Genomic DNA, 144,179 nt, shown 5'->3' on the forward strand with positions numbered 1-144,179 from the left:
TCTCTGAATGTTTATTTTTTGTGATTTTTGGCGCATATGATCTCGAAGTATATACAAACAAGTTTGACGGTTGAATCGTTGAATCTAGTTTCGTAGAATGCGTATCCCTTCAAAACAATAGATTCACTAACACTTAGAGTTTATGTATACTTTCATTAAGTATAACATAAGATTTAGTGGTATCCATTAGTGTAAATAGTTTAAATTGAAGATCGAATTCATTCATTGTATTCATATAGGGTCAAGGAGTGTAGCTTTAAAAAATCCTCAAAATCGGAGTTAAAATAACCGTTAAATCGTGATTTTTTATTTATTCATATAAGTGTAGCTGTATACATGCATCACACAAACCAATTTATTTTTGTTTTTTATTGTATTTTATATTATAAATTTTAAAATATAGTTGTTTTCATAAGTTTTTATTATTTTTTAAAAAATTTGCACTACGAATATCAATATTTCATCACCTAACCATTATTTACTTATTTATTATTTATTTTTATATTTTATATTGTTAAACTAAATTATTTTTTTATTTTCTTTGCACGATGAATACACATTTGGTCGCCTAAACCTTATTTATTTTAATTTATTTATATTTTTATTGTAAAATAAAATTATTTTCTTTTTTATTATTTATAAAAATTATTTTTATAAATTTTGCGTGAAGAACCAAAATTTTGTCGCACATAATCCTTAAATTTGGACGGGAGCCAAAAATGGGTGCTCGACTAATATTTCATTTCGCAAAACTTTGCGTGACCAACACTTCATCGTGCAAAACTCTAAAAATTTGGGCAGGCACCAAAAATGGGATAGGGAAATTTTTTTTTAATTTTTTTTAAGACTTTGCCCAACTAATTTTTCGTCGCGCAAAACTCTAAAAATTTGGGCGGGCACCAAAAATGGGATGCGCGAAATTTTTTTTTTTAAGACTTTGTGCGACCAATTTTTCGTCGCACAAAACTTTGCACGACCAACACTTCATCGCGCAAAACTCTAAAATTTTGGGTAGGCACCAAAAATGGGATACGGGAAATATTTTATTTAAGACTTTGCGCGACCAATATTTCGTTGCACAAACTCATATCCTTCATCGCGCAAAGTGATATGGCTTTTAAAACCAAAATAACTCCTCCACCATTTTCTCAATGTCTTCCTCTACTCTTACCTCCCCTCTTTCTTTCCCTCTCCCCAAATCCGACCCCATCTCTCACACTCACTCCTCTCACTTAATCTTTTTTCTCTCTCTTCACTATCTCTCATTCTCACTCAATCTCTCATCTCTCTCTCACTATCTCATCTAATTCTCTCACACTCACTCCTCCCTCTCATTCTCACTCACTCTCAATCTTGCCAAAAGGTATATTCTCCCCAAATTTTAATTTGTTTTCATTAATGTGTTTTTGGAGTTAGTTTTGAGTTTGGTGCGGGGTTTGGGGTCAAGTATAGGATAAGGAATGGAGTTTGGGGTCGGATTTGGGGTATACCAATTTTAGGGGAGATTATGCCCATTGTTTGTTATTTGACCATATGTGTGTGTGTGTGTGTGTGTGTATATATATATATATATATATATATTTTTTTTTTTTGTAGGGAATCGTTGAGACTTTGACGGCTAAAGTAGAGGATTAGGACACTATCGAAACATATCCCCGTCACTACCACCACAATAGACTTGTATTAGGATTTTATCATTGTACTTTGTTAATTTATGTGTACATTTTGAATATATATTTTATATATATATATATATATATATATATTGGATAATTTGATCACTATTTTTCATATGTAATTTTATTTTGAATATGTCAATTTGAATTAAAGTAATTAAAAAAATAAAATCATACAATTAAATTAAATTAAAAAAGTAAAAATTCGAAAAATCTTACGCTACCAAATATTTCTTTGCGTAAACAATTAATATAAGAGAAATAATAAAAAAAAAGTCAAAAATCTTATGCGACAAAATATTTCATCGTGCAAAATATTAAATTAATTTATTTTAATTAAAAATTTAAAAAACAAAAATTTAAAATTTAAAATATTTTGTCGCACAAAGCTTTGCACGACGTTAATCTTTGTTACGCAAACCCTATCGCCACGAGCTTTATGAGACAAACCATGTGCAACCAAGATTTCGTCGCACAAAGTGTTTTTTGTAGTAGTTGAAGTAAAGGATTTTTATTTTTTATTTTTTATTTTATTTTATTTTTGACAAACGATATTACAATAAAAGATGAAAGAGTGAGTTAAACATCACAATAGGTTAGTAATAATGTGGTTCAAATTCGTCTTTAGTGAGAATCAAATATAAGATCTCTCACTTACAAATGAAGAGGAATACCACTAAACCGTAATACTAAGTGACAACAGATGCGAAGTTGAAGAGCGGAGAAAACTACAAATCCAAATAGTGTCTATGAAAATTGTATATGTTTAATAATAGGCAAATTAGTGATGTACGTTTTGGTGATCTTGATTGTTGATAGTCTACATCTGGTTTTATGCGAGAAAACTGGGTACCGCAGGTGCAACAGACGGCAGAAATGCCATGGCAAAAGGGCAGCTCTAGTTCTGGCAAACTTTTTGCACAGCTACACAGATTGCGTATTCTTCATTTTCTTTTCTGTTTCCTAAAAAATTGCTCCCTATAGATAATTAGATATTCCATCTATAGAGCTAGTACAATGGATCCCTTCTAAAAATTTCATATGCTTCTATTTTCTAAATAATCATCATGCACAACTTACGTTGCCAGAATGTAACGGTGTAACTTAAAATACATATTCAAGCAACAATCAATGAGATCTCATTATTGAGTATTTACAGAAATTTAGGATCTAACATAAAAGTGATTAATGATATGAGGAACAGTACAATTCTCTAATTGGCAATATAAGTAGTAGTCCAATTTCGTATAAGCACATACAAGGTCTCTTATCTTCCTAGTGTGACATTGGTACCTCAACACGTAAGTCTAACACGTAAACAACATTTATTTAGTATGTAGAGCACTTGTGACTTACGACATCCTGCTTTGAATCATAAAAAAAATTAAACTTTCACCATAAAACTAATTGATTAGTGGGTCCCAAATGAATTGCCTTATTAAAAAAAAGCCTTGTTCTTTGGAAGATATATCTCGTGTGGTTGGTACTGCATGGTTCCACTTTACAAGAACTTCAAATTGGAAGTGGAATGAAAGGTATAATCCTTGATTATTGATAAGTATATTTTCATAAACAAAAAAAGAAATAATTTTTTTATCTTAATTAATTATAAAATTATTTCTGAGTCACCGGTTTTTATTTCTTTTCTTTTGAATTTTGTGGACAGAGGGAACATACCTCAGACCGATCGATTAAACCCATTATTGTGGAGTTTTTTGGGAAAATATTGAATTAAAGTCATTCATGTGTGCCGATTTCCTTATGGTTGACTTAACAATTGATTGGCAACTTAGTAGGCCGCTCTGGATTTGAATCAACGTAGACATATTGTGAACGAACTTACCATGTCCCCACTAACCACTCGCGCATCGAACTAAGAAGATTCAATTCCAAGCTTATTGATAATCCACGATCAACTTTCTTTCGTAATGCCCTACCCCAGGGGAAGTCGAATCCCATCTGCCTCTTTGAAACAAAGAGATGTATTGAACCGCTAAACGACAATATAAAAAGTAACTAGTATAAACATGTGCAAAATTCCTTATTTTCTGATATGAGGTTGATGCTCTTAAAACAAAAAAAGGAAAAGAAAAAAAAAAAAAAAAAACCCTAAACTTGCAATTTGTGGGAAGGTCTATGTTTAGAGAAAAGAAAAAACAATGGATATAACTATATACTGTATGATGCCACTTATAGGTTGTAGCATGTCAAATTCGTATCAACTCTTTCTCTCTTTTCCTTTTTTTTTTTTTTTTTTTTTTTTTTTTTTTTTTGAGAAAAGAAAAAACAATGGATATAACTATATACTGTATGATGCCACTTGTAGGTTGTAGCATGTCAAATTCATATCAACTCTTTATCTTTTTTTTTGAAAAGCAACGATAGAAAATTTCATTAATCAAAAGGGTTGAATACAGCTAGTCCAAACAGGGAGAGGAGAGAGAACTCCCTTCACATCAACTATCAACCACTACATTCCAATACATAAAGGTCAACCAAAAGATCTGGCGGTTCCTCAAATCAAGGCCGGAGAACCTCAAAGTTAAGGGCAAGTTTTGCAAGGCGGTGGATAATCTCATTGGCCTGTCGTTGAACATGGGCTGAAAATCTCAGTGATCCTAGACAACAGAGCTTTAGCATCTTCAATAGTACAACCAATGATTGATCTATTAATTGAAGACTCGCATAGAGCCGTCACAATCGGAAGGGCATCACTCTCTAAAATGGATCTATTATCAAGCTAATATCGTGGTTATTTTTAACATGCACCTATTATCAAACTAGCATATGTTTGCACACTTTGTGTGTGTTATTATTTTTTTGTTTGTTTGTAAAATGGTAAGGAGATAGGAAGTGAGAGAACGTGAGAGTGGAAAGAGAGGTTTTTGTTTTTTATTGTTAATATTAAATATATGCTAAAATCACTTATAGGTGAGACTTCACTAAAAAATTGCAAAATTTGGTTTTGTGAAATTAGATTATTGCCCATTATTTTTTCTATGATAGAATATTAAAGGCTTATTATATTAACACCCCACAAATTGTTGAATAAACCCCACATACTTAATACACCCTACATACTTCCCCATAATACCTTCACACCTCACATTCATTTTCTATATGCACCCCATATTTTCTATACACCCCACATTTCTCAAATTTTATAAAGCTTTTAATTTGGACAAAAAATGTCAACTGAAATTTTGACAAAAGATGCCGTCTGGAATTTAAAGTATATGTGGGTTGTTTTCAATTCCACCATTAAAACACATGTCGTTTGTTTTTAATATTTGGTAGTAATTTTAGGTGTTTAATTCTTCATGTAATCTCTGTGATCCCTAAAAGATGAATATAAACATACAAGCTTGAATAACACATCAAAAGCAAGATTAAATAATTATCGATGTCGTCAAAATCACTAAAACAATAAAGAATATGAAATGTGAAGCTTTCGAATCATCGATTTTATGTTTCATTCATCAAAAATAATTTTTCTCAATCAACATGTTTATGGTTTCATTGGTTAGAGTTTTGTTCAACAATGGAGGGTCAAAGGGATTTTGGTAGTTGAAGAAGATAAATAATACGTTAAAAGTGATTTGGGGTGTATATAGAAATTTTTTTTTTATTTTTTTTTAAAACCTAATAAGGTCAAAATTATCATTGCATAGAAGGGTAAATAAATCATTTAATATTAAATTTTAATGTGGAGTGCATTCAACATTTGTAGGGTGCTAATATAAAAAAGTTTTATCACCCTCTTTTGTTGACAAAGAGAATTCTATTAATAAGTTGTTTTGATAAATATTTTAGATCTCTATCTCAATAAGTACTAAAAATTTATAAACCTATTAAATTAAAAAATATTCACCGACAGACTCTTAACTCGAGGATTTAAATTATAATCTCATAACTGAGCGTTTTATTCCCCAGAAAAATATGGAAATTGTATTAAATTTTTAGGGCCTTTTGATGTAGACGCATTAGTTTCGAATTTTTTAAATCAAATATTTATAGCTTTTAAAATTTTGATCAAACATTTTTCTACTAATTTTTTTATTATTAAAAATGATGATTTTTATTATAGTTAATTTACCCATTAATTCACAAATTAATATCACAAATCTCCCACAACCACAACAAACATCTTATCTTATCACTATTCGTTTGAAAAGAATAATTTTTTTTTTAACTCAAATAATTTTTTTATTTGAATTCTAAAAATACTCAATGATCCTTTTAACATACAATTATGAGATACTAACAGGATCCTCTTCGGATCATTTTGATAAGGATTCTGGAGATTTGTGAATTGTGTTTATTTATCATATATCGTACGATCAGTTTTTGTTAAGTACTATTTGTGTTTAATTTTAAATAATAATATTTAAAATGATTTCTGACCGCACGATATACGATGAACGAACAGGATTCACGGATCCTTGAAATCCTTACAAAGAGGATTTGGTGAGGACCGGATACTATACCATTAGAAATGAACACCGTCACTCTCTTCACCACCATGATCCTAGGGGTCCCCATCAACCCCTCATCATCGTTTCCGCTATCCACCACCATTAACATCATGTTCATTTTACACCAATTAAAATTTAACTTACCAAACACTTAACATCCTTAGTTTAGAACTTACTATTTTCAAAGTACAACAAGAGCAGTTTATTAAAAAAAAACAACAAAACAAAAACAATATTAAACTGGCCTTTAGAATTTTTATGCGATCGTTTCCTTGGGTCTAGCTGGAATATACCGTTACCTGATGACTTGAACTATGCTCTAATTCTAAAGGATTAGCATCAAACATGTATACTGTTACCGTGACGCCTAGTCTAATAATTTAATATCATATGTAAGTTTTTTTTCCTAGAACATTACATTATTAGATTAGGACACTATATGACGGTAAACCTATTACATGTAGTTGGTTCCCGAAATGTGCATGTTTTGAGTAAAATGAATATGAACATCCGTAGTCGTCAAAGGAAGGACGAAATTTTTGTGGACACCTCTTGTGGACACACATGTTCACGCCATGCAACTGCTCTCATGACTCATTTTTCGCTCGCTAAGTTTCCAAAAGATATACCTTTAACTATATACATACATACATATATACATACATACATATATATATATACATATATATATATATATATATATATATATATATATAAAACATGCATCGGTCCTTGGGAGCAAGCTTTTCATGCTTCCATAGTACAAACAAAGTGGGAGACGTGGAACATTAATTTCCATTCCTTCCTATGACGTTATTTGTTATTTTCGGGTTCGATCGCATTACACATTATCCACTTGACTCCAATAACAAAGACAACGAATTTTCTTACGTGTAACAAGTTCATTGAAACTCAACTATATTTAATCAATAATAAAGCACTATATTTAATCAATAATAAAGCTTGTTTATTCTGCTCAACATAATATTACATTTTCAAACCAAAACATCAAGTTGCACTCCACCGAAGACCTAAACCTTAATTAATCATCCCCTACATATTAGTTAACTTTAATTACTATAATTAACACTTTGAAACAAAATTAATACAATTACGCCGCGATATCATATCTAATGTGCTTGAGCAGCACTGGATTCACGATATCCGGCGAGCTTAACTGTGGGAGATAACCGTCTGAAGACATGACCTCAACGATCGACTTGCCACCGAGATTCTGGTGCAAATACTCGGTCACAACCATGGGGACAGCAAGGTCTTTTACAGTCTGTAAAATGTGACATGGCACCGTGATTAACCTAAGTATTTGTCTAATGTCGCTTTGGAATATGGTTTGTGCCACGCTGAGGGAAATGTCCGGTCGCATGTTGAATAGGGTCCGGCTAAACTCCTGGATCGCCACTGAGTCCATGTCGCCGCCCACCACCAGCGATGCGAACCCGGAGCACCATGCCTTGTAGTTGGACTGGATCGCCTCGAATAGTTGCTCCACATCTTCTTGCTCGAATCCTCCGTAGTAGTCCACGTCGTTGAGAAACCTATAAAAATGTTTCATTTTAATTGGTCGAATTGTTAATAGTGTTTAGGAAGTGTAATTAAATAACCTAAAATGGATTGAGAAAGATTGGAGAGTCAACATACTAGTCAAAAGGTAATTTTCGAAGATTTAATTAGTTAATTAGATGGATGGATCCACTTTGACAAACATGTACTAATTTAACAAAAAAAATTACCACATAAAAAGCTCACGAAAAAGGTAAAACTGGAGAAAAATAGTAACAGTTGACTTAATTAGTTAATCAAATTGATGGTTCGAATAAAATTTCAAAATAATCGGTCTCTACTTTGTTGGATCACAAAAATGAAAACTAATATCTTATTGGAAAGGTAAATTTGGGACGATAAAATAATGGGGTTTCTCCTTCATTGAGAATTCCTTACCTTTACATCCTCACACGTCTCCTCACCTATGGCGACTTTTCAGGACAAACACGTGCACAACACGAATAGGGTGACGTGAAACACATGACGCGGACAACATAAATTGGTGACGTGGAGCATGTGTGGTTATTAAGTTTCATTGATATGGACTCTTTATTTTCATATGGTCACATGTCCCCTCACGTATGAGAAATTTTCCAATCAAACATGTAGACAACATTTATTGGGTGTCGTGGAGTACGTGAACCCTTTGAGCTTTGCAAGTTGGTCAACCTGCTTTGATTCAAGAAAGTTGAGGTTACACTTGTCCTTGCAAGGTTGTAGGACTTTTTAACTTCATATCTCACAATTAATTCCTAATTAATGTTGAGAGTGAGTCTCACATTGATGAGATGAGGTACCTTGCATGTGCTTATAAGCAAGTTTAGCTACTCCTCATATTGCTAATTGGAATTATGGTAGAACCTCAACTTTCTTCATGGTATCAAAATAGGTTGTCCCACGTGTGAAGCCCAACAACCACACATACTCCATGTCACCTGAGTTGTGTTGTCCACCTTGCATGTGTTTATAAGTAAGTTGGGCTCGTCCTCATATTGCTAATTGGTTTTATGGTGGAACCTCAACTTTCTTTAATTAACAGGATCATTTTGGTTCTAGTCCCTAATAAACTTAATTGTTCGATTGAAACCTTGTTTGTTTAAATATTTTGATCGAGGTCTTTAACCTCATTTAAGAGATTTAACTCATGCATTTATGCATTTAATGTCCCACAAATTATGAAATTTAAAAAAATTTAAATAATTTTTTTAAATTTTAACAAAAAAGAAAAAAAATATTTTAAAAGTATAATAAATACTTAAAAATTAATTTTAGAGTAATCTTGTTCTTCACAAAAATTATAGCAATATATAAATATATATATATAATAATGTACCAACATAATTTTTAACATATTTTAAAAAAAATAACTATTGATATATTTTAAAACATAAAATAAATACATATAATTAGCATGGTACATTTAGCAAAATTAAAAATAAGTACAAATAATTTTTTTTTAAAAATGAGTACAAATACAAATAACAGTTTAAAAAATATAGATACAAAAAAGAATTAATATATGAGTACAAATTAAAATTGAAAAGAAAATTAGCACAAATTAAAAAAAGATTACAAAATAAAAATAAGTACAAACTAAAAATAAAAATACACTATAAGAAATTTAATAATAAACATAAATATATCAAATGCAACATTTCTAACACTATATAAATATATTTAGAAATAAAAAAATATTTTATTATTAAAATAATTAATTACGTTTATCAAAATTGAAAAAGAATAAGATTTAATCTGAAATAGGAAAAATTGAGATAAGAATCTAATTTTTCTTAATTAAATAGATTAATTGGACGACGATGGAATTTTACCTGGGAGAGGCGGCGATCATGATGAGCTTGGTGAAGAGGTCGGGACGGGTGACAGCGGCGATGGCGCCGATCATGGCGGAGATGGAGTGGCCGACGAAGATGCATGACTGGACGTGGAGCTCCTCGAGAATGGCGAGGAGGTCGTAGGCGTAGCCTTCGATGGTGGAGTAGCGCTCGAAGTCGAAGTATTCAGGGTTAGTGGTTCCGGCGCCCATGTTGTCGTACAAAATGACGCGGTAGTCGTCGACGAGGTGGGGAACGAGGTGTTTCCAGACCGACTGATCGGTGCCGAAGCCGTGGGCCAGGACTAGGACTTGCTGACCCGACCCTACGACCCGCACGTTGTGAGCTTCTTCCACTATTCCCATTGTTGCTCTCTCTCTCTCTCTTTCTCTTCTTTTCTCCGTTGTTTGTTGGTTTGGTTGACACGTAATAACTGGCACCGTATCTATATATAAGAATCGTGGTGATAAGATCAGTTGGGAGAGTTTGGGGGGGGGGGGGGGGGGGGGGGGGGTGGAGAACTGGTCAGCTAGTGCTGGTGTACTGGAGCTTTCTGTATGTTCCATTGACTGTTTTGACAGTAAACAATTTTATGGAGTTATATTCAAATGACCATCGATTTAGGACAAATATAAGAAAGCTAGTTTTGTATTTTTAAGAACGATAGTTGTAGCCTAGGAGAATTGACATGAAACAAGGACGTCAAGGTAGTGGCGTTTTAATCTTTTCTTGCGACGTCAAGTTAAAACACTTGAATTTATGGCGTTTTAATTTTTTCATAGCTGTACAAATTGCTTATGCCCTTCTCCCGTTGAAAAGGCAGATGCTTTTGTTTCCTAAAACAAATTTGTTACCAAAAAATAATATGTAAAAAGGTTAAAAGCATATAATCCATGTTATAAGGTTGACAAACAACGAATTTAGTGTTCCTAATTCATATAAGCCTCCCTTCTACCACAGACATACTTTTTTTTAATTGACCACATAGTCATAGACTCATACTTGAGGATAGAGTTTTAAAGTCAAAATCTTAGGTTCGTCTTTCTTAAATGAAAAAAAAAAATACAAATTGATTAATATGTTGAAATAAAAATGTGATTGAAAGCATGAAGATGCTGAGCTTTGTTGATTCATAGGCAGATGTATCACTTAAATATCGATTTATGACCATTTTAGTTGTATAACTAAGTTGAGCTACGAGACTAGTCATAACTAGATATTGGATTATCAAACTCACTATAAATATGTTGTGCTTGCCACTCGAGTTAGACCGGAGACCTCATCTAGTAAAGTAGAGAACAACAACCGCTAAATTCAAAGATGGTTTGCTGCCGTTATATGTATCAATTAAGCTTTTCAGAGTAGTTTAGGTCAGTTTAATTATTGTATAGAAGAATCATGCACCGTATAATCCGTACAACATATTGTTTTAGTAGTGTGAGATGTGAGCTATATCAATTAATTGTGAGTTATATCTTTTTGTTGGCATGTCTTGATGGTCATTTATTGTATGGTGAAGTCAACAATTTAAATCACTATCATAGAACTCAAATTTAAAACTCGCTGTAAAAGATTCTTTATTCTTATAAAATTAGCACAAAATTCAATTTTCAGGTCCGCTGTGAAACAATAATTGTACATTTTGGGTATACATCCTTTCGTGTTAAAGTTCATATTAATACATTCAATATTATTTACCCTAAAAGGTGGAGAGTGAGCTAAACTTCTGTTGACCCTAAAAACTATTTAGCCTACGTGGTGCTTAAACCGAATAGCTAATAAGCTAACTACGTCATTCAGTTGAATGTAGGGCATGCCAACTCATTGGCAACCAGGAAGTGAATGAATGTTGTTGTGGTGTTGGGTATGCTAATGACTTCAAATCTTGCGACTACGGCCGAACAAGGAACACATCTCGGCCTTCCAGTTTTAGAGCCTAAAGACAAGGCTATTAGTTGCTAAGAAGTCCAATATAAATATTTGGCTTTTAGTATGCCAAATGTCGTAACCTGGTAACACCTCACTCCCTATGAAGCTAATGAAGTGACCTCTTCCAACAAGGATTCGGATATTCCTTATTGACCGAGACATGGATAGATAACTAGTCAGTCTCAAAGCAATGTTGTTTATCCAAACAAAGATGTGTTAACAAAAAAAAAGGTAAAATAAAAATCTTAAGATATTTGAGAGGTTTCGAGTAGAGCGAGAGTTGAGAGGTTTCGCATAAAGTGAGAGTTTACACAGGGCAGATTTGTGTGTTGATTTGAAGGGGGCTTTGAATGATGCACTACCATCTCTTTTTATAGTAGTAAATCCCACATGGCCGAAGTATAATACCAATCAAACTATAATTCTTCGATTTATTTTAAGTGGGCTTCAGCTAATTCTAGTGTATGTAGGACTTTGAATCCAGCTCTATTATCCTCCAAATTCAATCCTTGATCCTCAGCATATGCTCCTTGATTCGATGCATCACCGATATTTGAGGACTCCTTGTTGTATCAGGAGTCGGACGAAATCCTATCCAAGTAAACCAATTCCTGGTAGGACTCAGCCGACCCTCATTGGGCTGGACTTCCCTTGAAAAAATCCCAAGGCAGCCTAGGCTTTTCCTCTGGGATGAGCCCATGATCGTTCTCAGCCTAAAACTATTAATTTGGGTCCAAACAACTTCATAGGTTAGCCTAATAAGTTGGTTCGAATTTTCCTTCGCCGAAAATCGAACCTAAAGCCTCACACTTATAAGTGAAGAAAATACCATGCCATAGCTATTTTTAGAAATAGAAAATTTAGAATTTGGATCTCAAATAATCAACAATTATTAGTTGTTATATTTTGGCAACTGGAGACCTCAACTCAAAGTAAAAGAATTTTGGCCCCCAATAACTAATAGTACATGTTGCAAGTGCAGCAAACGTTAAGTTTTTCTTTTAATAAACGATATTATCTATATTAAGGGTGGAGGAGTAGGCTAAGCCTTATAATGGGTTAGCAAAAATGTGGTTCAAATTCGCCTTTAGCGAGAATCGAACCTAAAGTCTCTCACTTATAAGAAAAGAAGAATACCACTAAATTATAATACTAAGTGACAACATACATGAAATTAAAGAGTGGAGAAAACTACAAGTCCAAAGAGAGACTAAGAAAATTGTATTTGTTTAATACTACGCAATTATTGATGCAAGTTTTGGTGATCCTTATTGGGTAGTGTACATTTCGTTTTATGGGAGAAAAATGGGAATTGCAGGTGTAGCAAACGAATTATGTGGTACGTGGTAGCTTTAGTTCTGGCAAACTAGTTGCTACAGCTACATTGATTGCATATCTTTTTTTTTTTTTTTTGGTCTTTTTTTCTCGAATCCTTATAGGTAATTAGATATTATATTCATAGAGTTGGTATAGTGGATCCTTCTATAATTTCATATGCTTCTGTTTTTTAAATAATCGTTATGTACAATTTACGTTGTTAGAATGTAACAGTGTGACCTAAAATCAAGGTTCTAAAAGACGCTAATCACTAATTGGACGGCAAGTTGGGGCCTAACCTACCTAAGCGCCTAGGCAGATTAGGCGGATTTAAGTAAGTCTATTATATTTTTGTGTAAATACTTAAAATATATAAAATTTCATCATAAACTACATATATATTATGAAGTATTGGAACATAATGAAAATATGGGAAGAAGTATATAATATGTGTTCATTTAAGTATTCAACAAGCCTTTACAATTTATTGAAGAAAAAATAAAATGCAAAATGAAAGTTATCTCTTTTCTGTCTAAGTGAGTCGTAACCTAGTCGAGTGCCTAGGCGGGTCTAGGCGATCTAGGTGGGCGCCTTAGCAGGTCTAGGCACCCTTTCTTAATTTTCAAATGCCTAGGAATCAATCAGGGCGGTGGCCAGCTGCCCAGCTCCTAGGCAGGGCCTAGGTGGCGCTAGGCAGAGATTTTTAGAACTGTGTCTAAAATACATATTCAATCAATTTGATCCCATTATTGAGCTTTTACGGAAGTCTATTGATAGGATCATATTTATGCGACTTAGTTTGCTTGTTTTCATGCATTTATGTTATTAATTCTTAGTTATTTTAATTCTTCAAGCTTCTTTTGTGTGTTTTCAGGATCATAAGACGTATTTGACGAAAGGATGCATTTTGGAGCCTTTTGGGGCCTTTTGGAGCACTTTTGGGCTAAGGATGGATAGCTTATGCTTGGAGCCAAAGTGTTGGACGAAATTGAAGGCCTTGTATGCACTTTAGGACACAAAACAAAGGGCCTAGCCCATTCCACAACCTTGCCGTGCATTCCCCTTGCATTTCCAGCTTTCCCACTTCATCATTCAACCACATGCTCTCCCATTCATGCACCCTTTAATCATTCACTCCCTAGCTGTTTTTCCATTCATTCCCTTCATTATTTCAGCCACCAATCACCCTAACTGTCACTCACATGCTTTCCCATTCTATAATTCACCCACATGATCTCCATCACTCCATAACCTTGCCGTGCATTCCCCTTTGCATTTCCAGCTTTCCCACTTCATCATTGCAGCCACCAATCACCCTAGCTGTCACTCACATGCTTTCCCATTCTATAATTCACCCACATGCTCTCCCATTTCTATATAAAGACACACATTCATCAAAGAGAAGGCATTCAGCCGCAAGCACCACTCCAACCAAAACCATTTCTCTGCCGTGCCTTCCCCATCAATCCCATCACCCATTCACCCTAATCCGCAGCCATCTCCACCATTCCATACACTTTCCACACCTCCATACACCTTCCCACTACCCTACCATCACACATCCATTCCTCCATACAAATACCACCCCAAAACCTATCCTTAGACCTTGTGCCGCAACAAAGAGGAGGAGAAGAGGGCCTAAACGTTCATACAATTCAAGTTTGAGTTGTTGGAATTTTTAGGTGTTTCCTTTCCTTGATTTCAATGGTTAAATTTACTTATCTTTGTCTTGTATGTATGAAGAAATAAACCCCCCCTTGGCTAGGGGGGGATTCGAAATACATGTTTATGCTTGCGATATGATTTGATTACTTCTAATTGTGTTTCATAAGTTGTGAATTCAATTTACTCATCTATGTGAATTACATTGATTTGTGTGTGTTGGTTGAGAGTGCACGCTTAATTATCATGCATAAATTGGATGCTAGGATATAAGGAAATTTCACCTAATCGTTATGGAATTATATTCACAAGTAGTAAAGGTTGATGAACTCAATCGCGTTAAGTAAATTCTTGGCATAAGTTTCATGCAATCATAGTAACAAGTGCTTCGTCAATGCTTATGGTTTTCATAGAACCTAATGATTCTTGCTTGTATCTCTATTATGCAATCATGTAGGGGACTTGTGGGGAATGTTTTGGGTTGTCGTATGCAATCATCCAATTCAATAACGTTAGGAAAATCTGAGGGTTAATTAGTGCAATTCACGGTTAATCTGGGGCGTTGAGAATTCATGGTTTATTGAAAAGCAATTGGAAATCGTTTTATATGCAAGTATAACATGTGTGGAGATGAACCCCTTAGCTAGCTTCCCATCCATTCAATTCTATCACAATTTGTCTTACAATCTGTTTTCTTTACAATCTGTCCATTTAATTTAATTTCGTCCAAACATAATTCCCCCATATTTTGTTAAGTCTTAGTCATTCGAATTTGTTTTATTTTGTGTTCTTAAGCATTTGGAGTCATAAACACTTTCAAATTCGTCCAAATTAAGTTCTAGTGTCTGTTTGAGTCAATTTGATTGTTTTAAGCAGTTTTGAGTGTTTCAAAGCTGTTCTGAGTCATAGTAGTCTTGTTAAGAGTCTTTAAGTTTAGTTTTTATGTTTTTGAGTCAATTCAAATTAGATTAGCACCCCTAGTTAATCCCCGGTTAGAACGATCTCTACTTACATCATTACTACAATTGTCACAAATAGGGTTTAATTTGTGTGTCACATTCGTAACGCATCATCTATGTTCTAACATAAAAGTAATTAATTGAAGAATAGTACAATTCTCTAATTGGCAACATAACTAGTAGTCCAAATTCGTATAAGCGCTGCACTTACAAGGTCTCTTATCTTCCTAGCATGAAATTGATACTCTCGACACGTACACTTAACACGTGAACAACACTTATGTAGTTTGGGTACGACATCCGACTTTTAATCATAAAAAAGTTAAAATTTTACCGAAAAACTAATTGACAATAAAAATAAAAATAAATAAATAACCTATTGTAAACATGTACAAAATTCCCCATTTTTGGACATGAGGTTGATGCTCTCAACAAAACCAAAAACCCTAGATATATACTATATAGTATATGATGCCACTTATAGCATGTCAAATTTGTGTCAACTTTTTGTTTGTTTTGTTGGGGCCTGTAGTAAGTAGTGCGACGGTGTCTTGTATTTTCCTAAAAACTTTGACAACGGTGAACTAGTGGTTCACATGAAATACCTGTTAGAATTCTTCTGTCCCACATCGGCCAGAAGGCTTGAGAACAAACAATTTAAATAGAATTATCCCACTCTAATTATCACCGATGCCTTTTAGATTAAAACCCCACACCTGACAGATTGAGTATGTGGTTAAATGGGGACAATATCGGTGTTGTTGAAGTGGCCCTCGGCCCGTCTACCAAAATTTAACATGGTATCAGAGCCAGGGGACGAGCCCGTATATCCACGTGAACGGATGGGTCTCCTTTGACCCCGCATGAATGGGTGAGCCCCGACTTGGCTCCACATAGGCCAAGAGATGCCACGTGAACTGGTGGGTCCCCATTGGCCCTACATGAACAGATGAGCCCCGGCTTGGCTCCACGTGGTTGCCGATGTTTGGAACTCCACGTGTGACCCATAAAATGAGGTCTCACGTGTGGTTGCCGATGTTTAGAACTCCACGTGTGACCTATAAAATGGGGTCTCATGTGCAGAGGAGTGTTAGAATTCCTCTGTCTCACATGAGAACAAGCAATTTAAATAGAATTACCCCACTCTAACTATCACCGAGGCCTTTTGAATTAAAACCCCACACCTGACGGATTGAGCAGGTTGTTAAGTGAAGACAATATCGATGTTGTTGGAATGGACCCTCGGCCCGTCTACCTAAAATTTAAAAATACCTGCCACATTGGCACCACATACGAAAAAGGAAGCACTCGTGACAAGATCAGCAGACAAGCATTTACCAAATTAGTACCACTTCTCTTGTATTGGAAAAGCTTTCATTACCCACCATAGATTTTTGGGAGTTTTAACAAAAAACTCACGGTACTGTTCACTTTAACGAAAAACCACATTTTTACACTAAAAAGTCAATCCTGGTACTATTCACTTTACACTTTATTTTGTCCTTATCATTAAAATCCAAAGTTTTCAAGCCCTTTTACTTAGTTTTCCTTAGATTTTTCAACTGCTAGATATTTAAGCTGTACTTATAATGTACAAAATATAATATATTTTTTTTGTGTTCTTTTATGTATTTTATGACACTAGAAGTATACATGCCTGAATAGCGGGTACATGAAAAAAATTCTCATTACTTACGTAGTCGTATCACTAAACAAGTTAAAAGTTAGTAGGTCAATCATGCAATGAAAGAAATTTCCATGCATTTGAATTCTACGACATATTATTACTAGGCCCGGCCCAGGCCTAGTGCAGGCAGGGCTACCGTCTGGGGCCTAAAAAAATTGGGGGCACCAAAATTATTAGGGTGGTATATTTACATATGTTTTTATAAGAGTATAAATTTATAAAACTTGGTTTAGTGATAAAGAAATTTAACTAGAACTTGTGGTTTTGTTGTTTAAAATTAATGAGGAGGTCTTAGGTTTAAAACACCATGTGTGCATATTTACATTCCAATTTTTACAAATTTCTTTTTCATAACAGTATAAATTTATAAAAATTGGCTAGATGATCAAGAAGTTTAATTAGAAGCTATTGTTTTTGTTGTTTAAAATTACTGAGAGGTCCTAAGTTCGAAATGCTATGTGCATGTTTATTGTTTTCAATTTTTACAAATTTTTGTTTGGTTGTTAATTTATTTACTAGCTAGTAGCTATGAGGGTTGCTATTTTTAAATATTCGTTCCAATTCAAGTCTAATCTTCAACAAAGAGTAACGCGTAGACTAAATTTTTAGACCAAAATTGAAAATAATATTACGTGTCATCAAAAGGTTTAATTTAGTGTTCATTCATTACTTATACATATCCTTAAAGACTCGAAAACATTATTATTTTTTTACGAGATTAGTAGATAAGAAAAAATACCTCACGATTTATACAAAAACATTTTAAAAGTTCAGATGGAAAACAAAATTCATAATCTATCTACTTGTAAGTTCAAAGTTTTTTTGTTTCTTTCTCTCGATACAAAGTAAATTAGTTATTCTGTATTTCTAAATTATTGAGTTTGAATGTTTTTCTCAATATAATCTTATCGATATCGGTCTTATATGTGAAAACAAATAATATTTTTTATATGAAGTGAGAGTACATTTTTTAGCGCGCCCCAGACCTCAAAATTTTTTGAACCGGCCCTGATTATTACAAGTCAATTACTCAATGCGATGTGTGATGTGAGACTGCAAAGTGCATGAATGTAGCGTTAAATGATGAGATAGCAGTATACAAATGTGCATGGCTTCACGAAAATATCGAAACACTCAAGAATGAGTGATTGGCTTTGAGTAAGGAAGTTACTTCCGCACATTTATTTCTCTCATCTGCACGGTACGGTTTAATTCTTGCTTTTAAATTGAACAAAAGAATAAATAATCGATCGGACGAAGTAAACACATGCAAAAGAAGACCAGCGACTGAGCGAGTATTTACACAGCGAGTGACTGTGAGTTGCAGTTCAAGATAAATATAAACTTATATAATAAATCCCAGTAATATACACAATGTGGAAAATCAGAACAAATTATACACCGACGAGCGAGAGAGCTGAAAATGAAGTCAAAGCTCAACGCCGAGAAATCAACAGCACCTTCAATCTTGCCATCAAACAATGTACAAGCCATCATCTTTCCTGTAAAATCTAGCAGCCGGATGCATCTACGTATAAATTTTATCATTCTACTTACACAACAGATGCATATTTTTTTTCCGCCACCGATTTTTTCTCATGGGAAGGTGTGGAGTGATCCGTCTGCTGCTTCCTCGTTCATAGAGAATATATCGACAGGGACACTAGTGCAGTTAAAGAAGCTCTGGTCCTTCACACCAGTATTTGGGGAAACTTGTGAATGATCTAGGAATATCACGATTACAGTGATATCGTCGTGGAAATGGCGCCTTACCCCCCTTTCAATTCTTTTTATGTCGTCATATCTCAATTCTCTTTTCCTTGCAGCCTCGTCGATGGCAGCTCTTACCAATCGCTTTGCTATTCCCTGTAATTAAATTATCAGCAACTCTTAAGTTCTCAACATATAATTTCTATAAAACAGAAAACTACCACAGAAACGAACTTTGTTGGGGCCTTACAGCTCTTGGATTTTTGGAGACAATTTTCACGGCTGTTTCATCACTTAAATGCTCCCAGAGACCATCTGTTGCAAATATCAAAAACATGTCCTGTGGTTGTAACTTTCGAACTACTATCGACGGTTCTGCTGTCATTACAGGCTTCTTTAAAGGAATGGGCATACCGATCTGGTGGAAGAGAGGATATCTGTTAAACTCAGGTTTCTTCAAGTAGACATCACCGATTGACCTTGAGACCTACAAAGGGGAGGTTTCTTCAGACAATAAGCATAAGAAAGTACCAGCGAGATAAAGAAACAACGCACAAGAATATTACATTCACTTTCACAGGAGATTTAGGATTTATAAAGTTGACTATCACCAAACGGAACTTTCATCATAAGGCCGCTGGAGTATTTTTTTTGCTTTATGTGTGTGTCTGTAATGAGCATGAAACCTGTCATTTCTCTTAATTGCATATGAGAGTGGGGTTCAAAATGATCACATACAAAGAATATGCTCGACCGTGATTTTGACTGGTCACCATACAATACTTTTTAGGCTTTCATATGCATTTCATGAACCGTCATCCCATTTGCTTCAGATACTTTAGTTCTTAGCTGCCTAGAAAGTGGCTAAAGAGTAAAGAGGCAAAACCTGTGAAAATAGATGGATAGGGATAAACAACAAGAGAATACCATATCCAGAAAAAAGTGGACTTTTCCTTCATACTCGTCAGGAAAGAAAAGCTGTAAGATACGGTTCATGCAATGCACCTAATCAGAGCAGGACTTTCTAGGACTATGTTCATGCCCTCAAACAATATGCTGTAAGATGGCAATAATGAAAGGCATGAGACGATTAGCCGTTTGTATTACTATTACTGCAGGACAAAATAATATATTACAGGGAACCTCCCCTTCACAGGACTAGAAATACTAATATCGGAAATTCAAAAGTATAACCACACCACTTTCATTACACTCATACCACAAAGTTTCATAAGATTCTTTTAGTTACAGTAGGGGACAAGTTTCCCCAGATTCTTATGCATCACTGAAATCAAACCTCGGGTTTAGATTCCAAATAACTTACCATTTGAACTAAATTTTTTCAAACAACCCCCTAAGAAAAAAAAGAAATAAACTCTCTAGATATGTTAACCAATAGAACCATCCTTTTGCTATGACTTCCTTTTTACAATTTTATTTCAGGTCTTACAACAGATATTCAACGCATTCATCATATTACTCGATTGATTAACAGTTTAAGATCACTTCTATTTATAAATATATAAAGAAATAGAATATGATAGAAATGGTAATCATAAATTGATTTATTACCCCTTTTTTTTTCCTAAACGGAGCTTGAATACTTCATTTTATTGGCCTAACCAAGACAACCATAAATTATTCTAATTGATAACATTTAATCTATATACACTCCCAAAAAAAGGGATCCAATTGAACTTCACACTCCCAATTTTTGATAATTCAATCAATCTTTCTTGAAGAAAGTTGGGGTTCCACCGTAAAACCAATTGGAAAAATGGGGAGTAGCCCAATTACTTATAAGCACATGCAAGGTCCCTTCTTTTCCCTATCAAGTCTTGGATCATAACACGGATAATTATTTTCAAATGGATTGGGATCGGGGAGAATTTATGAAATGTAAAGTCAATATATCTATATGTATTAGAAAATCATATGAAAGGGATATTATTATTTTAGTTTGGATCTAAGAAATTCGATGAAACTAATTTAGTGTTGAAAGCCAAAGGAGAAAGAGAAAACAGAGCTAGTTGTGAACCAGAATAGTGATAAGACAGTTCAAGGGAGTAGTGAATCGGCCATTCCCATGCCCTTGTTGACAATCCTTTACTCCGGCGGCATCTAGGGTTCCTCGAACAATGTGATATCTCACATTGGGTAAATCCTTAACCCTTCCCCCTCTTACTAAGGGATTCATACTGTCAACACTACACTACAACGAAGTTAACTTGCATCAAACTCTAGTATTCCACTAGTCATTAAGGTTTGCTCCTAACATAAGTCAACAATAAATATGTTAACCAATACGAATAATGTTCAGCAAGATAATCCATGAACCAAACAAACCCGACATTTAGTACCTGAATAATGCCCTTAATTCGCCAAACTCCATGTGTATACACCACAATGTGCGCATCATCAGGGTGAAGATCCTTAACCTCCTTCCTCACTTCCTCCACTGAAACATTGTGATCCGTAGACAACCGCTCTGCGACCACGGCCTGCCCATCCGATGCTCTCCTGCCAAGAACTGCCCTCGAATCTCCGAGATTAGCCACATATAAAATACCATCTCCAATTGCACCAACCAGACAACACGATCCTACTGAAGCAATCTGCGGCCGCACCATCCATGACCGCTTAACCAACTCCAAGAACTCCTCCTCTGTTGCATCAAATGCCTTCCTTATCACATCCTCTGACAGTCCACCTTGTTCAGTTGCAAACTCTGAGGGAACAACAAACAACCTTAACTTCAAAGAAAAACACAATTCTTTTTTGTCTTTTTACTTTTTTGTTGAAAAAAAAATGTGAACTTTATCATAATAATCCAAAGGAAAAAAAAAAAAAAAACCCATCTGATTAATTGATCAGTAAAATTGAGTTAAAAGGAAAATAAATTAAGAACTATAAAATGGGATCTGAATTTCTTTAAAATTGTTTAGCTAGAAAAACCATAAAAAATCTGTAAGATCAATAAGTCAACTGGGATTCTTCCTGGTTTTAATACATATAATTGTTCTGCTAATTGGAATAAAATTATTGAAGAAAATAATTAGATAAAAACAGAAAAATATAGAGAAAAAAGAACATGAGCATTTCTGCAGAGGGGTATACTACTCACTGTGAAGGAAGGGGAAGAGGCGGTTAGTGATGAAGCGGGAAGCTTCAGGACCGCCATGGCCGTCATAGACTCCAACATACGTGGCGCAAGGAGATGTGAACACCTGTCCCTGATCCTCCAGAGCAGAATTAGCTTGAACCACTGCAATCGAATAGTCCCCAGAAGAGTGGGGCTTGAGGTCCATGTGCCAAAGCAGCCCATCGCCGCCGTCACCGCCACCAAAACACTTCTCCAACGGCCTCCGACACATCTCCAACATCATTGTCAACTTGGGTCCTCCGGTTTTACTTCGATTCCCACTTTGGTTAAGGGGAAAAACAGGAAAGGAAACACGTGAGTTTTGGTTTGGTTTGGTAGTTGGGCTGTTGGAATAAAAAGAGAGGGACGTGGGGATTCCGTGTTTAAAGGGTAAAATGGAGGAATTTTTCCGAGAAAAATACTTTGGGTGAGGGCGAAAGGCAAAGACTTTGATGTGTTTTAATATTTTAATTTGTGATTTAATTAAAAGAAATGGGGTTTTGGTTTTGGAATGTGGTTGCGAGGCGGACGGAGAAAACTTATCTAGTGCTTTGTAAGACGATAAAGAGAGAGAGGAATCATGTTCTTAATTATTTTTAAGAATTTGGAAAAACAAGAGTGTTATGATGCGTTTAGGAATATGGGTTAGGACTCACAACTCATGAAGTGGTGTAGACCCTTTGATTTTCCCAGGATTAAGTCTTTGGTTTTGCCATTTGACTAATCTTAGAAAAAGAAGTAGAAACCATTTGATTCTTGTTGTCGACATACAACAAGAAATACTTTTAAAATAACTGAAAGCGTTTTTATCAATAAAGATCCTAATCATGTTTGACAAAAAAATATTAGTGCTTTTTCATGGAGCACTTGAAAGTTCATAAAAAAATTTCAATGTGTTTTTAATATAAGTGTTTTTATTGAAAGTGAATATGAGCATAAGTGCTTTTTCAAGGGAAATAAAACATAGTTTCAAATGGGTCAAACATTACTATGTTTCGAGTTTTCGAGTAATATAAGAGAGAAGTAATTGATATCAAGGTCTCAAAGTGGGTGAATTGGAGGAAAAAAAAAAAAAAAAAAAAAACCCTAGCACAAATCTCTCTCGTCAATTTTGATTGCAGGTGTTTTAGGTTGTCTTTGGTAAGACCCGCTGTACTTATCGTTATGGCTAACTCTTCTCTAAGGGTGTTGTTGATCCTAAAAATTACTAAGATTACTTGATACGCAAACCAATAAACTAAAAGTTAACTACATCCTTCTTATGGTTGATACGAGTGTGCCAAGGTGAGTCGGGCGAGTAAGATGATGGTGGTGGTGGTGTCGAATTCCATACTTATCACAATCGATGGCCAATCCATAACAGTTTTAGTGTATCTAATACTCCACCGAATCGTGCTCAATTGTATAATCTCTCCACGGCCCTCTAGTTATAAAGACTCGACTGGGCTATTGTTGTCTTGGACTGGAGCACCGAGCACCTTAAACTTACCCAACCGATGTTGGGCAAAATACCAAGCCTTCTACTACAATTTACTTACCCTTGGCCCAAACTTGAATTTTGGGGCCGAACAGGTTTATTGTACGAGTACAATTGTCTTTTAATGAAAAAAACAAAGAGAAGAAAAACAAACTTTAAATAGTTTAGACATTACAAACTCAGTGTTGTGATTAAACATTGGCTTATAACATTGTAAATCAAACAACTAATAATGAGCTTCCAATTTGGTTGGTTCTATGCATTATTGATACTTGAAGGAGATTTAGAAAATTATGTTTGGTTCATCATGCATAACATAAATATCATTTCCTTTTAATGAAGATATTTATCCCCATATAAAAAGGGTATCAATTTCTTCTTGCAAATTGAGGTGACTAAATTACAATTATACTATTTACTCATTTATTTTTCATATGGAATAGAACCAAATCACATCACATTGTGGAACATGTTTGTTATTTTAATTGTTGAAATACTCCAACAAAATATAAAAATAACAACATAGACAAAATCGTGAAACGAACAACATATTGAGAGGGAACCTTCAAAGTCATGGAGAGCAACTCTTTGAATTTTTTTTTTTTTTTTTTAATTTCTCAAAACTCTACTGCATGCATGTAATTCTCCTCAGCTCTTGGGATGTAACTAGGAAAGGAAACAATCAAATATATCTCTTCCTGTAAAGTTAATAGAGATGTGAGGAGACCAAAAAAGTCGGTATCAATGTGGAAGTTTTTTATGAAATTCAAAGTTGGCCATTCCATTTCAACAAGGTAAATTTAATACTTTGAATGTACATGATTTAGAAAATTCCGCACTTTTTAACTATTATTTGGAATTTTTGTATCTCTATATGTGCTACATTTTTTTTTTTTTTTTGAAAGCTAATTTGAACACATTTTTATGGATATCGCTCTTTACTGTTTGTTATTGGCTTAGATAAATCAAATAAAATCAACGAATAAAATTAAATAGAAGTCTGTAAAAAGAAGAAAACAATACGCGTATTTATCATTTTTTTTACGGAAGATAAATTTTTAAAGTAGTTATATGAACTTGTACATATTTTTTAATTTGTCATATGAATTTTCTAAAATTGTTAGTTTGTTATCTCACCCTAATTCAGTTAAGTTTTCCATCCAAAAGAAGGGCTATTTTGGACTTTTGACCTCATTTTCACAAGTTTATTCATTTATTTATTTATTGTTTTTATACAAAGATATACGTAGATTAGGGATAGGTGATAAATTGATTTTCAACTTTTGACATTTTTTACAAGTTCTCTACTTATCTTTTGTTACGAAAGAATCTCACATTCGTTTCATAAACTTATGGTGAACTACTAAAAAATACAATAGGTTCACTAACATGGAGTTTCGCTATAATTACAAGCTTTGAAAATTCAATCTGGTCAATCATGTTCATTAAAAAAAAGAAGTTGTAATGTCCGAGATAACATTGAAATGTCCAAATAATCTTGAAATGTATTAGAATGGGGAGTTGAAATGTCTAAAATAGCCTTGAAGATAAGTCATGTGCTTAGTACATGGTTTATTTTGGATGAAAAATTTAATGGAGTTGGCAAATTAATGATTTTTGAAACTTGATATGACAAATCGCTTAAATTTTTAGTTTATATGACAAATTAAAAAGAGGGTATAAATTCATATGAGATTTCAGATAACTGAAAAATATAAATCACATGGCTAATTTTATCATTGATATGGACTGCATACGTATGCAAAAAAAAGGGAAAGAGAATGACTCACACTCACAGTATTAAGAATAAGAGTATAAGATACGAAACTAAAAGAAAGAAGTGGTATAGAGAGCAACCAACAATCAAAAGAGAACGTAGAAACTAGACTACTAAAAAACAATGTACGACAAGAAAGTTTAGCACTTTCTTGATAAATTCCGAAGAAAAGACTTACAAGTTTTTTAAGAAGCAAATGAGACCCCCATTTCCATATCTGGCCTTTCAATTTGGTTTGGTTTGGTTGCGGGTTTGAGCTTTTAAAATCGACTAAAATGAAACTGGATCAATCACTTACACATTGATATTTAATTGATTAATGTATGTGAAGTCTTTTTATTGGTTTATAATTAGGTAAGAAAGTTCAATTTGAAGGTTGATGGAACATTGTAGAGTTTGAGTTTTAACTTTATAAATTGATTACTAATCTTTAAACTTTGATGTTACTTTGGATTTTAGGATGATTAGATGTATTGTAAGAAAAGTATGTACCAAATTATTGGATTTTTGTTATCGTAATTGGACTATAACGTTGAAAATATGAAAGAATAAAGGATAATTATATTAAGGCTTATTAGTCGAAATGCCTCCTGAAACTACTATTGAGTCTCAGTTTACCCCCTGAAATTAGTTTTGTCTCACTTTGCCACCTGAAACTGACATTTTCAACTCTTTTGTCTCACTTTATCCATTTTCGTTAATGGACTATTAAATTTAAGGGTACTTTAGACATTTCATTTTTTACACATTTATTTACTTCTAGTCTGCACACTAAGCAAGTCTCAGTTTTATTTTTGGAACTCTAATTCAAACCCATAAATTGGGGCATTTTTAAAAATAAATTATTCAATCAATAGAAAATTTATGAGCAACAAAATCATTGTATCAACCAAAATAAGGATTACATTTGTTCATAAAGGCATTTTACTTGCAAGACATCTATGTATTAGCTCAAAACTTTGCAATTGAAAAATATTCATGACAGCAAAGTTATTATACCATTAAGCTATCATATCCAAAATACTTCCCAAACCAAATAAATCATTTAAAGCAAATGTGCACAGTTTGAAACAAAAAAAAATTCGTCACAGGGAGGAATCCAAAATGAGGGTGCTATGATAAATTCCAATCACAAGGAGAAGTACAAGCTGTTGGTGCTTCACAAGCTCAACCTCAAGTATTTGGTGCTTCACACACTCAAAGTCAAGTAGAAATTGTTGCCCCACAAGCTCATTCTCAACCACAAGAAATACAACCATCTTTTGAACAAGCTCATGCCTAAAGGATTCAGTGCTCAACAATGTAAATTTTTTTGTTTCAAACTATGCACATTTGCTTTAAATGATTTTTTTGGTTTGAGAAGTATTTTGGATATGATAGCTTAATGGTATAATGATTTTGTTGTAATGAATATTTTTCAATTACAAAATTTCGAGCCACTACATGGATCTTGCAAGTGAAATGACTCTACGAAAAGAATGTAATCCTTATTTTGGTTGATACAATTATTTTGTTGCTCGGAATTTTTCTATTGATTGAATAATTTATTCTTCAAAATGCCCAAAATTTATGGGTTTTAATTAGAGTTTCAAAAATAAAATCAAGGTTTGTTTAGTGTGTAGGCTAGAAGTAAATTAATGTGTAAAACATAAAATGTCTAAAATACCCTTAAATTTAACAGTCCATTAACGAAAGTAGGTAAAGTGAGACAAAAAAGTTGAAAATGTCATTTTCAAGGGACAAAGTGAGACAAAACCAGTTTTAAGGGGTAAACTGAGACTCAATAGTAATTTCGCCGGGGGGGGGGGTTGTGGAGAATTTCGACTAATAAGCCGTATATTAATGCCGAACCCACCCGTACTAAAAGGTTCAAAATTGGTTGGGTTTGGTTCGGTGCACTTAATTCGAATTTTCATCAAATTCGAACCCCATCAAATTGTTATGTAGTAATTGGTTTGGTTATGATTTTTGGATTTGAAAATCAAAATATGCATAATAGACGAACAATCAAACCAAACTAAAAATAGATTACTCAATTAATTGAGCAGAGAGAACACTACAAATATGCCAAGATAGCTACATATCAAAAGGACTGTGACTTACTTGTTCTAGCTAAATAACAAAACATTTTATTTATAGAGTGCTAACCTTAATCCCAAATAGACAAACAAACGAAACCCTAATTTAATGGTCTAAGCCCAAATTTAAACTCACAAGAAAACCAAACAATAAAACAAACCTAAACATATCAAAAGGACTGTGACTTACTTGTTCTAGCTAAATAACAAAACATTTTATTTATAGAGTGCTAACCTTAATCCCAAATAGACAAACAAACGAAACCCTAATTTAATGGTCTAAGCCCAAATTTAAACTCACAAGAAAACCAAACAATAAAACAAACCTAAAATACTAATATTTTCCAAGACAAATTCAAATCGGACCGTACTCACCCGTAGTCTGATAACAATATTTTGAGTCTACTATGAACTTGGGTTTTTAAGCCATCTCCAACGGCTGGCAGTATACAGAACTATAGCCCAATTTGATTAAAACCTCATATTCATTGTTTACTAAGATCGGACTAGTTTCGATGAAAAAGATTTGCGAACCGTATCAAACCTCGTTAAGCGTCGGTTCAATCGGGTGTCGTTAAACGGGAACTCAGGTGGAGCCAATCTAAAAACTCAATTATGTTAAATTTGGCTTACATACATGAGTAAATCTGACTTAATTGTGGCTTCTAACGTCGTATGACATAATTAATAGCTGTGAATTATGAGCAAGGGAAAGTGTAGAAAAGATGCGAATTCTATTGAGTAACTGGATTAAGTGGAGATGAGAAGGATGATTTTCTATTTAGCTTGGTTCAAACTGAAAGTTAATGTAAGGGCATTCAAAATCAGACCGGTTTGGTCTGCTTTGGTTCGGTATAAAAAGTTATATTTTCTTGAAAAATGGACCAAAGCATAAAATTCGGTCTAACTCGGTCGGCTTTTTCCTAACCCTAGAATTATCACAGTATCTGTGTCAAAACCCTACTAGTTTTTCTTCTTCTTCTACTTTACTTTTTCTCAACAGCTCTCTCATTAGCTTGTATTCCAAACACCCTTTTCCCATTCTCTTTGACCTTTGAAGGGACTTCATCAGTTTCCATATTCCTTAGCTTCCCTCTTCCATTAGCTTTTTCCCAACCTCTCTTTTTCTCTCTGTCTCGTGCACCCTTGTGACAGTCATGAAATTTCAAACATATTGCAATATACATGCATATCGGAGATGTCTTAAACCCCACCACACAACACAACACAACATCCAACCAAAAAGCTTCTACACTCACACTTTAATCATGACAACCACAACTATATTTTACAATGTGTTCATATATATCTCATCGCCGAGCATGCTTAGGCATATAATTAATCTAATTAAACCCCAAATTCAAAGCTAATTATAAAAATTATACCTAGAGAACCTAAAAGTTTACAACCTCATCCATTAATCTCAAGAAAGAGTTCCTGATATTGGTGCCCCTATGGCTAACAACAAACAACAAAACTATACTAATGTAACATTATTTCAAATTAAAGCGAACCAAAAAAAAAAGCTAAAAACAAAATGATAGTAAAAAAAAAAAGTAAATTGCAGGCATGCTAGAGAGCCTATAATTGTTTGTCCAAAGTCCAACCTTTCTTCAAGAAAGATAAAGCCTTCTAGACATTGGATCGATGTAGCTTTCTAGACGAAATCTTTTTTTACAATAGAGAAAGTGACTTCCCCACACCTATCTTTCTCTCTCGACACGACTATATATGACATTTAGATTTATAAATTAAAGAAGAAATGCTGGACGAAAATAAATAAAAGTGTACAAAAAAATAAAAAAGCTGTAAATAAATCATTTTCCATTTTAACTCTCTATCCCCACCACCGGTCCACCACCACCGCCACCGGCATCAACTTTAAACATGCACAGGAGGAGAGTTTGCATGCGAGAGCTGCTTTAGCCATTCATTTGTTCTGTGATGTGAAAGGGCCTGCTTTTCCTTTTGCTTACAACTTTGCTGCTGCTTCTTGTTATTATTCTTCATCGTCATCTTCAACTCTATCGCTACTTTTTCTTTCGACTCGGCACGCGTAATCAAATCAGCTGCTGCCGCTCTTCCACTCCCACCTTCATTGATGTGACCGGTACTACTACTCCTACCGCTACTCGATCGGCTCTTGATGATCACGTTATTAGACGCCAGCGTTTCGATCGAGCACTTGCAGCCATGAACATTGCTAAAAAAATTCTGCTTCCTTGGTTTCGAATTCTCTGACTTCAAACCACTAATAGTACTAGCAGCATTGCTGTAATTGGAGACGAAATTTGTACTGTTGGTGCTACTCACACTACTATTTCGACTGACGGAATTTTTCACGTTGTTATTCGCGCGAGTACTACTTGTACTACTATTGGTACGAAGTACCTTGTTAAAATCCTGCAATTCCATGTCTGGAGCACGCACCAATCCCAACCGGAAAAAATCCCACATCGAGGACTTATGATGCCGGCTGCCTGCCTTTTCTAATCGAGAATTTGGAACTTTGATTTGCGGTTTGGGACTTGGCTCTGTGTAGAATTGGTTTATTGGTCTTGTTCCTCCTGGCTTTGAAGTAATGCCTGTTACGGTGGTGGTGGAGCTGGTGCTGCTGCTGAATGATGAGTTGTGACTAATTCTGCTTCTGCAACTGCTGCTTCTGAGCCCGACACCACTCAACAGACACTGCCTAGTTAGTCCGTTGGAGCAGGTGTCGGAGCTGACGGAGGGACGGAGAGGTAGAATTTGGCCTTGGAAGAACACTTCATCTGCAGCACACATTTTTGTTTCTGTCAACAAATTATTTGACCCGCGACGCATTGACGAACCAAAATCAAATTCTTGATCTTGGGTTTCAGTGGCGACATGATGAGGATCAGATTCGGGATTGGAAGGTTGGGTTTTATCCTGTTTGATCAAATTCACTGGAAGATCACAGAGTGACACGTCATCTTCTTCTTCTTGTTGCTCGAATTGGTCAGAGACAGAGGCTGAATCTTCATCAATCACTATTCTTTCTTGTTCATCATCAGCAATGTTTGTAATTGCTGCCATTGTGATTTCTGAACCGGGGTTCTCCTTTTTTTTTTTTTTTTTTTTTTTTACTCTATCAAGAAATGAGAGTTGTAAGGATGTTGAGAAATGAGAGGATTATAAGTAGAGATAGGTCAGAGACTTCAGGAGTTCGGAAGTGAGATGTGGAATATAAAGAGAAGAAAATTCCAAACTTAAAATATTAAAAATGAAGGGGACCCACTAGCACTACCAACACCTTTATAATTATTTTTCTTAACTTATTAGTGCGATGTGGTCACTTGTCTTATTTAGCCTAAATCTCACTCAAAATAATTTTGTCCTTAAAAAAAGGATATTTCAAAAGGAGTTTTAACGAAAAGTTTGTGGTACTATTTATTTTAACGAAAAATTATATTTTTACACTAAAAAATCAAAATTGGTACTATTCACTTTACCATTTATTTTGTTCTTATAGTTAAAACTCAAAATTTCCAAGTATTTTTCATTAGTGTTCCTTACTTCAAAATACCATACACCTGATTAAGAGATTCTATCTTGAAACCATTGCATGGTCTTGTCACTGATCAATTAAATGTTAGTCATGCGTTAAAAAATTACTCTAATTCATCAACTAAAATATTTCTGAATAGTAAAAAACTAAGGATAAGGGTTTTGTGAAATCTTCTAGGATATTAATGGGTAAAAGAATTGGATGTTCAATTGATATTTGCCATGTGGCATTGTCGGTTACATGAGAATATCTCTCCTATACAAAAAGTGAAAATGATGTGCAAAAATTATTTCCGAAATACTAAAAAAAAAAAAACAAAAAAAAAAAAAAAAAGAAGCAAGTGGAGTTCGGAAAAAGCAATAAAGAAGGAATATTAGGAACAGGGAGAGGGGGGACGGACCCAATTGAATAGTGTGTCTCTTTTTTCTTGTTTGGGAGTGAAGAAAAAGAAGACTGGACACTGGAGTTTGTGGCCGGCCATTAGCTGAGGCCGAGTTTGTCTCTTGTTTCTGTGTTTATTCCTTTTATTTTGAAATATATAACGGGATTTGGAGCGCATGAAAATATGGAAGTGAAAGTGATTACTAATAGTGCATGCCCATCTCCAAGTGGAGTGGTACAAATGATCATTCATGGCAGTTGAGATTCTTCCCATTTTTTCGGTTGGATAAAGTTTTATTTAGTATAAACGATATTCTACATTAGGAAAAAAACGCAATAGATTGAAAAAAAAAAAAAAAACCCTAACTGTCGGGACAAAGAAAAGTTTATCCTTAATTTAATGTTGTTAATGGTTCAGGAAAACAATTTAAGAGACGCGACTGTCATACTATCATATAATGTTATTAGTTTGTATCTATAAATATATAGGGGTTGCATGATTAATATTTTAATAGATCTAGAGTATAATATTAATAAAAATATAAATGTGTTCCAAAATGAATGAATTGATTATTAACATTGTGCGAAAGTGTTTGTATCGAAATTAACGTTTAGGTCAGATATCCGTGATTGTAAAGCAAGAATCTTTAGCGGGCTAGCTTATTTTGGACTTTTGTAAGTCTAAATTCTAAAAGTGATCTTATCGGGTTAGGAGTTTTGCTGAGAGTCTCATATGTAAAAGGAGGTATCCTTGGTGAAAAAATAATTCTATGAGGAATAACATATAGTTTAAAAGGATATGTCTATCTAATTAAGGATGGAGTCTTGGCTAAAGAAGTTTGGCAAATGGGAATAGATTGAAGAAAATCGTCAAGGATTTTATCTTTGCTAAAGGAATAGAGTCATGTGTGGTTATTGTTAAATCTCTGTTTCGCCCATCACGAATGTCAACTCTTTTATGATCGGTTATTCCCATATTACTTTCCACATTCGACACAAGCACGCCGAACCATGTTTACTGTTACCTTTGAATATATCTGCTCAGTAAGCTTGATTTCGGTGACGTGGACCTACATCTTTATCAACATTATTACTACTAATACTGATTTTATTACTACTCCTACATAGACCTGTCAATGGATCAGATTTTGGCTCGGATCTGCTTCGAATCCAATGTAATTGATAGCATATGGATCGTGACTTTCAATCTAATTATCCGAATAAGATCTAAATCCGATAATTCGGTTATAAATGGATCCCGATATAGGTCGAGGCTAATTCATCTAATAATAAGCCCGACTTAATATAACATATTATTTGATTTATATATATATTATTCATACTTTAGTGTGGTAATTTAAGTTTTTAATACAATAAAAATACACTTATATCAGATTTTCTTATTGTTCAGTATGAAACTTTTAATTAAAAAGAGAAAAATATAAAAAAGAATGAGGGTACTAATTATATTTTTAATTTTCTTAGGCCTTAAATTAGATTTGATAAGGATCTGATTGAATCCGAATTCGACGCTAATCAGATCTGGATGAACAAGTCATATTCGATGATCCAAATAGGTTACAGATCCATTAATCCGATTGTAAATGAATCCGAAAATAGATCAAGGCCGATCTGATTTGAATCCGACCTGTTAATAGGTCTACTCCTACGTCCTTATTACCAATAGTACCAGTACTAATACTGAGCCCGACACCCTAAATTAAGACCTTCACAATGATATATTGTAATTGCAATCACTTGTTTAGAAATTTATAGTAGCCAAAACCACACGAAAGTATAGCCTTCTCGGATGCGCATTAGCATGCTTTCACCAGCTCAAGGCTCTGAATGATGTAATTAGGTCATACATTTACAAAATAAAACTATGGGACCATGATTTTCTAGACCATGACATGTGTCACCTTGAATGGTAAGAACGACCAAAATGCCCATAGTCCATGAAGTTTAGACGATCAAATTAGTCAAACGTCATTGTCAAAATCAGAGTAAGCTATTCATAGATGCGTGCAAATTTAGTTCCAACAAAAACAGTTCCTACTTAATATGAAAATTACCACCTATTAGTGGAGATTAAGTGTACTAGAGAAGCAGTCCTTAACATACGTTGGTTTTTAAGTTTATTACTTCTTGATCCCTCCAACATTGAAACTATTCAAAATCTATCAAGTTGGCCATTGTGGTTTGTGAGTATAAGTATGAAATTGAATATTGTAGCTGGCTATAGTGTTTCAATTTGACATGAAAAAGTCTTGTTGAATAGCTTTGTAATTTCCTAATTCTTAGGATTATAATTCAGATTGAAATCTATTTGTTTGAACTGATGCACTCAAAGTTTGATATAAATTCTTTGTTGGTATTATATGTTGATTCTAATAGGAGAGTAATTAAGGTTGATCTTTTATAAATAATGGACAGTGCTCTCACAAAAGATACGTTCTATTATCCAAATACCTATTGTTTGAAAGTTTATTGAATTTTGCTAGAGAGGAGAAGATGCTTTGTTTCGAATTTATCATGACTTGTTCTTCAGTTTCAAATTCTGCATGTAAATTTTCTTTATGGGTTTTCGTGGCACAAGTTCTTTAGTTATTTCTTCTCTCTCGTAATTATATAGCTAAATCTTTATCTATTGGTTGCGTTTATAGTTACTCTTACAGTTTGATTGCAATTCAAAATTCATGAAATTTTAATGAACTCAAGAAAATGATAAGGGGATTTATTAGATAGACATATATATATATATATATATATATATATATATATGTATATGTATGTATGTATATGTATGTATATGTATGTATATGTATGTACAGGGCCTGTCCTAAGGGTAGCCCAAGTAGGCGCCCGTCTAGGGCCCCCATTTCAGAAGGGTCCCTAAGAAAATTTATATCCTGTAATTAACATATAAATACAAATATATATATATATATATATATATATATCATAATTCATTTGTTAGTGCAGTGGAAATGTTGACTTTATTTTTCTTTGGAGTGTTGAGTTCGAAACACGAAACTGCCTTTCAGTCACTAGATTTTTCTTAATTTTTCTTGTTTTTCAAATTTACTACCAATCCATCTGTCCAAATGCATATAAAGTTATAAAACTCAAGTCTCTTTGCAATTTTTTTTCTTTCAACTTCTCATTCTCTCCATTTCTATCAAATGTTTAAACCAACTTCTCATTCTCTCCATTTCTATTAAATGTTTAAATCAACTCTCATATGGTCTTAAAGATTGTACTTTAAGGTAATCAAAACTTTGAATTTTATTTTTTTTCTTTTCAATAACTTTTTATTCAATGGATTGTTTTAATAATCAATTCATTAGTGTGATGTTGATTTTAGAAGAAAAAAACACAAGAGAAACAATTGGCGTTGAATTTATTATACTCGTCAATCAAATTTTATTATTATTTACTCTCTTGATCATCAAGTTTTATTGTTCTTCACTTTCAATCTTAAACTCTTGACTGCAAACATTGAGTACATTTGTATCTAAAAACGTGAATCGTGTAATGTTTAAATAATGTTTGTATATTTATTTTTTTTTATATTAATTTTTAATGATATTTGATATGAAAATAGAACTTTTTATGTATTTAGTGAATTCTTTTTTATACAAATTAATATACAAAGAACCGAAGATTAAAGAATTTTAGAACCTCACTTCGAAGGCTCACCTAAGGCCCCCAAATTCTCAGGGCCGGCCCTGTGTATGTGTATGTCTTCTATTACAATACACGAAGAACTTCAGTCAGAATATAATTAATGTCTTCATTTTAAGAAAAATACTGGAGTCGTCCCTACGCATAAGGGCATTGAATTAACATCGTCCATCATCCCTGAAACACACTTGAATCAAAATTATGGACTACAAGCCGGTAGGGTTTGGACGGCCTCTTTTCATGTCTTCATTCGCAACTCCGCACCAAAAAATGCCTTATATGTCATGAGATAATGACTTATATGAAACAGATGCCACGTTGCATGGGCAGTAAACATATTCCGTATAAATTACTCTCCGCGTGGATTAGTGAAACCTAATATCCACTATATTACAATTACATTTTGAATAACTCCACGTTAGTAGATACATGTTTCAAATTCAAGCCCTATGACCTAGAATTGTTGAATCAAATTAATGCACGCTGAATTAGGAAACTATTATTGACCCTCCAAAGAGTTCATTACTTTCTCGTTTGTACTGTTATAAGAGAGTAATGCATGAAATTAACGTTGGATAAATCTAGATGATCCCTAGCTAGATCCGACAACATGATCCCAAAACAAAAACCAATCCATACCAAACACAAAGTCACATTTCTATTGGATCTTGACACAAACACATGCATTACTAATGCAATTTTTTCATAACAAAATAAAAATGTTTTGTGACGTATTTCACAACAAAAAGAAAAAAATGGAAGGAAACTAAGTTAAATTAAGGAACTCCTTGTTGGTTAATAGCTTCAGTGGCGGAAATATCACACTGAGAGGTGATCGTGGCGCCGGAGACGGTGGGGCCCTCGGTGGAGCCAGCCCCTCGCCCTGGCTGAACCTGCTGATGGCCCTGTGTTCCGTACGCCTGACGCTTGTAATCCTCCAAGTCCTCGTACTGCAGGTACGGACTGTCCTTCATTGGCAGCCCTTCCTCTACCTTCCCTCTTGCCTCTGCACCCTCAGCTGGCTTTCTGTTCTGCTGCTCTTGCTTGCTCGCCATCTCTGAGATCTCGATTTCTCGGTTATATTTCTTCCAATCTTGGACTTCAGTTTTGATTAACTTGGATCCGATTTCTCGTGGGTTTGCATGGCTTTTATAATGTTTTGGTAGTGCTCTCTGACTATGCCACGTGTTTGGACTAAGACACGTGTCCCACGGATAGGAGTTGTCGGCTTTACGTGGCTAGCCAGGTAGTATTTTATTGTGTGGCTTGCAACATATATCCATGACAATGAAATCGGATAAGCTTAAAAAAGGACAACGGAGTAGGATCTGCGGTGAGATATATGCAAAATTATTGCGTATTCGGTACTTTAAAGTGTTATAACGGTTAGAGTTTGATTTTTGCATTGTTAACAAAGATCTACAATTAAAACCTTCAGAGCATTGAGTACTCTATACCACCCAAGAAAGTCCCATGAATTATATATGATTCAATTACTATAGATTTGCATATAATTGGAGGCCTTAGTGGATGAATCCCCAATTTTTTTTAAAAGTGGAGATTAGTTGTAGGGTCAACACCACATTAAATTTCAACGATTCAAACGGTTTGTTTTTTTTGCACTTATAGATCATCATTGCAAAATATTAGCCAATTGAAAATATTTTAGACATCTAACTGAGTTCAAAGAGATTGACGAATACTTTATTCTATAAAAAACAATAAAAATAAGCAAATCGCCATTTAGTACTACAGTCTAGTACTATTCCTCTTCACTGGTAAGTGAGTGGTCTTAGGTTTAATTCTCGTCAAAGATGAATTTAAACAATATTATTGCTAGCACTTTGTGTCGCTTAGCCTACCCCTCCCCCCTCATCCCCTCACCCCCACTATTTTAGTGTAGATAAGATATTGTTCAAAGAAAAATAGGCGCTCGGATTGCATTGAATTTTTGTAAGGAAAATCTACGAATCGAGACTTACAAAATAAATGGTTCGGATCATTGAAATTTGATGTGGAGTGAATCTCACAACTACTGTCCATCTTTAGAAATAATTGGGGATTTACATATAATATTTACAACATGGACATTTGTACGGGGAAATGCTGATTTCTTTTACTTTGTACACTCATTGAATTATGACAATATTAATTCAACGGCTAAATGAGTTTGAGTTTAGTAATATTTTGCACGAATGGTTCATGAGGGATGGCTTACCGTTTCGATTATGGTACAACATTACATAAATTGATGAAGAATGAAGGAAAAAAAAATAGAAATATGTGCACATAGACAGATCAATAGTCTAATACCGATATTGCTTCCAGCTTAGGTACTTTTTATATCGAGAGAAAAGCATCAGTTCTTAAAAATATGTCATGGTAACACTGGTGGAATTGCATGTTGGGTGTGGCTAACATTTTGCAAGTTTTGTCTACGGAAGTGAAAGAGGTACAGTAATTGACACATTGTGTGTTCTAAGATCCCTACATGGTAACGGTACTTTGCTCGCATCTGGTGGCAGTAAGCTTAGACAGCAGCAATTAGTGCACAATCGACGATCCACTATCCTGCTATATATTAGTGTTTACCATGACAGTAGCATATACTGAAGGGCATTTGTCTAGAGTTTGCAGAGCTTCTCTGGGAGGGGTACCGTTTGGGCCTAACTTACACTATGATATGGTATACCTGTTAGCATCCATGATCACAAATGGCTCTTGGCATATTGTTGCGGTCCCATTGTTTACAGCTCACAGCCAGTGCTAGAAACCTGATTGCTAGGGATATTGTTTGTGGACTTACACTAATTTGGTTGAGCTATATATGGTAGTATAATGCATGAGTTCTGACATCAGAGGCGCTGCTTTTGATTTGACCAAAAATGCCACCAATCAAGGTTGTTTGGATGGCGGATGTCGTATGCATTGAACGGCATGGGGGTCAGCTGCCCCTCTGAGCTTTGGTGACGTCCATGTATACTTTGGGTGCTGATCTTTTGAACGGTGAATATCCATGGATACCTTGGGAGCTGTCTTTTTGAAGATTAGAGTTGGCTTCATACATGTCCTCCAACTGTTTGATAAAATGTCTGAAAGAAAAGTGAATAAAATGATGATTTCAGTGAATAACAAAACATCATCATTCTTGGACAAACATATTAATGGGATGCAATGATATCAAACATTGTTAGTGTGTTCAAAATAAGTGTGTTTCTTTGTTAAGCATTCATAGGTATGCAGTGTGCCTTTCCAAATGAAGCATTAATAGGTATGCAATGTGCCTTTCCAAATAAGTGTGTTTCTTTGTTAAACATGTTAGTTACTCTTGCAAATGAAGCATTAATAGGTATGCAGTGTGTCTTTCCAAATGACTTCAGGCCTATCAAGACTCGATGAAATGGGGATATGCATGCTATTTCTAGTAAAAAACATTTGCACACTGCACGCTATTCTTAGTGACCCTCCTAATATTATTTCCTAGATCCACCGTTGTTTGGATTCCGAGTATGGCTGGCACTTACTATCCAGAATGTATCATTTTTGTGTCGTGTTATTGGAGACGGAGATGACGTCACATACTGTTATCAAGGTTGTAAAGATTATCATTTACATATTTGAGGAAGCATGACTGTCTAGTTTTTCCGCATCTGTTGTCCTGATTCCTGAAGCTGTTCTCAGGAATTTCTGTTGGAGGCAAGATAATATGCAGTACATACATCTCAACCCCATGAGTCCAGTGATTGAAGAGTTATCTTCTTTTCCAAGTAGTTCACTTGCTAAACGTGTCCAGGGTGTAGATGCCGTGGAAGCAAACCAATGGTATTTGATGTGCCTCATGTATGTATATATGTATGTACCTATACAGTTCTTTTTTTTTTTTCGTTCCCTATTCTCCATGTTCATCATGGATATTTACCATAACAACCGCCAGGTTCTTTGGGAAAGATATTGATTTTTCCTCTTCCATTAATGTCATAATGTACAGACAAGTAGTAAATGAAACTTGATGTGCTCAATTTTTGTCACTTCACCTTTTATGTATATATATATATATATATATGTTCCACATTGTATCATTCTCCCTTTCTTTGTTTTATGTTTGTTTTCTGATAAGTTTTCTCCTAGAATAATGAAATAATACCTTTAGATTCTGTTGTTATTTGTTACAAATTACAAGCATAGTTATCAGCATTTGTTCAAAGACTTGCACAAAATCTGTTTTACAAAATGCTGTAGTGACTGAGAGGCATTCCACCGTATCACACCACGCTTCCCTCCCCATCTATTTGTGGGTGCTACTGGATTTTCCTTAAACGACATTGGCATTTGCATGCAGACCCCTACGTTTTTTTGTAATACACTTTGGTAGAATATAGAATGGCATATGAAATATGATTTTATCTTTTGCCTTTTAAGCATCACTTAAGTAGATCCTCCCATTTGCAGTACTGTCCACCTGCTAATGCACGATAAAACCTATCTCGGCAGTAGACTGGTCTTCCATCAGCAGCCTCAGCAGCTGCTGCTGCTAGATCATCATTGGCCTTCACGTCTGTAGGCAGTTTAAGTAACTCCTCTTTACTGCAAGATTAACATTCAGAGAACAAAGTAGAAAAAATAGTACGTATATATTTGATCATAGGGTAGGAATCTCTATTCATCTATAAAACCTTATATTGAGCTTTGAGCTGATCCTTGAGGCGGAAGCACTTGATGGGTTTTGTTTTGTGCCGAATGTGGTGTGAGTGAAATCCTCCACCTGTGTAGCAAAGATAAATAGCAGCACTCCTGTAACAAGTAATGCTCCTCTTCCCACTAGAGTCTGCTTCAGCAATTTTATGACTGGTTTAACCTGCACGCATGAATTTCAATTTTTCATGTAAAATCTCATATTCATCCTTTACTAGGTTATATTTTGATAGTTTTCACGCGTTTCAGTTTCCGGTTACTATTACCTTGTAAGAGCCCAATAGTCTGTCGCGAGCCAGGACCTACGAGGAAATTTTTGAGCTGTTAGTTTTTAATTACCAAACCATACGCAAGCGTGATTCCTGCATTAATCTGTATGAGTAGCAGAGTGAAGGTGAAGGATGATCTTATGTCCTCCTTCCTTCCATATTCATTTTGCTCGTTAACTCAACCGGACAGCTCCTAGAATGAGCTGATCTCAAATTAACAGATGCTTCATTTAGGTCTGCTGATATCATTTATTCAGTGGTTGTTGGCAACGAGGTGAAACGAGTGCGGTACAACATAGTAGATGAATTATGACAGAATATTGTGGAAGTACTTACCCTGTTTTCTCAGTTCAGCATATCCTTACAAGGTGCTCTCTTGCTGCGTGATGTTTATTTTTCTCAGTAATAAAATGATGAAATTTACTGATACTCCATTGATACTTTCTGCCTAATTTATGGGTTACCATGGGCAAATGGATGTGTTTTAACCTTTAATTCATTCTTCACTTTTCATTCATATTACGTAGTACATAGACCCTTTATATGAATTGTTTAAGTTGCTTAATGACCAATTTTGGATATCTTCAAATTTGCACTGTCTCCAATGACCCTTCTCAGTTAATATTTGGCATACATATGCACATATACACCACACAGATGGACATAGTCCGATTCTTGGAAACTTTGTTCGAGTATTAAGCCTAGTGATAAGCAACATGATACAGTTTCCATATAGCATAATCAAATTTTCGAAGTTTTGATTTAGAGGCAATATATGCATAAACGCTAAGGCTTATGTGATCAGTTAATATCATTGAATGTTAAGGCTTATGTGATCAGTTAATATCCTTGAACGTTAAGGCTTATGTGATCAGTTAATTTCTTTGAATTTCATCATACCTTGATCCTTATTAACTGAGAAAGGATAAGGAGGGTGCTAACCTCAGGTGGCTTTACCCACATTTGTCCGTCATACCAGCCACTCTCTTCGTAAGGTATCACTGCTGATAGTAGCCTATCACCAACATAACTCCATCCCTGCAGTACGGTAATTATATGATTTACTTGCCTTAAAGATTCTACAATGAGAGACGTTCTACTAAACAAATATTAAGCATGAAAATTGCTTGGATGTGCTTGTTTTTCTTTCTTATTGCTTACAATACTGCTGTTTAATGCCTCAATATGAAATTTCAAGCGTTGCATTTGTTTTCGTGCAATCCATACATACCGGGGAACCTGTAGTAATATATGTTCTCTGGTATTCGGGACTGGTAGAATTGAATCCATGGCTGTCAGCATTACAGCAGACCATGTAGCGGCTGTCTTATCTAATTTTAAGTTTTGGTTGTGAGGTTTTCTTAGTGCTCAATACAAAACTTTCACTCATGCACTGCAGTAGTGATTGTAAGATGAAGTAAGCTAAAAACCGTACCGGATAAATTCTTAAGACAATCAACGACACAACAAAAAGAGTTCCAGTTCCAGCCGCTAGCGCAAACCTTAGAGGGTCCTGCAAGGTTGGAACATACAAAGTAAAGACAAATGAATTACCTCTTGCTGGGGCAGATGTATATTTCCTATTGAACTTGTTTAGTAGCATGTCAATATTTCTGTATGTGATTTTGCTGACTGTTTGAGTATAGCCTTAGCCTTAGGCATGGAAGCACAGAGAACATTCTCTTCCGGTTTCCGAAAACCTGGTGGTGCCGAGACATTAATCTTTTTCGCTTTCTACACTACAACACATATATTATGATATCGGCCAAACAAAAAATGTTATTGCTATGGGAGCATGCACAACTACAAGGAGGATGTTCAGTACTGATTCTCATCATATCCACATATATTTTCTGATGTTGACTTCCAAATGCGCAATATCTGTATCTTACCCTTGATGGATTGAAGCTTGCAGCTGCAATAGGCAATCCTAGGGTTGTGAAAGTTACCAACCACAAACCTCCAAGTCGAAGTAAAAAAGGCCCAGGTCCCAGTTCGCCCCACGAGTACAAGACTCCGTCCTTCAGAGACGAGTACTCATTCACCTGCCATGGCATCAAATTACTGTAAGTGCGGATTTTTGATGGCATATATATTGTAATTGCATGGCATGATGCGCCGGGATCCATTTGTTTTGTTTATGGATTTTCTTTGCTGCTCAATGGGCGGGGTGCATAATAAGGGATTCAATCACCTACTTGCTTTGATTCAATCCCATGACTTAAAGTGCGGATAGAGGTTACTCTGCTGTAAGAGCCAGAAGTTTGTTTTGAACTGCGGATATATAGAGGTCACTCTCATACTCATTCTTCTTGGTTATGCGTCCTTTAATATTTTCTGATTTAGAAAACTAATATCTCAATTTGTTGTCCTCAAGTAGTGAACCGCGAGTTATTACGGACTGGACCTAGCTAAGAACAACGTGTGCCTTCTGAATTCTCTGTTGAACGATGGAGGAGCGAGAGTACTGAAAAAGTAGACGGAGAAAGTGAAAACTTACCGGCCTTTGCTCAAAAGGAACCTCAATTTCTGACCCGGGATCCCAACTCCGCCCGCGGAAGCCGCTCGTTTCCCCACCTGCCCCATCTTTCGAGGCCTTGACAGAAACCTCCTTGGGTAGCCTCTGAGTACTACGGTATTGGATCAGCCATGAGCTAGAGCTGCTACCAACCTTCACTAACTTGACTTGTGGAGGACTAAAGAGCAGAGAGCAATACACCTGCGCCCGGAGCATTTATTTCCTAGAAATCAAACCGAATTGGAGCGCGGCCGAGGGATATTCGAAGTTTCTTTGTTCAACGGGCACGAAATCGGGGAAGGAGACGAGTGTTTCTTCAGGGATGGTTGTGTTTTTTCAGGGACCCCGCATTATTTACGTGGAGGAAAACAACTAATTCGGAAAATCATATTTGTAATTTACTTGGAGGGGAAGGGATCAGGATCCTCTCCTGATGTAAGAATGAGGATCCTCCTGATTAAGAAGTATGGACTGTTGGATGAAAATCCAACGGTTATAATTATTATAACTTTAAAATGATCTCCCTATATGTAGCCGTTGGATTTTCATTCAACGACCCACATTCTTAATCAGGAGGATCCTCATCCTTACATCAGGAGAGGATCCTGATCCGAGGGGAAGTGTTTGTTTGGACAATGACCCAAAGCCAGGTAAGCAAAATGTGCGATATTTAAAGGAACGGGATCCTCTCCTGAGCTCAGGAGGATCCCCATCTGTTGGATCAAATTTAAACTGTCCGGATAGACTGCTCATGAGGATTTCCATCCTGAGCTCAGGAGAGGATCCAGCTCCATATTTAAAGACTTACATTCGAAGGAGAGACCCACACAATTGGACATGTGTGCAAGCTCTCCTTTGTGTGTGTACTTTTGGACCGTCCATTATGTAGGCTTGAGAATCGGATTATCCAAATGTTAGGACTTCGGAAAAATAATTTTGTTCTTGTGTAGAAAGTGTGTTGGGGATGTGGATAGTGCAAATGCAATGTGGAAGTCTTACCCTTCCATGCAGTTTTGTGTGGATTCCTCATGCTTTTCATAGGGTGGCGTAAGCGGCCAGTAGCTCAATTCACTTGTTAAGAGTGTTGTTTAGTAGCCCAGGTCATTTTTTAAGAGCATTTACTCCTATCCTGATGTATTTAGTTTGAATCTGTCTCGCCAAGTATCAGTGACGAAGTCAGGAATTGACCGAGCGATGGGCGAAATTAAAAGATTGTAAGGTTCAAAAGAATAGCAACAACCAAACCTTTTATATAGTAATGTCTTCCATAATTTATCAATACAAATAAATTATAATTGTTGCCAGCGAGGTTTCACATCATGAAAACGACGCATAATAGACTCATTATCAATAAAAACAAATACAAATTATATGAATAATTGTATACATTGTGTAATAATTCAATTAATTAATCAATAACCAAGAATTCAAATTTTAATTTTCACCCTAAAAAATAATTTCATAATTTCATATAAATAATCATAGAATCATATCAATAATCAATAACCAATAACCATATTAGTGCATTACCATATGATTCTATACCAATTAAACAAAATTAGTATTAAATAATTAATTAAGGTTAGGGATTATAAATTTAGGGATTAAAAAATTTACCTTTTAAGGCTGGAAGCCGACGGCTCATCGGCTGGAGAGTGGTTGGAGTGGAGCCTGGCTAGTAACAGTAGAAAAACCAATAGAAGCAGGAATTAAAAATTGAGAATTTTAACGAAAAACTTCCGGTACTATTTACTTTAATGAAAAACTACATTTTTACATTAAAAAGTTAATTCTGCTACTATTTATTTTACTTTTTATTTTATACTTATCGTTAAAATTCAAAGTTTTCAATTTATTCCCATTAATTTCCTTTAAAAATTTAAAGGTTCGGGATTTTGGGGGCCAGAGCAGCTTTGCTCTCTATCTCTGATTGGATGGGAATTGGGAAAGGGTGAAAGTAAAGGGGGACATTGACTCTGACACACGGAAAGGACTGAGGGAAAGGGGGACACACGGTCTCCCCTATACATAGACATATATATATATATATATATATATATATATATATATATATTTTATTTATTTATTTACTTTTTTTTTTTCAAACATGCGAAACATACTGTTCTGTTTTAGTTTCTTTAATTTTTTTTTTTTTTTACCAAGACCAAAACGACATCGTTTTGGTGTGGATGTTTGACCAAAAAAAAAAAAAAAGGCAATATGTTGTTGTGCGTAGCAGAACCAGATGTCGGAGGGGATGAACTAGTCGAATTTTCTGGTGAGGGGAGGGGCTGAACCTAGAACTCCAGTCGTGTTTTCTGGCGAGGGGAGTGGCGGCCGCCATTCCTCGCCCTCACGTGGCTTTGCCACTGCCAAGTATTGATTGTATCAAAAGAAAAGGGATTGGAAGTTCAACCTAACAAAGGGAATTCTTGGGTGTTATCGGGTATATTTCCCCATTAGTGTCTATGTCATCAAACGACACTTGCCATATGATTTTCTTCTATAATATATGTATGGTTTTAGTGGCATCACCTATTTAATGAAGACTCAGAATCCATCCATCTAATAAAAGAAGGGTTGTCCTCAAAGGTAAAAGAAACAATTACCACAGTAAAAAAGAGCAAAAAGGAGTTCAACGAACTATGAATAGAACAAAGAATTAGTGGGATATATATGTGTTGACCCTAAAAACTACCAAGCCTACATGGCGCGCATGCCTAGTAACTAATGAGCTAACTACGTTATTTGGTTGATGCAGGGCGTGCCAACTCATGGAGTAAAATTAGTTGATGTTGCGTTGAATGCGCTACTGACTTCTTGATCTTGCAACTGCGACCGAGGAAGGAACACGTCTCGGCCTTCGGGTTCTTAAGCATGAAGATAAGGCTGCTAGTTCTGCGAAGTTCACGAATCGTCGGCACCGGGTTCAGTCACGGTGATTATATTCGTAAGAGTATAAGCACGTCAAATCAGCTCCAAATTATATGGACACAGGTACTCAAAAGAGATGTATGTCTTGATGGTAAATGTGGTTCGGCCATCAGAATGCCGAACTCTGAAACTCACTTGTGAGTATCCAATCATAAAATCACTTAGCATTCAATGTGTCAAATGTAGTAACTTGTAACACTTTACTTCGTTGAGAAGGCTAATTAGATAACCTTTGCCAATAAGGATTTGGAAACCCTTCTCGACTGAGACTTGGATAGGTAACCAATCGACCTCAACGCAATGCTGTTTATCCAAACTGAATTTGCTCATCAGTCGGCTGATTTTATGGCAATAGTGCTGTTTATTCAAACTGAAGATGTGTTGGCGGAAAAAGGAAATAAAAAAAAAAATCTCAAGATGTTTGAGAGGTTTGCGCAGGGTAATTTGTGTGTTGAATTGGAGGGGGTTTGAATGACGCACCCCCATCCTATTTATAGCAACCAATCTCATCTTGGCCGAATCAGAACTATACTTGGATTAGTATTCTTCATCCTAGTCCAACCAGGGGTCGTCCAATCCTACTCCTGTTAGGACTTTGAACTAAACTCTATATCTGGCCACTTCACTTCTCAAATCTCAACGTCCTCACTCCATTAAGACTCCTTATTGTACTAAAACTTCGACCCATCCGTTCTTATCCAAATCACTCATTCTTGCAATAGGACTCGACCCCTTTAACTGAGCGGCTTACAACCACTAGACAGCCCATAGTACATTAGGAAAAGTTTTGGGCCAAACATAAACCTACGCTCGGCCCAATAATATTATTTTGGGCCTAAACAATATGATAGTGCCCTTGTGAATGTCACTTGGGCTACCTTTTCTAGTAGAATGTCTTAGGCACTCAATTGGTGCACTTTTCTTACTAATTTCCTTCTCTCGTTTTTTTCTACTTTTCCTTTTCCATGGTTGTTTTTTAGGGGAGATGATTCTTTTCAAATTCACTTTGTGAGGATCTCTAGTCTTTCATGGTATATCGTCTGACCAGTTTTCGTCAGATATTATTTGTGTTTAATTTTAAATTAAAAAAGTCAAATAATTTCTCACTGCATGATACTATGAATGACTAAGATGTGAGGATCTCTAGGATCCCCACAAAGTGGATCCAAATGGGATCCAATTCCGTGTTTTAGTATTTGCAATCCAAAAAGGTTGCAACTCGTTTATTTGGTTGCTGAAAGTCTTAGAAGATATTTTGAGAAATACTTACTTGTTTGTCCTATTTTATACATTTATGTTTATTTTAGACCATCAGATTAAATAAATCAAGAGAATTAATGAACAAAAAGAAATAGAGTATGCAGATTGAATAAATCAAGAGAATTCATGAACAAAAAGAAATAGAATATGCAAAAGGAAAAAGAGAAATTGTGAAGATCATTTTCTTTCTTTGTTGTCTACCACTCCATCAACCTAATCATGTGATTATAGAGAGAAGTTAGCATTCAACATGTATGTGAGTTTCTTTTGTTTACAATGGCATATTTAGTGTCACCGAGGCCATCGGAGATACTACTCGACTTTTATTGAGAACTTACATGAAAATAAGTCTTGATTGTATCTCTAATCACGTCTTTTTATTTTCTCAACATAAAATGCTAAACATGCCACATTTTAATAATAAGTCATTTTTTGTATGACTAATTGGAATCAAGAGACTCATTACCTTAAAAAAAATTAAGAGACTCGAAAAAGGATCACGAAAATTAAGAAAATGTTGCAGTCCTATTAGATTAGGAATGTGATTGTGTAAATCCTATCATATTTGAATATCCTTATGGGATTCTACCATATGTCTTAGACTAGATATTATCCTATTAGAGCTGTAATCCTATTGAGGTAAGGAATTTATCTTCCATACTATTATATATAAAAGCACAATGAGTAAGATAATACACACCTCACAATTACACATCTCTCTATTTCTTTCTGTTGTTGCCGCACCCCCTCTCTATCCTTTATATGATTTAGTAAATTAGGCTTACAACACGTTATCAGCACGCTTCTAACGCTGCACTAAAGAGAGTTTGTTCTTCAATTAGGGGAGTATTGCGTTTTAATCATTCTTTTTATGACTAATTTATTACTTTATTAAATTGATCTAAATGCTATTGATTCAATTTAATTTTTTTTTTGTTAAACACGATGCAACGCATTAGAGATGCAATTCCGATATCCTAAGAAGGATCTTCTACAACATCAAAGGCTCAATTGTTTTCTGCCAATCAGGTTCTTTTAAAATAAATTAAGATATTTAAAACGACCATGAAGCATGAAAACATTCCCCATGAAGCATGAATCCCTGCATTTATATTTTCCTTCCGTTATATATATATATATTGTATATGTTTATATATTTATCAATACACACACAAACACACACACACACATACGTTCATGCAACACGCAATTATGTTATGTGGAATTTGTGAGTCAACGCATCGAAATAATTTAGAAGCAATTAGAGTTTTCAAACCCTAGATGTCAAAAAAAAAAAAAAAAATTTAATTTTTGGGATTTTTGCAGTTGAGCTGTAGCTCCACGTTGCGCCGCTAAGCTGAGTTGGTTGGCCTGCAACTATGCCACCACCTTGGACAATGTCATGGACAACCTGTAGGCTGGTGGGCTTGCTACACCTGCACAAACAACCAGGCCTTCGGCTGGGTTGGGTTCCTACACGGGCCTAAAGCCTAGAGCCCACCAGTAGGCCTGCAACCTTGCTGGGTTTGTGCCCACGCACACTGGCCCAACTAGCAAGCCAGCTTGCTGGGCTCTGCCTTAGTGCACCGACGCGCTTGTAGCAAAGCCTACTGCAATTGCTAGGCTCGCCCGCGTCTTGACCCATATCCAAAACAGCCTTGCAAAGTGATCATAAAGCGTAATTCAATGATTGTCCAGACCTTGGTGAACACATCAAGCTTTTAGTTTCAACCTAGTGCTATGCAATCGTATACGAAGCTATGTTGGTCCGCCTTGAAGCCCATGTTATCCATCATATTTCGACGTTACAGTTAGTTACTGTGTATGAACCTGGTGTTTCTTACTTACGCAATTGGGTGTGCATTCCATGTGCCAAATTGCGTCGCCGCAACATACCAATATGGGTCCTCACATAAGGATGTGAATCTTTGTCGATCATGATTATCCTTCAAACTAGCTCTCTTAGAGCTCTTGCAAGCGATATTTTTACCGTTCATTTACGAATTGTGACTTAAATAAGGCAGTCTTATCGCCATTATGGAGAGATAAGAACGTCAACGTTCTTACAGAACGAGGCGAATTTGTGTGGATGTTGCCCACTATGTCTCATCTTGATCCTCGTATCGCACAAGTATGATAAGCAAGTGCGATGTATTCTAGCCTTTAGAATGTTTCTCCAGATGCATTCCTCCGATCTAGCTAAAGTGAGGAGATCATATACCAGCTGCAAACATGCATACGAGGATAGATGTACTTAACAGACATTGAGTCAACATTCATGAGGGGTGTGTCGCCCCTATTAGACTGTGCAGTACATTAGCGGATAGCCAATCAATCTGTCTTCGCCTGAAGCATGATAGATCACTCAGTTCATAGAATTCACTTCCCTATAAGAGAAAGGTCACAACACAAAATGAATCTATACTCAATCGCTGTCTTAAATCATTTCCATCTCATGAGATTAATCCATATTACTCCCAAGACATGAAGTCTTGGTCTAGTATACTAGTTTGGATGAGATAATGGAATTGGAATGAGATTATCATTGATGACGTTTTCATTTATATGGTAACTACCGACATAAATGAAAAACAACAATATCAAATATGTTTCGTTGATTAGTGACAATGTAAAACTGATTGGACAATTGAAATTACAATCTAGGTTAAATTCCTTACCAAAGTGTATTTGGACATGTCGTTCCTACACTGCCCAAGGTAACCTTATTGTGTTACAAGTGGGAAATGAAGCGTAACAAGATCAATGAAACAGTGTGATATGATGCACGCTTTACGATGCAAGGTTTCTTTCAAACGCCCTATGATTGATTGCAGCATTACAAAATGTGGTTATTGTTTCCTTATGGGGATATAGATACAGAGATTTACATGTGAGTTCCTGAAGAATTACATGGACTGGTTCAAATAGTTCCAGACCACAGAACACCCTGTCAACTTGTTTGAGGTGTTCATTTACAGATTGAAATAATCTGGTGGATGTGGTATACCCGTCTAAATGATTATTTGATCAGTCAGGGATATGAAGTGTTATTCCGAATTGCTAGAGTTGCAGTTTATGTCAATGACATATTTCTTACTAAGACTTTGGAAGAGCTTGAGAAAACTGCCTTGCACTTGAAGATGGAATTTGAAATTAATGATCTTTGGATAACTTGTTTACACTTTAACCTGAAGTTCAAGCATTGTTTTGACGGTACTTTTGTCTATTAGTCGAACTACACCCCAAATATGTTACCTTTGAATATACCTATGATCTTTCATACTCTATATGCAAATAAGACCCTTGAAAAGGTTATGGAATCTGAAGTTCCATATATGAGTTCAACTTTGCGCTTTATTGTAATTAACTCATTGTATTAGACAAGATATCTCATTCGTCGTTGATCTATTGGTAAAGATGCAGCACCGCGCCTACATGTATCCACTAAATTTGTATTAAAGGCATTTTTCCGCTACCCTGAAAGGTACTATGGATTTGGGCTAATCCCAACACATCTTGAGCGGATCCGACCCCCTGATCCTTGGAATGATGTTTGCCTTGTTAGTTATGCTGACATTGGTTACTTATCAAACCTGCACAAGATACATCCCTGAATGGTTATGCCTTTATCCTTAGGGATATCGCAATATCTTGGAGGTCCATGATATGTCCTTAGTTGCAAAATCTTCGACTTGTTCCCAAGACTCACTTTACTTCACTAAGCCTCACGTGAGACATGGTTGAGAGCTCTTGTTGAGCACATTCGAAGTACTTGCAATGTTTTCATCTATCGTTGAGTCCTGATGACAATTTACAAAGATTATGCCACATATATCCACCTGACCAAGACTTGATACATCAACTAAGTCAACGCCAAGACATATTGCCTCTACATCACATCAGCAAAGCATCAGGAGATTGAAGTCATGCAACCTGATCCCAGATAACCTTGCCGACCGCTACACGACGTCACTACCGAAGTCAACCTTCTAGGAGCTTGTCCGAGGAATTGGTACGCCTAACTATTCATATGAAATGCTTATAGTTCTCATTTGGAAGTTTTGTCAAACTTAGGGGGAGTATCTAGAAGTATACTCACTTAGTCTTAATGTACTATTTTTCTCTATGATTAGGAGCATTTTTCTTACTGGTTTTTTGCTACCTAATTAGGTTTTGAGGAGGCACCCATGGTAAGCTGGTTATACCCTTGTAAGCTATTCTACTTGCATCCAGAAGACGTTTAGTTTTGACTTAATACAACTTCTTACCTTTTGCCTTAGTCTATGAGTTTTTATCCCACCTTGGGTTTTACCATAATAAGGTTTTGTGAGTTTTACCTTTTATGCATTCTTCCGTTGATTTGAGACTCACATTTGCTCATTGTGTTGACAGCTTCATCAATGGAGCTTACTTCATCGCTAAAGACCTGATGCACTATTTGTTTGAGTATTTAACACTCAAGGGGGAGTGTTGCAGTACCATTAGATTAGGAATGTGATTGTGTAAATCCTATCATATTTTGGATATCCTTATGGGATTCTACCATATCTCTCTTAGACTAAATATTATCCTAGTAGAGTTGTAATCCTATTGGGGTAAGAAATTTACCTTCCTTACTACTATAAATAAAGACACAATAGGATGAGGTAATACACATCTCTCTCTTTCCCTTTACTGTTACTGCACCCCTTCTCTCTGTCTTTTTTATGATTTAGTAAATTAGACCTACAACAGAAATGATAGTTTGCCAACATTTTTTAAATGTTATTGATGCAACCCTCCTAGATTAGAAGGAAATTTCTATTTCATCATGAATAATGTTAGGGAAAATCATAGACACACACTATTTTTTTCTCTTACTTGCTCTTATGAAATTATGTGTGCTGTTTTTATTTGATTTATTCAATTTGTGGTTAGAAACAAAGATGGTGTGTGTGAGAAGCTAAAAAGAGTGCGAAAATCGGCTCTCTGCCTAGATTGCTTATAATTGCCACGTTAGTTTGTGATTTTATCTCAGATGATTTTATTTCATTGAAAATTGAGTTTATTTTATTGAATGATAATTCATCACATCACATGTCACATCAAATAGCATGGAAAAAAAAAGTAATAAATATAGCAATTAGAGGAGCCAATGCGGGGTCATTGGCATCTCCTTACCCCAATAAGTTTGTAAGTTTACCCTTTTGAAGAAACATTTAACCCCTATACCAACAAGCAGCAGATGAAATAAATAAGGATTTTTAATCAATATTTTTTTAATTGACACAAAACTATGTCGTTTTGTTCCATTTCCTTTGAAAAAATGGAGCATGCTAACTTCTCAAATACGCACAAGGTCTTCCAGTTCTTCACGCCTGACTCTGCGACTCCTCCACCTGCATGACAAACTTCATATCCTCGAGTCAAATTCTAAGTATCTTCGTTGTTCAAGTTTAATCAGGCACTCCAATCGCTTTTTTATTTTTATTTTTTATGTTTTATTTTTTATGACAGGAAACGATAGTGTATTTCATTAATCAACACGAACCATTACAAGGGTGTCATTAGGTATATAACTTCAGTGACCAATAAATTGATCTGAAGTGAATTACTCAAATAGACAAATAAGAGGAAACCCCTAAACGATAACCACAAGAGCTAACATACAATTGTCAAGCATACAAGAGCTACCAGTACAAATCTATTACAATAAACGATAGCAGCAATAGAGAAATACAACTACACTTGGTTGTACTATATGGGAATCCCTAATTTCCAATCATTGGTATTTCTTTCATCTTAAATCTATTGGGGTTTTTAGGTTTTCATTCAGTTCCAATTTTGAACAGATGGAAAGAAGGGATCAGAGGAGGAAACAAAACTTACAAGGTCTGAGAGTGCAATCATCTCCATTTATAATAGAAAAAAAGTGTTGAATGTAGCATAAGTTAGTCAAATTTAGGTATTCATTTGTTCATATGGTCACTTCGTGATTGTTTATTCCAAATTTCATTATTTAATTTCAGATACCGTTGGATTTATATCATTATATGTGGTAATTGGGAAATGGCTTTTATATGGTTTATGATCGTTCAATTTACATGGCTTGAATATTTGCTTTATATGAATATATATGATAATGAATTGAAGACTGAAAGTGCCGAATTAGACTTTTTATTGCTTATAGTTTTGGTGGATTCAATGATTGTTAATTTGATCAAACTTATGTTATGTTGACTCGTTTTCTTTTGTATTATTTAAAATGGTTATGGAGAGGTATTTTAAGAGAAAATCAACAGAAGATACTCTTTCATCACCCTCTACAACAAATATTCATGAAAGTTCAAATGAAAGTGACATAGATAGTATATTAACAAATCTTACAGGAGATCCTGGATTCAACTTTAGATATCAGAATATGATCTAAATATTAGAGATCAAGTTCGAAGAGTTTATTTACAGAGGGAATTGTTTCAACCTCGAAACCATCAATTTCCGTATACATCATTTGCAGTAGTACAAGGACGTTCCAATCCTAAATGGTTCGATGACTTTTCTACTTGATTGGAGTATAGCAAATCCAAAAATACTATTTTCTATCGAAGTTGTTATCTTTTCAAGCTCCAAGTTCCAGACCAAGCAGGTAGTGACAATTTTACTCACAAAGGTTTTTATAATTGAAAGAAAAAAGGCCAACTCCGAGTTCATGTTGGAGGCCCTGATAATGCTCACAACCAAGCTTTACTTCATTGTGAATCTCTAATGAATCAAAATCCACATATTCAAACAATTGTCCACAAGCATTCGGATTAAGCACCTATTGATTCGATTGATAATGATGTTGTGGTACGGCGTTTTCAAAATATGAGAACACGTCCTGAACAATTATAAATGAAAGTACAATCGAATTTTTGAAAACATTGTAAATTTGTTTGCTCCGCCACTGGATATAGCATCACTCTTGATCACCGAAAAAAAGGGAAATTGGGTGTACTAGCCCCTTACAAATACATCAACCAAAATTAGCCATGTTCTCAAAATGCAATCTAATAGCCCTCTTTGACAAAATATCTCAAATTAAAATTCTCTTACTACAAAATATTATGTCGATAATGTATCAATATTGTGTCGATAATGTATTAATATGTATCGATAGGATATTAACTTGAGATCATTTTCGTCCAAGAAAACTAGTAGAGATTGCATTGAGAGCAAAGCTACATTTTGTTGGTAAGTTTGTGTAAGAGCTCTAAGCCCAATTTCCTAAGAAAAAAAAGAACAGTGAGTACATTGCAATGAGAAATGTTGGAAGCATACAAAAATCCCACGTCAATAAAGTGAAAAATTACATATAATTTGTATTGAGTAATTTTACTTTTAATTAAACTAAAAAACTATTACATTACGTAAGTCATGTTGTACGGTCAGATGCAAGTTAGAGAACGATATCAGCGTGGTTAGTGAACTCAATTAGTGTGAAATCTCCAAAAAAAGGTGGAAAAACTGAAACCGCATAAGCAAAAAGAAGAACATGCTCCACACGACATTGCCCACCAATTTCACAATTCTGTGGGTAATGACTTTGGATGCTTGTTGACTGAAAAACAATAAGACTTTGGATGTCAGCACTTTGCGGAAAAGCAGGCAAGGTCGATAATTTTTTCTCCCCCACCAACTAAAATTCCTAGTACCATTGGATTCCAATTTCCAAATCTCCAAACCCCAAACCCCAAATCTTACAAATTGACTGTACCCCCAATAATTTTGGTAAATAATTCAAATCACAGTCCCTGTTTGTCACAAAATCTGAGTCTTTTTTAACACCAAATCCCGCCGTGCCGTGCGTGCAATTAGATTTAAAGAACACGGTTTGCTTACTCAAAAGCCACGGCAGAAGAGACCAAATAGAAGCCACCAATTCTCCAGCAGCAGCAATTGAAGAGTAGTAAAATTACCAATGAGACTCAAAAGCGGGAAAGGGAATTGGAGCTCCAAGTTCAAGTTCAAGGGCACAATCGGGTTACCCACTACTTTCATCTTCTGCTCCTTCTTCTTCCTTGCCGGCTTCTATGGCTCCTCCCTCCTCTCTCAGGTCAAATTTTCATTTTTCCTCTATTGGGTTCCTTCTTCCGATCAAGAACTTTAATGGGGTTTTTCAAATTTTCAAAACTGAATAAGATTATTTTTTGAAAACTTTGAATTTTTTGCAGGATGTCAGCGGTGGTGGTGGTAGGCTGAGAGCTAGACTGTTAGAAACAGAGTACACTTCGATGCTTTATGGAGAGACCGGTGACGATTCTTTAACTTCCATTCCCTTTCAGGTTTCTGGTTTATTTATTTATTTGTTTATCTATTTTGCTGGAATTGTTATGAACAGTTTGATCCATTTAGGAGTTGTGTCAATTTTGTGGGATCAAAGATTGAATTTTTCATTAGCTAAGCTAACCAGAAATGGGGGCATATAAACTGTTTAGGTCTTGAGTTGGTATCCCCGAGCATTATATTTTCCTAATTTTGCAACTCCGGAGCAATGCGAAAGCATAATTGGCTTGGCAAAGCCACACCTTAAACCATCGACTTTGGCTTTGCGAGAAGGAGAGACAGAGGAGAGCACAAAGGATATACGAACAAGGTACATTCTCAACATTTGGTTTGGCGAATCAGCAAACCCTTTTCAGGATTTGCACTATTAGTACTGGTTACGCGTCCCATTTTTATGGTTGATTGTTGATATAAGCTTAGAACTAATAGCATTAATGTGATCGGGTTCACATGTAAGAAGTTTTCGTAAAGATGAGTGGTTATGGATGCTACTTTCATGCTTACACGGTATTTTGAAGCAGTTCCGGCATGTTTCTTTCCGCTTCTGATGATAAATCCGGGACTCTGGATGCGATTGAGGAAAAGATTGCAAGGGCTACAATGCTTCCCAGGGTACATGGAGAGGTACCATTTAGTTAGAGTTTAGAGCTTATGATTACATCCTCCTCATTTCCCTATTTATATCTATACAAAAATCATATTGACTCATCATGTTTCGTTGTAAGCAATACTTTGCGAAAGTTTCTCAATTATGTGCGCACTTGTAAGTGTAAATGTTCTGCAAGCACAAACTGGGTTAGGAAGGGATAATGGAGTTGGGGGAAGACGGTTGTTGCAAAATAATCCTCTGTTAGTTTATGGCGGAGGATGACCCTAAACAGTTTTTGCAAACTCTTTTCTTTTATTCTGTTTCTCACATGTCTGTGTGTTTCTGCTACGTTCCCACCATCCAATAGAAACATAAAAAGTGAAATCGTATTGTGTTGCTGAAAGTCGTTGACCCTTTTGTTGAATTAGTTAACCTTTTATTTCAGGCCAGTTTGTAAAATTGTCTGAGCTGAGGATATCATCATGTTTCAGGCATTTAACGTCTTGCGCTATGAGATCGGGCAGAAGTATAATTCTCATTATGATGCATTCCACCCTGACCAATACGGTCCACAGAAGAGCCAAAGGGTACATCTTCAGCGTAATACATGCATTTTCGTTTGGCCTTTATTGGTTTCATGATCATAATGTTTGTGGTTGTGTATCACCGATACACTTGCACTCCCACATCCAGATAAAACTAGGCAAAGATAAACCTTAATGTTCTTTCCCCGTACATTTGCACAACTATTACAGTTGATGGAAAGCACAGTTGGTTATTCTGTACTCCCTTCAAACGTATTGGAGTGTACTACCTGGATAAATTGGATTAGCTAGTTCGAAACCAAAAGGATGTGTTGGTCTTCATGTCTTATGTTACAAAAAGATGTTCTACGAGAACTAGAATTCTTTCAAATAGTGTGGATTTGATAGAATTGCATTGTTTATTTACCATAAGCTTTTAAAGAGTCTTATTTGAACTTGTGCAGGTTGCATCGTTCTTGTTGTATTTAACTGATGTTCAAGACGGCGGTGAAACCATGTTTCCATACGAGGTAAGATCAAGATCTCTGTTTTTCTTATTGCCCTTTTGGTTTGTTCATCATCGATCATCCCGTTTTTGATCTGCAGAATGGCTCAAACACGGATGGAACCTATGATTTTCGGGAATGTGTTGGCTTGAAAGTGAAGCCACGCAAAGGGGATGGACTTCTGTTTTATTCATTGCTCCCAAATGGTACAATTGATCCGGTTAGTGTTGCTTTGCTTCCCATTGTCACTATTATTACCATCATTTCCAGAATCATCGACGTAAAAAATTAAGAAACGACGTTTTCCTCAGCTTGTCTCATGAAATTTATCCCGGCTGGTGCTGTATATCATTCCGACTGAGAGAATTTATTCGTTTATTTTGTTTGCGTACAATGCATTGTGCACCGAAGCAGTAACCGTTAAACGTTCCTATATATGACTGTTTACTCGTCCATTCTAATTTCGGAATTCGGTTGATGCCTCTGCAGTTAGCGTTACACGGGAGCTGTCCTGTAATCAAAGGGGAAAAATGGGTAGCTACAAAGTGGATCAGGGATCAAGAACAAGAGGACTAGTTGCAGTTGCTAATAGCATTGTTGTATAATGCTCAAATTTTCATCCTCACTTGAGCATTAACCGCACAACCTCAGCCAGCGGCGGGGGGTCTTTCATGTATGAGCCTTCGTTTTGGTATGGATCGGAGTCTCGAGAAATTTTCCGGCGTGTTGACATCTTGTATCTCATCTAGCAATTCAATTAAATAAGTGTAGGAGGTTTCATTTGAAGCCAGATATGTGAAATGTAGCCGGTACAAATAATATGTATTATGCAATAAAAGTAAAGAATTTTGACAATTCCATTCTGTTTCAGCTCCATTCAATGACAGCAAGTACAATTTTGCTAAACTATAATGCTAAATATGTCACTTTAGGGCACAAATGTTACAACCTACACAAAAAATTGAAAAAATTGACCTACGGGATGAGGATGGCGGAGATTTGCAACTCTCAGCTACCGTCGGTTTATAAATCCCTAAACAGCAACAATGCCGGTAATAAATTTGTAATATCTGATTGTAAACATGTAAATTCCTTGCTATTCTCCAAACCAGCAGACCTATCCTGAAATTTAAGAGGCTGAGATGGATTTGGCAAGCTGAATTGAACTGAGAGATGAGGAACCGATAATTGATTTCCGCCCTGCAGTCATTCAGTTGATCCCTAAGGAGTATACAAGACCATATCAATCTAATCTTACTCACTTTTTTTTTCAATATTTATGTTTCCCATACTTTTCTATAGCGGCATACCTCAGTCTGGATTCAGAGACACGTAAATTCTTCTTTAAACACGTTCATTTGTGATAGTCAAAGACTAAATGAAGTATTCTCCAACTCAGCCGATAATCTGGTGATAATTAGGCAAAAAAAATCACAATTTGTGCCAGTTGTGATACGGTTGCTTCCCCCATCGCTTCAAGACATGCATACAACCAGCTGCTGTGAATAGCCCAAGCGCAGCAAACGCTATGATTGTTGAATTCCCAATGTTATAGTAGTATTTTCCCTGCATCAATAAAACAGTAGCAAGAAAAGTGAGAGGATGGATAACTAATCAATACAACTACATGGTCGAATTTATCAGTTAAATAAGAACTTCTGTTACTATGGATGCTCACAACAACAGGTAGCCCACGCCAATACACAACTGAGCCAGGCGGGGATGCTTAACCGTATGTTTTCTTTTCTATGTCAAAGTGATCCTAGGAAGAGAAACTCACTTGCACCAGAAAAAGCAGAATTGCTGCATTTGCAGGGGCTTGAGAAAGGCTTATCATCCCTCCACGCAGTGCATTAGGGACATACCTGTGAACAAACAAGTAAAAGCAGGAAAACTATCAGATAAAAAATCCACGTAACAAAAATTGAGAGGAGAAATCAGCTAAAAGAAAGAAAGAGCATTTGTTTAATTTACATGGTCCTCAATCTGGCAAGTGAAGGCAAAACCACGCCAAGACCAGCGTGAAATATGCAAAATAGTGTCGTTAAAACTCCAATTTCCTGCATATCAACAATTAAAATTTTAAACTTCCGAACAACTAGCATCAAACAGGACTGATGATTATCTTTCTTAAATTTCCAAAAACATCTTCACCTGATAATCATAAGCTGTTACGGACAATACAAGCCCGAGCATGATGAATGCATATACTAGGCAATCCTCAGTTCTAAGGGACGACAGTCCACTATTCAGCCACGGAAATACTGTGCTTCCAAGCATTTTTGAGCCCATAAAACATGGATATATCAACCCTAGGTGCACTTCCCGTCCATCGGCCTAAAATCATGTTAATAAAATTTCGAGAAGAAACTGAAACTCACTAGTCTCAAGAGATATCTAAGGTCCAAAACTTAAAATCCATTTTTAAATTAACTAGGATGGAAGAAAGAATTCTTTGTTCAAATTATGGAGGACAGAAAAGAATCTCATTAGTGTAAATTTCAAAGTCCTTAAGATATTAAGCAAGGTGACTTTCACTTCTATTAAATAGTTTGATTTAAATTATTAGATAATCATACCACTATCGTAGGGGCCCATAGTATCCAGAAGACTGTTATAGAGAAGTGAAGACAAGCTTGTGCCCATGCCAAAAGCCATATTCTTTTATCTGGCCATCGTATAAAGTTGCAACAGTAAGAATAAACCACAAATCCATAAGATAACACATCACATAATCAAACCTCTAACCAGTAAATAATCAGTCATGAGAAACGGGGACCTCCTTTATAAAACAAAAGTTCCACATACAAAGTGTGAAAATGCTCTACAAGCACTCATCCTATCAGAAAAAAGATGGCATCACATCAGTGACTTAACTCTTTAAGACGGTAAAGAAATGGTGAAACATAAACAACAAGTATCAATGGAGGGGCAAGTATAGAGAGCTGAGTATCAATGGAGGAAAATGTAAACAACGAAAGAAATAAAGTGCAATGCAAATCAGCATTTGGTCCTCATGAATGGAGGCAAGCATCTAACTTTGACAAATCATAAATTATTAGATATTCAGTCTCAATCAAGCTCATTTAATAACTGATTAATTTTGATAACGAATGTATTGAAGCGGTATAATTTGTTTTGAGTATATTAAGAAGGAAAGTAGACATACATTTATATACAAAATGCAACACTTACCACCAAAAATATATGCAGAGAAAGACGCTCTATACTCCTTAAGAGCTACTTTTTGTGGGGTTTGTGTCCATCCTCTGAGGAGGCAGACTAAGCCTATCATTGCCAAGAAGATGGCTGCAGTAGAATGTGAAGCCATGTTTTTCTCCAAATTATCACCAATGAGCCAATTTGAAAGTACCTGGCTTCCAATAACAGACGCGGACTCAAAGAAACTCATTAACCAAAATGTCTCTCTCAACATATCTTGCCTATGCCCTTGCTGCAAACACAAAGCTTATATATTAATCACTTCGTTTCCTAGAATAATCTCTACACACAAATCAAATGTGAAATACGACATTTCTTAACAACCTCTTCATGTTGAACTACCATCCACGTCTCAAAACTGAACGAAAAACTCGAAGCTGCAAGTGACAAACAAATTCTCGCCACCAAAATGCTCGGATGATCAGTAATTCTCTTCCACAAGCCGACAAAAAGGTGTAGAATGCAAAAGAGGATGCAAACTTTCTTTGGACCACTACACAAAGTACGAAAAACAACAATCGGAAATTGATAAGGGTTTAAGATCAAGCATTTGAGTACCAAGCAAGAAACAAGACTGAAATTTTAGCTAAAAATTGACACTCACATTAAATCCGAAAGCACGCCTAATAAAGAACCAACACACAGAGACGCAGCAAATCCAACACAGAGAGAAAACATCATTTGCTCTCTGCTGAAACCGTAGTAAGCTAATTCGAACTCGCCAAATACAGACCACACTCCTTCCATCACTGGCATCATAGAGTGAAAAATTATCCGATCAGTGATTGCAATTTAATAGCTAAATTACTAATCAAAATGCGATTTTTGGTTTAAAAATCTAAAGATGAAGCTTTTCTAAGTAAGTTGAGTTCAATTTTCTCGGCAACCAAACAAGCTGAATTCAAACTTAAATTACGAAACAGAGGATCTATCTGGAAGTGGAAGGGAATAATAAACGACGTCGTTAGGAGTACGGACCTGAGGCGAGAGAATAGATGAGAAGGAAGTTGCGCTGGAAGCGAAGAGAGGAAGCGGTGGGGGAGATTCCATGGTCGAAGAGCGACGGAGCTTTGCCAGAGCTGCCGCCGCCGCTGCTGCTGGAAGCGTAAGGGAAGACGAGGATGGAGAAGAGTGAGGCCAGGAAGATGAATATGTATACGCCGGGATTCGGTTCCCAAACGGAGCTCTCAATCACCACCGCCATTGATTCCGATTCGGAGCTTCTTCGAATCGATCAGAGCGAGAAGCTTCGGATCTCAGAGATTGGAGGCATTGATGCGGATTGGCCCTGTGACTCTCAGTAGTACAACTGTAGACGAAGCTGGATGCGTCGTCGTTTCGGGAGGAAGTTCGGTTATCCGTCGGCACTTCAACAGTTCAACTGAAGGTAATTACCGCGCAATACGCAGACTCTTCTGTTCATGGATCATGACGGATTGTCCCCTTTTTTCTTTTTTCTTTTTAACTACATTTCCACCCCAAATTTAAAGTCATTTTTCAAAATGTACCGATCTGGTAATTCTCATTTTCTAACTCTTCAAATTTCGTAGTTTTCAAACTTTTAAAGATCAATTTTTTTTCCGTCCTAACGTCATACATAAAGTGAGAATTATAGAACACTTTTGTACATTTGATAGGTTTTTTTATGAGAATCTTTATTAACTTGTATTAAGAGTCACGTGTCAATTTAATCCCACGTGAACATTAAACAAAAAAAAATAACCGATAATTTTGTAGCCTTTTTCTTGACCTGCACCATTTTGTGAGCTGAAAAAATACCTAGTATTTATAGTGTCCTTGCCCCTTAGCCTTGTATTGTTATTTATATTAATTATAATGAATTTTCTTGACTTACAAATAATACAAACTTACAAGGAGTTGATTTTCAAACTTATTAAGATTCTACTTTAAATTCACCCAATAACATCTCTAATTAATAATTCTATTCATAAAAATTATATTAATAATATCGATTTAAAAAACTAAATTTATCTCAATTAGACCAAACTAACGAAGCCGGTCGGTGTGGCTTTGAACTGGTATTGGGCCCACAAGCCTGGACTCCATTAAGACCGTGTGGGTCCCGTGACGTTGGTGTCACGGTAATTATAGATTCACTCGCCACTATACCAAATTAGCAATCAATACCATGACACAAGGAAACTCATCCAGAAGTTTCTAAAGATATAAACTTGACCTATTCGCCTCCCCCTTTCCGCCTAAGAGGCACAGAGCTCAATTGCCCAATTAGGGTTTCTAGCTCCTCCTCCTTTTCTCTCGATTTACCAGACGCTATGGGAGGAGGCAACGGTCAGAAGGCCAAGATGGCCCGCGAGAAGAACTTGGAGAAGCAGAAAGCTGCCGGCAAGGGTAAATATTTCTTCCTCTCTTTTTTAATTTTTTTTTAATTTTTTTTTAATTTTATAACTTTATTTTCACAAACAAAAATTACGCTTTTCATATGATAAAGAAATCTAGAAAATTACAAATTTTGTAATTCGAGTTAAGTTTTAGTTGCTTGCAAGCTTCTTTTGGGGATTATTGCGCGTAAAATTTCACTGAAAAATTATCCGTTGTGAGAAATTACTAGGAAAAAGAAATTGAACTTTTATGTTTAATAGCTCGTATTGGGGGTTGTGGTTAGATCTAGTTGTTGGTCTAATACGAATATTAATTTGGGTTAATTGTTTGATTTGAACAGGAAGTCAGCTTAAAACAAACGAGAAAGCCATGTCAATCCAGGTAATTACTTCAACTAATTGGTGATGATTTGCATCATGGTTAATCCATAAAATCGTTTATTAAGTGTTTCGATATTAGTTGCGATGGTTCGGAATAAATATTTTCATTCTTATTTGTTTAAATGGAATGTGATTGGAACTGGGTTTTCTGAGAGTGTTAAATTTGTGCCTTCCAATGCCGTGCGTTAATTTTTCTTCTTCGTTTTGGGGTATTTTGTGATCAAATCGGCTCCTTGTTTTACCGGTAGAATGATAAATTCAGCTATTTTGTCGAAAGTTTGAGGTGATAGTGATTATCGTATTTTGGCTGAGATGACTTTGCATATAGTTTACGAAAGCCTTTTAGTTTCAACCCCAAGAGATTTTCTTTTTGGGGGTGGGAGGATTCTGTTTCGGTCACAAATGAAGTCTGTGCCATCAATTCGCTTATGCAGCGGTCTCAAGAGTATGCTATTGTATAATGTCGGTAGTTGGGTAGGTTTTGATGAAGGCCTGGTTGATCGATATATGTGAGTTTCCAATGTAATCAAATCTAATTGTTCCTCAGTCGAGCTAGTGCATTTTCTCCTTCATCTGGTTTAATATGACGATGATTATATGTTGAATGCAGTGTAAGGTGTGTATGCAAGCATTTATGTGCACCACATCGGAAGTGAAATGCAGGGAGCATGCTGAGGCAAAGCATCCCAAGTCTGATGTCTACGCTTGTTTCCCTCATCTCAAGAAATGAAAGAACATTTGGTAAGAAGTCGCAGGGACAAATTGTGAACGTTGTGTCCCTCTATAGTAAAGCCTGGAATGAATTTACTGAGTTCTTCTAGAGCGATAGCTATTTAATACTGCTTGTGGAGTTGTTTTTGTGTGTATGTGATGTGTGTGAGTGAGGGAGAAAAGAAAGAGATGTATCTCCTTGTTGAAACAAAACTCGGTCTTATATGATTGTGAATGTTGGTGTAACTCTTGAAAAGAGTGTTTCATGGAACCTTGGTTCACGGCGTTGTGTTGTCTATACGGGTTGAGTGTCGAGTTTGTGGAACTGCTGTTTGTCAAGCAAATTCACACCAAACCTTGCCTCTTTGGTAATTAATTTGTGTGTCGAAAGTTCTGTTAAGTTTCTTATTTGGTTAACAGAAAAACTCAGTTTTGTTTGCCGTTCTGCGAAGAACCCTTTTGCGAATTTTGCTGGGAATGGGAAGTCTGGCTGCGGGAATACACTATTGCCATTCCATTGTTTGGTTTGTGCAGTATTGGGTATTAATGTTCGTTTCATCTTCCAAATATCATCCATCGTTTGGAATGTGCTTCACCAAACCCGGAACGAACGCATGTTATACCTTCACATATTTTTCTCCTTTTGCACAATGTTCAAAGACCAAAAATAGACAATGGCTTATAAGAGGAGAAAGGGGGAGCCGGAAGATCACTTCCCATTCTGAAACTTCTGATCTATGAACCAAACGGGCCGGAGATTTACAACCGGCGTTGAAATTTTGTGTCAATATCGAATAGAAGGGATGAGGATCTTAAAAATCTTTAGATCTTATTCGTTCATTGTCTATCGCGCAGTCAGTTTTTTGGCAAGTACACTTTGTTTAATTTTAGATAAAAAATTCAAAATAATTTTTAACCACACAATGTACGATGAACAGACATATGATGATTTAAGGATCCGGATGGAATCCAAATCCGAATCGAGGATCTTGGGTGTGACACATTGGTTCAATTTGGTTTATAGAATTAAGCAGAAATATTAAAAGAAAGAAAACTTGTTTAAACGACCATGAAAACATACAATCAGTCTCCAACGTACAACAATTGACAATGGCAAACCGCAGTGATGATTTCCGGATAAATAATACACTCCCCATTTCAAATAGCATATATAGCATGGACCTCTAGTTTATGTAATCGACCAATTACGTCCGCATCCTGCTGCTTTCTGCTGCCCTCACCTGAGAGAAATACGGATGGCCCTGCAGAGTTATCGCCAAAAGACATTTAAGCATAGAACATAGCTCGTATTAAATAAAAGTCGGTGATTAACTGATGTTGGTAAAAAGGAAAAGAAAACGAGGAAAGAACCGGGTGTCACCATTGTTCAGCCTGACTACAAGACAACTAAATGCTATATTATGTGAGCTCGTGCAGACTTACCATTGCCTCTTTTGCAGTTAATCTGTCTTGATGATCATACCGGAGAAGTTTATCAAGAAAATCAATGGCCTGCATGTCAAACACCTTTGAAAAATCAATGACGAATGTAGGAGTTGAGTGACAGATAATAACTAAATTATTGTAAATAATCAAGAAACGGTGACCTCTGGAGAAACTAGGTGCTGATTATCTGCATTAATAAACTTAGACCAGGGCTTCCTGCTGTGCCTGCAGTAGTGTAGCAACGCATCAATATACATATAGAGATACTAATTCCACGTTATTTGTTATGGCAGGATTTCAAATGCATTTTTAACAGCAACGCCTTTTTATTTTGTTTGATAAGTTAAACTGCATTACTTCCTAGTGGAAGATGAAACCACTGCAGTGGCATGCTAAGATATTTCCACAGAATTTCACATTATAACAAAATTGACCTATTACTGGTTTACAGAGAACTGACAAAACTTAAGAATACTGGTTTACAGACAACTGACAAAACTTATTACAGCATTTATACTGAACATACCTCCCGACCAGTGCATCAAGTTGAGGATCAAGCTCTAAATGATACTTGTTCAGATATGCATTCAGCTCATCAGTCCCAAGTACCTGGAAATGCATATGAAATACCATACTCCGTTAACACAAACATTACACCAGATACTGTTTAGACCATATATATGTATATACTAAGTCATTAGGCCATATGTGCATGTGTATATGTGAGTTGGGGCATGTCCCTGCCTATTGATGTGAAACTGCTTTAAGTTCTATAACACACGTCGTTGTGTACTATAAACAGAAACCACTAATTTGATCCTTTGCAGGAACTTTACCAGGAACTATATCATGCATACAGAATAAGTCATGCCAACCACCAATGAAGTACCGACATTACCTTGGCAATTTTTACCAGCTGATCATGGTTGTCATGACCATAAAAGAAAGGTTCCTTGCGAAATATCTACACCAAAAAAACAAGTATAATGAGCAATCAACAAAGATTATATGCTTTTTGAAACACTAGCACATTCTAAAACTGGAGTTAAAAGTAACTAACACCAGAATACAGTAACTGTAATTCTTACCATTCCAGCAAACATACAACCAAGGCTCCACATGTCCAAAGAATAGTCATAATCTTGCAGGTCGACTAGAAGTTCAGGGCCCTTAAAGTATCTAGAAAAAAACCAAGGAAAGACATTTCAGTTATTCCACAAAGATGAATATACAAACTGAAGGATGCAAGGAAACTCAAAGGAACCCTCACAATGCTAAAACCATTAAAGAGATTTTCTACTCTAGCCTTAAAATTCTGGAAATTATTTTAAGCATTTGACTACCCTCTAACTGCAGATGCCAATAAGCATGCACACAATGTTCAAATGTAGTGCCAATACGGTATTTTGAAAAAAAAGAACCTAATTAAGATAATTTTCATCCTAGCCACCTAAACTGATCAGTACTAATTTAGGCGACATATTCGCCCGCTCGAACAACTCCTGTTTCAATGTTCATTCATTAACATGCATGCTCTTTATAGGGGACCACTATCAAGAATACGCATTGGTCCTCTATTGCTGTAAATTATTACCTCGATGCTACACGGACATTATATTCTTTGCCAGGGTGGTAGAATTCAGCAAGACCCCAGTCTATCAAGCGAAGTTTTCGCAATTCATGGTCTATCATAACATTGTGAGGCTTCACATCTCTATGCATTATTCCTTGTGAATGGCAGTAATCTAATGCCTGAAACGTAAAGATAATTAACTTGTGAAAAGGCACAATTAAACACTACTTGGACATTAAATTCACAAGTACTTAAAACAGATCCAGAAACAGATGTTGATCCAGCATTCTTAACATCCAGAACACATAGAAAAGTTGATAGCAATGCTTTGGACTAAGGTAACTAAGGTAGATTGACATTAAATTGCATATTGTTGAAGGAGAGTGTGAAACATTTCTTACAAGTTAACATACCATCATTAAAAACAAAAGCATACAAAAAATAGCCAAACTACGTCAACATAGCTAACAAAACCTTTTAGCTTCTGATAACACAAGATCTCAAGTGGCATAGTAGTCATTATGCAAACCTTTACATGGACTGAAATTAAAACCCTGAGTAACTTGGAACAGCCACAAAGCACTTTAAGGTCCATAGGATTAAAAGCTAAGGCTACAGATACATTAGATGGAAGGTAATTTAAATTACTACAAATAATGAATCATTTGAGATCCATGTTTTTGTTTTCCTTCCTTTTCTTCTCATAAAAATTATACATATCTATGTCTTGTAAAGGTCCTATGACTTCAATCCAACAATTTACAAACATATTATCAACTAATTCCCTAAATTTGAATCAGTCATCTCTCAAGTGATTAAATTCCTCCTTCCTGAGAGAAAGCAACAACCATTCAAGAAGGAATGCAAAATTTAAGAAACAACACATTTATACAATTTCTAGAAAAGTTGGAACAATTATCTGTGGAAACAGCATGATCTCTCGTTGCTAAATTCAACTCTCCTCTCATTTAACAAAGTGCACCATTGTGGACCAGCAGAAAAAACAAAGATTGAACATTACTAATTCCTATCTAGTATCTACTCATCGCCCTACCAAATGAGCTGGGGAAGAAGGGAAGGAGCACAAGCAAGTTACAATGTTTACCTTGAGAAGCTCATATATGTAGTAGCGTATGTCATAATCAGTCAGCGTGGGGTACAAAACTTTAAAATCTGTACTGTTCACAAACTCAAATATCAGGCTTGGGGTTTTCGAGTGCTGATCTCGAACAATGTCAAGAAGCTTGACGACATTCGGGCCCCCACAAAGGTTCTGGAGAATTTTGATCTCTCTCTTAATCTGCACAAAAGACAACAACAAAGTGTTCTAATGTTACCATTATGCACTTGCTACAAATGCATATTAAAAAGTGCGGAATGGGGTTATTGGCAACTGATTCGAACAAAACATCAGAACCGAAAACCCTAATCTCCAAATTTCCTAAAAGGCAATTACTTTACCTTCTTTTTCTTAACAGGCTTGAGGATCTTGATTATACAGCGCTCGTTGGTATTGACATTTATACCTTCGAAAACCTCGCTGTACTTCCCCCTTCCGACTTTCCGAACAACTTCATAATCATCTTGATCACTGGAAACCAAAAAAACCCCACAAAAAGTTGTAACTTTCAGAAATTAAAATTGAAAAGGAAGGGGGTAGGGTAGGGCACCCATCATTGCCACAGATAGCACAGTAAATACACAATTAAATCCCTAATTAATTCTATATTAATCTTAATCAGATTACTATTGCCTTGTATCTTAACTCCACTACGAGCTTACAGAAATCCAAATCATAAATCATCAATTTCAATTGGATTGAATAATCGAGAAAAATCAATAAAATTAGAGAAAAAATTAAACAAATTAGGGAGGTGAAAATGGTTACCCCCATTGGACGGTGAGGGACTCGTAATCCCAGTACTCCTTAGGACGGAGGACATTGACGTCGGTGTAGACGCGAGCTTTGGACATGGCTTCTGCTGCTGCTGCGGTCGCGGCGGTGGGATTGCTCGAAGCCGAGATCTGGCGAGGAGTGGTTTGGGTGGTTGTGGGGATCTGCGTCTCGAGGGGAGGGTTTGGAAGATGGGGGGAGGGGGTGCGCACGATAGGAGGGTGCGCGACCGGCGCACGCAAGACAACGAGGGCGCACACTAGCAGGAAGCGAAGGGGTATTCCTGGATTTGTGCGCATATATCATGTGCTTGGGAGGAAATTGTGGAACGACGACAACGTTAACGTCAAACGACGCCCCAACGAAAAACCTGCGTTTTTGGGGTTGGGTTGGGTTGGGGGTTGGTTTGGTTCGTAATTTTAGTTACTTTGACGGTTAAATATTCGTTGGCGGGCAGGTAATGGTTGACGTGGAAAGTGGTGAGTGGACAACAATGGCTGACGTGGAAAGTGGTGAGTGGCCAATTGTTTAGTGATTTGTAGGCCAAATTGCACCAAAATTCCTGCTATTATCACTTTCTTCCTTTTCGTTTTTGCCCTTGCACTTGCAGTTTATTCCGATAACACCGCGTCAAATTAGTAGACAAAAGTAAAAACATAATACAAGTGCAAGTGGCCCTTATCAAAGTGGTGAAAAGGAATTGAGCATTTGCATAATAATGTGTATTTGAATTTCATTTGTGGTTAATCTAAAAATAAATAAATAAATAAGCTGAATGGAGAAGTCTCAAGATAAATAAATCTTTGCTAATCAAAATGTTAGACGACAAAATCTGAATGGGTAATAATTAATTAAAAAAAAAGAAGAAGAATTAGAGTTATGTTGTAAGTCTATTTGATTGAACTATATTTAGGACTAAGGAGGGAGAGATGCCGGCGGCAAGAGAGAGAAGAGAGAGATTTAATTGTGAGTTGTATCACCTCATTGTGCCTTTATTTATAGTAGTAGGATATGTTAAATCCTTACCAATATATGATTACAACTCTAATAGGATAATATCAATTAAGGAGAATATTCTAAAATATCCCTAGATACACTAGGATTTACACAATCACATTCCTACTCTAAATATAATTGCAATACTTCCCCTTAAGTGTGGAAATACTCAAACAAAACATCGCATCAGATCTTCAGCAGTTAAGGTAGAACAATTGATGAAGTCGTTGGCACAACGAGCGAATGCGAGTTTCTAATATAAAAAAAAAAAGTATGCATAGGTAGTAAAACTCACAAAACCTCACCATGGCAAAACTTAAGGCAAGTGAAAACCCGTAGACTAAGGAGAAAAATAAGAAGTATGCATAATATCTTAAACAAACGTCAAACAAGACGAAAGTAATGAACTCAACGGAGTATGATAATCGCAGGATGGGTGCCTCATCAAAATCTCGTTACGTAGCAAAAACCCAGTGGGAAAAATGCTTCTAATCATAGGAAAAAGATTACATAAAGAGCACGTAAGTATGCTTCAAGATACTCCCCCCGAGTTAGACATAACTTCCAAATAAAAGAACTACAGGCAATTCAATTCAGATAATTTATGCATATCGATTCCTTGGACGAGCTTCTGAAAAGTAGACTTGGGGTAATGACTTGGTAAAAAGATCAGCCACATTGTTCTAGGAATGGATTTGCTTGACTTCCATGTTCTGATGTCATTATTGCTGGTGTGAATAAAAGAATTTCAGCGCTATGTGCTTGGTGTTGTCTCCCTTGATGTATCCCTTCTTTAACTGTTCAATACATGCTGCATTGTCTTTAAAGATCGTCGTAGGAAGGTCAACGACGGTAGTAAGACCACTAGTGCTTCAAATATGTTCCGTGACCGCTCTTAACCAAAAGAACTCACGCGATGCTTTATGCAAGGCGAGGATCTTAACATGGTTTGAAGAAATCGCAACTAGCGTTTGCTTGGTAGACCTCTAAGATATAGCAATGTCTCCAACGGTAAAGACGTAACCCGTTTAAGAACGTGCCTTATGTGGATCAAATAGATAACCAACTTCTATGTAACCAACAAGGCGGGAATCAACCTGAAGACCGATGAGGGCGACTGCTCCTCTTGAGGATTCGTGGGTGTAGAACAAACCCAAATCTGTCGTACCCTTAAGGTAGCCGAAAATGTCTTTAACATCATTCCAATGTCTGCATGTAGGCGCATTGTTATATCTAGCCAAAAGATTAACAATGAAGGAGATGTCAGGTCTAGTGCTTTAAGCCAAGTACAATAAAGCACCAATTGCACTTAGATATGTCACTTTAGGCTCCAAAATCTTTTCCTCATCCTCATTAGCTAGCCGTTAGTGTACTGGGCCGCATGGAAGGTACGGTTACCCCACCCTCAGGGACGGTTCGGCCTTCCCAAGCGATATTACAGCATACTCTAGGTACGTCGATCCTTGCAGGTGCATTTGCAGCAGGTACATATGATCTCGTCACATTTGCTAGATCAGCATGCTTTGAGCGATGCTCTAAAGATCTAGAATACGTCGCACTTCAGTTTCAGACTGGACAGTACGGGGATCTAAACGAGACATAGTGGGAGCATACCACGACAATTCGTGATGTTATACAGGAACGTTAAAGTTCTTACCTCCCCCTAACGACAGGAAGACTGTCTCATCAAAATGGCAATTTGAAAAACGTGCAGTAATGAGATCTCATGTCAAGGGTTATAAGTAGCGAATAATTGATGGCGAATCATAACCGACATAGATTCCCATTCTGGTACATAGTGGCTGCGTTGTTGGCACATAAACTGTGTACCTAAACATACGTAAATGCAAAACATCAAGCTCGTATCCAGTAATCAACTTTAATGGTGAATAAGGTTGGGTAGCGATGGGCATCAGGTAGACCAACATAGCTGCGTGCAATATTGCATAGCCTCAGGCAGATACTAGTAGTTTGGTTCCCATGACCAAAGTCCGAGTTATTAATTGAAGGCGCTTTATGAAAGTTTCTGCTAGGCCATTTTGGGTGTGAACATGTGGTACAAGATGTTCAATTTCAATCCCAACTGACATGCAATAATCGTCAAAGGTCTATGACGTAAACTCTCCGACATTATCCAATCAAATCGACTTAATCGGATAATCAAGGTGGTGAGCCCTTAGTTTAACAATTTGTGCTAGGAGTTTTGCAAATGCAGCGTTGTGTGTGGACAATAAACAAACATGTGACCAACGTGTCGATGCATTAACCAACACCATCTAAACGGTCCGCATGTTGGTTGGATAAGTTCACAAATATCCCCTTGAATCCTTTGAAGAAACTTAGGAGGGTTGTGAATAATATTTGTAATTAAGGGTTGAGTATTCAACTTCCCCAAAGAACAAGCTTTGCATGGTAGGAATCCAACGTATGAAGGTAAATGATGCCCATGTGATGATTTGAGAATATGGTGCATCATGTCACGTCCGGGATGTCCCATACGATCATGCTAAAATAGCAAAGTGCCCTGGAACTCGGGCTCATGGCCAGCCATATGGTGGGTCTCTATGCCGCGAATAGTTGTGATGTACAATCCACTCGGTAAACGTTCAAGCTTTTAGTGAATACGCTTTTGGCCATATTCATAAGAAGTGATATAAAGAAATTCAAAACCATTCTTTTCAGTGATTTCAACATGATATTGATTATCTCGAATGTCTCTAAAATTCAGCAACGTTCTTCTGGAACGTGGAGAATAGAGGGGTTCTTTAATGGTTAAGACAATACCATTAGACAACATTATACGGGCCTTTCCGTATCCTTCAATCATGTTGGATGAGCTTGATAGGGTTGTTAAAGGTGCATTCTTAGGTATGAAGTTAGTAAAATAGTGTCACTTACGCAAGATGGTGTACGTAGTAGCACTATCAACCAGACAACTAAATTCCCCACTAGTCATACCTAAAAATAAATTAATTGAATTGGTCACATGTATAAATATAATTCTATTCATTCAATTAATCAATCAAGAAATAATGTCCATAAAATAATTATCCATAATTTAAAACAAATCAAAACCAAACAAATTATTCCAAAGACTTAGAAAAATTGTCCAAAAATTAAAACATAAATCTAAAAAATAAAGGGGTTCGGCCACTCCTAGTGGGTTCAGCCACTAAGGGTAAAAGCACCCTAAAAAACATGTCTAGAAGAATAAAACTTATTCATCCATAGAAGCTAATACCTCCTAAAAATCTGATATCTTTATGGATGTAGTAGCATCCTTGGGATGTTCCATATTGGCAAAGTTAGACTCATGACGGGAATGACACTTGACAATAGCCTCGAGGGTAGCTCTGCATATGTGTGACCAATGATCTTTTGATCCACAACGGTAGCATATGTCCATTTCAGTGGAAGTCGATTGAACGGTTGTTTTTCCCTTGTTCTTGAAGTTTAAGGCCTTAGGTTCAAGGGGTTGGTGCTTCTAGGTTAAATTTCCTACCTTAGGTGGGCATTGGCTCTATTAACCTTGGGCTTGTGGGTGGGCTTGCCACCCATTACCATAGCCACAATGTTTTTTTTTCGTTATTTGTTGTTGCTAGAATTGGTTGCATGCGCTTCAAGCGGAACGTTTGAGCTAGTGGGTCAAGTTTGATGATTTCTCATCAAAAGCTGGTTCTGCTTTTCAGCGGGAAGTAAAACCGAGATCAAATCCAAAAATTTGGTGAACTTCTATGCCCTATATTGTTGCTGCAAGAGAATATGGGTTGCATGGAAGGTCAAATAGGTATTCTTCAAGAGATCTACATCTGTTAAGTCCATTTTATAGAACTTAAGTAGTGATCGGATTCTACAAACTTCAGAGTTGTATTCATTCACGAACTTAAAGTCTTGGAAGCGTAAATATTGCCAATCGTATCTTGCTTCAGGCAAGTAAATGTCTGGTGATTAAAACGATCAGCCAGAGCAAGCCAGAGATTGTGTGGTTTCTCCTCAGCGAGGTACTTGATTTGCAATGTATCATGGTTGTGTCTTCGAATGAAGATCATTGCAGTAGCTTTCTGAGCTTCATCGACGGGGTTGGCGTTGGTTTGATGGTTGCTCTACTATCCTTTGCAGTAAGATGAAGCTTCACGTCTTGAACCCACTTTAGGTAGTTTCTTCCAAATACTTCCAGAGCGGTGAAATCGAGCTTGTTCAAGTTTTACATGTCCCTAAAACGGAGAGTACAATGAGACGTGGTTAGTTATATGGTAATCCATAGACATTCATTGTAGAACATTCGGGGTTCTATATACATGTATTGGTTTAATTTAAACATGAAAGCCACATGTTTCATGTGGTAAGTTTTGAATGAAAACTTCGGGTTTCAAAGGTACTAAATATGAAACTACAGGTTCAATTTAGTTTTATGAATGAATAGTTCATAACAGAGATGTTCCTGCAAGAACATAGAATGCAATATGCTGATTTAAGTGTAGTGGATTTTAGTTGCTTTGGGAATTCAAGTGTGAGAGCTTCAGGACTACGAAAGGATGTCAACGATTCAAAGTAAAAAAATAAATTATTGAGTTAGTGTCCAAAAGTGATCTTCAGGTCAATAATTTTGGATTAATTATCATATTAATGGACTGCATGTCACTTTTAATTAATTCAATAGATTGAGACCAAACAGGGTAGATCATGGAAGCAACATAATGACAGATGGGTCATATTAGGCTCGATTGGTGATATACCAAGTGATAATTATATTAGAATTAATTGGTGTGCCCTAAAGTACCCCAAAAAAAAATTATTTGGGTATGAGTTATAACGCGGGCATGCCAAAAATTAACATTGGGTCAAAAGTAAGGATGTGGCCCAACAAAAAAAAAAGGGCTGGTAACAACGCGTGGACAGGCCCTGCAGTTCTGTTGCAGGTCATTGGGGCTCAGGAGGGCTACATGCCTTTGGGTCGTGTGGTATGTGTGAGCTCAGCAGCAAGTGCCGCTGGTTTAGGCCAAAAACAAGGCATGAGTGTAGCCCCAACGTTGCTAGCCTGCGGTTTGGTGAGGGGAAACCCAATCGAGGCTGGGTTTCGAGTTTTTTGACCGGAACAAGTTAAGCCCTGTAGCATAAGTTGCTGGTAACTTGGGCCGAAGCTAGGGGGAAGCCCATCAAGCAACAGTTGCTGAGGGTAGGCCTGGGCATGGGACATGAAAGGCCCAACAGCTATGGGCTGTTAGAGTTAGGCCGATGACGCGCAAGACAAGGCCAAGGAAGCTTTAGGCCTTTTCGATTTGGGCTAGGGGCTTCAGGCCCGTGATTACCTTACTAAGCCTAGGGCCTGGGTTGTTTGGCGTAAGTAGCAAAGCCCAAAGAGCTGCTGCCGTGTGGTCCAAGGCATCAAATGACGATGTTCCCATGTTTGCTCCATAGGTTTGGGCTGCAGGCCAGCTGCAGTGGTCGGCAATGGTGCCTACAGCTGCCTGGCGGAAAGCAGCAGCCATGCTGTATAATTCCTAATTTTTATTTATTTATTTTTTTTTCTTCTACTTTTCTAGGGTTTTAAGAACCCTAAATTGCTTCTAATTTATTTGTATGCTTTGACTTACAAATTCCACATAGAAAAATAATTGCGTAATGCATGAAGCGTATATATATTGATAAATATATGAATCATATACAATATATATATCGGAAAGAAAATATAAATATAGGGGGTTCATGCATCATGGGAAATGTTTTCATGCTTCGTGGATGTTGCAAATATCTTACTTTATTTTAAGCGTACCTAATTAGCAGAAAACAAATAAAAACCTTTGAATTTTGTAGAAGAAAGCCTCCTCCTACGATCCTTCAGTTCCTTAGCTTCTGGCAAGAGCGTACTGATAATGTGTTGTAATCCTATTTGACTGAATTGTATTTAGGACTAGAGAGGGAGGGAGGATGGCGGCAAGAGCGAGAGAAGAGAGATTTAATTGTTTGGTATGTGTTGTATCACCCTATTGTGTCTTTATTTATAGTAGTAGGATAGATTAAATTCTTACCAATATAGGACTACAACTCTAATATGATAATATCTATTAAGGAGAATATTCCAAGATGTCCCTAGATACACTAGGATTTACACAATCACTTTCCTATTCTAAATATGACTACAACAAGTTAGACTTTGCCACTAGGATTTGGAAAGAGAAACTTTCTCTCTTTCTTCTTCGTTGCAACTAGAACGGCACACAGAGGAACGACAGAAACAGACCTGGATTTGGATGGACAAAAAGCCCAAGTGAATGCATGGGTGCGCCTCAGCTGCCTCGGCACACCCCAATGCCACCTTACGCCACCCCCACAAAACAGAGGTGAAAACCCATCAGCCCCGCCTCCAAGGGCACCTAGGCCAGCCCCGAGGCTAGTTTTTTAAAACACTGCTTAGAATGCTCTTAACCAAGTATAAACTCCTCGGATTTCAATTTGTATTTTATATCCACATTATAGCGAATCTCATCTCATTTTATATCACATTAGTGTTGTTAGATATCGCAATCACATGATTCAATGCATGTATAACGATTAGAATATGAATCTTTCATCTTCACAGAGTCACAGCTTTAAGTTGGGTTTGTTCAAAATCGAAAACCTCAAACATGAGGCGTCCTACATGCGAGGCCATGAAGGGCTTGTTGAACAGCAGCATGAACTGGGTCGGGAAAGATGACAAACTGATGGAGACGCTTCTTTCTCAAATACCTCCCGCAGAATTTGTTCATGAGAACACGGCGATATCTCTCTGCTAGCCACTTTCCAGGAGCATCAAAATCTTTAATCAACAACCTTTCCGCCATCACAACCACAGAACTGTCAACACATCTATTTGGTACAGGAAAAGAAAAATATGAGGTCTGCTACACAATTGGCCAACATATTCTAATGGCTCGTAAGAAAATCGAGGATGCTCAAATTTGTGCTTCGACGGATGCAAGAAAGATAGCTGAATGCAAATAAGAAAGCAAACAATACATAAAGATGCAGGGCCTGAACAGACTATAAACACTAACAAATACGTGTAAGAATATTGAATAGAGCATAACAGACATAACCTATCCACATTTGGTGGTTCTAAAATCTTGGGATAGGACGATCCGCCCTAGTAAACTTTGAGTGTGAGAGAGCAAATACTAGCTAGAAATCTGGCAACACATATGGAAATGGTAACATAGCACGTCGGCATGTTGCCTTTGTCTTCTCTTATTTTACTTCAACCTTTTTCAGATTATTCACTACGTTATATTACGATTAGCTTAAATACAATTGCATATTGCAGGGAAATGCACATATAGAGATGGACAGTGAGGGAAACACCTGTAGCTTAAGTCCAAGTTCGACGTTCCTCGCTACAGTAATATCTGGAATTCTATCAGTCATTGCCAAGGGATATCCCAATGTCCACATGACTTTAGGTCGGCTTTCATAATCCCATACATTTCCTTCAGAACCGATGCATATCTGGTGGAACACAAGCCCTAAAGAGCTTTGGATGTGCAAAAAGCGCATCTTCTGGGACTGTAGATACTTCAGAGCTTTGATAGTTGCGTCCCATATAATGCATATGACCAATTTTAAGGGTATACAAGTCAACAAAATGTTGCATCTATAAGAAAAATTTGTAAATACTTGGAGCTTTGATAGTTGAGTTAAGAGAAAATTTGAATAGGAATTGAAATTTACACATTTATGTCATATCTCCAAATTCTGAGGCTTCTATTGTACAAAACGGAGGAAAATACCTTAATATGACGGAATAACTGAAAATTACAAACTAAAACTTTAAGGGGCTCATAACTGAAATGAAAATTCAGAGGGCACAATGAAACTAGGCTTATAATTCTTGGGCATTGCCGACAAAGAAATGCTCTATAGTCATAGGAGGTGGCGATGTAAGTCAGTCAGTGTGCCAAAATTAACTTTCTTTGTCACAGGCAATTCACCAAACATCAAAATCGGATTATTGGAGACTTGGAGTTGTTATTCTTTTGCACGAGTCGAGTCCAAGTTCTGCGTTGGTCAGCGCAGTAAACTTGGTTGCTTGGATAGAATGAAAGGGACTGCTTGGTTTGGATAGAACAATGATCCATACAAAACTTGACAAGGATAATGTTGGTCATCAGTCTATATATGTAATACAATCCTTTTCTTTGATATTTTATCATATCATGATCTAATTAGGCAGCAGTCAATGTAATACGATTGTTTTCTTTGCTAGTTTTGTCATGTCGTACCCGAAAGGAAAAAATAAAAAGAATAAACAAATTAGGGTTTTGGGTTGAATATCGCATTGAACTTTGAAGGTTGTATGAAGCAGCTGCTATTTAGTAGTTTATTTTGCATTTGGACTTAACAGAAATTCTTTGTGCAGTTATCCTTTTTCTGTTAAAGAAGTTTTAACTATTTATAATGTCAATACTAGTATATCCTTACTGTCAATATCAATGGCATTCACGTCGGTAAGTTTGCAGCTGAAAATTGTCCGTCCTTTAATAGAGAACGAACTTCGTCTTCAGAGAAGAGCTGTTTGGATTATCTACATACAAGAGTAGCATGACATAAATGAATACAGACAATAAAGAAAGCATGAACTGATTCATCACATTGTAGTTTAGTGACTCCATCTCCATGGTTCAGTATTCTAATGATCCCGTGTGCGTTTTACTCAATAAACAGTAGCAGAATGAATTCAATCTGCTGATCAATTACTGAGTCAGATCTCTCTCTCTCTCTCTCTCTCTCTCTCTACTTCTTCCTAAAAGATTCATCTACTTCTCACATGCGATGGGGCCGTCGATATGGTCTTACTCACAATTGATGGTGTTTCTTTTGTGGCTAAACTTCCCCAGTCAGTTATGTGCGGTCTTACTCACAATTGATGGTGTTTCTTTTGTGGCTAAAACTAGCAGGCATTTTCAACGACACCAATCAACAAGGACACATGCATCTTGGTAAGTAGTGACAGGTCCAAAACAGCATAAATCCCAGACGACAAGTTTTTCCTGTAAGGTACAAATAAAAACCCATCTGGAATCTTGAATACAGTAATGCTTCTGAAAATTATTGCCTTTATCGTATATAGCTCTTACAGTAGCAAGAAACTTTCTTGCACCCGCTACATGCATTCAAATGTTAGACACTTGTTTTATGCAACGGGTGCTGGAAAGTTTTCTTATGTGTAGTGTATGGTCATAATTCATATGACTGTTGAAGAATCTAAAATCCTCAAATCGAAAAATTTGGTCGAGTTAAATACAACTTATTCCATGGTTTCACCATTATCGATGTCTTTTGTGTAAAACTTCACACTTATTGAATTGTATAATTTGAATTAACTGATTAAGTTGGAGACAATACGGATGTTGATTAATAGTGGGTTATTGGATAGACTCTAAAACATTAACATGTTAACTTACATGTTGTCCTTTGGAGAAATTTCTTGCATCCATCACTGGCTGGACTGACTCTAAAACTTACAATGATCACATCTATTAGTAGGTGCTGACTATGAAAATTCCCATAGAATTTTATTTATTTGTCCTCTACCCACACTCAAAAAAATTGTTGAATGAAATGAGATGCTCCTATTATATTGTAGGTCACACCACCTTTTATCTTCATAATGAAATCCTTCATAATGAAATCATTTTAGGCTCCTAGCTGCTGCATATACCATGACTAGATGTGATCTAAATTCTAATATTGTAATTTCAGATTTGCCGGCAGATACTACAAATAGAAACAGAGAAAAAAAATGGAAAGCTAGAGGCCAAGGATTGTTTTGCTAAGAAAACCAAAGAGAAGCTGGGTGCAGCTGGGTAGGCTGATTGAGGGCCCATCAATGACTTTATTTTCTGCATTATTTGATATCAGAATCCAATGAAATGAGAGTTTTTGGGTTGTTTTTTTGGGGGGGGGGGGGGGTGGTGGTTGGGTGGGGTGGGGGCGGGGCGGGGCGAGGTGGGTGGTGTGGGTGTGGTGTGCAATTATTCCAGAGAGATTGAGATCAATGTTTTGATTTGGTGCCTAATGATCCATCACCACGGTGAAAGGCTCCCTTCATTGGCAAGATGTGAAGGCACATTCTATGTGGAGCCATTTGATGTCTGCAGGTTCTGTTCTTTCCTTTAAGTTTTCAAGCATCATTTATTGCGGAGGAAATTTAGTGAACTCAAGTCACTCTCTATGCAAACTCTGTATTTTCATTACAAATACTCTCAAATCTGATGTTTGTATCCCGTAGAAGTAGGTGACTGTGGGACATATATTAGGCTTTCTTCTGCTAAACTTACCAGGAAGGGAAAAATAAAGAGGTTCTGTCACTTTCTCTCAGATACTGTTTAGGAATTACAGGTTTTTGACAGTGAGGGTTCATATTGTAAAGGTTCTATTCTTTTATCAGCATGTAAAAGAAAAGAACGAAAATGGAAAAAAAAAAGATTTTAGTTGTGACCTATGCGTGCAGTCATACTGGAAAATCATTGTAGCATTGAAATACAGTCGCGCGATATAACGAATTTATTGTTACATGAGATAGATGGACGACAAGTTTATGCTTTAGATATATAATACTAAATATCAATCCACTTGTTATAACATGACGCATAGGTTATACCGCGTAAAATCTTTAGATAAATTTTTCATATAGGAAAATTGTTGTAATACTGAAACGTGATCATGTGATATAACCAATTTACACATCATATGAGATAGGTTAAAGACGAGCTTATCCTTTAGAGTATGCTAATTATCAATTCATCTGTTATAGCATGACTGAGTTGATTATACCATGTAAAGCCTCCAAATAACCATTAATAATTATTCTTCTATGGCAATCTAGGTTTTATCAAGAAAAAGCCCCAACAAAAGCCAATATATATGTTAGGCAAGTAACCCTACTGATTCATCCATTGATATGAAAGGCATGTTACTATTGGCCTCGTGAATTTTGAAGAAGAAATAAAGCATAGAAAAAGAAAGGGTTTACGAAGATGAGGCACCTTTTTTGTGGATGGGAATGTTTCTTCTCCTACGTCCCACGTTGATTTTCATACCGTTGGCTGCCACTAAAAACATGCAAAAGCCATCTCATCCTCTCGACCCAACTTCCCCATGCCCATACACCACACACATCATAACCCCTACATCTTTTTCTTTTTCTTTTACCCATCTTCCTCCCAATAATATCACAAATGCCACTCGTTCAGTTCCCTCCTCCTACCCCTTGACTTGTATTCACTCTCTAGTTTCTCTCCTTTCAGAGGAAGGCATTTTGGGTAATTCATTAAGTCTGATGATTACTTGTGAGGGTTGAAGCTGGATAACGCAGGTTTATCATTAGAGCTTCGATATTTTCTGTTCTTATTATTGCAGAATGATTGTTTCCCTTCTTTATATATTCAAGGAAGTTTGAATGATAAGGGTCAAAACGAAACAAAAACGTACTGAAAACAGCGTACGTAGGGTTTTTGCTTCACTACAGTAAAATTGCAGCAGCTCAATCTTTCTCTCTCCTCTCTCTCTCTCTTTCTCTCTGCAATTATTTGATGTACTATATGATGGAGAAGGAGAACTGAACATGATAAACATTCAACTGTTACTTCCATGGCGGATATCAAACGTGGCGAGGAGAGTACTGCACCCACTACCACCACTACCACTGCCAACATGTCCTCTAAGAAGAAGGAGCTTCTTTCTTCTGCCTTGAAGAGAACTAGTGAATGGTTTGCTTCTATCTTTTCCTTTCTCTCTTTAATTGGTTCAGTGTGTTTTTTCTTTATTCCTGTTTTTGATACAAGTGATGTTTGGGGAGAGGTATTCAAAAACAGGGCAGATATAAACGCTCTCTGCTCATGAAATATTTCTCTCTCTCTCTCTCTCTCTCTTGTAGTTCCAATGATTTCTCCTACAATATAGGGATAAAGACTAATGAACGTATCTTGAAACTTGCAGGATTTTTTCGCAGGAGATTCCGAACGATATTAGTATTAATGTTGGAGGGGTTTCCTTCTCATTGCACAAGGTAACTTGTAGTGTTTATTCATGTATCAAATTATGTGACCGGTAGCACTAAGAACAATTATTTGGTACAAATTAAATTTTTGTGATAATTTTTGTTGTTTTAATATATGGATGAATTTAACAAACATGGAAAGGCGTAAAAATTATTTAATTTTAACATGATCTACCAAAATTGCAGTTCCCTTTGATTTCGAAGTGTGGACACATAAGGAAACTGATATCAGAATCTAGTGATGCTGCTGATCTATCTGTCATTGAACTATCTGATGTTCCGGGCGGATCAGAAGCATTTGAGCTTGCAGCAAAATTCTGCTATGGAATAAATTTCGAGATAAGCACAGAGAACATCGCAATGCTCCGATGTGTGGCAGAGTATCTTCTGATGACTGAGGACTATGCGGTTGGAAACCTTGTGGGAAGAGCTGATGCATACTTAAATGAAGTGGCATTGAAGAGCCCAGCAGGTGCAGTTACTGTTTTGCACATGTCAGAAAGTTTCCTCCCAATGGCGGAGAAGGTAAAATTAGTGAACCGCTGCATAGATGCAATTGCTTTTATAGCCTGCAAAGAGAGCCAGTTCAGTGTGTCCAGTAGGGCTGATGGCGGCAATGAGGGTGTGGTTTCTTCAGCTGTGTATCATCCAAAGCCTGTTGTGGATTGGTGGGCTGAAGACTTAATTGTTCTTAGAATTGATATGTTCCAACGTGTTATGATTGCAATGATGGCAAGAGGGTTTAAGCAATATGCTCTCGGACCAGTACTTATGCTCTATGCGCAGAAATCGCTAAGAGGTTTGGTGAGATCTTACTCCACAATGTCATAATTTTCAGTTTAGTAGCTCATGTCTTGACATATAAATCCTCTCTTGGCATAGGAAATATTTGGAAAGGGGAGGAAGAAAATCGAGCCGCGACAAGAGCACGAGAAGAGGGTTGTCTTAGAAACAATTGTGAGTCTATTGCCAAGGGAGAAAAATGCAATGTCAGTTAGCTTTCTTTCCATGCTTCTTCGTGCTGCGAAAACCCTGGAGACAACGGTTGCTTGCCAGCTAGATTTGGAGAAGAGAATGGGGTTGCAATTGGCACAGGCTGTTTTAGATGATCTCTTGATTCCATCATATTCCTATACCGGGGACACATTGCTTGATGTCGACACTGTGCAAAGGATCGTGACGGATTACCTTGAATATGAAATGGAGGGGAGCCGTTTGGGATATAATGCAGAGGATGATTTTGGTTCTCCTCCACCAACTGACATGGAACGTGTCGGAAAGCTGATGGAGAACTACCTGGCTGAAATAGCCACTGACCGTAACGTATCTGTCTCAAAGTTCATTGGCATTGCTGAACTAATTCCAGAACAATCAAGGGAGACAGAAGATGGCATGTATAGAGCCATAGATATCTACCTAAAGGTGCACATTTTCGTGTATATCTTTCTTAACATCAAATGCTACATGTATTTACAATGGTTATTTAGGCTTTTTATGTAGGGTAGTGAGTTTCACACTCCCCTTTTCTCCTCCTGAACTCCTTCCTTTTTTCTAGCCTTGGATTGTATAAATCAAAGGAGTGCAAAATGAGAATACAAAGTGTGAAAATAACTACCCTTCTGTTTTAATAGAGATGAAATTGCCATGGGATCAAAACATCTCTCAGCTGGATTCAAATGGCATATTTTGATACAAATTTTTACGTTAAGTCACCTATCTTGTAACATTTCACAGGCTCATCCTGCTCTGAGTGATATGGAGAGAAAGAAAGTGTGCAGTATGATGGACTGCCAGAAACTTTCGCGAGAGGCCTGTGCTCACGCTGCGCAGAATGACCGGCTTCCTGTTCAAACTGTTGTACAAGTGCTATACTATGAGCAGCAGCGTCTTCGAGATGTCATGAATGTCAATCCCATAGGTGCTGAATCCTCTGTTCTTCCATCCAAAGGGAGCTTATACTCCACTGATACCCACTCAGTTCCTGATGAGCTCACCATCTTGCGCAGACAAAACGAAGAGCTGAAAATAGAGTTGGTGAAGATGAAAATGAAACTGAAAGAACTCGAAACGTCTACTACGAGAACAGCAATGATCAGTCCAATGGGAAACACTCCAACATCTGCTGACAAACCTCCGCTGCCTCGAAAATCATTTATGAACTCAGTATCGAAAAAACTTGGGAAACTTTCTCCCTTTGTGCGTGCAGATGGAGTGACACCTACCGGTGCCAAAGGCCGAACAAAACCTGCCAAAGATCGACGGCATTCAATTTCGTGAAGCTTCAGTGTGCAACTGAGCTCTATGCTGCTTTATGAGAAATCTAAATTCAATTGCCTTTTGTTTGCTTTGTTTAGGCTTGGGATAATTTGTAACTTGAATTTCTAATTTGTTCCATCTTTGTTGTGCTTTGTGTGATGTCATTGTAAATAACATTGCCACTTTGCTTTGAATAAGATTACACGATTTAGTGGCATTGAGTATAAAAGAGCGGAGAGGCTGAGTATAATCTTTTTCAGTTGAAGTTTGTTTATAGCAAAAACTGAGCCACAGTAATGGGCTTCGTGTTGCAGTCTTGACAATGTGTGTATGTATGAACGTTTGTGGTAAAATTTGATTGCTATATCCATGTAATCTCCAACTAGTTTAGTGCATCTGGTCATCAAGAAGAAATTAAAGAATGAAACAGAAAAGGCTCACTCTTATAACATGTTTACCTATCTGGAATCAATATTAAACAGCAATAGTCCGTTGGCACGCTCATTTTGAGCTTACATTCCGTATTACTAAATAGGACGCGTACTATGCATAGATTATGAACAGGCGCTTAAACTACATTTACTTTAGAAGAACATGGTATTTGTTTACATCCACCCCACTAGTTTGTCGGAAAATAATTTTTACACACCATTTTTCTTCTTCCGCTCAATTCTTCTTTGATTTGTACAATCTAAAGGTAAAAAATCAACAGAGTTGTAAAAGAAGAAAGAGAGTGAGAATCACTCCCTAGTTTATTAGTCAATTATGAATAAGTAAACACACCACAAATCTTAACCTCCAACTAGTATAGTCCACAGGCATCCTTCTATTTCAATCCAAACAGTTGCTTCTGTTTGTAGCCAGGAGCCTGTCCTGAAACCAAAATAGACGTACTGCACCAGACCATTACTGCGTTTGTGGGGTCTGTGCTCAAATGATTAAACCCTTTGTGAAAAAGTTAAAGAGTAGCTAGACAGACAGACTATCAGTGCAGCATGTTGATCATGTCGGGGGTAAAATTATCATGCAACCCAAAAGAGATGCTTTCTATCATATGTGATGACTTCATAAAAAGGACTCATGACCTTAACCAAACCCTGAAGTGCTGACAATATCGTTTACTTTGAGTCTTTGTGAATTGAAGGCCTTAATTAATATTTGATGAACGGAGGTGGGACGATTCGGACTTGCGAACGAATGAATCGTTGAGAATTTACACGTTCTTTAAGTTGTTTAGATGACTTTATTTGCAGATAATTTGATGCAAACAAGGTTTTTTTCTTCTTTGCATAACATATCATTCAGTGATCAGAACAAATAATTCAAATTTTGAAACCCCTGCAGTAGCATGTAACTTAAGATTCCTCAGTTTTCCACTTTCTCCCACAATTATAACCATTATTTTTACAAATTATGAGAAGGTGCAATGCAACCGTCCAGATGGTAAGTCACCACGAGAAGAAGAAAGAAATCTACATTTGGTCTCTTCTTATTCTAATCATGGATAATAACTTATGCTTAAGGAAATCCTCCTTAAGAATCCTTTCGTTACTTATGTGTTAATAAACTTAGAAATAATCATTAATTGGAATAATTCCAGTACTTATTTCATGTAAGTAAACGTGCCATTATCCCCTTTCGACAATGTTGCTAGAAAACATTTGAGCTTGCGTGTGGACTGTGGAGGATAAGGTTTGACAAGACTATCTCCTTTTGTCAGGTAACTAGAAGATAAACTTTTCTTTTGTCAACAGCGCAGCTGCTTGAACACGCAGCATCTTAAGATGAAAAAAGAATCCCCTTTTGTCAAGTTGTCCTTGAATCATGATTGAGTGTTCACAGTAGCATCATCCATCCAATACATGGTTATCACGTAATTAAAAAAATGCACACTCGAACAATACTCTTGTCACGTGATGAATTGATAACAAGAGAATATCTTTGCTGATCAAAGTGAGTAGAGCATAATCTTGTGTAGTGTAATTACGAGTACATCACTTTTCTTTCTCTCTCTCGTAACGCCTATCAGTGGCTACTCATCTTCATTTCATCATATATTCATTACATTTCTTTATAAAACTGAAAATGGAAGTAAAGCAACGGAGACAAATGATGATCTTTATACAAAAACTCCACCCATCACAATAGAAAATTAACCAACTAATTAGAAGCCCACCCAAACATCATCAATCACATATTAGTTAAGAAGTAAGAAGAAGAGGTCTAAAAATCATATCAGATCATCTCAAGTCATGTTCAAGCTTAAAACTTGGAAGAGCCAATGAGGCAGTTTTAGCCTCTCATCCTGTCTTAACTGTTCTTCGCCACCATTAACATTGCTGCTGCTGATTTTACTCCCTCCACCTCTTCTGTACCCTCCTGATGCCATGTCAGCAGGCAGCAGCTGCCCATGTGTACTACTCTGATTGGTCCTCCCGGAGAAACTACTTTTCCTGTTTATTGCATGGCTTGATCCTGTAGAACAAGAAGATGAGAAGCTACTTGGACCTGCTGAATCTGATAACGTTAGTGCTGCTGCCTCTCCTCCTCTCTTCCTTCCGTTGCTGTTGTTGTTGTTGTATCTGGTGGGGCCCAGAGTCAACTCAATCTCACTCTCATCTATGATCTCGAGCACCCCATCATCTCCATCTGTGTCTGCAATGAACTCTTCTGCTCCTGCCGCTGCAGGCTGTTCTAAATCTAGTTTCCTTTGTGGGTTAAATTGTGCCTCTTGGTTCTGATGATAATTTAAATTCCAACTCTCTTGTTTCTGTCCGTTGGGCCTGCTTTTCCCGACCGAGCTTTTCATCAATATGTTCTGCATATGATACAGCCTATGAAGTTCATATACCTGCAGCACTAGCTCAACTTTAGAGACAAGCTAAAAACAGAAAGGAGTGAACAGATTAAAATAGAGTTACAGAAGTGATTTCCGCACTTCCCAGGTTTCTTTTCCTAGTCTTCAGACTGAATAAATCAAAGGAGAATGAATAGACGGAAATAAGGGGAAGAGTGCGGAAGGAGAAAACGGGACTGTAAAAATCACTACCCTGAAATTATTATTTATTACCTGCTCCTTGAAAGTTTCTTCATGCTTTAAGATGGCCATCCTCATATACTCCTTATCATATGGCTTCAGAAGCTTCTCCATACCTAGAAGCTTAATTTGGCAACCTTGTGAAAGAATATATCCTGACTTGTGAAAGTCTGATACTGTTGTGCTCAAATGAAGGATAAAAAAGGCAGAAAATGTATTTAGATAGGAAGGAATGAATAATGTGCTAGAAACATGATGGTTTCTGTTCAGCATAGAAACAAAGAGAGCACTTGCTATGATGAGTTGCAAACACCAATACAAATGGATTATATCAGCAAACTGCTTTTTAGAATAATTTGTCTGCTTCAGCCAATTTTGGACCACAACAAAAATATCTTCCAGCTTCACAGGGCCTCACTTATATCAGCAGCACAGTACTATATCATCTGTTCCCAATTAATACTTTTGTAAATTGTTTTATGCTTTTACTGATTTTTCTCAGCTACCTACTGTTGAATTTTGTTTTGTTTTTGACCCTTTTCATTTAAGTGGTAATTAAACATCCTTTTTCTGTTCAAGTTGCCTACCTCCCAAAATCCCAGATGATGACATCACAGCGATGTACAGTTGCAAATAGTAACTGCTGGGAATTAATTTAGAAATGGTTTTGCTTTCCATATAAAAATCAGCCTCCAAAATCAAACTTGTTTGCATTCCAAACAATTTTTTCTTTGATTCGAGTGATAGTTTAAACTAAATTAATCTAAACTATGAGAGAGATGGCTCAAACGTGTGTGCATAGGAGGAGCATACGGTTGTAACGGTTCTAACCAACTTAGACAAGTTGAGCATTCCGAACAATATCAAAACGCCAATTGCATGCTTTTGCAATAACAGTAAAACATAAAGACAAAGAACAAATCTATATGACTGAAAGAATGATCAAGTTTGAATCTCTGACCTGCACGTTTCAGAAAGAGGTACTCAAGAGCTGGGGAGATTAACTACAGCTTGTGTTCTTTTGAAGAATAAGCAAAAGCCAACAGAAATAAAAGCACTGTTTCAAAGAAAGGCAAAAGGCTCTTCAAACATGCAAATATATACAGCAGCAAGGCTTAGCTTCTGTTTTGTAGAATATGAACTTGCCTTCACATTCCCCATCAGGATATACTACAGCTTCAAGTACATTTACAAAATTTTTAAAAATAATTAATTTAAGAATTTAAGAATCTCTCTTTCACACACAGAAACCAAACTGCTGCTGTTGCAGTTGGGTTTTGAGGCATGCCCAACAAATCCCAGTGCTCTTAGCCAATGTGATTCAAGGTTTGTGAAAGAGATGCCTCCCCAGACAAGTCCAGCAACGCAAATATTATTTAATTAAAATATATAATATAGAGATATTGATCAGTTTGTATTTTATCTAATCTCTTAGTGATTAATTAGTTTTATAATTGTTAAGGATCATCAACTAGGTACATTGCTCAACTCAAAGACAATCATTAGAATAACAGCTTAAACTTGCACAGTGATTCACATGCACCCGAGAATAATATATCCAAATCTACAGTTGTCTCGATTATGTGTTCTAATTGTATAATTTGTACAACAGTACAAGGAATGTTAATATGAAAATGAGAAGAGTATCGTGGCATGGCCTGGCCTGCCGACAATGAGATCACGACCGTACAATAAGCATGTATCTTAAGAATAGTATAGCAAAGAAGTTTGTATACGGTCGAGTGGTACTGATATTCCTCTTTACTTGTAAGTAAGAGATTTTAATTAGAATATCATAAATAAAAAATTTAATATCAACTTATTCATCTACTTCTTGATGTTAATATATTGATGTATAAAAATAAAAATAAAAAATAAATAAAAACTTGTATACAGAAATTCCTATTTAAGAATTTCTCCTAAAGAATGAACATGAGATATCGATCAAATCCAGCACACTACCACAGAAGCTTTAGATCATTGTGATTCTCCTTTCTATTATAATTTAGCCTTGTCATTTTCCATTTTAATTTAATTAAGGGTAAAGTTTAAGAAACCATGCATATATTTTCTATGTAAGCGTACATTGTAAATCATCAAATGTATGATGGGTGGGGCTGAGTTATTAGATTCTTCGAGAATTCTTTTTCGTTCATAGCATAATTTCTGATCTTACACATAATTTCGTATGTTATTATGTAATAAGCTAGACTGAATTAAGATCTAATGTTTTAGAATTCAAATTTTGCAATGAACAATTGTAAATATGTATGTATATATTTTAAGGTTGAATCGTGTATGAAGATGCAGTGATCATCTATTGTATGAGAACATAACAAGCCACATCATTCATCGTTATATAAACACACAAGTCTGGGTAGATGCTCAATAACTTGTTAATGAAATAAGATTATTATTATAATAAATCATTTCCAAATGATAACTGTGACATCCCACATCGTCCAGAGGAGTGATCCTTATATTATATTCTCATCTCTACCTAGCACGAGGCCTTTTAGAAGCTCACTGGGTTCGGGTTCCATGGGAACTTCAAAGTTAAGTGAGTAGCGCACGAGAGCAATTCCATGATGGGTGACCCATTGGGAAGTTACGCGAGAGTTCCCAAAAACAAAACCGTAAGCGCGTGGTCGGGGCTCAAAGCTGACAATATCGCGCTACGGTGGTGGAGCGGGCCGGGGAAGTGATCCACCCCGGTCGGGGATGTGACAATTTGGTATCAGAGCCTAACCCTGACCATGGTGTGCCGACGAGGACGTCGGGCCCCTAAGAGGGGTGGATTGTGACATCCCACATCGCCCAGGGGAGTGATCCTTATATGTATATTTCCATCTCTACCTAGCACGAGGCATTTTGGGAGCTCACTGGCTTTAGGCACTAGAGCAATCCCATTATGGGTGACCCACTGAGAAGTTGCTCGTGAGTTCCTAAAAACAAAACTGTGAGGGAATGGTAAGCCCAAAGCGGACAAATCGTGCTACGGTGGTGGAGCGAGCCCGGAAAGTGATCCGCCCCGGGCTGGGATGTGACAACAACTAAATTCAATGATGGCTTCCATAATTAGTTATTAGCATATGGGGCACACACAAAATAATTTTTTTTTTTTTTGGAAATAGAAGGAGAGAGAGGAAGAGAGTGATAGAGAATGTGGGAGTGAGAAGTTTTATTTATTTATTTTTTCAAATTAGAGGTATGTTAGGATTACACGTAGGTGAAGCTTTGAAAAAAAAAAGTAAAATTTGGTTGTGTGAAAGTACATTTCTACCCTATATTTCTTATTCATGTTTCGTTTTAATTAGAAGGTTAAACTGGTAATTTCATAGAATTTTGGTTGACAATGAGTGTTTTATTAATCAGTGGAGATTAATTATGCATGATCGCAAATATAAGATGTCACATCTCGGCCCGGGGGGACCACTTCCTGGGCCTGCTCCACCACCGTAGCACGATATTGTCCGCTTCGGGCCCCGACCACGCCCTCACGGTTTTGTTTCTGGGAACTCACACGAGAACTTCCCAGTAGGTCACCCATCCTGGGAATGCTCTCGGGCGCTACTCGCTTAACTTCGGAGTTCCCATGGAACCTGAAGCCAGTGAGCTCCCAAAAGGCCTCGTGCTAGGTAGGGATGGGAATATACATATAAGGATCACTCCCTTGGGTGATGTGAGATGTCACAATCCACCCCCCTTAGGGGCTCGACGTCCTCGTCGGCACACCACGGCTAGGGTTAGACTTTGATACCAAATTGTCATATTCCCGCCCAGGGCGGATCACTTCTCCGACCCGCTTCACCACCGTAGCACGATATTGTCCGCCTTGGGCCTCGACCACACCCTTACGGTTTTGTTTTTGGGAACTCACACGCAACTTCCCAGTGGGTCACCCATCATGGAATTGCTCTCGTGCGCTACTCACTTAACTTTGAAGTTTCCACGGAACCCGAAGCCAGTAAGCTCCCAAAAGGCTTCGTGCTAGGTAGGGATGAGAATATACATATAAGGATCACTCCCCTGGGCAATATGAGAACTCACACGAGAACTTCCTAGTGGGTTACCCATCATGGGAGTGCTCTCGCGTGCTACTCGTTTAACTTTGGAGTTCCAATAGAACCCGAAGCCAGTGAGCTCCCAAAAGGCCTCGTGCTAGGTAGGGATGAGAATATACATATAAGGATCACTCCCCTGAGCGATGTGGGATGTCACATAAGACGCTCAACAAATTTCTCGAAATTAATTTTTCCTAAAACCTAAGCTCGGCTTCAACATCTAAGAAAACAAAAAGAAATTAGGTTCCCATCCCTTCTTTTGCTACTACATTGATTAAAACTTTATTCCTTTTCAATTTTTGATCAAGGTCCTTAGGTATTAATAACATCACTAATAATTTCAATAATAAAATATTTTTACCTAAAAATATTCATTTAGTTCTAAAAATGTTACAATTAGTATATTTATATTTATGGCTAAATTTTTTTATCATATATTTTTATTTTTAGTTTGTAACTATTTTTAATTTGCAAACCTTTTTTTATTTGTACCAATTTTCTTTTCAGTTTTAATTTGTACCCATATATTAATTTGTTTTTGTGCCCATATTTTTTTAAGTTTTATTTGTATTTGTACCCATGTGTTTACCGTCACGTGACATTATATAATTCAATCAATGATAGAAAAATTACATATGGTATATTTATTTTTTGTGGCCAAACTTTGTATCATATATTTATATTTTTAGTTTGTACCCACTTGTTTTGCAACCTTTTTTTAAATTTGTAGTATTTTATTTTTAGTTTTAATTTGCAACCATGTATTAATTTCTTTTTGGGCCCATATTTTTTAAAATTTCATTTGTACTGATAATATTTTAATCTTTTATGTGTACCCTAATTTATTTATAATGTACCCATTCTTCTTTATTAATGTACCACTTTGTTATATGTGAAATGTACAAAATTTTTTAAAACTAAGGATACATTCTTTTGCCATTTATTATTTCTTATTATTACATAGTTTTTATCCATTTATTCAATTAAAATGTTCGAATTTTTTAATTGAAGCCGTTTCTAATAGTATTATAATGAGGGATTTTAAATTTATAGGATTATAAATCTTATAAAATATCAAACAATTAATGTCAAAACTATAAAAATATAAATATTAATAGTAATATAATGAGGTGTACAAAGTTAAGGGACTTTGATCAAACTTTAAATACCATTAAGATTTTAGTCAAAGAATGTTAGAGACTAAGGATCGCATCCAAAATATCCCAGAAAACAATTATAAAAGTTGTTTTAAGTGTTGTATAAATTGAGACAATAAATCTGATTTCAATTGCATACGCGTCTTAAATTGATTTTGATCATCTATATTTATAAGGTGTCTCATAAATAATCACAAGAATTAGCCCACGCACGATCAATTTTATCATTCACATCTCATAAATAATAATCAGAATCAGCTCATACACGACTCATTCTAACATGGTTTTTTTAGCCAAAATGGTTCATAAGATTTGTATAACGCATCACTTTGGTCCCTGAGATTGTCCACCATCCATTATTTTGGTCATTCCGTTAAAAACTCCATTAAGTGTCTCGGAGCTCTTGGCCGGAAGTTTGAGCAATTTTCAAAGCTTCAGAACTCAATCGTTTCTTAACAAAATTCGACCCATAATATAGCAAAATGAAGATAGGAAAGTGTATAACAAGATTATACCTATTTGGAAGCCCAATGGTAGCCAGAGATGGCCGAAAAATAGTCTAAAGGTGATTGGTTCGTGGGAAAACTAGAAAACTCGTCGGAAATTGGGTAAACTTTAAATGTTCATAACTTCTTCAATACTCAACGAAATCGTGTGATTCAAAAACAAAAATCATACTTCTCAACGAGACAAAGAGAATGGTACTTTTCTCAATGGCTAACTCGTCGTGATTTGGCTGAAAAAAGGTTCAAAAGTGGCTGTCTTGGTCTCAATTTCGTTTTTGAATCACTCAATTTTGTTGAGTATTGAAGAAGTTATGAACGTTTAAAATTTACCTAGTTTCCGGGGAGATTTTCAGTTTTCATGCAGACCAGTCACCTTTCAGGCTATTTTCCGGCCATCTCCGGCAATCATTGGGTTTCCAAATAGGTATAATCTTATTCTACACTTTCTTATCTTCATTTTGATATATTATGAGTCGAAATTTGTTAAGAAATGATTGAGTTACGAAGCTTTGAAAATTGCCCAAACTTCCGGCCAAGAACCTCAAGATACTTAATGGAGTTTTTAACAGAATGATCAAAATAATGGATGATGGACAATCTCAGGAGCCATTTATATTGATTTTCAATCTCAGGGATTAAAATAATGTGTTATGCAAATCTCATGAACAATTTTAGCTATAAAGGCTTCTAACATTCGCATGAACTGATTCTAACTTTCCACCTAATAAGAATAAGCAAAGACCAAGACCTAGTAGAATGATTAATATAGCCGTGGGTTGGACATGTGAGTGGGGGTGTTACCAAAATCAAACCGTCCAGAAGTGGACCCAAATAGTGAATATATGCAATGGCTACAAAACACACGAAAATTTGATGGCAAAAATGGATGGATAATTCATAAACAAAATATGTTTCTGGTTTCTAATTGGTTTAGTGGGTTTTGTCATTTGCTCAATGATATTATTTTGTTAATGTTAATTTGTCGAGAGACAGATTGGAAAACAAGATCGAATCCAATTATCCATGGGCATGAAAATTATGCAAGGTAAAGGGATGGATGGAATATGGATTTGGTTGCATCATCATGCATGTTAAGCAAGATCACCATAATATTAATTTTTTATATCAATTGTAAAAAATAATAATAAAATAAAAAGTGGAGTGCGATCAAATCGATCGTCTGTGACGGTCTGTGAAGTCGTGGTTATCAATAAGATGTGGTGTTGAGTTTCGTGATCTCCAGGTATTTTATACTTTTTCTATTTCGTATGATCTCGTGATGTATTATTTATTTTATTTTATATAAAGATGAGAGAAAGACTGGTGGGACGGAGAGAGAAGGGGGGACGGAGTCAGAGAGGGTTGGTGGGTGGACACGTAAGCACGCGTTGCCGGTGCGTGGAGGTGCAGTTGTATGGGGCCGTGGGTCCATCGGGGTTGCTGAAAAAGCATGAGCCACGCCCTTGTACTGTTCTCTGGTCCCACGTACCCACGCCCACTTTATTCATGTACAAATCAGAACAACTCAAACAACGCACTAGCTCAATCCAAAGGATCGTATATTATCCAACAATTAAATAATAAATGAACAAATTATATTTTTCATCTAAATTTTAAAATTTTATCAACATTAATCGAATAGTTAAATAATTATTAAATTTTAAGAACCCTTTATAGAATTACGATTGTGTTTATGATAGCCATATAGAGTTTTACGTACTATATAACTTGTTTGACTATACAAATTCATTCCACATCAAATTGTCATTAAGCAATGTTCAATGACACCTATGTATTGTTAGTGGGGATCAATAAGAAACCATACAAAAAAAAAAGTGTGGAAAAAATACGCAAGGACAACTACGAAATAAAAAATTAATAGTAATAACCAAAAATAAAAAATGTGACCCAACTCCAATTATCCATATAGTACTGAACACCTTGAAGGGTATGGCCCATTACTTTCCATGACTATGTGTATCAATTTATTTTTTAAGATAAAGAAAATGCGAATAGAAATGGATAAAACTTGTATTCCCTAACAGAGCATGTACATATTTCACTCTTCTAAATAATGTATCTTCATGAGATAAGTTCTATGTTTAGAACAGTTTAGCTTTTTTAATATTTATTTGAATATTATCTTTACAAAAGAATCATTTGAATTGTACATTGTTTAATCATTTAAATGTATTAAATAGATGAGCAGTATTCGTGATGAATATATTACTTGGTATTCAATAGACTTATTTCATACAGATGGATGCGATACCTTATTTATAAGCGGTATAATATGTGCATTTTCTTTGACAAACGTTATTTGTAAGTGGTGTTATATGTGCATTTTGTTTTGATAAATGATAACATTAGTGAATTAAATTGTTAGTCATTGGAAGGAAGGATAATTGGTAGTAATCGAATCCGCCCGAAGATGTATAGACATAATTATTTTATACCACCGCGATAAAACACTATTTGCGTGTAATATGTGCATTCCTCCAAATGTTATCCTATAGAAATTAGCTTCATTAAATATGATCTATATAGCCACTTAATACTACTGTCTAGTGTTTTTCCTTTTCACTTGTAAGTTAGAGATCTTAGGTTAGATTATCGCCAAAGAAAAATTTGAACCACATTATTGCTACTCATTATGAGGCTAAGTACATCTGTCCACCGTTAGTGTAAATAATATCGTAAGTTAAATGAAATGATTTATAGAAATTTTTTTGGTCAAAAGAACTTTTTAAAAAGCCCAAATGCAGCCAAAAGACAAACAAAAAATAGGATAAATTACATTTTACCCCCTCAGGTTTCGATGCAATTACAATCTCATATAATATTTTTAAAACATTTCAATCTCATACATTTAATAATTTTTTTCAATTTCATATAACTGTTAAAAAATTTATTAAGTTAACCTTTAAGTGATGACGTGACAAATATGGGGTCCCCATTTGTGCTGACGTAGCTGCCACATTTGTGCCACATAGCTAAACACTTAATAAAAAAAAAAAAAAAAATTAATTAAAGGAAAAAAAAAAAAAAACAAAAATAGAACCCCCCTTTGTCTTCCCCACAAGAGCACCCCTCCTTCCCCTCCACCCCCTCCACAGCTCTACCACGTTCCCCTAGAAGTAACAGAACCCCCTTCATCCTCACAGCCACACTCATGGCCTTATTATGCCTTTGTCTCATCCTCTGCCATCTCATCCTCCGATTCTCGTGCCGGACATCCACTTGCTGAGTCAATCCGGTGACCTTGCCCACCCTCCTTCTCTTCACCTTCTCCTCCATCACTTTTCAACGGCATGCTCTCCTTCGTCGCCTTCCTAACCTACCATTGTATGATGCTCTTAATCCACACCCGCCGCAAGCTCGACTCCCTCCACGGCGGCGGCCTCTCAAAGATCGTGTCTTTCAACGACCTGGGTTTTGCCATCTGTGGCCTAATCGGCCGGTTCTCCGTTGACGTCATGATCGTCCTCGCCCAAACCTAGGTTTCAAAATTCATCAAATTTATGGTTTTTTTTTTTTTTTTTCAGATTGAGAGAAAAAAATAGAAAGATTTATTGCGGAGATTTGGGGAAGAAGAAGAATAAGAAGAATTTGGAGAATTAGAGAATGAGGGTTTAGGGATTGGGAGGGGTGGTGTGTTGGTGGTTATGGAGATTGGAGGAGATGGAGGGTCAAGTGGAAGAAGAGGGGGTGGGCCCCTTTTCATTTTGTTTTAGTTTAATTTTGTATTTAAGTTTTTTTTTTTTTTTAATGACGTGGCAGATGCATATCTACGTGTCCAAGTTTTGGAGGGAGTGGGCTTATGTGTAATGGGGTTCACTACTACCACGTCAGCTCTTAACGGACCAATGAATGGAAAATGTAACGGAGGTATTATATTGAAATAAAATAGTACGTGAGGTATGAAAGTGAAATTTTTTGAAAATATTGTATGAGGTTGCAATAGACCTCAAACCTGAGGTGGTAAAGTGTAATTTATCCCAAAAACTAGAGAGCAAAACTAGGCAGCAAGGCCAAAAATAAGGAATAGCATGCTATACAGATGCTTTTTGTGAGAATCCTAAAGATCAATTCATTCTATTCGTTCATTAGTCATGTAAAAACACACTAGAAATACTTACCCAACACAGGATAGTCGCCAGCCAAGCTAACAGCATAAAAACTATTTTAAAACATCATGCATCACTTTCCACGGGGATGGGCGTGGAAGAGGAAGGCCATCTCGTGAGAGGAAATAAGCTAGAGAAGTTGGAGGTCTATCGACCCAATTGTTGGTGCATAACTTCTTACTGGCAAGCTTAGCCAGGCAATCAGCGGACGGTTTGCTTCACGGGGGTTCCAAAGACCATTTGATGGAAGATTTCCTTCTGTTTATTAGCATTATTGGGATTTTGTTTTTCCTTCTGTTTGTTAAGGGCAATATTGGGTCATTGTAATTAGGGCAAAGAAGGGTCCCGGCGGTTTGGAGTGTGTCTCAAGAATTGAAGACTTGGCTCAGCGGAGGAATCTAATGGCTGCCATGTCGGTGTCCACACGACCCTTAACCAGCATCACCACAATAATATATGCAGCCATCATCTACACTTTAAGTAATTCGTACGAACTACTAGCTTTTAAAAAGAGGAATATTAAGTTGTAATCAGGATTAGGCTAAACAAAAGATTGCGATCTGCAGGTTCAAAATTCAGTGATGATTCTGGCTAGCTATATAAATATATATGCACCGTCGTGCATGTACGGTAATATTATTGATGGTTTTACAGCTGGATAATGCTATGGAGACAAAATGTTCAAACCAAATTTTATAAACCATAATATGGTTATTGATGATTGAATTATTATTTAAGGGTTGATTAATGTGCTTATTTTCTATTGATGACAAGTCATTTGGTTTACTTAAAAAAAAAAAAAAAAACTGATTCTTAAATAAGTGTTGATTAATATTTATGTTCTAACCCAAGACATAAAAAAAGACGAAGATAATATTTCTAAAACAAAAAGACTCTCGAAATCATACACCAACACATACTTCACAAGCAATACATTTACCAAACTCAAAATGGTGCTTCTTTGCTCATCTGCAAACATCTATACTTGTTGCAGAGACATCATGCATTTGATCCAACATCAGAACAAATTTGATCCAACATCACACCATATACTTGCTGCAGATACAAATTTGATTAAAGGTTATAGTCAGAACAAATTTGATCCACCATCACACCATATACTTGTTGCAGAGACATCATGCATTTGTATCATGGAAAGTTAGAGTCAACCACCTTGCATAAACATGAAATCTTGCATAAACATCAAATAGGTAATTGTATAGCCTCTGCATCCACAAACTATAGTGTGGAGTCAAAAATAATCACAAAGTGACGCGTGGATTTTTAGGTAAAAGAGGATAAAAATACCTTTGAGGCATACTGGGATTCCTGCACGCGAGCAACGGGCAATCATCACTCAACCAAGTCAAAAGTGTCCAAAATAGGTAATAATTCAAAACCTATTTCATCCATCCTCATCCAATCTTTTCCACAAGTTAACTCCCAAATCTTCCCTTTTTAAATATATAGATTAGCTAATCAATTAGGTAATTATTCTATTAATTAGCTAATTGATTAGGTAATTATTCCATAACTCCCAATTTAACACAAATCAAGAACCTAGCCCACAAAGGAAGCTAAGTGGCCAGTCCTCTCTCACCCAAGGAGGCCAGCCATTCTCCTATTTAAACCCCATCATTCTCCTCGAAGTGAAAGGTCTACACTCTTGCTAAATACTCAAAATTCTTCAAACACTTTTCCCTCAAAATTCTAACCTTGTCATCAAAGGTTCTTCAACCAAAGCCCCCCCAATTCATCGTGGGCGCATGAGGCTATTGGCCTTGACCTAAGGTGTTATTTGTTTTGTAGGTGTAATTTTGTCCAAGAATAAGGAGGAAGAAATTTGCATCTACAAATTGGTGCTTTCATTGAGAGTTGAGTCCCACACTCGTAGAAGACTCTTGCATCCAAGGTTTTTCTATTTTCTTGTCCATTTGTAGATTTTTCGTACGTTTTTATTATTAGAATTTTTTATTTGCAAAAATTCTTTGATAAAAAATAAAAGAGAAGTGCAATGGCTAGAAATTTAGAAAATTCAACAAGTGAAATTTCCAATATTCAAGAGATGGGACCGTGGCAATCCATAAGGCTAAATGTGACAATAAGTGGAGAGGCACCACCACCACGAGTTTCCACCACGGTGGCCATCGGCGAGGTCCATGGTGTCACCACCACGACCCGAACCGTGCCATCTAAGCAAGCCTAAGTCATGACATCCAAGGCCCATAGCACTAAAGCCACGGCCCAAGCCATGTCACTCCAAGCCCAAAGCGTTGCCAAGTCGAGACTTAGCCTCGCGCCCACATGCGCCACACGCCGAGTAGCCCACTATAGTGGCCCAGCATCGCTTCGACCGAGTAGCCCACTCTCGTGGCCCAGCTTGCTCTCATCAGGCAGCCTACTCTTGTGGCTTAACCTACACCCGTGGCCCAGCCTGCTTTCGGAACCCAGTCTGTTTCCGTGGCTTTTCAAGCAGCCTAAATCAATCCAAGATTAGTTCAACCATCACGGCTCCAAATTTCAAGACCGACGATCGAACCGGGAGCATTTTCACCACATTTTTTTTGCGGATTTGACATTTCCCAAATCTCGCTCCCGGAGTCTACCACACTTCCACTGCTCAAGGAGACATATTCCTTCCAAGCTATTCCAACCCAAATGGAGAACAACACTTGTCTCAATGAGTCATAGAGTTGACAAACATCTTTACACAATAGATGACCTTGGTGAACCAGCTCTTGTAGCGCACCGAGATGCAACATGCCCCAAACGAGGTGTCCCAAAGTAGGACAAGGGCAGATAAAGAACCTCTCCAGCAGCGTCCCGGCAAGTAGCCACTCGACCAGCCACGGATCGAGCTTTCGAGCAGTGTACACTCCCGATTGGGCCTCTGAGATAGTGTATACTCCCGTCTTAGCGCACAGAGGAGTGTGCACTCTCAACTAGGCCCATAGACAAACATACATTCACGGTTGGGGTAACACTCTGATAGTTAACATGAGCAACCTTCCAGGCGAATTGTTCATTCGCAGCTAAACCCATAAGGAGCATTATCCACCTCACATCGGAGTAGGCAGCATGACGGATAAAGAAAAGCAGTCACTTAATCCGGCTCAAGTTCAAATGGCAGTCTGCAAAGAACTCGCTCGCCTGCTAGGAACACACTACATCCAAGGCATAAACGAGGCAAACACATGAAAAAGTAGCCTAGACCAGCAAGTCACAATTAGGGGTAGCCGAGAGCTCCACTATGCCAACAAAGGCAAATTCAGAAGGAAGTATAAAGACTCTTGACCAAGCGATTGTGCGATTTTCAACGAGGTCACTGATAAAGCACTACAATGAGACATGACCAACATAAGCAGGTCACCCTTCACGGATGAGATCGAGCAGGCTGAGCCTCTATGCGAGTTCAACATGCTACATTTCACATCTTTCAAAGGGGATGAAGACTCGGAGAGACACCTAAAGCATTATCGAAGCATAATGATCCTTTATCGAAACAACGACGATCTCATGTGCAAGATATTCACCACCATTCTATAAGGCGCGGCGCAAGATTGGTTTTACACCTTGCCGCCACAATCCATCCGGAGTTTCGATGAACTTTTTTTGGTTTTCACCAAAGAATATTCATCCTATCGCTCAATCAAAAAGAAGTTCGACCATTTGTTCAACGTCAAGAAAAACCCAAAGGAGTCGCTTTGCGACTATGTGAAGAGGTTCAAAGCAGAGAAGGCAAGGATAGTCGGATGCAACGACTCGATAGCTAGAGCAGCCTTCCAAAAAGGACTTCCAGCAGACCACCAGCTATTCGAAAAATTGATCATGAAAGAAGATCTAACTTTGGTAGACTCTTTCACTCTGGCAGATAAGCATCCACTTTAGGATGAAGCTCGCTAATGCACATTTAAGGACTTGAAGAAGTACACGACATCACCTCCCTACTATCCAAACTCGAAGCAGTGGATGACTTATTCGCATGTTTGACTGTATCTAAAGCAGTAATAAGCTCTACCATCATGCAAGAAGAGCTGGAGACCCGACTACCCGTATTCCATAGTTCAAAAGCTATTCTCGATGCTATCAGAAATTCAAAAGTTAACTTTGTCGATAGTTATTGGAACCTAGAAGCTCAAGTTTTACCTTCAAACGCACGCAGTCATCCTTATGACGCACTATTCCGCCCAATCCAGATGCGCAACGATAAAGGCATAGTCCTGGTAGATCTAAAGTTTTCTAACGAATGTAACAACTAGGCCCAAAAGACATGCCAAGGGCAGATGAACACTGGAAGGACATACTCGAAAGCAAGTTTTGTCCTCGTCGTCCCAAAAGATTCTACATAGGAGCAACATGTACCAGCAGTTGAGCATTTCCTGCTACGTGTCACAAGGCCCTGGCCGACCTTTGCTCCATAATTCAACTTTAGAGTGGCCTAATACCAGCAGTTGAGCATCTCCTGCTGTGTGTAACATGGCCCCAAATCCACGGCTCTCTACCACGCATTCACGACACAACAGAACGGCCCAACGATGCATTGGAGGTAGCCGAGCATGCCCTAGTCGCACCTGCTCCATCCAATGAAGACTTCTGGCATTTGAATGTCCATGACGCATCTAACTACAAAGGTTCGAGAGCAAGCATGGTCCTTGTTACCCCAAATGGCTCAATGCTTGAGCAGGTGATCATTATAGGTTTTAAAGCATCCAACATCGAAGCAGAGTATGAGGTCCTATTAGCAAGCCACCTAATGGTAAAAGACTTGGCGGTGAAGAAACTTGTAATTCATTCCGATTTTCAACTAATCGCCAACTAGATTACTGGGGAGTACATGGCAAAACATCCAAGGATAACGCAATACTTAGAGAAGGTACGCAAGCAGCTTCAGGCATTTCAGACTTACACTCTCACTTAAGTTCCGTGGGCAGACAACGCCCATGAAGATGTGCTAGCCGACCTAGGCTCCTTCCTCGACCATCAACTCAAACGCTCTATTTCGATGGACTATCTAGACAAGCCAAGCATAGAAACGGAGCCGACATCCAAAGTGTCACAGATTAGTATAACTCCTAACTGGCAAAGTTTTATTATAGACTACCTGGTCAACGACACACTCCCCTTGAAAAGATTAGAGTCTAGGAAGCTCCAAATCAAGGCAGCACACTACTACATGCGGAACGACATTCTTATCCGAAAAACCCAAACCGGACCACATCTTTGCTGCCTAGCACCTCTCGATGACTTGAAGGTTCTAAGCTTAATGCACAAAGGCGTATACGGAAATCACTCCAGAGGTCGATCCTTAGCACAGAAGGCTCTTAACGCAGGCTACTGCTGGCCTACCATGCACCGAGGTGCTAAGAAGTTAGTACAAAAGTGCGACCGTCGCCAACGCTATAAACTGGTATCATCATTGCCTGCCAGCGAGCTACACCACAAACGAATCCTTGGCCGTTCATGCAGTGGCAATTGACTTGGTAGGACATGTGCCGCCTGCTACTGGGGGTAGAGGCATAATGATAGTGGTAACCAACTACTTCACCAAATGGGTAGAAATAAAGCCCAAGACGACCATGACTTAGACGGACGTAGAGCACTTCATATGGAGGAACATCATTTGCTGATTTGGCATTCCTCAATCCATCATCATCAACAACAGCCTGTAATTCGTGGGCAAAGATATGGGAAAGTTCTTCCAAAAGTATGGCATCAAGCAGCACATATCCACACCGAGATATCCTCAAGGCAATAAGTGGGCTGAAACATCCAACAAGATGATCCTCGACTGCCTTAAGAAATCCCTTACCAACAAAAAGGGAAAATAGCCAGACGAACTCCCCAGATGTCTATGGGCATATCGCACCACCAAAAGACGAGCAACTAGTGAGACTCCTTTCTCTTTGGCATTTGGCTTAGAAGCAATCGTTCATCCTAATGTCATCAAGTTATTCATCGCTCTGCTACCAAGCATTGAACAGAACAGTAAGGAGATGGCCATAAGATTAGATCTGGCAGAGGAGAAGTGCGAGCAGACCATCACCCGCATTGCAGCCTATCAGCAACAGCTCATTTCCAACTACAACAAAAAGGCCAAGATCCGGCAGTTCCAACCCGAAGATCTAGTCCTAAGAAAAACCTTCATCACTGCCCGTATAGAAGGCTCCAAAAAGATGGATCCCATCTGGGAAGGTCCGTGCAAGATCAGCAGAGTAGGCGGCAAGAGTAATTACACCCTCGCCACTATGAAACGACAAAAAGATGGAAAATCAGTGGGGCACCTACAATCTGAGGAAGTACCATGTGTAACCTCCTACTACATCAAAGTCCTAAGACTTAAGCAGCTCGACGGGCACCATCTCACAAGCCGAGGACTATCCAGTTGTTATGCAGTTCCTACCTTACATCTAAGTTCTCGTTCGTTTCACTCGTTTTTTAATGAAGAATTTAGAAGTAATCACAACTTGGCTTAGTTGCATGCTTACAACAACTGATCACTCATGCACTTTAAAAGAAGATTGCTCCCTTCTTAAGGACTCATCGTAGGAATTGTGCCCTTCAAAGGACCAACTATGCTCACCAGGGCTAGTGGGAAAACTAATTGCTCTCCAGTGAAAGAGGGTAAACCAATTCCCTGACACCTACATGGGTCAGCTCTTCAAGACGGGAGGATAAATTCTACACTCTGAATATCCAGATGTAGATGAGTCTGGCTGCCCTAGTATAACTAGATGCACGATGGCTTGTGTTGAGGTTTCTTGAAGTAGCCACAATGGTCTTTTCCAAAGCTTAGCAAACTGAAAGATTTTGGGTTTCTTGGCTAATCCGCGGGGAACCGGGCCCTAGAGATGGAGGGGGCACATTATGCAGTACACCCTACAAACAGCTGCCTTAGAACTCTAAAGCTACTACCAAGTACACTAAGGTAGCCTATGGTTTCCGAAATACTACCTACGGCTTGCCTTTCGAGCAGTAAAACCACATTAAACTTATATAACCGCACATTCTTGTGAAAGGTTAAATAAGCTAACGTGCATATACGAAGATTTAACCACTGCCGACATGCTACGTAGTCGATAAGCTTCACCTCTGCCAAGCGTGGAACAACCTGCACCAAGTCCTAAAATATTATGATACTTACTACACAACCTACAAAATTGGAGAAAGCCAAGGTTAACAGCCTAATGGTTACATAAACTTGTCTGCTTCTGTAAGTAAGGCATCCGGCTGCCAACCCTATGGTTAACAACTTTGTAAAGTTCTACACCAACACCTACGGCTGCATAGAATATGCGGGCTTGTCTGCTTATAGAAAAGTAGCACGCCTGCCACTGGTCTATAAAGTCTAAAGGTTAAGGCATGAACAAAAGAAACGAAAATGAAGAAAAGCGAAGGAAGCCTGTTTATAAACAATTAGCAAAGGCCGAAAGAGTTCAAACAAAACAAGAGTTACAAGGAGAAATAAAGAAAATCCTAAAGGCTACCTAGAAGACTACACTTCAGCAGCTTGTAGATCCCATGACTACTCGGTCACCACACCTTCAGTAGCCGCGATGCTTTTAGCAATGACATCATCTAGTGTTTCACCCTCGGCTGCCCCAGCCTGGGCACCAATTTTTCCAACTACTTCACCATTGGAAGCCTCAAAAGTAAAAGCAAGAAAGTCTTCTAGAGAAATAGAGAAGGTCTCGAAACCTCGAGCCCATCCTTCGTATCCTTTAGCTGCTCATCTTCCTCGAACCCATCATTTTCACCCTACAGCTCATCCACTTCCTTCTTTAGACTTTTGTTGATTTTCAGTACCTCTTGAAGTTCCAACACTTGGGGTATAAACAGCAATCAAACTCTTTATCCTTTGCATAAGCAACGAAATGAAGCTTAGAAACTGCAAATTCAAGATTGTGAATCTGAAGTATGTAACATCTAATCTCCTTATCTGTACTTTCATACTTAACTTGGATCGCGTCAAGCCTAGTCTTCAAGTCAACGATTTCTTGGCGAGCGGTCTCAAGTTGCAAAGAAGTAGAGGCAGAAGTATTAGACCCATTTAAAGCAACGAGCTCAGAATGCAACCTCTTGATATCCTCGGCCGAGGAATAAGCTTCAGCTGTCATAGTTTTCACCACCTTCTTGGCAGCCTTGCTATATCTGCATCATAGCAAGCAGAGCAGTCATTCTGTATTGGGTCGTATGCTTTGCAAAGGAACTTAGGCAAACAACCTTTCTAGCACCATTAACAAAATTGGCACAAGCGTCTATGTCTTTAAACAGATCTGGTTTTAAAAGCACACAAATCTCAGCACCCTCCCCAGAAGCAGGCTTAATGGATTTCTCACAGCTGCCTACACGAGTAGTTTCCTCCTTCCCAACAAGTGAATCAGTCTCAGCAGTAAGGGGAATGGGCCTTGGCGCTACTTTAGCAGCATAGTCCACCTTATCGCTCTTCATAATAACAAGCTTCTCTAAAGGTGAATCGGACTTAGCTCTCAACAGACGTCTTGGTACAGACTTCGACATTGGGGACATGACAGGACCTTTACATTGAGCAATCCTATTAGTAATCGTACTAGCCATTCTCAACATGGTAGGCGCCACATGCTCAGATCTAGCAGCCTCATTTTTCTTCCCATTGGAAGAAGTCATGTCAATTATAGGCCTCTCGGCAGTAGGCAGACCCTCACAAGCAGCAGAGGAAGTCTTCAGTTTTTCTCAATTAGCATCTCTTCAGCAAGCGGGGAAGATCTCTTATTTCCACCTTTATTCATAGTAGGCTCCACGACATCGTTTAGACGAGCCAATACATCCGCCTTGATCCTCTTTACCTCATCTTTCGGAAGCAGCTCATCTTTCTCCCAGCGAAGAAGATTAAGCAGCCAACGACATTCATAGTACTCAACAGGGGTGCTCAACCCATACCAGCTTTTCCCTCATTTTTTTCTCGGACTAGTAGGCAGAAGGCCTACATGCCCAACATTTCAGCAACCTATGAGGCCCGTGGCCTCCTCGTTTCTTTCAATCGCTAACCTGGCCCGTATCAGGTCCAAGAGCCTAAAGGATATGAGTCATGCAGCTTGCCTAGCACCGTGCCCCAGCACCTCAATCCGCAGCCCTAGCCGCACAAGCTGCCCTTGGCTCTACCTAAGCCATGCAACCCAAGCAGTGGTCTTTGTCACAACACCTCTTTAGCCCATGCCGAGGCTACTCCTGGCCCCTACCAGCCGACGTGCTGCACCACCCGAACAGCTGCCTCATGACAACACTATCCAAGAAGAAGACAATGAAAATTAAATTTTGCTTACCTCGGTGCAGCACGGAGAAGACGAAGAAAGCAATGAAAAACGGTCATTTGCAAGAGCAAGATATAGAAGATTGCTAGATGAGGGGGAACAAATATCCTCTTAGCTCTCTCTCTCTCTCTCTCTCTCTCTTGTAGGGTAGAATAAATTGCTCTCCAAAGTTGTTTTAATAATCCACTTAAAGTGGACTTAAATAGGCTTTGAGAGAAATTTATTTCCCTTTCCTAGAAGGATCTAATTTCCAAATAAAGAGGGAATTAACATCAAAATAGGAAGCAGTTTCCTAAAGCAAGAAAATCTCTACACCTGTTATCCTTTTCTACGAGTAGCCTAACATATGTGGGGGCATTTGTGGAGCAAAAAATAATCACAAGGCAACACGTGGATTTTTGGGTAAAAGAGGACAAAAATACCCTTGAGGCATATTGAGATTTCTACGCACGAGCAGTAGGCAATCATCACTCAACCAAGTCAAAAGTGCCCAACAATTCAAACCTATTTTATCCATCCTCATCCAATCTTTTCCACAAGGTACCTCCTAAATCTTCCCTTTTTTATTATATTGATTAGCTAATCAATTAGTAATTATTCTATTAATTAGCTAATTGATTAGGTAAGTATTCCATAACTCCCAATTTAACACAAATCGAGAACCTAGCCCACAAAGGGAGCTAGATGGCCCGTCCTCTCTCACCCAAGGAGGCCAACCACCCTCATATTTAAACCCCATCATTCTCCTCAAAGTGAAAGGTCTACACTCTTGCTAAATACTCAAAATTCTCCAAACACTTTTTCCTCAAAATTCTAACTTTGGCATCGGAGGTTCTTCGGCCAATGCCGCCCCCCCCCCCCCAAAAAAAAAATCGTGGGGCACGTGAGGCTATTGGCATTGATCTAAGATGTTATTTGTTTTGTAGGTGTAGTTTTGTCCAAGAACATGAAGGAAGAAATTTGCATCCACATATAGTAAGTGATTGAATCATTCAATAATAAAAAATAAAAAAAAAGATTATTCGAGTGCAACAATCATATGAAAATAGTAATCAGAAACACGTAGATTTGAATCTGTAAGAGCCACTTGAGTTCAAGAAATTCATTGTCTAGACAACCATTCAAAACTCCACAGCCATGGACGGAATGATAACTATACGGTGATATTGTACACCCGTTTAGTTGCATCAAAGCATAGTTGCTATCTTGCACTCATTGATCTCGTCTCCTTGTCCCCAATGTTCTAAAACAAAATAAGAGAACATCGTGAATCAAATTGTATTTTCATTCTCATTAAAGTGAACATCCATATAATAATAATATTTACTAGAAAATGACTAACGGCAATTTACATATTGACCCAGAAGTGAACATCCATATAATAATAATCTTTACAACATTTCTTATACTTGTCAACGAATCACATAATTATTGGCATATTTTTATTGTTTATTTATTTATTTTGAACATCTAAAGAAATGAACAGCCATTCTCTCTTTTTCATACTAAAACCCTAGAACTAAAAACTCCATAGCTGTATGTCCGTTGCCCTGACTTGGGGCTGACAGCAGCCCTTCTCCTTCTCCTAGCTTTCCTCATTCCTCTTTTCACTGATTGCTACTATTTGTTTTTCATTTTAGTATTTTTGTCGATAAGTGCCTCATCGGTGAGGTTTTTAGTATCTCATAGTGATTATTTTAATTTAATGTATGTGTGTGTTATGGGCTCTTATTGGGTCCACTTTGCTGCTTATTATGGTTGCGCAAACGATGTTGAACAGTAGTTGGTTCTTTGTCAGTTCCTCTTCGGAATTTATTTTGCTCGTTGTCAAAGAGTGTATATTCATTATATTGCAATTTTTGTGCACAAAATTTCTCAAGTGCCTAATCGTGAAGTGTTTGACTCTTTTAGCTGGAATGGAATTCCTTTGACTTTGAAGTGTCATCTCAATTTTCTGAGATTGGGTTTGGATGAATTCAAGACTTGGATACTTTCTCTTGCTTATTTCAGGCATGTCTCGCTCTCAAATTAATCCACCACCATACTAATTTGGCCAATTAAGTTGTTTTATGTTTTGTTGAACTCTCTTTGGATTGAAGATCTCTTGAATTTTGTCTAGAATGTCCTTGTTGATGTTTGTATTAGCTTTTAATATTATAATAAAACCGCTATCCTTTTGTCTAAAAAAAATTGTAGCTACTATGTCTTAATCACACAAGGATGTGAAAGGTTAATTGTATCTAGAAGAAACTGCTAATCTTTCTTTGGCGTATTAGGCGTCGTCTTTTGGAACCAAATAAGACGATTTATAGAGACTTGAAGGTACAAGTGGACGTCATGTAAATTTAAACGGTGGATTAAGACACAGTATGTAAAATGCATGCGTGTTGACTTAATAAGATGCCAAAGAAACACATAAAAGTTTTAGATGCGAGAAAGGTAAAAGAGTAAAGCTACACGATCATCATATTTCCTCCTTTTACGACTTCTTTTTACTCAATTTCTCTCGATCAAACTTTTTCCACAAAGTTGTTTTATACAAGAGAGTAGCACATATTAGTCATGAATGTTTGAGGTTTTGCTATAATGATACATATTATTTAGTGATTCGAATTTTATAAAAAATCTAATCATTGCAAATATTACTAGATCCTTTTTGGAAAGATTTAACTGTTAATTAGTTTTCTAGACTAGTTAGTGGTATGTACCATGACAAAATTAATTAAGATTCTTCTTGAGACGTTGGCACGTCATGGTTTTTATTTTTATTATTTTTCTACTGAGTTGGAGATTGAAAAATGTCACAACTCTCTGTCAATGCAAATTATTAATTTTGTTCATTATCACGGCCTGAATTAATTATAAAATCAGAAGTGCCAACAATAAACTATGGTGTAATAATTTTCCTTTCCATTTTCCAGGGAACCAAACAGAAACAATAATCTTATAAAATCGGTAATGCTAATGATGATCTATGGTGGAATCTTCGATCCTAGTAATGTTAAATTAATGGGGTTTTTCTTTCGGTCACTGTGAAAAGCTATTCGTGTATTGGAGTTAGTGGTTGCAACACGTGGTGTTTTCTCTCTCACAGCTGATATCCTGGTGGCAAACCGTCCACCGCTGGTGATTTTGGGAGTGCTAGCTTATACGCAGTTCAAGTTGTCACTAGGTTGCGAAAAGAGAATGTTGATGTTCACTGTACGTAGGGCTGTAACGGTGGTTTAAAATAATTTATTCTTTTTTTATGAGGTCGGTTATTATGTTAAATGGTACCACCAATAGTTGATAATCATCAACATATACGTATATGCGGATAATTTTTAACAATTCTTCTTAAGATATAAAAGTGTATCTAGTTAACACCGTTTCTTAAGTGGATCCCCTTACGTGAAAAGCCAGAAAAATATTAAGTAGGCTGGAGATTTTAAGTTCAAAATTTTAACTTTTTTAAAATTGATGCCACATGTCACATTATGTTAGATAGTTCGGAGTCAGGCTCTTATGTTAGATAGTTAGGACCCATAAGTTAATTTGGCTGTTAATGCCATACATGCAATATTAAGTTCACCAATATGGAAAGAAGGTGAGTCCAAGAACAAGAAAAAGAATGGTCCAAATGTTTCTAACTTAAATTTTTACCATAATTTCACACACTTTCTTTTCAAGTTTCAGAAGCATGATCCAACTGATACCAACCCTAGCTACCGTAGTACACTAATAATTCAGCTGGTCCATGATAATATTATGGCATTGCGTACGTAGTAACCCCACCAATACCTTATCAAGGCTTTTTAGTTTATGACATTGACATAACTCTTTATTTTGATGTCTGATGAAAATCGATAGAAGTGGTCGCTGAATTTATCTACCGAAAATCATTTTGATCATTCGATGATAAATTTGTCAATATACGTGACTATCCTTAAAAGATGGTCACGTGGTCATTGACATGACAATTTTGACGAAGATATTAACAGCTTTTTCATAGAATGACCAAATAATTTACAGTGGACAAACTTCTAACCATCAATCATGGGTTGTACACTTACCCAATGTTGCTTACTACTTTTTTCACATATAGCTGTAGGTATCGACAAATAGTGGTACTAGCTAGGACAGTAGTACTACTTTGCAATATGTACAACTTTTTTCACTTTTCTTTTAAACGTTATAAAAAAAATGAACAATTGAAATAAAAAATAAAAAATTTGTCAATTGTAAATTTTTTAAATCTAATGATCAAAACTCTCGTAGCATTGAGTATTATATAACATTAAAGTCATATCCTTCTCTTTTTTTCCCTCCATAATTTCTTCTATTGATGGTCATGTCTCTGTTACTTGAAATTCAGGCCAAGATAATGCATGTTACTTCAATTGAGTATTCTAAAATAGAGCACTTTGGATTAGATGTGGGGACCTTTAACGTTTCAAATGATATGATGCTTCAGCCCTTTAGGCAGGCGTCCAAAGAAAACCATGTTACCATATTTCCTTCTTTTGTGACAACACTAGGTCAGAATCAGATTGCTGACACATTACACTTCAAATGGGCTGGACTTTTGGAGTTTAAAGATAAAGATTTGATCTACTAATAGTCCTTGCATTATATAAACAAAGAATCAGTTTCTGCTTTCATGTTGTTTGGATATCTCATCATTTAATTGATAATATAGCGAGTATGTCACCTATTTATAAGCTAATAAGTAAGCCACATTTTCACCGATTATATGAAAATAAACTCATCATGGAGCTTTGGCTTTTCCAAAATCGATTTTTGTTTCCCAAATCGACATCATTCACACAATTTGAACCAAACTGTACAAGTGTGCTCGGCTTATACATCTAACCCAAAACAGATCCTAGTTATATGACGCATCATCACTTTAACATAATATTAGACGATCAATCAGATAGTAAGTATAAATTGATACAATTTCAAAATCTCAAGGTGCAACAAGAGAAAATTAAAACCTAATTAAATACCTCAATTGGTCTGAAATGTCAAATTGGAGTGAAAGTGAATTTAAGTTTATATAGGTCAAATTGATTGTTTGATTCATCACTAAGGTGATGACATAGTGAGCTTGAAACTCATACATGAGTTAACGTGTAAATTATGTTGGAACCATATTAAGGACCAGTTTGGAATTGCTGCATTAAAAAATAAAAATAAAAATAAAACAAAAACTACTTATGTTGTGCTCTAGGAATAATCATTTGTAAAATAAAGCATTGAGCGTTTGATAAAATGTATTTTTAAAAGTGTTGCGAGTATGAAAAACAGTGTAAAAACGTTTTTCAAATTTTAATGTAGAAGTGATATAATTGTATATAGTGAAAAAAGTGGACATTGTAGTGGGCGTGGTAACAATGACAACAGTGGCAAAGGCAATGGTAGTGATGGTTGCGGCAGTGGTAGTAATGGTAGCGACAAAGGTGGGATGCCAACCTGTTGCTTTTAAAAGCTTCTATATGAAGGCCATTACTTTTAAAATAATAATGAGATTTTATTTTTACCAAACACTTTTTATTGTTTGGCTGTAAAATGAAGTAGTTTTTTTATGAGAAAAAGTAATATCAAACAGGGCCTGAGACAAATATATATAAAATAAAATAAAAAATCAAAACATCAAATGTGAGAAAATTTAAGTTCATACCCATTTTAAGAATTACCTCAAACTTAAATCATGTAAAATGGAATTGGCTCTTATTTTTAGGATATGCAGAGAATCCAATTTATATATTATATTCAACTAAAAGAGTAAAATGTTATTTCAATTTTTTTTAAATAAATAAATAAAAAGGTTATAAATTTGGGTTTTAAAGCCACTATCTCACATCCATGTTCTCTATTGGGTTCGAAAAGAAAAAAACACTTTCCAGTGGGCTGGGTTGGATCTAGCCTTTAGAAACTCAGGTTTGAAACTCTTTCTTAAACTAGTGCATGCTCTGTATAGAATTTTTTTATTTTTTTTTATATTTTTTTTTTTTTTTTACAAAGAGCAACTTAATTCTTTAATACAGTACAATATACAACATTCTTTTCGTAAATGGAGAAGGATCAAGTGAGACTAACTTTTTGGCAATGATCGTGCGCGAGACACTTACCCTCTCCTAAAGGAGTGAGGACCATTACACCCAAAAATCACCCGCTTATCCCTCATCCACTAAATTTATTAATAATAATACAAGTAAACGAAAAAGATACAGACGGGAGACTATGCCAAGACCTGCAAAGACAAAACAATCAACGGAATTTTTAAACGAAAATAAGGACAAAATGAAATGTTACAAGCATGAGTAAAGGCTATAAAATCTGGAACCGTAGACCACCATTAATAAGCATAACTATCTGCCTCAAACGAAGCTAAAACATTTGCAACCAGATTTCATTCTTTATAAATATGTGTACACATAAATGCATATGGCGAAGTTGCCAAAGACAATCTTCCAATCCACCATAAGTGTGGAGCTAAAAATAATCAAGAAAAATATGGAGCGCGACACTTGGGATTTTTTGGTAAAAAAGACAAAATTTCCCTCGAGGCATACCGGAACTCCCACGCGCAAGCAGTTGACCATAACGGCTCAATCAAGGTCAAAGGTGAACAAAATAGGTATTCATTCAAAACCTATTTCATCAATTCTCATCAAATCCCCCCACAAGGTAACCCCAAATTATTCTTTCAAATTAGGATTAATTACCAAAATTAATTGATTAATTTCTTAATTGATTGCAAGATATTATTTTGACATAATATCTTGCAATTAGAGCCAAGAAACCACCATAAGTGGCCGGACCCCTTTTCTCTAAAGAGGGCCGGCCACACCCCTATAAATAGCCCTCATTTTCTCCAAAAACCTAAGTCCAATTCTCTTGTAAAATTCTCTAAATTTCTCTAAACACTTTATCTCTTAAATTCTAACTTTGGCATCAGAGGTTCTTCGGCCAAAGCACCCCCATTCATCGTGGGCGCGTGAAGCTCTTGGCCTTGACCTAAGGTGTTAATTGTTTTGCAGGTGCATTTTCGTCCAAGAAAAAGGTGGTGGAAATTTGCATCCACAAATTGGTGTTTTCATTGAGAGTCTTGATTCACACACTCGAAAGGTTTTTTGTTTTCTTGTTCATTTGTAGATTTTTCGTATGTCCTTATTCTTAGAATTTTTATTTATAAAAATTCTTTGATAAAACGTAAAAGAAAAGTACGATGACTAGAAACTCGGAAACCACAACGAACGGAACTTCCTACGTTCAAGGAGTTGGACCACGACGATCCACGAGGCTTAACACAACGGCAAATGGAACGACATCACCCCCACGAGGCAACCACCATGGCAGCCACCACGGCAGCAGCCACCATGGCAACTCACGACGAGATCCGAGCCCAAGAAGCAGGCCTCACCTCATAGCCGGAAGCCCAGGCCTATGCTACCTTGCAACATCGAGCCTAGGCCCGCACCACAAAGGAACCCAGCTCAACCCAGTGTAAAAAGGCCCAAGGTGAGCAAGCCCAAAATCAGGTAGCCACAGCAAGAACAGTGACCCAAGCCTCGCAGGCCCAAGGTCATCGCAAGGCCAGTCTACTCCAAGGTCGAGCCCAAGACCAAAGGGCTCAAGCCTTGCCATTTCAAGCTTCAAGGGCCCATGCCCAGGATGAGCCAACCTGAGCCACAACCTAGCGTAAGCCCAACGCATACCCAAGCTAAGCCTAGGCTCAACTCCTACACATGCCACATGTGGAGCAACCAACTCCCGTGGCCCAGCCCATTCTGCCCGGAGTCCACTACCCTTCAACTACTCAAGGAGAAGCATAGCATCCAATTTCTTCCAACCCAAATGGAGAACAACACTTGTCTTGACAAGTCATAGAGTTGACAAGTGCCCTTGCACAACAGACAACCTTGGTGAATAAGTTTTTGCAGCATACCAAGATGTAACATGGCCTAAACGAGATGTCTCGAAGTAAAATAAGGGCAGACGACAAACCTCTCCAACAGAGCCCCAACAAGCAGCCACTCGACCATTCACGAACTGAGTGTTCTGGCAGTATACATTCCTAACTAGGCCCCCGAGATAGCGTATACCTCGTCTTAGTGTGCGGAGAAGTCTGCACTCTCAGTTAGTCCCATGAACAAGCATACACTCATGGTTGGGGTCATACTTCGATAATCAACATAAGCAACCTTTCAGGCGAAATGTTCATTCATAGCTAAGCCCGCAAGAAGTATCCTCGACCTCACATCATAGTAGACAACACGACAAACGAAAAAAAGCAGTTACTTAATCCAACTAAATTCAACCGACGACCTGTGAATAACTCGCTCGCCTGTTAGGAACGTACCACATACTCCGTAGCCATGTATAGACAAGCCGAACACCTGGAAGAGTGGCTTAGACTAGCAGGTCACGATTGTGGGTAGCCGAGATTTTCGCTACCCCAACAAAGGCAAATTCAAGAAGAAGTAGAGAGGCTCTTACCGAGCGATTACGCGATTTCCAACACAACAAAGTCACTGATGGAACATAACTAACATAAGCAGGTCACCCTTCACGGATGAGATTGAGCAGGTAAAGCCTCCACACAAGTTTAGCATGCAACATTTCGTATATTTCAAATGAGATAGAAAGCCGAAGAGACACCTAAAACACTACCGCATCATAATGATCCTCTATAAAAAGAACGACGATCTCATGTGCAAGATATTCACCACCACTCTAGAAGGCAAGGTGCAAGATTGGTTCTATACCTTGTGCCACAATCTATCTGGAGTTTCAACGAACTTTCTTTGGTTTTTACTAAAGAATATTCATCTTATTGCTTGATCAAGAAAAAATCTGACCACTTGTTCAACGTCAAAAAGAACCTAAATGAGTCTCTTTGCCACTATGTGAAGATGTTCAAAGCAGAGAAGGAAAATATAGTTGGATGTAACGACTCGATAGCTAGATCAGCCTTCCAAAAAGGACTTCCAGCAGACCACCTTCTGTTTGAAAAATTGATCATAAACGAAGACCTAACTCTGGCAGAATTTTTCGCTTTGGCAGAGAAACATGCACTTTGGGATGAGGTTCGCCGATTCACATTCAAGGACTTGAAGAAGTATCCGACATCACCTCCCTACTATCCAAACCAAAAGCAGCAAAGGATTTATTCACCTCCCGACTACCTGTATTCCACAATTCAAAAGCTCTCCTTGATGCGGAAACCAGTTACCAAAAATTCAAAAGCTAACTTTGGTGACACTTGTTGCAAATTGGAAACTAAAGTTATACCTTTAGATGCACGCAGCCATCCTCATGACGAACTATTCCGCCTAATCCACACGCGCGACGATAAAGGCTCAGACACTGGCGGATGCAAAGTTTTTTGATAAATGCAACAACTTAGCCCAAAAAGCATGCTAGGGCAGACGAACACCAGAAGGACACACTCGGAACCAAGTTTTGTCCTCATCGCCCCAAAAGATTCTACATAGGAGCAACATGTACCTACAAATGAGTACCACATCCTGCTGCGCATCACATGGCCTCAGCCGACCCTTGCTTGATAATTCAGCTCTAGAATGGCCCAATGCCAGTCGTTAAGCATCTTATGCTACATGAAACATGGCCCCAGCTTCATGGCTCTCTACCGCGCCTTCATGCCTAGTCTAGGTGACGCAACATAACGACCCAACGACACCTCGGAGGTAGCCAAGCACGCCCTAGCCATGTCTGCTTCACCTGATGAAGACTTCTGGCATTTGCAAGTCAACGACGCATCCAACTACAAAGGCTCGAGAGCAGGCTTAGCCCTTGTCACTCCAGACAGTTCGAATCTCAAGAAGGCAATCACTCTAAGCTTCAAAACATCCAACAACGAAGCAGAATACGAAGCTTTACTAGTAGGCCTCCAAATGGAAAAAGACTTGGTGATGAAAAAGCTTGCAATTCATTCTGATTCCCAGCTAATCACTAGCCAGACTATTAGGGAGTACATGAGAAAACATCTGAAAATGGCGCAGTACCTAGAAAAGGTACGAAAACAACTTGAGGCATTTCAGACTTACACATTCACTCAAGTTTTGTGGGTAGATAATGCCCATACGGATGCGCTGGCCGGCTTAAGCTTCGTCCTCAACCACCAACTCAAACGCTCTATCCTGGTGGAGTATTTAGACGCTCTATCCTAGTGGAGTATTTAGACAAGCCAAGCATAGAGGCGAAGCTAGTAGCCGAGGTGTCACAAGTTAGTACAACTCCAAACTGGTAAGATTCCATTATAAACTACCTGGTTAATGGCACTCCTCTTGGGAAGATTAGAGTCCAGAAAACTCCAAACAAAGGCCGCACATTGCTACATATGGAACGACATTCTTATCCGAATATCCTACACTGGACCACATCTCCACTATTTAGCGCCTCCTGATGGCCTAAAAGCTCTAAGTTTAATCCACAAAGGTGTTTGTGGAAATCACTCTAGAGGCTGATCTTTAGCATAGAAGGCTCTTAACGCAGGCTACTACTGGTTTGTTATGCATCAAGATGCTAAAGAGCTAGTACAAAAATGCAACCACTACCAACACTACAAGTTGGTACTAGCATTACCTGCCAGCGAACTACACCCGCAGACTAGTCATTGGCCGTTTATGCAGTGGAGGAAAAAACACGATGATCATGGTGACTGATTACTTCACTAAGTGGGTAGAAGCCAAGCCATGACAACTATGACTCAGACGAACATAGAACGCTTCATATGGAGGAACATCATTTGCCAATTTGGCATCTCTCAATCCATCATCACAAACAACGGCCTATAATTCCTAAGCAAAGATTTGGCGAAGTTCTTCCAGAAATATGGCATCAAGTGGCATATGTCGACGCTAAGGTATCCCCAAGGCAATAGGCATGCCAAAGCATCCAACAAGATGATTCTCGATTGCCTCAAGAAATCCCTATCCGAAAAGAAGGGAAAATGGCTAGACGAACTCCCCTGATGTCTAATGGGCGTATCGTCCCACCAAACGACGAGTAACTGGTGATACTTATTTTTTTTTGGCATTTGGTTCAAAAGCAATCATCCATCCCAATATGATCCATCCCAATATGATCATGCCAAGAATCGCGAGAAGGTTATCACCCACATCGCAGCCTGCTAGCTGCAACTCATTTCTAGATACAACAAAAGGGCCAAGATCTAGCAATTCTAGCCTGAAGATCAAGTCCTAAGAAAAGCCTTCATCATTGCTCGCAGAGAATGCTCCAAAAAGATAGAATGCCTACAATCTGAGGAAGTACCATGTTTGACCTCCTGCTACATCAAAGCCCTAAGACTCAAGCAACTCGACGGGCACTACCTCACAAGCCGAGGACTATCTAGTTGTTATGCAGTTCCTACCTTACAGCTAAGTTCTCGTTCATTTCACTCGTCGTTTTTCAATCAGGAGTTCATAAGTAATCTACAACTTATGCTTGGCTGCATGCTTACAACAACTGATCACTCATGCACTTCAAAAGAAGACTGCACCCTTCTTAGGGACTTATTTTAGGAATTGTACCCCCCAAGGACCAACCATGTTTTCTAGTGCAAGAGGGTAAACCAATTCCCTGACACTCACATGAGTTCGCTCTCTAATGCGGGAAGATAAACTTTACACTCTGAATATCCAGACGTGGATGAGTTGAGCTACCCTGGTATAAGTAGGTGCATGATGGCTTGTGCCAGGATTCCTAGAAGTAGCCACAATTGTCTTTTTCAAGGCTTAGATAACTGAAGGATTTTGGGTCTCTTGGCCTAATCCATGGGGAATCGGGCCTCAGAAATGGAGGTGGCACATTACGCAATACACTCGATAGACGGCTGCCTTGGAACCCTAAAGCTGCTACCAAGTACACTAAGGTAGCCTACGATTTCCAAAAGATTGCCTACGACTTGCCTTTCGAGCAGAAAGCTACGCTAAACTTATACAACCGCACATTTTTGTGAAAGGTTAAACAAGTTAGTGTGCATATACGAAGCTTTATCCACTGCCGTCATGCTACATAGTCGATAAGCTTCACCTCTGCCAAGCGAGGAATGATCATTTAGATCTACACTAATTCCTAAAGTGTTGTGATACTTCCTACGCAACCTATGAAATTGGTTACATAAAAAGCAATGAGTTCTCTTGGACATTTTCTTACGAAATTCCATACAATCATGTACTCTTGAACGAAAGGTTAGCGAATTTCATAACCCAAAATCTCTAGTATGTTGTGATGCAGGCCACACAGCTCAAATGATTGAAGAAAGCTAAGGTTAACAGCCAAGTGGTCACGCGGACTCGTCTGCTACTGTAAGTAAGGTGTTTGGTCGACCCTATGGCTAACAACCTTGCAAAAAGTTATACACCAACACTTACGGCCGCATAGGCTACACGGGCTTGTCTGCTTATAGAAAAGTAACACGGCTGCTGCTGGCCTAAAAGTCAAGGGTTGGGTGTAAACAAAATAAGCAAAGATGAAGAAAAACCAATAAAGCAAGTTTATTAAATTTTCTAGCAAAATTGATAAGCAAATAGAAAAGGCCAAAGGAGTTCAAGCAAAGCGAAAAACAACAAGGAAAACAAAGAAAATTCTAAAGGCTACTTAGAAGACTACTCTTCAGCATCTTGGACATCCCACGACTACTTGGTCGCCATACCTTTAGTAGCCGCGAAGCTTTCAGCAGCAGCATCATCTAGCGCTTCATCCTCGGCTGCCCCAACCTGGGCACCAATTTCTCCGACTACTTCACCAATGGAAGCCTTAAAAGTAAAAGTAAGCAAATATTCCGGAGAAATAAAGAAGGTGTCGATGTCTTTCCTAGCAAACTCAAAGTCAGATGACAAGATGATTTACATAACCCAGCTCGTAGAACTCGGCCTAACTCTGAACAAGTGAAGCCTCAATCCCAGCTTTCTCACCCTTTAGCTACACGGACGTGCTGTTGCTCATCCACTTCATTCTTCAGACTTTCGTTGATCTTCAGTGCACCTTGGAGTTCCAACACTTGGGGTTCAAGTATATCAACGATCTTCTTGAAATGGATCACTTAATTATACACAACAATCAACTCGTCATCATTTGCGTAAGCAGCGGAACGAAGCTTAGAAACAGCACGCTCAAGTTCTTGAATCTAAGGTATGTAACAACCAATCTCATTCACTGCACTTTCATCCTTAACTTGGATCGTGTTAAGCCTAGTTTTCAAGTCAACGATCTCCTGGCAAATAGTCTCAAGCTGCAAAGAAGTGGAGGCAAAAATATTGGACTCCTTTAAAGCGACAAGCTCAAACTCCAACTTTTTGATCTTCTCGGCAGAAGAATAAGCTTCAGCTACCATAGTCTTTTGCCATCTCTTTAGCAGCCTTGGTATCCTCTTAGTTAAGGAACATAGACTCGGCTGCCAGAATTGTTGTTTTCTACATCATAACAAGCAGAGCAGTCCTTCTATATTAGGTCGTATGTTTCACAAAGAAAGTTGGGCAAATAACCCATCTAACGCCATCAACAATCTTGCCATATGCGTCTATGTCTTCAAGCAAATCTGGCTTCAAAAGTGCACAAATCTCAGTAGCCTTTTCAGAAACAAACTTGGGGGACTTTTCACAATTGCCTACGTGAGCAAACTCCACCTTAGCAGCAAAGTCTACCTTATCACTCTTCATATTAGCAAGCTTCTCCAAAGGTGAATTGGATTTAGCTCCCAACAGACGTCTTAATACAGACTTCAACACTAGGGGCATGACAGAACCTCTATGCTGAGTAATCCTATCCGCAATCGTACTAACCATTTTCGGCATGGTAAGCATCACAGGCTCGGAACTAGTAGCTTCATTTTTCTTCCCATTGGAAGAAGTCAAGTCAATCATAGGCCTCTTGGTAGCAGACAAACCCTCACGAGCAACGGATGAAGTTTTCAGTTTTTTCTCAACTGGCATCTCTTGAGCAGGCGGGGAAGATCTCTCATTTCCATCTTTATTCATAGTAGGCTTCACAACAATGATCAGATTAGCCAATACATCTGCCTTAATCTTCTTTATCTCTTCTCTCGGGAATAGCTCACATTTATTCCGACGAAGAGGACTAAGCAGCCAAAGCTATTCATGGTACTCAACAAAAGAGCTCAACCAATATTCGCTTTTCCATCATTTTTTTCTCTCGGACCAATAGGTAGGAGGCCTCCATCCCAAGCATTCCAGCAGCCTATGAGGCCCGTAACTTTCTTATTTATCTCAATCGCTAACCTAGCCCGTGTCAGGTCTAAAAGGCCAAAGGACATGAGCCATGCGGCTCGCCTAGCATTACGCCCCAACTCTTCAATCCGTAGCCCCAGGCGCACAGCTGCCCTTAGCTTTAGCCAAACTGAGCAATTTAAGCAGTGGTTCCTACCACAACACTTCATCGGCCTATGCTGAGCCAACTCCTGGCCCTTGCCAACCGCTATGCCGCGCCATCTGGATGACTGCCCCGCAGCAGCACTATCCAAAAAAAAGACAAGGAAAATTAATTTTTTTTCTTGCCTCAGTGTGGCTCAAAAAAGACGAAGAAAGCAACGAAAGACGGTCCTTTGCAAGGGCAAGTGTTGAAGATTGCTAAGGGAGGAGAACAAATATCCTTTAGCTTTCTCTCTCTTGTAGGGTAAAATAAATTGTTCTCTGAAGTTGATTTAATAATCTAATTAAGGTAGACTTAAATAGACTTTAGAAGCCAATTATTTTCCTTCCCTAGAAGGATCTAATTTCCATTTAAAGAGGGAATCTACATCAAAACAGGAAACAATCCTATGTTTCATAAAGTAAGAAGATCTTTACACCTACTGCCCTTTCCTGTGAGCAGTCTAACAGGTGTGGGGGCATTTGTGGAGCCAAAAATAATCAAGAAAAATATGGAGGCGATACGTCGCTTTTTTGGGTAAAAAAGCCAAAATTACTCTCGAGGTACACCGGAACTCAAACACGCAAGTAGTGGACAATAACGGCTCAATCAAGGTCAAAGGTGAACAAAATAGGTATCCATTCAAAACCTATTTCATCAATCCTCATCAAATCCTCCCCACAATGTAACCCGAAATTATTCTTTCAAATTAGGATTAATTAACAAAATTAATTGATTAATTTCCTAATTAATTGATTAATTTTCTAATTAATTTCCTAATTGATTGCAAGATATTATTTTGACATAATATCTTGTAATTAGAGCCAAGAAACCACCATAAGTGGTCGGACACCTTTTCTCCAAAGAGGGCCGACCAAACCCCTATAGATAGCCTTCATTTTCTCCAAAACCCTAAGTTCAATTTTCTTCTAAAATTCTCCAAATTTCTCTAAACACTTTCTCTCTCAAATTCTAACTTTGGCATCGGACGTTCTTAGCCAAAGCCCCCTCCCCCAAATTCATTGTGGGCACGTGAAGCTATTCGCCTTGACCTAAGGTGTTAATTGTTTTGTAGGTGCATTTTCGTCCAAGAAGAAGAAGGCGGAAATTTACATCCACAATAAGAAACCAAGGAACCACATTAGGAGCCTTAAAAGACAGTGAATAACCAACATGGAGTCTGTTTCAATCCATAAATATTTTAGTTCTTTAACCCATGGTATACGCCCGGCCTCAATGAAAGCAAAAATTTATGCTGCAACTAAACTTATAAATTTTGTGTTTGATGCAAAATCCAAAAGCCCCCCAAAATCTAGCACGTTCGTGGGCACAATACACATTGATATTAACCTTGAGCCATCCAGCTTTTGGTAACCTCTAAATGTTTGGAATAAAGGATAGAGGTGCAGTCACAATAGAAAGCGCTGAGATACCCAATATGGAAAAAATAGCCAACACTAAAAATAAAAAGCTACCACTCAAAAACAAGCTAGAGCCGAGTCATGAAACCGAGCTGCTAGCTAGCACTTAGCATAATCCAAGAAAACATACTTGCCCTCATAGCGAATTTGATTACGAAGAAGCAAAATGTCCCATATAAAAGTACAAGCCACTATAATCTAAAGTTTTTAAGTAAAACCCGAAAAAGTTATAAGAAATTTTTCAAAAAAAAACTTGTAACACTAGAGAATGATGACGAAAAAGCTTTAACATCAAAGGCAAAGGCTCACAGTCTTAGAACATTCTAGAAAATAATGTGAGAGAGAGCCTTAACAGCTGAATTACAAAATGAGCGACGAAAAGCCATCGAAACTCTCTTATGTTAGAGTACTGTATTAGTGAAGAGACGACCTTGTAAAAGTTTCCAAACAGTTAGACTTTTCCTTGGTTGAATTCGATTAGACCAAATGGTTTTCCGCCAAAGCATTTGGATATCAAAGTTAAGCAAGTGAGAATAAGCCTTTTTAGCTGTAAGAATACCAGAGAGAGCCATACTAACATAAAGGGTCTGAAGATGCCTGCAACTGAAGATGATTAATTGAAGTTAAAGCAGCAATTTTAGGAAAAATAATAATGAAATCCAATAGCAATTCCCAATGAGAACTGCATAACTACGACTCTGACCATATGAGCAAGAGCATTAGAGATGTTAAGTTAGGAAATCAAAGGCAAGCTCAACCAATTATCAAACCAAAAAGAAACTTGAGAACCATCACCAATAATCCAAGTCGAATGTGAAAAGATAATAGGGAGAACTTTTTTAAACCTAGCCACACAGAGAATTTTTTTATAAGTGGGAAGAGGAACCGAACCTCTATGCAAGAAGCGAGCACACATGAAAATAGCCACTAAAAAAGAAGAATCCACTATATTCTAACAATGCTTTAAAAGAAATGAGCGATTTAGAAACACCAAATCCTTTAATCCTAAGCTACCAAGATGCTTTGGGTGACAATAAAAACGCCAAGAAATCAAAGAAGTACCCCGAGTGTCCAGACCACCTAACCAGAAAAAATTCTTTACCCGACGTTGAACTTGGTTTAAAAGAAGACGAGGCTAAGCTTACAATTGAAAACTATAAATTAAATGCTTTGGATGACATATGGGATAAGCTGTAAGCGACCCAATTGAGAAAGCATAAGGCTCTTCCAAGTTGAGAGTCTACATTTTACTTTATCCGTAATGTCCTGAAAGTAATAGCGCAAAAATCGAGCTTCGAAGATAAGAACACCGAAATATTTGACTGGGAAAGAACTCACTCGAACTCGAAGAAGATTCTTGATAGATCTCTGCCTTGGTTGGCGTACATTTACCGAAGAAAACAAAAGATATTGATTTGTTGACTACTTGAGCTGAGTTAAGCGCATATTTCATGATAAATCTCATAAGGTGTCTAAGTTCAGCACGGGTACCACGCAAAACTATCATAATATCATCAGCAAATAAGACATGAGAAGGGGCACACATAACCTATTCAGCATAGAAATCAACTCACTAGATGAAATTAACAACGATAATCCATGGCTCAAAACCTCCTCCCCAAAACAAAATAATAGAGGAGACAAAAGATCACCCTGTGGAACACCTCTACAATAGGAGAAAAAGAAAGAAAATTGCCCATTAACTAAGAAAGATAGATAAACAGATCGTAGAATCTCCTCCACCCAATTAACAAACACATGGGAGAAACCAAAAGTTTTCGGAAGGCGTAACAAAATAGACTAGCCTAAAGTGTCAAAAGCCTTTGAATATCTAATTTGATTACAACATTACCTTTGACACATCATTTATCAAAGACATTCATGCACTCAAAAGTGAGAACAGTGCATCAGAAATGGTAGAACCTTTAGAAAAACATGTTGTTGAAGCGATACAATCCTTGAACTACGTGGGTCCAATCTATCTATAAGTGTAAGAATGTGAATGATAATTTTAAAGATAAAATTGGCCAGAGCTATAGGACGAAGTTGGAAAACTGAGTTTGTGATGAGTCAATTTCATATTATATATTTTACCCTATTCTTAGTATGTTTTGGGTGATTATTTTGATAGAATTTTAATACTTTGTTTTATATTTTCAATGTAGGACATCTGACGTTCTCTAGAGCAAAACATGACCAAACGGATGAATGTTGGAGTAATTCAAATTGGAAGAGGTTCGTGTGTCTCTTGGCGTGTTTGTATCAAAATTTGGGATTTTTTTACCAAGTGAAAATAGTTAAACACACAAATTAAACCCTCTTTTTGACAATTGTAGTATATGTATAAGTAGGGATCGTTCTAGACCGGGGATTAGGAGGGATTGTTAACCACTTGGATTTGACTCAAAAACGTAAAATAACAATATGAAACACTATACTAGACTCAAAGAATGCAAAACTAAACTTGAAAACACTAAGACAAACCAAAAGACTCAAAACAACACAAACACACTCAAATCTGCCTAAAAACCACTTTCTGGGCAGATTTGAGCACAAACACAAATTTGGACGAAATTAAGTAATAACTTGACTCAAGAACGTAAAAACACAATATAAAACACTAAACTAACTCAAAGAATGTAAAACTAAACACTTAAAACATTAAAACAAACCAAAAGACTCAAACATCACCCAAAACACTCAAAACTGCCTTAAAATCACTTTCTGGGCAGTTTTGAGCACTTTGGTGAATCTGGACGAAATTGGGAAATAAAATGAATCAAAACACTTAAAAGCACAAACTAAATTGATTTCTAACTAAATTGGACATTAAAGTAAAGGGGGATTTAGATTTATACGAAAATTGAAATAACAAAACAAGTTAATAAACTAAACAAATTGTAAAACGAATTTGATGGAATGGAATGAATGGATGATAGAATGGCTAAGGGGTTCATCTCCATACATGTTATACTTGCATAATAAAATGATTTCCAATTGCATTTCAATAAACTATGATACTCAACACCCCAAGTTAACCGTGATGCACTAATTAACCTTCAAATCTTCCTAACGTTATTGAATTGGATGATGCATGCGACAATTCAAAACATTCCCCACAAGTCCTCAACATGAATGCATAGAAGAGGTACAAGCAAGAATCATTACGCTCTATGAAAATTATAAGTGTTGACGAGGCATTCGTTACTATGGATTGCATGAAACTTATGCCAAGAATTCATTTAACGCGATTGTTTATAAGCAACCTCCACTACTTGTGAATATAAGTTCATAACGATTAGGTGAAACTTACTTATATTCTAGCGTCATATTCATGCATGAAAATTAAGTGTGCACTCTCAATGAACATACATAAATAAGTTATCAATCAAACAGTTAAACGAATTGAATCCACAACTTATGAAACGCAATTAGAAGTATTCAAATCAAAATGCAAGCATAAACATATATTTGAATCACCCCCTAACCAAGGGGGGTTTAGTTCCTCATGGTACAAAACAAAGAGAATCAAAGAAACACCTAAACATTCCAACAACTCAAACTTGAATTGTATGAACGTTTAGGCACTCTTCTCTTCCATTCCTCATACGTACAAAACAAAGAGAATTGAATTTAAACATTGAAATCAAAGAAACACCTAAACATTCCAACAACTCAAACTTGAATTGTATGAACGTTTAGGCACTCTTCTCTTCCTCGTTGTTGTAGCACAAGGTCTAAGGATAGTTTGATGGTGTGAATGGTTTGGGGAGTGGTGTTTGGATTAATAGGGAAGGCACGGCACAAGGGTGGTTTGATGTCTACATTTCTGCAATGGATGAGTTTATGGAAGAGTGTTTGGAATGGATGAATTTCTGGCACAAAGGCCTTATTTCTGTGGTGAATGGATTGTGTATGAATGAGTGTGAATGAATGAGTATTTATAGGTGAAATGGGGGGAACATGACAGCTAGGTTGCATGTGCACATGTTGGTTGAATGATTATGAGTGCATGTGGCTGAAATAGCATGTGGAATGGCTGGAAATGCAAGGAGAAGGCATGTGCACGGTTTTGGGAGAGAATGGGAGTGCAAGTGGCTGAAATGTTAGAGGAACAAGTGCATGTGGCTGCATTGTGGTGCAATGATGGAGGAACAATCTGAAAATGCAAGGTATGGCTGGAATGATTGTGTTTGTTTGAATGTGCATGTGATTAAATTAAAGGATGCAAAGTAAATAAATAATGAATGCATGTGTTGAATTATGAAGATGCATGTGCAATGAAGTGGAATGACAATCTGAAATGGGATAGGTACCCACGGCAATGATGATTTCTGGTGGTGTTTTGGGTGCATGTGGAATGAATGATTTCTTGGTGAGTGGATGCATGTGTTGATTAAAGGGGGAATGCAAAGGAAAAGCTAGAAATGCATGTGGAGTGGCTGCAAGGTGAATGAATAATGAAATGGGAAAGCATGTGCAAGGTTTTGGTGTGAATGATTGAATGTGCATGTGGCTGCAATGGAGGAGGAATCCTTCAATTTCGTCCATCCTCTTGGCTCCAAGCATATGATATCCATTCCAATCTCTAATTTGCTCCAAAAGGCTCCAAAAGGCATCCTTTTGCATACTTTGCCCTTAGAACCTGAAAACACACAAAAGAAGCATAAAGGACTAAAATAACTAAAGAAACATAACGTAAATGCACGAGAACAAGCCATTTAAGTCGCATGAATATGCTCCTATCAAATACCCCCACACTTATCTTTTGCTAGTCCTCGAGCAAAACAAAACAACAAAAGAACACGAAACTAGACAAAACGAACAAAACACAACCTACACCTTCCAACAATCGTCTCACGGATTTCCAATGCACATGACAAGTTAAAAATCATTAGTCCCATAGATTTTTGTCATCTTCACACTTAAGTACATTCTTACTCATAGTCACCACATATTATTTCACAATTAAGCATTTAAAACTATGTTTTGAATGTAGTAACATGCCTTAGAGAATTTGCTCAAATCCTTACAAGATATGCACTCGTTTTTCACATAGATTTTCTGACTACACACCCTACACTAGGTATATGTGAGAAGATTGATGTAAACATGTAGACGAACACTCACATATGTTATAACAAGGAAAGCATTTTCTGGAATTATTAACATGTATATATATGATCTCATGAATGGAATGCTACTACTTAGAACGAGAACCAGTGATTCCATAAGCTCATATCAATTCCAAACTCCACATTATTGAACACATAACGATCAAGATAGAAGCATAAGGGTTGAAACGGGGCTAAAGGTGTTTGGCTAACAAAGAAAGGATAGGGAAAACAAATGTTCTTTAAGCAATAGTGAGCAAAGTATTAAATTAGGCACTTAGAATTCCCTTTAGAACGCAGAAGTCAACTTTGAACACCCAAGGGGAAGTCACACAAAACTTAGGGCCATATTCAAACTTTTTGGGCCCTTTCTTCAACAATCACACTTGTGAGTCCATTCTCACTTATTTTCACTCTTTTTCTTTTTTTTCTTCTTCTTTTTCTCACATTTTTTTTTTCTTTTTCCCGTGCCTCCTTTAAGACTTAGGCACATACATACACACAAAAATCCCTTCCCCCACACTTATTTTCTGCAACATATTAATCAAAAGGAATTCTTTTAAGTCATGCTCACTATACTTCAAGAACAAGGGTATAGGAAAGTCCTACTCTAGGTTAGGTAAGGGGTGATTTGGTTAGCAAAGAAAATAGGCTAAACGAGGCTCAACGGGGTTAAAACTAATATATACGAAATATGGGAAGTAAGGCTATTTGGCTATGGTGGCAACAACTTCATCTTGATATATATTATGCAATTCAATGTCATGCTTTGAATGAAACGGATATAAGTTCTAGCATTTAGTTCTATCATGATACAATTGCATTCTAAGTAGCAACCAAGCAAGGAATAATGAGATCATGCAACAACTTTAGAAAACAAAGAATCACAGAAAATAACTCTCCAAAGAAAGTAATGGCTCGAGTCTCACAGGGATGTAGCGTTTGTTTGAGTTCCTTCCTTCAAGCATGTTACAAAAACGAATTTTTCTTTTATGATTGCATGTGAAGTCATACATTATAACCATAACCAAGCATATACCAAGAGTAAATCAAACTTTTCTCTATGTTTATAACTCTTTTTAACCGTCATGCAATTACAAACCAAATGCTTATCATTGTGTTGGAAGGTACCCTAAGACACAAACACACAAAAACGACTCAAAACACTCTTTTTAGGCTTTTTAAAACATGTTTTTCAAATTTTTATGTGATTTTTGGAGTTATAAAAACAAAACATACTAAAACACTCTAAAACAACTTAAAAACACCTTAAAAAAGTAAGGAACAACATTTGAAGTTATGGGTGATAAAATCCAACGAGTTTGCATCAACATACTTAGTTACCCCCCCACACTTAAATCAAACATTGTCCTCAATGTTTTAAGCATAGATTCACACAAAACATAAGTAAACACACAAAAAGCACTTAAACATAGTAAACATGGCAGAATGTAATTAACAAAGAGAAGAGTTTAGGGACGCAAATCTGGTTATGGAGTGTAAATTCCCTCTTCTCCTTGGTGATTGCACTGAGGCTTTGATCTTTGTGATTCCACAAGCTTACTCTTGAACTGGTTTCCGCCCATCGTTGATTTTCCTTTGTGCTACTCTTGAACTGGGCAGCATGATTCAATTGGTCTCCCCCGAAGGTCTGAGCTTACTCCTTTGGTCTGTTTCTTTGTTCAATCTTTCCAATTCGTATTGAAAAGGGTTGGAGGATAACTCAGCCTAAGTTTGTCTCCACATGCTTCAATGTATCATTTTCCCTTGCCTTACTTGCTCCGTTGAAGATGACTACTCGAGAGCAACGCTAGGTAAGCAATCAGGAATAGATTCTAGGCAGTTGGCTCCAGATCGGAAGACTGACTCCAAGTGCCGGCTGATTGCTTCTTTCACTTTGCCATGCGAGTAAGAACAAGGACAAAGAAAAGGACAGGGAAAGAGCATGATATGAGATACTTTTGCTTTAGACCTTGATGATATGAGATACCTTTGCTTTTGAAGAAACGGCGAATGAAGCAGCACATGTATTTGTTGTGGTTGTCTCCACATGCTTCGATCGACCGAGGACTTCTGCCTCATTTGTACTCCAGGTTTCTGGTATCTTCTTTGGGGGAGAAAAAATTGAGTATTTCAAAAGGCGTTGCTGGGAGAGCGCCCTCAGAGGTGCGGAAGAGTTGGACATTTTCTTCAGGTTTGCCTTGCCATAGAAGACGAAGGTCGACATATATAGAGATAATATCAAGTGGTGGTACTGTTCTTTTACCCTTGTCGACAAACGTTTCTTCAATTTCTGAGCAAACGGCTCTTCGATTTCTGAACGGACACCCCATCGATTTCTGCACAGGCGCTCCTTCGCTTTCTGAACGACACGTGGTAGTGCGGATGCGGCTCTGTCAGAGCTCTTTTGACAAAGTCACACGCATTTTCTGAAAAGCAGAGAAAGCGTCGCCGAAATTTACGCTTGTCGGCAAAAGTGTAGTTGCGATGATGACCTCCACGTGAACTTTTGACAAAGTTGAACGCGTTTTCTGAAAAGCAGAGAAAGCGTCGCCGAACTTCCGCCGGAAATTCCGGCTTTTTGAATTGGTGGACGCGTCGCCTTGGCTTCTTATAGAGCTATCGATCACCACAAACAAACACACTCTGAAGATTTCCCATTCTTGAAAATCGACTCCGGCCCTTTGAAATTTAACTCCATCCCTTCTATTTGAACACTTTTGAAAAATGGCAAACTCATCGAACCTTAGCTTGGAATTGAGCCTTAGCAGTGATACGGGTGCGCCGCGTCAAGGTAACGTATGGCGCCCTTCTTTCTTATCTTCTAACGGTCCTCTCACAGGTGAAGACTCCGTGATGCAGGACGCCACAACAGCTACAATAGTAGCTAGGAACCTCCTCACTCCAAAAGATAGTAGGCTGCTGTCAGGACGGTCCGATGAGTTGGCCGTTCAAGAGTCCCTCGCACTTAGTGTTCAGTGTGCGAGTTCTGTGTCCAACATGGGCCAACGCCTGCTTGCCCGCTCTCGTCAGGTGGAATCATTGATGGCAGAGGTGGAAAGTCTCAAGCAGGAGATCCAGCAGCTTAAGTATGAGAATAGAAGTTTGCACGTGCTTGCAAACAACTATTCAACGGGCATGAAGAGGAAGCTTGATGAACTGCAAGAGTCTGAAGGTCGGATTCAAAGCGACCGTCAAAGGTTTTCTGCTTATCTCCAGAGGCACCTTTTTCCTGGCTCATCCAGCGCTTGGCCAAGTATTGAGGCCTGGAATGCTCTATCTTCGATGCCTCCCGCTCCGATGCCTCCTGCTCCGATGCCTTCCGCTCCGATGCCTTCCGCTTCGATGCCTTCCGCTCTGATGCCTTCCGCTCCGATGCCTTCCGCTCCGACGCCTCGTAGTGGGGCTTCACGTAAACAACCTTTGTGAAGCACCATCTTTCTCCATGTTTAGTATTTTATTTAATATATGAAACTTTTTTTTTTTTTTTTTTTTTTTTTCAATGCATTGGGTTGCCTCCCAAGTAGCGCTTTCTTTTACGTCTTGCAGCCGGACGAAGAACCCAATCACTCCAGGATACGTTCACGAATCGGATGAGAACTCCGAGTCATAAACTAGTACCTAAAACAAGAAACAAAATAAGAGTAAGAATCTGGAATAAAAATAAAAACAAACGAAAATAAAACAATCCAAGGGATTAGCAAATTTTCTAATCCCCGGCAACGGCGCCAAAATTTGATGCGAAAATAGTTAAACACACAAATTAAACCCTCTTTTTGACAATTGTAGTATATGTATAAGTAGGGATCGTTCTAGACCGGGGATTAGGAGGGATTGTTAACCACTTGGATTTGACTCAAAAACGTAAAATAACAATATGAAACACTATACTAGACTCAAAGAATGCAAAACTAAACTTGAAAACACTAAGACAAACCAAAAGACTCAAAACAACACAAACACACTCAAATCTGCCTAAAAACCACTTTCTGGGCAGATTTGAGCACAAACACAAATTTGGACGAAATTAAGTAATAACTTGACTCAAGAACGTAAAAACACAATATAAAACACTAAACTAACTCAAAGAATGTAAAACTAAACACTTAAAACATTAAAACAAACCAAAAGACTCAAACATCACCCAAAACACTCAAAACTGCCTTAAAATCACTTTCTGGGCAGTTTTGAGCACTTTGGTGAATCTGGACGAAATTGGGAAATAAAATGAATCAAAACACTTAAAAGCACAAACTAAATTGATTTCTAACTAAATTGGACATTAAAGTAAAGGGGGATTTAGATTTATACGAAAATTGAAATAACAAAACAAGTTAATAAACTAAACAAATTGTAAAACGAATTTGATGGAATGGAATGAATGGATGATAGAATGGCTAAGGGGTTCATCTCCATACATGTTATACTTGCATAATAAAATGATTTCCAATTGCATTTCAATAAACTATGATACTCAACACCCCAAGTTAACCGTGATGCACTAATTAACCTTCAAATCTTCCTAACGTTATTGAATTGGATGATGCATGCGACAATTCAAAACATTCCCCACAAGTCCTCAACATGAATACATAGAAGAGGTACAAGCAAGAATCATTACGCTCTATGAAAATTATAAGTGTTGACGAGGCATTCGTTACTATGGATTGCATGAAACTTATGCCAAGAATTCATTTAACGCGATTGTTTATAAGCAACCTCCACTACTTGTGAATATAAGTTCATAACGATTAGGTGAAACTTACTTATATTCTAGCGTCATATTCATGCATGAAAATTAAGTGTGCACTCTCAATGAACATACATAAATAAGTTATCAATCAAACAGTTAAACGAATTGAATCCACAACTTATGAAACGCAATTAGAAGTATTCAAATCAAAATGCAAGCATAAACATATATTTGAATCACCCCCTAACCAAGGGGGGTTTAGTTCCTCATGGTACAAAACAAAGAGAATCAAAGAAACACCTAAACATTCCAACAACTCAAACTTGAATTGTATGAACGTTTAGGCACTCTTCTCTTCCATTCCTCATACGTACAAAACAAAGAGAATTGAATTTAAACATTGAAATCAAAGAAACACCTAAACATTCCAACAACTCAAACTTGAATTGTATGAACGTTTAGGCACTCTTCTCTTCCTCGTTGTTGTAGCACAAGGTCTAAGGATAGTTTGATGGTGTGAATGGTTTGGGGAGTGGTGTTTGGATTAATAGGGAAGGCACGGCACAAGGGTGGTTTGATGTCTACATTTCTGCAATGGATGAGTTTATGGAAGAGTGTTTGGAATGGATGAATTTCTGGCACAAAGGCCTTATTTCTGTGGTGAATGGATTGTGTATGAATGAGTGTGAATGAATGAGTATTTATAGGTGAAATGGGGGGAACATGACAGCTAGGTTGCATGTGCACATGTTGGTTGAATGATTATGAGTGCATGTGGCTGAAATAGCATGTGGAATGGCTGGAAATGCAAGGAGAAGGCATGTGCACGGTTTTGGGAGAGAATGGGAGTGCAAGTGGCTGAAATGTTAGAGGAACAAGTGCATGTGGCTGCATTGTGGTGCAATGATGGAGGAACAATCTGAAAATGCAAGGTATGGCTGGAATGATTGTGTTTGTTTGAATGTGCATGTGATTAAATTAAAGGATGCAAAGTAAATAAATAATGAATGCATGTGTTGAATTATGAAGATGCATGTGCAATGAAGTGGAATGACAATCTGAAATGGGATAGGTACCCACGGCAATGATGATTTCTGGTGGTGTTTTGGGTGCATGTGGAATGAATGATTTCTTGGTGAGTGGATGCATGTGTTGATTAAAGGGGGAATGCAAAGGAAAAGCTAGAAATGCATGTGGAGTGGCTGCAAGGTGAATGAATAATGAAATGGGAAAGCATGTGCAAGGTTTTGGTGTGAATGATTGAATGTGCATGTGGCTGCAATGGAGGAGGAATCCTTCAATTTCGTCCATCCTCTTGGCTCCAAGCATATGATATCCATTCCAATCTCTAATTTGCTCCAAAAGGCTCCAAAAGGCATCCTTTTGCATACTTTGCCCTTAGAACCTGAAAACACACAAAAGAAGCATAAAGGACTAAAATAACTAAAGAAACATAACGTAAATGCACGAGAACAAGCCATTTAAGTCGCATGAATATGCTCCTATCACATGGTTTTTCAAAAGGTTTCACAAAACTTAATGAGTCATGCTTGTTTAGATTTGATCTGAATATCACAGACAGATTGCATGTTTGACATACGGGGTCCAAGTAAGCATATATTAGGAAAACCTAACCTTTGAAATATGCATTTATAAATCATAAGTAATTTGGGAAAACTATATAGGATTGTTAAGATGACGACGGATCCCTAGTGCTTTCTTAACTTGATCTCTACAAAACTATTTCCTTTTTCCTCATCTTTAGTATTGCAGATCGGTTTACTTTTATTAGTTAAATTCGTTTTTATTAAAGTAGGACATAAAATCAATCATCTCAAATTTCTATTTTACAATAATTAATTGGAATTTGGTTTGCTTCAAATTATTTAATAATTACTGTGGAGAACGACCTTGCGAAAACCGTTCATAATACAGTAACCTTGTCATTCTTGCAAGTATTATAGGAGTTTTTAACCCTTTTGTGTGTGGTAAAATCCCTATTAATATGCACCTCGAACCTTAGGAATAAGAACTATTAATGCTCAAAACTTGTAGGTTAAGTAATTTAAAATAATAAATACTTGTAGGAATTTCAGATATAATGTAAGATGAATTGGACTCAAAGATGTAAGTGGTTTACCTTTTAAAACTGGGCTACGTTCACTGTGGTACTAGGATTTATATTGATATCAAGATTGAAAATAGTGATCGGCTAATACAAGTATGTTATCCCTCTTTCAGTCATCGGACCTCTATTTAAGAGGCCTCCTCTCCTTTATATAAGCCCTCAATTAAACCCCTCAACCTTAAGTTAGCCCAATTGCCATTTAATGTGCCACATACGTAGCATAGGGTGTTGACAGCATTTCTGTTACTTGGTCCTAACATTTGGCAGGGAAGTGACATCCGCTTAGCTTAGATATCATGTTTTGTTAAAACAATACAAGTCGAGCACATGTGCAGCCTCAGTTATCCAATCTCGCCGACCTGAGCATTATTCTGACTGCTATTATGTCTTATCCTAGGCATCCCTATCACTAAAAGGTGGTCGTCAAATGGCCTAATTGTCATCTGGATAGATATGTCACTTGGAGTACGTGTCTTAAAGTTGTCAGTCTACCTACGTTCGTGCGGTTGTCGTAATCCTTCGTACACTCCTCGGTCAGCCTTTGCACTTGGGCTTGTCCTCTTTTAAGCGCCCTGGGCCTCAGGCTTCACATTCTCTTATTAGGCTTCTTAGGGTTCCTTTCTCGGCCAACCCCACTCTTTGGGCTTTAAAGAGTTCAACAATAACAAGAACAACTAGGTTAGAATTAAATTGAAGTGGAATTTTCTCATGAATGAAAAAAACTCTGAATAGCCAAAACTATATATAGGCTAACTATGCTCAAGCAGATAGTATAGAAATATCCATTGAAACCATCAAGACCGAGAGAACTAGAAAGATCTAAACTTTTAACTTCTGTATGCACCTCCGATAGAAGAGGCACTCTAAGTAAAGCCACATTCTCTTCGTAAGTTGCCAAATTCGGAATTACTCTTTCAACTAGCCCAATATTTACTGTATTATCGCTCAAGGAGAACAAAGTCTTGTAATGTGTCACATTGTGATCTTGAATGGAGGCTAGATCATCTAACATTTGGGAATCAACATAAACTAGTACCAAAGATTGATGAAGCTTATTGAATTTCACCATAAAGTGAAACAAGTTTGTATTCTTATCCCCAGAGATAACCAGAACTCGAGAGTTATTAGTAAAAAAAAAAAAAAAAATATGTAACCTAAGGGCCTCATGTACATGACCTTCAGCTTGCTTTCTCTTGCAAATCTTTCATTAGAGGGACTAAGAGAAGCACTTTCCTATTGTATTACATCCAAATCATGCAAAGAACTATTCACAACAAAGTTGACATCTCCAAAAGAAGACCAGAAGCTTACCTTTAAGAACTAGTAACTTAGCTGCTAAGATGACACTAGATCCCAAAAGTTGAAGCTCACCCTTGTGTTTGAAATCAAAGACATAAAATCTAAGCTTTCTAACCACATTCTCTAAAAGCGAAAAGGAACTTTTGGCACCATAGATACCCAACTAAAAGACAAGAGAAGTGGGCAATGATCTGAAGGTATATGAGACAAGGTACAACTTAGTTTGAAAATGAGACACTTTGTTGGAAAATGAAGCACACCACAAGCAATATAGATAGTTTGAAATTCAGAGCAAGAAATACGGCTGGGCAGAACACCTCTTTTTTTTCATGGGACCCAAAACTCAATTAAAATATCCAAGTGCAATCCACAATGCGTGACCGTGAAAAGAGGAGATGGCCCTGAGTTCTTCCCGTAAAACTCGTCGCTCAATATATAGTTGGTTTTGGCATACACCCAAGTAAAAACACAATAAAAGGAATCTAAGGCACATGAGATGATCAGTTGCTGTGAAGAAATTGAAATAACTTGCACCAACAAATTATGAACACATAAAAACCAAAGATTGAGCCCTAAGGGACCCTGATAGTTAGTAGCCACATGGAATAAATGTAAAGAACGCCAAAACGAATGATGGATAGCTGACTTACCAACAAAGGGTTTCGAAATACACACTAATGAGTCGATTTTATACCATATATTTTACCCTAATCTTAGTTATAATTTATTAGTTATTTTGGTAGAATTTTGATACTTTGTTATGTATTCTTAATGTAGGACATTTGACTTCCTCTGGAGACAAATATGATCAAACGGACGAATTTTAGAGTGATTCCCATTGAAGGATGTTCGTGAGTCTGTTGACTTGATCGTATCAAAGTTTCATAATTTTATACCAAGCGATTTATTTATGGCGATGAAATAAAGAAGCAGCATGCAGTGCTGTCAAATTGACGTTTTGGGCTTCTTTGGGCTTTTTAGCGTTCAAGGTGATGTCTTTTGGGTTCGAGGCCTTCTGTAATTATGTTTGGGACATCTTAAGCTTTAAATATAGCCGTTTTGGGCCTATTTTGGATCCCTGAAGATTCAGAAACGTGGCTGTTTTGAGACTATGCAGGTTTTGGGTGAATTTTACTAGTCAATTTAGGATTATGTTTCTTAATTTATTTTAATTTATTTGGTTTCCTAGTTTTATTCTAAGACATTTTCTAGTAGTATAAATAAGGCTTTTTAGCCTCTAGGGTTTTTTAGAGAAGACGGAGGGAGAAAACGCACGCACACTTTAGAGAGCTTTTGGATTCAAGTTTATTTTCAAAGTGTTTTCTATCCTTGTTTTATATAATATTTCGTTGTATGATTGCTAGTAACTAAATTCCGTTTGCTAGGGCGAGGCCATGAGTCCTAGTAAGAATGTGTAGTGTCTTTTCAATTTGCTTATGATATTATGCATGCAGGTTTGAATTATTAATCACCCGTTTAAACTATCTAATTGTCTTAATGCTTTGCTACCATTAGGATCCTTGGAAGAGTAATTTGATGCAATTTTGGTCGGAGGTCAGTCCCTGAAATTGACGAAGGCTTCTTGTGATTAATATGTGCAAGTTCACTTAAGATGAATACCACGTCTTAAGGGTTGTATGGTTTTTCAAAAGGCTTCACAAAGCTTAATGAGTCATGCATATTTAGATTTGATCTGAATATCACAGAAAAATTGTATGTTTAATATACACTCTATATTGGGTGTGACATTCCGTCCCGGACTTTTCGTACTGTAAGGGTGAAATGACGGTTTTGCCCCTAATGGATAATTGTTGTTTGTGTGGTTGTTTTGGGTTCTTGGTTGGTTTCATCCCAGCCACACATCCATCATCATCCTCATTCCCCTCTCCTGTTCACCCTATCTATCCCGAGACTCTCTCTTTCTCCAATTCCTATCTTTTCGTACGGATAACACCACAAACCCTTGAAATTGTCACGGATCGAGGAAACAAACTACATATTCGTGCTCGTGAGGTCCTTAGAAGTTCAACCATACCCATTTCAGGTGAGGATACCTTCATTTTCACGTCTAACTCAGGATCCCCCGATTTGGTCATTGTTCATGCATACGTTAATTCTTGTGTTTTTTGGGAATTTCAAGCTTGTAGGAAGCTTGGTGAGGTCCTTAGGAGGCTCGGGGTAGTTCATTTGAAGGTTTTGGATGTCGGGATCGTAAGTTGCAGATTTGGCCGGAGTTTGGCCGGAGAAGATGACGGAATATTCCGTCAGTTTGGACGGAATATTCCTAACGACGTTAACGACATCAGTTAGATTTAACGGAATATTCTTGATGGCGTTAACTGACGCTGTCAGTGTGACAGGCACGTGCCTGCGCGTGGGCGGCGCGTGTGGCCATGCCTTGGCCGGCGCGTGGGGGCTCGTGCAGTGTTGAAAAATTATTTTAAAAATATGGGGTTGTTCGTGCGGTTGAGTAGATCACATTGGTGTGTTTGTACACCCCATTTGAGCATTGTATGAGAAGTTATTTCGTAATGTTGGTTATGTGCTTTAAAATTAACGTATTTATAGTTGTTTCGTATATAGGTGAGACCTATCCCGAGGACAAATGCGGTCACTCGAGGCAAGGGGGTTACGACCCTTCTACTTACCAGTGAGTGGACTTTTGGTTTTCTGTATATACCTATATACTTATGTTTTTCCCATAAAGTGAAATGAAACGTTTATACGTTTATATGCCATGCATATTGTTTGCCCATTTAATTATGCATTATTAGTTGCATATACATATATATATATATATGTGTGTGTGTTGGTGATGCGGACACACATGTAAGTGTCAGGTAAGTTATGGTGTATGTTTATGTTCAGTAGTGATTTGAGATGCATAGAGAGCTTATAACCTGCACCCCCGGTGTTAGTGCTCCTGCCCAAAGTTGGGCACAGTCCTTCACGTGATGTTCACCTCCCACACCACACGCTCATTTTGGATCCAAGTTAGGTGCACAGTCCTGTCGTACAGACCACTTTAGGTGGTTTCGACTCGTAGGTGATCCGCGATTATTCGCCCAGTCTTCACGTGATCGTAGCACTTGAGCGTACTTATTATACACCCAATCCTGTCGTACATACCACTTTAGGTGGTTCCGACTCGTGTGCAGGTGTAGTTAGTGAGTTGGAGATTTGAGCTCTAGATTCAGCCGTACAGGTCATGTTAGGTGACTGCGGCTGACAGATTACATGGCATTATTTAGCATTACTTGAGTACTTGCATTTTATTTCGAGGCATTTGACATGGCATATTTCTGAGCATGGTTATTATATATATGTATATATTCTATTTTCTGGGAAGTATACAGGTTTTACGGCGAGGGGTTAGAACTTGTTTATGAAATGGTTTTTGAAAAGCTTTGTTTTTGCCCACTCACGCTTTCTGTTTTGCACCCCTCCAGGTTCTAGTTTGGCTAGCACTCTTGGTGGCTCCCCAGAGGATTTCCCGGCTTATCTGACAGATTATCACGAGTATAGGACCACCTTTGGGTGTGTTTATTTAGTGTTGTTTCTCCCGGACTGCACTAGGTATTTCGTGCTCTGAACTTTGTTTGTCACACTTACGCTTGCACATGTATGCAATTTACTTTGAGTATAGCTAGGTTTGTTTTTATTCGTACTTTTATTATTATTTATTAGCTTCCGCACTGTGCACATGGTTACATCACTTCCACGTGACGGCCAACATGCCCTAATCTCGGTCGGGGTGTGTCACTGGGGGTCCAAGTAAGAATATATTATGAAACCTAACCTTCAAAATATGCATGTGAAATTGATAAGTAATTGGAAAAACTACATAGGATTGTTAAGATTACAACGGAACCCTAGGCTTTTACAATTTAATTTTCAAAAATTGTTTTCTTTTAGTTTATTTTATTTTGTCACTTTATTTAATTTTTTCTGTTAAATTCGTTTTTATTATTTGAAATCACAAAATCACATTTTTCCAAAACTTTGTTTTAAGTAATTAATTAAGATTTGATTTGATACAAATTATTCATTCAATCCCTGTGGAGAACGACATTGCTAGAACCAACTATACTACAATTACCTTGTACTCTTGCAAGTATTTTAGTATTTTTATCATTACATTTGCAGACGGTAAAAATTTCTATCACACACCATCGCTGGCGCATGAGACTCCCCCAGTTTCAGTTTCAGTTTCGTTCATACCTGACGAGTGGAATCATTTCCCAAACCTCGGGCATTCCAATGAATAATTTTCATTTAAGTTTTGTGCTTACCACGTGCTTCCTTGTGACGAAGGCTACAAACTTAGTTGATTTCTTCTTAACATATCCCTACAACAGATTCTTAATCTTTGGACGGTTTGAAACCAAAGTGAAACCCTCTTCATCCACATAAACGACTAGAGTGGATGCAGAGGAGGCAGAAATAGTATTAGTTGGCATTGAAGGGAGCTCAAAATCAAATCCAAGTTTCTCGACTAGAACTTAAATATGACCGGTGTTGTTAGAGAGATCGAAACTTGGTGGTGGGCCATCCGAATTGACAGGGAAACACCCCATCCCTGGTGCAAAAAGACAGGGTCATTGAGTCATACCATATTACTGAAGCCACGAATCCGGATCCTCTTTGTAAGAATTCTGGGGATATGTGAATTGTGTTTGTTCATCGTACAACATACTGTCAGAAATCATTTTACATATTTTAATTTAAAATTAAACACAAACATTATCTAATAAAAACTGATTGTACAATGCATGATGAACAGACAAGATTTACAAATTTCCAGGATCCTCACCAAAAAGATGGAATAGACACAATTCACTTTCCCAGTTAGAAATTAAATTAAAGGTTTTGTTTTGGTAAGAGCAAAAGCATCGTCATTCTTATATAAAGTAGTAAATTAAGGTTGGATTTTCTTTGTTTGTTTCAGTGGAGTGATGGCAACTAGGGATGCTATACCCATCAAACTGAAGCCATCGGTGTCCCCTCATCCTTTGTTTGTTTTAAGACAATAATATACAAGATCGATTTTGGTTTTAGAAGAAGACAAGATGTAAAGATAAGAGATGTTATTCCCTAAACAAATTTGTATAGTCGATGCAGACAATTCTCATGATAATTCTCTTTGGCTTTTAAAACACGATTATATAATACATGATAAAGTCCAATTATTATATACTAATGATCTCCCTATAAGTCGCATCAATCACAGCAAATAGCATGGAATAATATAATTCCCAAGATAGAAGAGATGAGGTAGTTCAAAATCTTACCTTGGTTGCGGTAAAATGCTCTGTTCTACTAAAAGTTACAAATTCTTACTCTGCACATTATTTTAGAAAAATATTAGGAGATCACACTTTGGTAAACTACTTGTATGTAGAAATAATTTTTTTTAAAATAATATTATATACGTTATCTTAAGTCATTTTTATGATCATCTTTAACTTAAGAATATTTAAATTCCAACAAAGTATATATGTAAAGTCACACAACCAACATCTTTCAACACATTACACTAACAACACTTCAACGTCTTTCTAGTTTTTACAAACACTAAAATATTTATTTGCAGTAGAATCTGAGTTAAATGATTCTTTTCATTATTTTAGCCATTGAATTTCAGTTTGGATCACTTTAAATCATCTACAAACTTACCACGGGACTTGATCATGTTTAATCTTAATTGTTACATTCAGCACAAAACAATTAACTGAAAAAAGAAGATATTTAAACCGTGACAAACCATTGGATGAGAAAAAAGTTGTTGGCTCATTGCACAAGCAGATGACACAAGAGCCCGTATCAATTAGCCCGTCCATGTGCATTTCGGGCGTCGGGTCAGACCCCTGTGCTTCAAGCAAATTGAGTGCGTCCACTCGCGCTATGAGTCCTATTCAGATTTAGGCTAGCCTAAGTTTTCATTTAAGTTTGGTTTGGGTTTGAGGTTGGAGGAAGTTTTATTTGTACATGCTAAATTCTTAAATTTTAGGATTTATCCCTCTCCATTTACTTAGAGACATAAAAGTTGGTGAAAATTTTATGCATGATGAGACATATGTCCAACTAGGCACTTGCATGCCAATAATTAAAGATCATTCCCGATCCTTGCGGTGCAGAAGTGTCTGATTTTGATTCCTGAAATCAAGATCACAAGCATGTAAGAGCATGTTCGTAGCAGCCGCATGCAGCTGTACCCTCATATACATAATTCAGCCGTAACATTTTCTCACTATTAAACATAAAACATGATGTATGTCGACGAGATGATTACTTAACTTTTAGAGATTTTAATACTGTAAAATTTATGTAATTTTTTTTTATGTTTAATTATAATTTTTATAGAGATATTAGACATAATCGTGAATAAACGAAATGCACATTGTAGACTATACTGACGGAAGCTGAAAATGAACCTGGAGATCTTTAAAGCTAAAATTGGGGTTTGGGACCTTGTATGACCCCAACCTTTTAGCCTTTTATTATCAAACCGTTTTTTCTGGTCACAAATCTAACAAAATCTATCGTTTGACCAAAAAAAAAAAAAAAAACAATAATGTCACGGAACAGAGTAGAGGTTCAGACATAATTGAGCAAGAAGCCAAATTAAGATTCGGCCATAAAAGCACATGACACTTTATAGCAATGATAGGAAAGCAATCATACATATGCACCTTAGTGCGTGTTCAATTCCCACCAGTTCCTCTTCCTCCTAACAACTAACTATTTACCACACTATCGCTATTGCTATATGAAAAAAAATTTGGGCATATAATGCTGGTCCTTTTTTTTTTCATTCATTAATTAATCATCCACCATCCTTTATCTTTTTCCTTTACTTCTTCTTCTTTTTCTTTGTGATAAATAGTCTAATGTTTTTCACTGCCTTGGTCTTACACTTACCATTGGCAACATCCTGTTTAATTGGTTAATTTTAACTGGTATTTTGATTTATGCCTCGCTATTGATGTAGAAACAACAGTTTTTTCTTTAGGTTAATTGTAACAGCTAGCGGTCCAATTTTGTGTGTGTGGTGGTGCAGGGGTTGGGGAGAGAAGTCGATCGATTACATGCATGTTGAGCCTAAGTAATCAAAAGGAACGTTTTCTGCTTTAGCAACTTAAAAAATGTAATTACTTCGAATTCTCATCAATCTTAATTTATTCTCTGTAAAGCTTTACAAAGAGGAGTAAAAATACATGAAAAAAAAAAACCCTAAGGTAATTACCAAAAAGAAGATAAGAATTGACCGAAAGAACTATATATATATAAGCTAAAATGTAACTGGGTGCTAGCTGATAACCCCATTGCTACAGCTGGCTCATTTTTCTTCTAACCTAATAAAAAGAGTATATATTTAGACTCCAAAACTGACCTGCTTTTTCCTAGCTAACTATTTTTGTAAGTTTCTTTTTGTTTATAAATTGTGCAATTAACTAATAACTTTTGGGGAAGCTTCCGGTCCCCATACACAGATCAGTTCAATTTCCCTTTAAATTATAGCAAGTAAACAAAGACTTTTGTTCAAACCAGAGTAACAACCTGCCCTAGGTCAGACATGAAATTAGGTGACGGTGCAACTTTACAACTGAGCCATCGACACATTGAATGAGAAGTATGCTGGCAAGTTACGTGCATGAATGATGTCCCGCATTCCTAATCATATCCGGTAATATTCCCTTGGAACATCTCAAACCTTGACTTTGTGTGTTTAATTATTTCCAAGGCCATACAGCAAAGCTAAATAATTAATTTGGAAGAGAGATGCTTCTTATTTTGTTTAATGGTTCTAAGTCAATGTAGGGATTTGTGGTTTTAGCTATTAGCAGCGTTTATTTATTTTGTTTTTTTCGAAAAAATTTTTATGGTACGAGGAGATTTTATTAAAATAAAAAAGTTACACATAGACAGCGGCGATATAAATCTTCCCCTCATAAAAAAAAATAAAAATAAAATAAAACAAGTAAAAGAGGGGGAACATAAACCAAACTAGGGGTGGGTTCGAAAAATCGAAAACCGAAAAAACCGAACCGAGCCCCAAAAAAACCGAACCGAAAGTGTAAAACCAGATCGAACCGAATCTAGTTCAGTTCGGTTCGGTTTCTGGGGTTCAAAAATCGGACCGAACCAAAGTGAGGCAAAACGATGCCGTTTTATATTTAATTATAAATTAATGATTTTTTTTTTTTTAATCTTGAACGGCGTCGTTTAGTCACTCTCTTCAGTCTTCAGTCTGAAACCCTAAACACTAAACAGATTGATCGATCCATTCCCTTCCCTTTCCCTTATCCCTCTCCTCTGTACTTTCACTCTGGACCATCTCCTTTCCAGCTCCGCCGCTCTTCCGCTTTGTCTTCTTCCTTCCCAGCGACCTGCGATCTGCGACCTATCTCACACATCTCACCAACACGACGCTGTCTTACTCTCAGTCTGTCACCCCCGTGACTCGTGACCTGGCGCGACCCACGACTTCCTCTCGCCATTTCAAGTCTCGAGTCTTAACCCATAAATTCCCTTCTTTGCAAGGTTAGTCTCTCACCCAATCACCCCTATGATGCGTTGTGCAGATTTTTTTTTTTTTTTTTTTCAATTTCATTGGTTCTGATTTGTAGACATTTCTATTGGGTATGCTATAACCATTGCTTTAATTTGGTTTATAAACATTGGGTAAGCACTACACTAGACATTGGGTAACCTTATTCAGACATTTCTAATTTTGGTTATAAACATTGGTTCCGTTCTAATCTGTAAACATTTTTAAGACATTTTTATTGGGTATGCTATAAGCATTGGATAATTTCATTTTTGAACAACACTATTAGACTATTAGTTGAGGTTTGATTAATTTGTGAGAAATTGTGGTTCTGCACTGCAATTTGTTTTGGGTATTCATTGGTTCTGATCTGTAGCTTTTCAACTCATTATTTGATATGCATGATGGGAAACTGAAATATTCCTACATGTGAACTCTTTGTTTTGTCTTTAGAACAACAGTTAGTAGTTACTGTCGTTTTCTTTGTTTTAGCTTCAGTTGATCAGTGATGCTTGCTTGTTTTGCTATATGCATGTCTTTGTGCGGTTTGTTGATGCCTGATGATCTGATATTTCTGTTAATAAGAAAGAAAACATCTTGCTCTGCTATGTGCATGTCTGTTAATAAGCCTCACACCCTCTTTTAATTTTTATTCTTTGGTGGTCAGTCGTCTATTGTTGATGGCATCATGGCCACAGATTGTTTTATAATTCATGTTAATAGCATCAGAAAACTTAATTATAAATATGTTCTTATAATATTGTGAGGACCATATGGAGTCCTTATGGTTGGTAGCTAATGGTTTCATGACAATATATATATGTTTTGTATCCGTAGTCTTTTATATGTTATGGAGTCCTTATGGTTGGTAGTTAATGCTTATTATATGTTTTGTACCTTAATTAGATGAAGTCAAGTGCTTCAAAGGCCTCGAGCTCAAGCTCAAACTCAATGAGATCATCAAATAGCTCCCGTGAAAAAATAAACTCATCTACTTCTACTCCATCGCAAGTAAGTTGTCATCTCTATACTTTCTCTATGGTTCTTATGTCTCAATTTA

The 144,179-nt window shown here is 37.2% G+C and overlaps 11 protein-coding genes and 1 long non-coding RNA gene across 14 annotated transcripts; 4 read left to right on the forward strand and 8 right to left on the reverse strand.

The window, feature by feature from the left end:
• Positions 1-7,262: 7,262 nt before the first annotated feature.
• Positions 7,263-9,926, reverse strand: LOC137746667 (probable esterase KAI2). Its single transcript, XM_068486667.1, has 2 exons — positions 9,544-9,926; positions 7,263-7,707 (listed from the first exon to the last, which is right to left on the reverse strand). The coding sequence occupies exons 1-2, from the start codon at positions 9,909-9,911 to the stop codon at positions 7,263-7,265; spliced, it is 813 nt and encodes a 270-aa protein (XP_068342768.1). The 5' UTR covers positions 9,912-9,926.
• Positions 9,927-18,417: 8,491 nt separating this feature from the next.
• On the reverse strand, positions 18,418-22,400 carry LOC137747267 (probable protein phosphatase 2C 78). Its single transcript, XM_068487344.1, has 4 exons — positions 21,935-22,400; positions 21,171-21,538; positions 19,061-19,297; positions 18,418-18,966 (listed from the first exon to the last, which is right to left on the reverse strand). Exons 1-4 carry the CDS (start codon positions 22,194-22,196, stop codon positions 18,697-18,699), a joined length of 1,137 nt encoding a protein of 378 aa, XP_068343445.1. The 5' UTR covers positions 22,197-22,400; the 3' UTR covers positions 18,418-18,696.
• A 6,297-nt stretch (positions 22,401-28,697) lies between these two features.
• LOC137749058 (probable membrane-associated kinase regulator 1) lies at positions 28,698-30,361 on the reverse strand. The gene has a single exon (XM_068489241.1). It carries the CDS (start codon positions 30,339-30,341, stop codon positions 29,166-29,168), a length of 1,176 nt encoding a protein of 391 aa, XP_068345342.1. The 5' UTR covers positions 30,342-30,361; the 3' UTR covers positions 28,698-29,165.
• Positions 30,362-39,008: 8,647 nt separating this feature from the next.
• Positions 39,009-42,694, reverse strand: LOC137748949 (uncharacterized). The gene is made up of 5 exons (XR_011070131.1): positions 42,343-42,694; positions 41,735-41,887; positions 41,278-41,542; positions 40,785-40,880; positions 39,009-39,465 (listed from the first exon to the last, which is right to left on the reverse strand). It is a non-coding gene; the product is annotated as an uncharacterized lncRNA (long non-coding RNA).
• An 11,380-nt stretch (positions 42,695-54,074) lies between these two features.
• On the forward strand, positions 54,075-57,332 carry LOC137747483 (probable prolyl 4-hydroxylase 9). The gene is made up of 8 exons (XM_068487598.1): positions 54,075-54,628; positions 54,747-54,857; positions 55,011-55,168; positions 55,380-55,482; positions 55,939-56,034; positions 56,436-56,501; positions 56,578-56,697; positions 56,967-57,332. The coding sequence occupies exons 1-8, from the start codon at positions 54,494-54,496 to the stop codon at positions 57,051-57,053; spliced, it is 876 nt and encodes a 291-aa protein (XP_068343699.1). The 5' UTR covers positions 54,075-54,493; the 3' UTR covers positions 57,054-57,332.
• LOC137747482 (uncharacterized) lies at positions 57,274-61,124 on the reverse strand. 3 transcript variants are annotated; one of them, XR_011069976.1, is made up of 10 exons: positions 60,678-61,124; positions 60,304-60,448; positions 60,024-60,192; positions 59,673-59,931; positions 59,057-59,145; positions 58,632-58,814; positions 58,452-58,537; positions 58,258-58,342; positions 57,788-58,043; positions 57,274-57,677 (listed from the first exon to the last, which is right to left on the reverse strand). XR_011069976.1 is itself a non-coding variant. In XM_068487597.1 (9 exons), the coding sequence occupies exons 1-9, from the start codon at positions 60,901-60,903 to the stop codon at positions 57,909-57,911; spliced, it is 1,377 nt and encodes a 458-aa protein (XP_068343698.1). In that variant the 5' UTR covers positions 60,904-61,123; the 3' UTR covers positions 57,274-57,908. The 3 variants fall into 3 exon arrangements, 1 of the variants encoding a protein (XP_068343698.1); XR_011069975.1 differs by having other exon boundaries at positions 57,274-57,698; XM_068487597.1 differs by having other exon boundaries at positions 57,274-58,043; positions 60,678-61,123.
• Positions 61,125-61,858: 734 nt separating this feature from the next.
• LOC137747278 (uncharacterized protein At2g23090) lies at positions 61,859-63,432 on the forward strand. Its single transcript, XM_068487357.1, has 3 exons — positions 61,859-62,069; positions 62,401-62,441; positions 63,051-63,432. Exons 1-3 carry the CDS (start codon positions 61,994-61,996, stop codon positions 63,168-63,170), a joined length of 237 nt encoding a protein of 78 aa, XP_068343458.1. The 5' UTR covers positions 61,859-61,993; the 3' UTR covers positions 63,171-63,432.
• A 758-nt stretch (positions 63,433-64,190) lies between these two features.
• On the reverse strand, positions 64,191-68,435 carry LOC137747347 (casein kinase II subunit alpha-2). Its single transcript, XM_068487444.1, has 10 exons — positions 68,059-68,435; positions 67,632-67,761; positions 67,276-67,470; positions 66,192-66,349; positions 65,686-65,776; positions 65,496-65,561; positions 65,124-65,206; positions 64,759-64,822; positions 64,595-64,663; positions 64,191-64,413 (listed from the first exon to the last, which is right to left on the reverse strand). The coding sequence occupies exons 1-10, from the start codon at positions 68,361-68,363 to the stop codon at positions 64,357-64,359; spliced, it is 1,218 nt and encodes a 405-aa protein (XP_068343545.1). The 5' UTR covers positions 68,364-68,435; the 3' UTR covers positions 64,191-64,356.
• Positions 68,436-75,634: 7,199 nt separating this feature from the next.
• On the reverse strand, positions 75,635-75,809 carry LOC137747852 (ribonuclease III domain-containing protein RNC1, chloroplastic). Its single transcript, XM_068487993.1, is given in 2 exon segments — positions 75,635-75,701; positions 75,703-75,809. Coding segments are annotated over 2 exon segments (174 nt in total).
• A 4,386-nt stretch (positions 75,810-80,195) lies between these two features.
• Positions 80,196-83,717, forward strand: LOC137747103 (BTB/POZ domain-containing protein SR1IP1). Its single transcript, XM_068487113.1, has 5 exons — positions 80,196-80,807; positions 81,037-81,106; positions 81,284-81,901; positions 81,980-82,519; positions 82,832-83,717. The coding sequence occupies exons 1-5, from the start codon at positions 80,689-80,691 to the stop codon at positions 83,372-83,374; spliced, it is 1,890 nt and encodes a 629-aa protein (XP_068343214.1). The 5' UTR covers positions 80,196-80,688; the 3' UTR covers positions 83,375-83,717.
• Positions 83,718-85,455: 1,738 nt separating this feature from the next.
• On the reverse strand, positions 85,456-86,818 carry LOC137748503 (uncharacterized). Its single transcript, XM_068488664.1, has 2 exons — positions 86,424-86,818; positions 85,456-86,204 (listed from the first exon to the last, which is right to left on the reverse strand). Exons 1-2 carry the CDS (start codon positions 86,661-86,663, stop codon positions 85,599-85,601), a joined length of 846 nt encoding a protein of 281 aa, XP_068344765.1. The 5' UTR covers positions 86,664-86,818; the 3' UTR covers positions 85,456-85,598.
• A 28,429-nt stretch (positions 86,819-115,247) lies between these two features.
• Positions 115,248-115,709, forward strand: LOC137747853 (uncharacterized). Its single transcript, XM_068487994.1, has one exon. It carries the CDS (start codon positions 115,248-115,250, stop codon positions 115,707-115,709), a length of 462 nt encoding a protein of 153 aa, XP_068344095.1.
• The last annotated feature ends 28,470 nt before the right edge of the window (positions 115,710-144,179 follow it).

This window comes from Pyrus communis, chromosome 10, assembly GCF_963583255.1.
Source record: "Pyrus communis chromosome 10, drPyrComm1.1, whole genome shotgun sequence".
Taxonomy (NCBI): domain Eukaryota; kingdom Viridiplantae; phylum Streptophyta; class Magnoliopsida; order Rosales; family Rosaceae; genus Pyrus; species Pyrus communis.

Bases quoted from the DNA above. Each gene is read 5' to 3' on its own strand.
- LOC137746667 (XM_068486667.1), bottom strand. From the start codon at position 9,911: ATGGGAATAGTGGAAGAAGCTCACAACGTGCGGGTCGTAGGGTCGGGT. The intron at 7,708-9,543 runs GTAAAATTCCAT...ACATTTTTATAG, and splicing joins ATGATCGCCGCCTCTCCCAG to GTTTCTCAACGACGTGGACT.
- LOC137747267 (XM_068487344.1), bottom strand. From the start codon at position 22,196: ATGATGTTGGAGATGTGTCGGAGGCCGTTGGAGAAGTGTTTTGGTGGC. The intron at 19,298-21,170 runs GTACTAAATGTC...TCCCCTTTGTAG, and splicing joins GAATTAAGGGCATTATTCAG to GTCTCAAGGTCAATCGGTGA. The intron at 18,967-19,060 runs GTAAGGCCCCAA...ATTTAATTACAG, and splicing joins TCTCCAAAAATCCAAGAGCT to GGAATAGCAAAGCGATTGGT.
- LOC137749058 (XM_068489241.1), bottom strand. From the start codon at position 30,341: ATGGCAGCAATTACAAACATTGCTGATGATGAACAAGAAAGAATAGTG.
- LOC137747483 (XM_068487598.1), top strand. From the start codon at position 54,494: ATGAGACTCAAAAGCGGGAAAGGGAATTGGAGCTCCAAGTTCAAGTTC. The intron at 56,502-56,577 runs GTAAGATCAAGA...TTTGATCTGCAG, and splicing joins AAACCATGTTTCCATACGAG to AATGGCTCAAACACGGATGG. The intron at 56,698-56,966 runs GTTAGTGTTGCT...ATGCCTCTGCAG, and splicing joins CAAATGGTACAATTGATCCG to TTAGCGTTACACGGGAGCTG.
- LOC137747482 (XM_068487597.1), bottom strand. From the start codon at position 60,903: ATGGCGGTGGTGATTGAGAGCTCCGTTTGGGAACCGAATCCCGGCGTA. The intron at 59,146-59,672 runs GTAAGTGTTGCA...TACGATGGCCAG, and splicing joins CTCTGCATATATTTTTGGTG to ATAAAAGAATATGGCTTTTG. The intron at 58,538-58,631 runs GTGAAGATGTTT...GTTGATATGCAG, and splicing joins TAACAGCTTATGATTATCAG to GAAATTGGAGTTTTAACGAC.
- LOC137747278 (XM_068487357.1), top strand. From the start codon at position 61,994: ATGGGAGGAGGCAACGGTCAGAAGGCCAAGATGGCCCGCGAGAAGAAC. The intron at 62,070-62,400 runs GTAAATATTTCT...TGATTTGAACAG, and splicing joins GCAGAAAGCTGCCGGCAAGG to GAAGTCAGCTTAAAACAAAC. The intron at 62,442-63,050 runs GTAATTACTTCA...TGTTGAATGCAG, and splicing joins AGAAAGCCATGTCAATCCAG to TGTAAGGTGTGTATGCAAGC.
- LOC137747347 (XM_068487444.1), bottom strand. From the start codon at position 68,363: ATGCGCACAAATCCAGGAATACCCCTTCGCTTCCTGCTAGTGTGCGCC. The intron at 67,471-67,631 runs GTAAAGTAATTG...TCTTTTGTGCAG, and splicing joins AGCCTGTTAAGAAAAAGAAG to ATTAAGAGAGAGATCAAAAT. The intron at 65,207-65,495 runs GTAATGTCGGTA...ATGCATTTCCAG, and splicing joins AGCTGGTAAAAATTGCCAAG to GTACTTGGGACTGATGAGCT.
- LOC137747103 (XM_068487113.1), top strand. From the start codon at position 80,689: ATGGCGGATATCAAACGTGGCGAGGAGAGTACTGCACCCACTACCACC. The intron at 81,107-81,283 runs GTAACTTGTAGT...CCAAAATTGCAG, and splicing joins TTTCCTTCTCATTGCACAAG to TTCCCTTTGATTTCGAAGTG. The intron at 81,902-81,979 runs GTGAGATCTTAC...CTCTTGGCATAG, and splicing joins AGAAATCGCTAAGAGGTTTG to GAAATATTTGGAAAGGGGAG.
- LOC137748503 (XM_068488664.1), bottom strand. From the start codon at position 86,663: ATGCTGAACAGAAACCATCATGTTTCTAGCACATTATTCATTCCTTCC. The intron at 86,205-86,423 runs GTAATAAATAAT...CTAGTGCTGCAG, and splicing joins AAGAAACTTTCAAGGAGCAG to GTATATGAACTTCATAGGCT.
- LOC137747853 (XM_068487994.1), top strand. From the start codon at position 115,248: ATGTCTGCTTCACCTGATGAAGACTTCTGGCATTTGCAAGTCAACGAC.